The sequence below is a fragment of the Atractosteus spatula genome, chromosome 9 (genome assembly GCF_055471065.1).
Source record: "Atractosteus spatula isolate fAtrSpa1 chromosome 9, fAtrSpa1.hap1, whole genome shotgun sequence".
NCBI classification, from domain to species: Eukaryota; Metazoa; Chordata; class Actinopteri; order Semionotiformes; family Lepisosteidae; genus Atractosteus; species Atractosteus spatula.
The window spans coordinates 36,029,156-36,173,334 of NC_142714.1; the positions used below are offsets into that span (position 1 = coordinate 36,029,156).

The following is a 144,179-nucleotide window of genomic DNA, read 5'->3' on the forward strand; positions in this document are numbered from 1 at the left end:
TCTCTCCTGGACGCGCTGGTAGGTCGGCTTCTGGGTATCCATCTCCCAGTGCTGAGCCAGGAATAGCGAGAGCGCCAGGCTTAAATAATGGGATTCAGGTGCACATAATTAACTAAAATACGAAAGGGTCACCCTTAGGAGGAGGGATCCCGATCGTGACATATATATTATACTCATTTTGTAGTATGAATTTCCAGTTCTTATCAAAATCAGAACTATGACATTAAAAATCACTTGGGTATTGTAACGAAAGCGTTCTTTTGGGACCCTATGCAGACGACATAATCCGGGGATGAGTGAGGAAAACACGGGGGAAAAAGCATGCAGGAGTCGGGAATGAAAACAGGGGGCGTGTCCATGGTGCGCAGGTATTCTGGGGGGTGAGTCCAGGGCAAACAATCCAAATCAGAGTCCAATGGGAAATCCAAGAGGAAGGCAAAAGGTCCAAAGCCGGGCAGTCCATCCGAGACGAGGACAAACAGGATTAAAAACTAGAGTGGGATCCGGTTGAGGTTCGGGGGGAAAAAGGGGGAATGGGACCAGATGCTTAGATACCGGACTAGCTTGGTACGGGAACCAATGCAGAGCCCGGAACAGAGTGGGTGTCTGGCTTTTAAGGTGGGCTGGAAGGAGGCTGGAACAGGGGGGCAGGTGCACAAAATCAAGCACAAAGTGAAAGAGCCGGAGCGCCCTTAAGGGGGAGGGACTACAATCGTGACAGGTGTAAGCTCATGTAGTATTTTTTTATGAAATGTTCTTTTCTAGCTTTGGTTCTCTTGTATCTGTACAATGTCTTTACAAGAAGACAAGATTTTACAGTAATACGTATACTTCAAATCTTCTTTCACTACTGAAATTACTCAATTTTCTCACTTAGTAAATCATGTGTGTAAAATGTAATACATATATACTGCAGAACTTTCAAGGCAGAAACATGACCTTATGTTGAATATTGATAGAATCTGATAGATCAGAGTACAGCCACATTTGATTTTCTGTCTTTCTGCAAACCTAAAAAATGATTTTTTTATGTGTGAAAAGTGGGATTGAGTACATCTGTGTTTCTGGGATACAGCATTATCCCAGAAAAAACTCCAGCCTCTTAGTTCAGCCTTTATGCATTCCCTGATTAGACTTAACTGTGGATGCTGTTTAAAGTGCAGAAAATATTCGACACATTTTGCACGAGTTCCTTCTTTCTGTTCTTTTAGTCTCCTGTGTTTTCAGACCTTCAAAATCCAAACATAACTTTCACTATGATGTTTTGTCTGTGCCGTGGAAATCAGATATCTACCTCTGCACTAAAAATTCGCAGGCCACGAGTGTAGTGCAAGTACAACACCTGCAGGTTCTCTACCCCTGTGTTGCTTCTGTTAGAAAATAGTCAACAAACATGCCAGTTGTAAATAATTAGATGTAGTCACATGAAGCAAAACCACCTTTTAAGAAACAATTTTAGAGACAACAATCAAACAGCCATCTCTGGATTAAAATCCAGAAAATAATATTTGTTAATAAGCAACAACAATATGCTGTTGAAGATTTATTCCTTGATTTGCATGCCATATAGAATATTGAAAGAAGAAAAATCATCATTACAAATATAAATATTCTTGAATCCTTTAATGAATGTTGCAGATTTATGGATTGACATGATTTTAATTTATGTTGAAACAAGCAGTGATACAACTTCTTAAAGTCATAAACTAATGACACATTATGAAATCTATTTATGATTCAGGATTCATTCCATTTGAGCAGTCTTGCAATGCATATCTGTTACTGTCAATTCTTCATAAACAGACTTTAATCCTGGCAGTTAAATGTTGGCGCATTGATATGTACTGTAACACCCAGAATGAGAATATTACATTTTTGAGTGACGAGCAGTGAATTTAGCAAAATATGAAATATAAATGAATGTAAACCATTGTAGCATGCGTAATAAAACAAATATCAATATTATAATACACATACAAAGTTTTCAAGCAATTTAAGAATGAGATTATATACATGACTGCGGTTGTTGGCAGACTTGGAAAGAACTTTACAATAATGCAAAATATCAATATGATATATTTGTATATTCACCATTGAGTAAACGTTCTCTAGCTATGAAATACAAGACTAATATCCTAACACCTTATGTGCTAATGACTTTGGTGTAACTCAGCAATGAGCTGTGTGATGAAAATTTGAAAACAGCTTCAATGTAATAATATTTCAATAATTAAAAAATATTAGAATTAATAATTTAAAAACAGTCATATTATTTTGTCTATTTTAAAAGGTTTTCTGTTATGTCAAATAAGTAACTTTCTTTAAAAAAAGAAACTGTTTTCAAAAGTAGTTTGCACATGAACTTCTTGCTGTTATGGTTTTGTTACATTGTTAAAAGTGAAATCAAGTAAGTAATACTCTGTTATACAAGAAACCCATTACCATTATGTCTGTGGTAAGCACATACAAATATTCACAGTGTTTATTGAAAGTGTGTTGTTCAGTAATAAAAACCCATTTAACACATTTCAGTGCAGCTAATTACTGAAAACTTTATGTGAAATTAGAAGAAAAAGGAAAACCTAATAATGTTTTGTTAAAATTATTTCAATTCTAAATATACTGCAGAGAAGAATATAGGTCCCTCCTCAAGTTCTACAGCCTTTCTCCCTTCACATACAAACACCACTCTTCAGTAACTCTTTGGTACATTTTACATATTTAAGACAGCCTAGTGTACCTCCATTTCCCATTTGAGATCATTCTGTTAATTCTTATTACACATCAAGGGTCTTGCAATGGCCCAATCACAAATCACGAAACTTCATTGCCTAAGTCTTAGTTTCCCCAGTTGTTTTAAGATTCCAGATCAGCTTTTGAGAATATCATTCTGGAATATTTTTTAAACTCTTTATACATATGCTAGTTGAGATACAGCACTAAATAGCTGCTATTAATATGTCCTTCTTTATTTTCTTCTTAATTTATTGTTATATTATTTTGTGAAACTTAAGCATTATAAGAACATGTTGAGATGCAGAAAAGCATAAAAAAGGAAAGAGAAAACATTATGTAAACCTGCACACAATGAAAAAACAAAACAGGAACTCATTTAGTTAATAACTGTTCTAGGACTTTTTGTATTAATTGATTATAATACTTCAAAATTAAGTGACAGAAACTCAAAATGGCAATAAAGTAACAAAAGTGACCGAAATCCTGTATATCTGTATTTTTTCCTCTGCATAATAAAGCACTGCATTTTCCTTTACAGAATAATGTACCACTATATGGTTAAAATACTTCAATACAGTGCCTTCTAAAAGTATTAACACCCTTCCAGCAATGCCCTATATTGTTCAGTAACTAATGATGTGTACACATTTGTAAACTTTACTTTTTTTAATCAATACTTGAATGCTCAATATAAACACTTTTGTTTGTGAATTAAGTTAAAGTCAAATGTCAATTAAACAGCAAAAAAGTCATTTTGGATACTTCTCTCCCAATTTTGCACATTGGGGTGGCTGAGAGTAAGGAATGGGTGATGTGCTGTGCTTTGTAAATACCTTTACTTCAACACGAAAATTTTTCATAGCAAACTATATGCAAATTTGGGAACTTGTTTTTAGAATTGGAATATTGCTGACTTATTTTCTCCCATCTCAGCAACAGAAATCAGAAGCTCTTTTAAAGTCACTGTTGTCATTGCAGTAACAGCTAACAACATAACCACTGTCCTCGTTGCCTGTTTGTTTGTTTGTTTTGGAGGTATGTCCTGATCTAGGCAGTGGCTGGGTGATCTTTATGATGTGCTCACCATGCTCCTTCTCCAGATCTGTGTGGTTCTACAACTTTATCATTGAGTTGTTTAGAAAGTTTCGTAGTCTTGGTTGAATCTTTCTTTGATGTTCACTACCTGACTGATGGAACTTACAAGTGTAGAGACAAGTGTCTTTATTCTGAAATTATGTGGACCACTATAATTGCACATAAACAGAAGCCACACAATTAAGTGTTTCATTTAGCAAAGTATTTTTGTGCACCTGAACTAATTTATATTTACAGTGAGCAAAAAGGTTGAATAAGAAGTCAATACATTTTTATTTTTGATTTTTCTTTGCAGTTTAAGCTGACTTTTAATTTATTTCATATACTAATGTGTATATGCTAAATTGAGCATTTTGTGAATAGACATACAGTATTAACTATATATAAATCATTATTAATTCAACTAAATGGGATAACAGTTGCAAGGGAAATGAATAATTTTGCATGTCGCCATATAATATGTAAATATATGTACTGTAAATTTGTGTCTATGAATCTATGCAGATCCTCAAAATGATATTTTAATAATATCAAAAAATAAAGGTGTAATCATATCTTTACAAAAATGTTATTTGCTTCATTGTCTCACCTAGGCAATTTAGTTTTAGACCAGCTTGATCCTGATCTTTCTTTAGAAATAAGATGTGATACCATTTCTCAAATTTCTAAAGTGAGCAAACTGTCAAGTATGGGAATTGTGAGGTAACCTATACTGCATATGAATATGATATATACTGTATGACTTTATATATGAATTTTGTATTCAGTGAATGAGGCCTGTAGGAGCAATGTGATGAAGCTTCTGAATTACATTTAAAGTACTGGTACTGTAGAAATAGCTTAAAATGCTACTTTCTATTGTGTATGTTTGTGATGCACTCAGAATGTTTTGTTATTCTGTTATGTTTGTAAATATACAGTAGTGTTGCCCTGGCTCTTTGTGGTTTGGGGTCATTGTGGGCTATCAGCTACAAGTCATAGCCCACAATGGAACAGTTCATGAATAAACCATGAAAATACACCTGGAGGAGGTTCTGTACATCTATGCCATTGGTTATCTTTCCAAAGAGAGCAATAATACCACAGAAATGAAGAAAAAGAAACAGGGCATCACAGGTATGCCATTATCTCATAAATAAGAATTAACATAAAGCGCATGTAAGCTATCTTCGGTCAGCCTATACTGTATGTCTTCACATAGAGATACTGTACCAGGAGCCAACTAAAATCCTACAGGACAAGATAACTCCTCAAAACATTACACACCACAACTGACCCTTCAGAGCACTATGAACCCAACTTACTATCTGCAGGTGCTGTGTTTGTTTCCTGAATTAAAAAAAAACTTTTAGAATTAAGTATTATTTAGTTAAATCAGAGACCAGTTCTACTAGCCACATATTTAAAAAATATACTACATCTGAAAATAAGCTTATTTCATATGAATTTCTTGAAGGCTGTGTGTGTTGTATTTTTGTTGCCAGATGAAAAATACTTGTGTCAAGTTGTTTAATATTTGTTTAATACAATGTTTTAAAAAATTCATCCCCAAACAAAATACATTTTGAATGTACAAGCTTGTCATTCCGGCTTTGAGAAAGGTTATGAGGTACAGTATTCATCTAAACTAAGAACCAAATTGATTTAGTCAGGTTTCCAGGGCTCTGAGAAGCTGGGTTTTCTATGGTAGAATGTAATCAAAATAATCCCCTTGACAGTGGCTCAGTTAGGTATCAGACTACTTGAGATGCACAGAATGCTGTAATTTGTACTTGGTCATGGCATCAGTGGTGTTGGTACTTCACATCACGTAAAGAATCTTCTGCTTCAGAAATCTCCAGTTCTCAAGGCAGCTTGACAACAACAATGCATGCACCAGCCCTTCCAATGTTAAGAGGCACCTCCTGGATTAAAAACATGATTTAAAGAAAGTAAAGCTTTACATTAAGGCTCCCTAAAAGTTGTGTAATTACACTGTGATTTCTATATTTGCAATGATTCCAATAATATGAACAGTGTATGCAATGCAGAACTTTCTTCTACAATACTAATGATAACCACATACAGTACATTTCATACAGAAATTATTTTGCAAGTAATATGTTTGCATATTCAAAGTTTTCCACTCCCAGGACAAATGAAAATATACTATAAACTATAATTTTGTGGTAAATACTGTTTCTAATTTACACATAGTATACTGTAAGTGCATAAGAATATTGAAAATAATAAAATTAATGTGAGTTATGCCATGAGTATAGAGAATGAACATTTTCAGAAACAAAAATAAACACTATACTATGAAATATTAATTCTAAATTAATTACAATGTTGATTCAGTGAAACCATAAAATCTATAATCTGGTTAAAATTTTCTTTCACACATGATGTGAATAAAAGGCCTTTCCATTAGCTGAATTCCAAAGAGTAACAGAGTATTTGCAGCATCATCAATTATATTTATAAAACATTCATTTAAAAAAGATATTGATTGTGTTTTGTACCTCACTCCATTCATTATTTTGTGCATCATAGGACTCTACAGTGTTCAAATAGGTTTGTCCATCGTATCCACCAACTGCATACAGACGGTCCCCCAATAGGCATACACCCACAGCATCTCTTGGGACACTTAACGGTGCCACAGTAGTCCACGCATCTGTTTTAGGATCATACCTATAAGAATAATTCAAGATTCTGTTATGACATCACACTTTTTTACAAATACTTTTCAAGACATTCAAGAGCTATTAACTTTAAGTCATTAGAGTACATGTCTCTTTAAAGATGTGTACACCTGTACTTTGTCTATAAGTTTAAAGGACTATTGCAGATGTTCATGATACAAATATGAAGGCTCAGCAGAAAAGCCACAAATCAAAGTTTCCTAAATAGCACTGCTTCATTCCAATTCAACTTGCCTAACAAAGTCATATTTCTAAACAAAAGTAGAACTAGGATAATTAATACCTTCAGCCTTTTAACTTGTTTCATTACATTGTCAAAGTTTGCCCTGTAACTGATTTACAGTGCTTTGCAAAAGTATTCACCCCTTTAAAAGATGCCCCTTCCAGCAGGCAATGGAAGCAAGACAGTATACATCTGGATGGAATGCCAGTCCATCACAAGGCACACAAACACACACACACTCACACCAGGACTAATTTTCCTAGAAGACAATTAATTTATCAGTATGTGTTTGGACCATGAGGAAATTAGAGCACAAAGTGGATACCCAAGAGAACACAGGGATAACATACAAACTCCACACAGATAGCACCCCAGGAAATTAACCCAGGGTCGCAGAGCTGTGAGGCAGCAATGTTAACCACTGTTCCACTGTTTCAGCTTCACAACTCTGCCACTAGATGGCTTCTCACACCACAATTTTTTTTTTTCATGTGGCTTTTATTCCAGCAGAGGGTATGCTTTACACAGGTAGAGTTCAGGATCTATGAAGGATGGTAGTGTCATTCTGTATATCTAGATATATAAATATAAAGCATAGACAGATGTCAAGCAGGATAATCAAATAATATAACAAAAAGTACATGGTTAAAATGTTGCCTTGCATTGCATATGATAAGAATGTATTCTCTGGTCCAACAGAAAATACATCAGAGTCATTATGGCGATATACATCATGTTTCACATTTCATACAGTAAGTCAGTTTTCACATTTTGTTGCTTTAAAGTTTGCAGTCATGACACTTGACAATAATAGTGTGCAATAACAGTGAAACCCATGATTTCATAAGAAAATACTATCTCTGTGTGGATTTTTGAACAGATAGCGAATTTCAAACAAAGACTAAACCATGAAGGTTAAGGACCCTTCAAAGCAATTAAGGGATAAAGTAACTAAAAAACACACATTAAGAGAAGGGTAGAAAATAATATCATGTCTCTGAACATTTCTGTGAGCACAGTCTAGTCAGTCATCAAGAAATGGGCACTGCATCATACCACTTGGACACTCCTTAGATCTTAGATCAGTTCATCCCTCTAAACTGAGTAGATAATTACCACTTTGAAAGGGAAAGATAAATGTCTAAGATGAGAGAAAATGTGAAACTGCTAACAATATCCAGAGCCCTATACAAAACTAGCCAGTACTACAGGGTAGCAAATTCCATACATAATTTGCTACAAAGTACAGTATGTAAGTTATCTGGCAAACATGGCTAAAGGTTTTTTAAGTCCTTTTAGACAACACTGGAACTTATTGGTCTAAATGCAATGTGTTTCTTCCGTTGCAGAAGTGCGTTGTGCAGACAAGCATGGAGGAGGCAGCATTTTTTTATTGGCCAGCTTCTCATCAGCAAGGACTGAAAGGATGTCAGGAGTGAAGCTGAAATGGACAGAGAAAAGTACCAGAAAAATACCAGAAGAAATATATTTCACCTTTCAGCATGACAATGACCCAAAGTCCAAAACTACTGGAGTGGCTTAAGAATAAGAAAGTGAATATCCTTGAATGACCCCAGTACTGTCTTGAATCCTATTAAGAATCAGCAAAAAGACTTGAAAATGTTCATCAGCAATCCCCAAGAAACCCTGAGCAAATCTGCCAAGACAAATGCGAAAAATGTCTAAACCAAGGACTTGCAAATCTAATTGCTGTGAAAGGTGCTTTCACCAAATACTGAAAATTAGGTCTGAATGCTGTATGCCATTTGCATTTTCCTTTTTAGTTTTTGTTGACATTTAATGTAACTTATCTTACCCTTAGTCTTCAGTTTGAGCATTCAGGAATAGAAAAAGTATTAAAATAAGTTTAAAAAATGTGTAAGCATAATTTTGTAAATTCACAAAATAGGACATGGTAGGAAGGGTCTGAGTACTTTTGCAAGGCACTGTTTGTTCATTTAGAAAAATTGTATTAGCAGCAATGCTAATAGGAATACATGAGGGATTTAAGTTAGTAAAAGATCAGATATTTTGTTATTTTCAATTTTAAAAAAAATTTAGTCCTGTGACCTCTTATCTGTGAATACAGCTCTCTAATGGTATGTTAACAAAAATAAAAAAAACAAGTATTGATATATACTATATATCAGTTATATACCAGTTGAAAATAACTGAAATATACATGAATGAATATGAAAAAATACTAATTGCACTTTAACTACAAGGAAATAGACAATAAAAACAGGCATCTTTATACTTCCAGCATTCTTAAGAATTGTGAACGTAGCAAGTAATGTAAAAGATAATGAAAACTCCAGGTTGCAAAGGTTGGCAGCAAAAAGGAAACATTGATTAGTATAATTTTTGAAGCAGTTGGACATTCACTGAAATAAGGCAATTATTATTTTCCCATAGCACTAATAATCTTCTGTTTTGAAATTCTACTACCAGATGGGAATTCTACAATGGTTTCTGCAACACTGAAATGTTGTAGGGATAGATTCAAGACTTTAGATTTAGATCTTTGATGCAAACATAACACATTATATTTTGTTAAAATAGTTTCTCCACAGCAAAAAAAGCAAAAACACAACTGAAATTATCTTTGTTGTTATTACTATGCAATAAAAAAATATAAAAAACATCCTAACGAAAGACTGTGATTACACTGTTGAGCAAATGTAGCAAGTCTGTGTGATATCAGAGAGAACTTATTGCAGTATGTTATTTCCTGGAAACTATAATAATAAAATCTAATTATTTATCAATTTTGCTGGCAGCAGACAACATAAAACTGATATCTAAAGCTGCCATCTGAACATCAGAAAGAATAAGGCTTCCATGTCTGCCAGCATGGAGACTTGATTGAGAAAAGATGCTTGCATTAACATAGAAATATTGTTCTTCTTAAATTGTCTTCTTCTTCTAAGTAAATCAGTTGTGAATTCATGACTTAAATTGCACTGATAAACTTAAGTAATGTATCACGTTTATTTTGAACTAAGTGCTCAAAACACTTTTAATTGAAAACAAATGTAAAATAGTAATTTTAATAGCTATTTTTTCCTAATTAATCAAAAATAAAAGTAAAGAATGTTCAATTATGAATGAATGTGTGTCTCTGTTCATTAGGCTACCAAAACTGTAACACAAACATAATGTGAAATTCAATACTCGGGGTGAGGCGGAATTTAAACATTAGAAAGAATAGTGGGACTATTGTATGTAAAAAATGGTTAATAAAGAGAGAAAGGTGACCAAATAAAATGTACTCTCCATTTTATTATTAATGTTGTAAATGTTTTTACAATATTTAAATCAAGACTTAATCAAGGTGCTGACTACTTGGTCAATAAGGATCACATATCAGTGAAAATAAGTGTTGGGCTTGGTGAATTACAGTACACTCAAAGTTTGCACAATCTGGATTCCCTAAAGTTCCACCTCAATTCAGTTGGTAAGGTAATGCTTCACTTCTCCCCTGGATCTACTGTGACATGGATCTGCTGGTGCATAATGGCTGTGACATTTCACCTACAGATGCAGCCACTCAGAACAACTGCTAACTTTCATTGTTGCGTTAGACGTACTGCATTATGAATGCAGCATACTTCCCTATGTGGTTCACTGGTCAAAGACAAACGATAGATGGCACTTGTGGTGCTTTAGATACAGTATAAGTGAAATTATTGCTTCATTTAATGTTTCTCTACTTTAAATCTTTAAATCCACTTAATATGGCATGGTGATATGGAGTTAAGTAACTAAAGGGAAATTTTGGTAGCTAAAAATAAAAACAACAGAAATGCAGTATAACATCTCTGAATATCATAAAAGTATTAATTTATTAATTTAAATATATTATACTTAATGTACAATACATACAGTAGCTGGTTGTGGTAGCTAAAAATAAAAAAAACGAACTACACAATAGTATTCTACCTTCTTCATTAATTTCTGCATCAAATTCTTTTACTCTGTCACTTACTGTATACTACTTGCCATGTCATTTGCCAAACCGCTTTATTCCATACGATGTCATGGGAAGCCGGAGCCTACCTGGCAAGCAACAAGCGCAAGGCAGGGTAAACCCAGGACGGTGCGCCAGTCCATTGCAGGGCAAGAGCAAGCCAATCATGCCTTTGCATTTGGAGGCCACGATAAAGGCCGAGGGGGGAAATTTGACCCGGACACCGGGATAACCCCCTACTCTTATCGAGAAATGCCCGGAGATCTTTAATGACCACCAAGAGTCAGGATCTTGGTTTAACGTCTCATCCGAAAGACAGCGCCCACTACAATATAGTGTCCCCACCACAATACCAGAGCATTAGGATCCACACAGACTGCAGGGTGGGCAGGGTGGGAACCCCCCACTGGTCCCACTAACACCACTTCTATCAGCAACCATAGTTTCCCAGGAGGTCTCCCATCGAGGTAGTGACCAGGCTCAACCCTGCTTTGCTTCAGTGGGTAGCCAGTTGAGAGCTGCAGGGTGATATGGCTACTTGTATACTACTTAATACAGTTACTGTATGTCAGCAAAGTTTTTAAATACGTTTGGTACCTACAGTATATAAAGTATATATACTTTATAAAAAGGTATTATATTTTAACCTTTTCTAAGAATACCTACTGTTTTGATTGTTGTATGAAAAGCTGTAGTACTTTTTTAAATCCACTTAATAGGGAATATGATCATGTACTGTAACTAAAGGGTGATTTTGATAGGTAAAAATAAAAATAGCCAAAGTATACTATAATAATGTCTCTAAACATCACTGATAATATTAATTTAAGAATAATTATAAGGCATTGGTGGCTCAATGTTAGAATTCTGCAATATCACGGAATAGTGTCTGGGTTTGATCACAGTTACTGTACCTTTTTAACAGATTGTGCCCTGGACATAATAAAGCAAATTCTTGCAAACTATATTCCCATTTCTAATAATTTTATAGATCACAGTATGTCAAATACTGTGGAAAAAAAAGATCAATCCTAAAATAAAAATATGAATGAATCTCCAGATCAGCGATCTCCAGGATACTAAGAAAGAGCAAGGGAATTTAAATCTGTCCAGAACAGATTGAATTGTTTACTGAATGTGCATACGCATTTCGTTTTGAATACAACATTTTAATGCTACTATGTATATTTTAAAATTATTAAATTAATATTCTATATTTTACATTTTACACGTTTGCCGCCCTTTTTTTCTTCTTAGTAGTTGATATAATTATATTACATCAGTTTTACCTGATTTGTGAGTGTACATTACGCGAGAACAACAAAACAAGATTTCATTCTAACTTTTCTAATGTAGCAATGGAGTGAGTGATTTGTGCCTTGGTGGCGAATTATCTCCTCATAGTTGGTGGGGGGGACAGGGTGTGGGCTTTTATTTTCACTCTCTGTCTTCAGTACACATTCCCAATAGTCACTAGTACTGGGGATCCATCCGACGTTAAACTGAGGAAGACAGTAACTTCAGCCCCAATTTCCCAACCACTGGACAGATTGAGAAAGCAATCTGTAGGCATTAACTATGCAGTTATTACAAAGGGTGCAGTGTCGCAGAGATGAGCACATTTGCAAGATAAGGTGAGGCTATGAACTTCATAGCCATGAGTCCAATGCCACAAGTAAGAAATAAAAATAAACAGTATAAAATCATAACTGCAACAAATTATGTCAAGCTTCACTCTAGTGTAACAATCATGACATATATTCGTATAGTCATATATTATATCATACGATATAAGACATCAAAACATAGCACAAAGCAAGAACTCATCACAGCAATTAACAGGTTCTGGGAGGAGGAGCTGACTGATCAAAGTTGTAATAATTTTTTAATAGACTTTTTCGTTCTCCTGAAGATTATAGAACACAGTGGGGCACATTCAGGAATGTAATTTCACAAATGTATTTGTTCTGTCTTAAATTGTCAAATTGTAAAACAATAAAACAATTTAACTGCAACGTTAAACGGGGAGTGCAACGTTATTAAAAAAAACTAATAGATATTAGATTATTAACATTAATATGACACTGTACTGTATAACACTGTACATTACAGCATCTTCTCATCTTTTCACCCCTTGGGGAGAATACACTCTCATGCTAAAATAAATATTGAATAACACATGTACTATATTTACTTTTTTTAAGTGACAGATAAAAAGCAGGGCAGTGTCTTTCTCTCTTTCTTTATAAGCTATGTAGAAACTGTCTTACAATCTCACAACAACAACAACAACAACAATAATAATAATTATAATAATTATATAGTGTGTATTTCCTGTAATGGCCTGAGGAACAGACAGTGCACTTGTCTCTCAATAATGTTGAATGTTTTATCTATTGTATAAAATATACTGTATACAGTAGAACCAGTACTATATATACACTGTAGGTATGTTGGAAATGTCTGAAAATGTTAAATATTAAACATTAAATATAGATTACATAGAAAAATATAGATAAATATAGATTATTTTAATGTGGATGTTAACCTGAAAAAAAACATTGCATTCACAACAAGCTATCATAACAAACTATTCTTTATAGATCTGGATGAGTATTTTTTTTTTCCTATAAAACAGACCTACTTTCTTTTTAATATTCAACATTCAGTAATATACAGTATAAAAAGTATACAAATTAAATTCTATAATTGGAAATATTGTCCCTACAGAGATAAGCATTGACCGGGATTTGAATCCACATGTTTTCAGGTGACAGCTCAAATACTTCCATATGCCACATTAGCATTTACTGTGCCACCTGGCGGTGTTTACAAAGTAATGCAATCCTGCAACAGAATATAAAAACTGCATTGCAATGTGGTACCTGTATGTATAAATCATTTATGCTGCATTATTCATCATGCATTCTAATGGCTGGATCTGTATGTGGATGCTTTAGTGGTGGATGACGTAGTTCCCCTCCTGTATGTGAAGTGATTTAGAACCCTTTGTTATACAAAGTGATATACCAATGCATCATACAACTCAAATTGCATTATACCGAGAGCATTGATATCTAAGTGTTTCAGCTACAATTTTTAGAAAAGCATTTTATCAGATCAAGTGATCAGTTTTCTATACAGAAGCTATGGATTAAAGATGCGAATATGGAGTAATAAGTAATAAGTCAGGATTATTGTAATTTAGAAGTATTAACAAACTACACTTATGTTCAGCAAGATAAACCTTGGCCCATTACCTTTCCACGCAGTCCGAAAGCCGAGAGCAGTGATTTGAAGCAGGAGCATCGTGACCTCCAACTGCATACAAGAAACCATTGTAAGTTGCTACGCCGACCCCTCCTCTTCGCTTAGTCATGGGTGCACACATGCTCCACTTGTTGGTGTGAGGGTCAAAACATTCCATTGACCTCAAACAAGAACTGCCATCACGCCCCCCAACAGCAAACAGCCTGAAAGAATGAGATGAAAACCCTAAATAAATCTTTCTTGCACTACTTGTCTTTGGTTAAACCACAGTATACACTTTGTACAGAAGGGTATGATTTATTCACGTTACCAATGAAACAGAAAGAATATGCACATAGCAGAATGAGTTATGGATTGGGTCATTTTCTTCCTTAATAAATTCTAATAATGTTATACTGCAATCATAATAGCATTGCATAGAGCAGAATAATATTTGATATAAATAATTGAATTGAATTCCAGAAAACAAGAGGGTCGTATTTATTTACACTTCTGAGTACTCCTTTAAATAGAACTAATTCTGTTCTTTGGAAGTGAAATAGATGCATTTAGATGTATATGGAGGCCTCCAAAGGTTTCCTGTTTATCTGGGGTATTAAATGAGGTAAAACAGAAAACTTTGTAATAGCATGTATTATAATAGTTAAGGTTAGAGAAAACTTCACAGGCAAATGGTCATTGACCTTCACAAGTAGAAGGATGGCTATACAATAATCCATAAATAGCTGAATCTACCACTTTCCACTGTAATGCCCATTAGTAATACATTTACTAATACATCCTCTCTGCCAGGAAGAGGATGAAAATGTATCTTGCCTACACAGGCTATGAAACCAGCCATTCAAAAATAGTTGGCTTTTTTTCTTGCATTAATCATTGTTTCTCTTAAGGATTTAGCACCAAACGCTGACTCTTACAATCGGCATTCTTCACATAATAATTTACATTAAGTGAATATTAAAAACAGTATACCGTATATACACAAAAATTACATAGTAACTACACATATCCCAACAAAAAAATATCAATTAGTATGCATGGTACTAATATACTTAATGTCTAATTTATATTACTGCAGTGAGTAATTACCCATTCACATTGAAATAATAAAAATGTAAAAATGTGTATACAGTATAATAATTTACAGTAGTGGCTAACCGATACTGATAATACTACTAATAATAGCAATAATCAAAGGAAAACATAGTAACAATACTGTTTATATTATTTTATATATTTTATGTTTTATATGTTCCTTGAAGATTAAAACTTTTGATGTTTGAACTCATATCCTCCAATATAAGACATGCCCCACATCTTGTAAAACACCTTTCTCAGACCCCCTCTCTATAAGTATGTTTTTACCATTTAAAGTGTTAAAAAGTATGTCATTATAATGTCTATGCATCCATGTATTAATTGCAATACACACTTTTTGGAGCAAGGTGTTGTTGAACTGTGGCAGAGAACAGAAAAGAGGAAACATCTTGTACATGAACCCACTCTGACCTGGAAGTGAAAAGCATTCATAGTTATCAGTCAAAGAATTTAAGTCCCTGTTGTTTCTTTTATAACAATAGCAGGACTCTTTTTTCAGATTTCTAGACAAAACAAAAAAAAAACTAATCTTCAGTTTGTGGGACAACAACGGACACCAGCCTTTTAAAGTCACTTGCAACCAAAAGACATGTGAGACCTGCTGGTCTCCTAGCCTATTTCCTTTTGCCAAAGGGAATCCACAGGAAAAGAAATAGAAGTGGCATTTAATTCAGAAACTACAACTGAAAGGCCGCAAGGGCACAGCTAGAAAGGAGTGATAATGTAACCATACAGTAGCTGATGCTATCAAGTTAAGAGCTTAAGTTAGAAGAAAAAGGGGCCTCTGAAATTGAGGCTTTTTTGTCTTTGCAAGTAATGCCTATAGTACAAGTTATGATACAAAATTAAAAAACTGAGGTCAGCTCAAGCCTTCATAATCAGTTGCCCATCTTCCTGCTCTTACCAGCCCTCTCAACTTCATTGATCTTGTCTGTGCTTATTGTTTCATGGTAACGGATGAAAACACTGCTAAGACTTTGAGAATAACATACTGTAATTAAACAAATATTGCTTTGTCTGAAATGGTGTGTGGCATATACAAATCTAACTTCTAGCTCATATTGTATGCTTTCTTATAGCCAAAGATTCATAGAGAATTGATCAATAAAATCCACAGTATCTTGCAAGACAATGTGAAATTTAAATTATATTATCATTATTATTTGTAATGATTCTACATTGCTTATCAATCATGTAATAGTTAAATGAATATAAATATAAATTTATATATTTATATATATAAATGAATCAGTCATAGTAATGAAGTGTGTCTAAAACTGTACAGCACCTAAATATTAAGAAAAACAAATAAAAAAGAAAATGTTAATTCAGAAGATCAGTTATATGTGTACCTGCAATACCTATCATACATATCATGTTTATTTTGTTTATGAATACAGTTTTTGACCAAGTTGATTTTAGGTGTATATGCAAATGTGTCAGTAACACTAATTTAAACTTGTTTTTGACATGTTTAAACACTTACATTTTAATTCATCCAGCCAGTGTGATTACTTACTTGCCATTTAGCGCACTGACTCCTACAGTACTTCTTGGAGTCGACATGCTTGCAACATAATTCCATTGTCGTGCCTGGGGATCCCACCTTTCAACCGTGTTTAGATAACTCCATCCATCATGTCCTCCAACAGCATACATTGGTCCTTCAAGAACAGCAAGTCCTGAAAGGAGTAAACAGAATGGTTTAGTTTTCCCATATAAAATACTGCAGGTGGTTATGCTTCTGTTAGTAAACCACTTAATGATTTTTTTTTCTCTTAGTTCAATATCTTTCAACAAAGCTAAAAAATAAAGTTTTCACACCAGACTTTGATGCACTAAAATGTAATCATATCATACTTATCAATAAAAGCAAAATGTAGCAATAGTACTGCATGTTTGATAATGACAAGATTTGCAGTCTGTTGTGAAAAGGATGTATTACTCAAAACTGTCTAATATTTGTTGAAGAGGGATATAAAGTTTAAGAATTCTTTTGTTTGTGAAATTATATTTCACCTAATATTACAAATACCTGTCCAGACTGCTCTGAAAACTAAAACTGTCTGGGAGTTAAGGAAGTCCATCGATCCCAAACTCTATCATATTGTATGTTACAATATTCCTCCCAAATGAAAGAGAAAAGTAAAATATATATGTTATATCTCTGTTATATCAGTAATATATATATACATATAGAATGGGTTACTTCTGTCTTTATCAATGGTCAGTAAATCTGATTTCAGTGTCAACAAACATTTCAGTGCTCAAGTTTAAACTAATTAGAATTAAATCCAAAGTTCTAAATTCAACATGTACTATACCCTATATACACTCCAAATTTAATATACTGTACTGTAATTATACAATGATTTTCTTACTAAGTAGAAAATTGGATACTTTGTTTACTGACCTACAATTACAATACTGTATGTTTACAAGGTTTTGCCAATTGTATGTGAAGATTTAATGAATATGTGTATTTTGTTATAAAAAAGACAAGTCACATGATTAACAATAAAAAAGAGAAGGAGGCAGCTGGAATACTTAATGGCAGACTGTGTGGTCCCCTTGATTCTTACAAAACTATGTTTGTAACACACACTTGGCACTATGGATTCTCCCTTCTCTGATCATCAAAGAGGCCATATTTATGAGCTTTGTGCAAGATAGCATGCTTTCAAAAACGCATTGACATCTAATGTACCCCAACGAATATAACAATAAAAAAGCTTACCTGCCTAGCACAAACATACTGTATAGTACCTCATTCCTAATCATGCAATAATCATTCCCAATCATACATCCTAGTCTTCTGACCAGATTCTCCAAGTTAACTCTATTTTCAGCGAGCGGTGCTGAAATTCTCATGCAGATTAATGATGATTAATAAGGAGAGATGATAAATGAAGTGGCACTGTATGGCATATAGTGTTTCTATAGAGAATCATACATAGCTGTGATATCTGAAAACTATATTCCAATTCTCAGTAAATTCCCACTATATTGTCATTTTTGCAATTACAGATGCTTTTCAATTGAGCAAATAAAAATGTCAAAGTAATATTTGTTTAATCTATCCAAATATTGCAATTAAAATGTAGTGTTTTCAAAAGCAATGCACTTTCTAAATCACCTCAATGTTATTTTAATATGTGCATTTTCTTTAAACAGGAAACAAAGGTTATCCCGAGCAGCATAAATTTTAAAAGGAAGGCAATAAAAACAATTTCCAAAACACATTACATTTTCTTCTCCAGTAAGAAATAAATTAGTATTAAAGGAACAATGTACTCTGTAAGGGCTTCAGAGAGTAGAAGGTGTAATTAAAGAGAATCATTTGTTCTACCACTGAATTTTCAGGAAACATCACATGCTAGTTTCTGCCAGTAAGCTTTCTATTGCTATACATCTCTGCTGGGAATCAGATTTAATCTGATCTGTACATTATCACTGATACCATCATTTCATTTTATATAGCTCAAATTTAAATGTGAGGCAAAACCCAAAGTCTTAGAATCCTTTTCAAACAAATTATGGAACTAAGAAAAAATTAATTTTGCAAAAATATATATAATTAATGTACAGTACTTCACATCACGGTGGTTAATAGCAACTTTTGGTGTCTATATTAAGAACTAATAAGGAGTGTCTTCGTCCTACCTAATCCATGTCTGTGAGTTGACATTGGTGGCATTGTGGTCCATACTTTTGTTATTGGGTTGTAACACTCCACCATGTTAGATGTCTTTAATCCATCTCTGCCACCAACAACATAGAGCTTATTATCAATTACTGACACCCCAAACTGCAGCCGCCTTCCATTCATGGTACCAACTTGGATCCAAGTGTTGGTACGTAGGTCATATTTTTCAATTGTTGTAGCACCTACAAAACAAGCCAAGGAGAGCAAGTCAAACTTTACAGTGGGTTATATAGTATATTTTTCCAGTTACATGATTTTCATTTCAGGGAGGTCCTATTTTCCCACAACATGTATAAAGACTATTATTGTATTTTTCAATAATTCAATTAATTTTAAAATGAATGAAAATAGTCATGGCTCCTAAGTGGCTCAAGCAGTAAAGTTGCTGGCTTGAATCACAGATTACACTTGGTGGCTTGAGTGTTCAAGCCTGGGGCATGGCATTAGTCAACAAGGACTCTCTGTTTTCTAGCAAACAGCAGTTCCCGCAGTTTGTTGTCAGTGAGAAAAAGGCCACTCCTCCAGGTAGTGCTACTTCTCCTGTCAGACACAGTGAGCTTACAACATGTCAAATGATGAATGGCTGTGCAATTGAGCATGTGGGTGTAACACGTTTTCTCTCCCAGTTGGTTATAGAAGGCTAGAGCAGAGTGTCAAGATAATTAACAAAATACGGGTAGTGTCGGTAAATAATAATAATGATGATGATGATGATCATCATCATCATAATAATATACTGTACATGCTATGCTAAGCTTTCTATGGAATAATGATTTCCTGAAAAATGACAAAACTATATCACAATTTAGGAATTCACATTCATTTTCAATGTTTAATAAAGAAATTAGATTTTAAGAAAATTATATAGCATAAGCTTAGTTTAAACTAACCAAAACATACCGCAATCATATTCAATGCTGAGAATAAGAAATTTCCCAAAAGATCTAATCTGTTGAGCCTCCTGGTCATGTTTTTTCTCTGCCTGTAGAAGCTCAAGCAGAAGAATTAAGAATCCTTGTCATCTTTTAAATTTCTTTCTTTGTAAACAGACTTCATTATCATTTTGTGGGCCAGGGAATAGCTCTTTTTTAAAACATTGCTGGAGTTGGAATGTCACCAGCAGCACGTTTTCTCGTTTTTAATTGCTTGGCAAGTCTCATGTTATAATTTTAGCCTTCTCCGGAACTTTTTTCCAGGACTATAATGCCTCATGTTTCATTTATATCATGTACTCTTGCTCTACTCACAGAGTGTGATACACACAGAATATCTTAAGTGGATGTGTGACTATGGAAGTGAAAATTATTTTGCCTGAAACTGATTAGCTCATCTGGATGATATTTTGAAATAGGACTAGTAAGAGTATCTCTGTGAGGTTTTCTTCCTATGAAAAATATTTACAAAGGACTTTGAAGAGCATGGGTACATAAAAAAATGAATCCAACAGACACTTATACAGTATATAACAGATATATAAGTAAAGATTGATGTGGGTATGACAATCAATATTTTCTAACTGCTCGGGTACAAATTGGATCACAAGAACCAATTCCACACTTTAACAATCCCATACTCTAATCATATGCTTTCAATAAGGTTTGGGTGCAAATCTTTTTATTGAGTTCTGTTTTTATCTTTTTGTAAAACACCCTTTTTTGATTTCTGATTTTTTATTACACTGACATAACTTTGTAAGCTGTGTATTATCACACTTTGAAGCACTGTATATTTGCCAGGTTGCAAATTAATACTTAATATTATTTAAAAAAAATATTCTATTGGTTCCAATACTCCTTTTCAATGAATCTAGTAATAAAATGGTGTACACTGCGATCTGCAAAGTTTGTTTAAGTTTCTTCAAGCTGCATTTACCTTTAGTGGCATCCATGCCCCCTACTGCATATAGTGCTCCTACTGTGGACTTCCGAGGCTTCGTCCTTGGACTTTGTAGCATTGGTCTGCGTTCAGGTAACAGGTGGTATTTCATAGCCTCCATAAGCAACTTCTGGCATTCCAGATCATCAGCAAACATCTTATTGTTTTCCAAGTCAGCTAGAAGCTAAGTTGAAAAGTAATAATAAGACTATACAGTTCATCTACTAACATTGAACATTAACTTCATCTATATGTACATTTGACACTCCAATTAGATCCAAGATCTAAGTAGATCACACTCCAATTTGTGATTTTCTTCAATCTGTGCAATTTCTACTCCAACACTTCTCAGGCTTCTTTAAGAAACTACCAATAGGAAAGTTATTTTAAAAATAAAATCATTAGGAAAGCATTTTGAAATAAAACTTCATAGTCATTGCTCTTGGATATAGATAGTTATATTTATTTGTGAATGTCCCATACATGGTGCCATTATTTCTTAAAATACAAGTGCTATAATCAGTCTGTGATTCTTCAGTAAACTATGAATTGAGTGCTGAAAACAGAATGCAATGTTTAGAAAGGATAGTTTCATAACCAGTAGACTCAGGGCATTAGACAGAAGGAAGATACAAATATAAAGTTTGTCAAAATCATGAACAGTGAATAACTATATTATACAACTCTTAGATGAAAGTGTCATTCACAGACTTAATGCTCAGAACCTGTTAAAAAAGCTAAGTATCTTTTAATGATATTTAAAAAGTGTGTCATGGACTCATGAACAATTCTATTACACCATGTGTCAAGGCCTTATATTTATTAAGTCTGAGATATTTTTCTGGTTCCTATTTAAGGATGAAGAAGGGGAACATATGAGAACCCTGTGACACCCTGTGACACCAAAGTAGTACTTAAATACAGGACATGGTGAGCATGCTAAGAGTTAATTTAGTTCATATTTGACAAACATCCTCCATAACTTCTGAGGAGCACTGCTTAAGGGTTCAAGCATGGCAAATACGATTTCTAGATGAAGAATATAGCACCAATCTAAGGGTTGGCTGGCAAGCATTCAGTGCTAAAGTTGGCTTGGTTAAGAAATGCTGGAATATGACTTCTGAAAAGATGTAGTAATGGCATCAGAGGTCCTGAATTTCTGAAAAGGGAGGGGAATCTACACACAATACAATGAATTAGCTGGCCTCATTATTTTCCTTGGTAAAGATACTGTAAAAGTCTTTGGACAATGCATGGCAGGTGAAAGTTTGGAGGTATTTGGAAGACAGAGGGTGGTCATTATAGATAGTGATGCCAATCCACTGCTCGGTATGAGCCACAGCATTCAATGACGGTGCAGTTGATGTCCAGGATAGCAGAGATGCAAAGATGAAGCAAGAAGTCAAGAAGATAAGAGACAATGGGCCCCAAAGTATGATGTGCATATTGTACTTTAAGTAGATGTAAATGCAGCCAATGCAGCCTCTTTGTGACAAGGTGGCACAAAAAAGTTAAAAACGAGGATGATCCCTAGAGACCCAAAGGAGGAAAAATGTCTAAGTATTCTCTGTGCTGGAGGAATTCTGAGGAATCTGAAAATTCCATTAAGGTTGAAAAAGTTTAAGTGTGGGGAACATCAAAGTGAGAAAGTCATCCAAGAAAAAAGAAGAAGATTGAGAGGAACTGGTAAATAAAGCAAGATCCAGCTGAGGACTTCTAAAAGCTGAAAGTGTCAAAAAGCTTTGGGCTGGAGTGGCAGTTGAAAGAGAGTTGGATTGTAAAATATCCATCTGGTACCTGGGGTTTACGATCGATAAACAGTTATTGCTAATGCTTTTAAATTTATGCCTGTCATGAGCAACATCCTGCTGCTTCGATAGTATGGTTAATGATTGTGTAGAACAGAGGAAAATAATAACTGCTGTACCGCATTATTATTCCACATGCTGAATTCAGCTTTTCACTGCTCAAAGACAATCAATAAGTGTCACTTGTGGTGCTAGTGAAACAGTAGCTTAATTTAATGTTGTACTACTTCTTTAAATCCATTTAAAATAGAATACTAATATTATTAACTGAAGTAACTAAAGGGAAATGTTGTCAGCTGAAAAAGATAACAGAAGTTTAATAATGTTTCTGAACATCAATAAGGGTATTATAGTATATTTATACAGCTGGTAGTGGTAGCTGAAAATAAAAAAAAAACAGTATTCCAAATTCTTCATAAAAATTTTCTACATCAAATTCTTTAAATCAATCACTTGCTATAGATCTGTTTGGAAAGGTCTGACATGCTGATTTACTTTTTCCATGAACACTTGCTGTTGTTATTTTTGGAAACATTTTACATGCTCGTTTCCTATTAAAACTTGCAAGATTCAAATTAAAAACAATAAACAACATACACTTGAACAAACATAAGTTATGTACAGTAAGTAATTATAAAACACCAAGGATGGGCATGATTTGCAGGACCCAAGAAAGCAGAACCTTGGATTTCTGGGAGAAGTAGTTTTTGTTGGCAGATTCACAATAAGTTTGAAAAATTTGAAAAACCCCGTTATTTTGGAATGATCTAATTTTGAATAATTTCCTTAATATATGATTTTTTTCCTCAAAAGTGTTTTAAACATTTTGGAATTTAATTATATTAATTTGAAATAAATCATTACTGTTGATAACTATCTTACTCTCATATACATTAAAGGTACCATAGTTGATATGAAGATAACAGGGTTAACACATCTAAAATACATAGGATTTTACTTACAGCTATTTTGTTTCTGTTACACAAAAAATAGGAATATTATCTAAATGGCTCAAATTAGAATTCAATTGAAAATTAAATTAAAAAGGGAAACTTTTATTAGTACCAAAGTGTTTTTTTGTGATTGTTTTTTCATATTTAATAGATTTTTTCAGCAATTAAATATGATTAAACATCTAATCATAATTTCTCTTTAGCTGAAAAACAAACCTAAAATAAAAATGAGTCAAAGGAATATTCATGATATTGGAGGAGAGAGTACTTCCCTGCTGACAAAGTCATTCAAATCACTATTCAAAACATATTTAAGTCTTTTTTGTTTTTGTTTATGTGTGTTGATTTGCTTTTAAAAACAATATGTCTTTAAAGTCACAATGTGTGATATATTTTCAAAATTTAAAATCTTAAAATTATCTGTTTTATATTTTTACCGTTTCTAATAATTCTGTATACAAACTGTAATTCAAAAAACAATAATTTTGTTAATGTTCCACCATATTTTGACATTAAGTATACAGAAGCTGCATGTTGTTGGAGCTGTGTGTAATTGTATTTAATGAAATTGTTTTTCTGTATTAGAATATACATACATTATGATTAGCAGAGGAAAGCACTAATGGATGAATAAACATTTTATGTTATATGTTATATTTTACTGTACTGATCTGTCTGAAAAATACTTACAGATACAGTACTTTAATTCACTGTGCCATCTGGAGGTTTTACAGAGTACTGCAGTCCTGCATCAGATTATTAAAAAAATAGTATCATGTAGTGCTGTTCAGGGTAGCGCTGCACCTACTACAGTATACTGACTGACACCTCATGCATTAAAGATGACTGCATCTGTACCAACCACTCCTGTATATTTGTGGCAAAGTCTTTACAATTTGGGGATTATGATTATTTTAATTATTGATTAATTCTGTCCATTTATGTATTTCTCTATTCTCATAACCACCTTAATGTAAAATATTTTATTTTATGGATCCTTGGATAAAGAGGAGCTTGATTAAATACGGTTCATACCTGTGGAGGGAGAAGTGGTAGCCGGATGTAAGACAGCAGAAGTCCAAGGTCCTGCTGTCGGCTTTGTACATCATGTCTTACCCACATCATAAGAGCTTGGAATATTGTTTCTTCATCTGGTACATTAATGTCATCACTGGCCAGGAGCTTCACAATTTCAGCGCTTGGTAGCAGGAGGAACTCCTGGTTTTGTATAACCTCTAGAAAGTGTTCCTAGTATACAAAGCATGGAAAAGGGGAAATAAACGCTTTAATTAAGACTTTTTTTGACACATTTATTCAATTAGCTATAAAAATAATTTAAATACTATTATACTACTGTAGACTTTTTATTGTTATTGAATACTGTAGATAGTTAAACTGTCAAACAGGTCAACTTTACATGGGAATATACACCATTCTTAAAAAATAAATATATTACATATAAATAGACAAACATGAATCATTTGCATTCTCTTCATGTGTGGTGTTTGACTGCAAATCCTTAATGATTTTAGGGCATAGCATTTCAACAGTCCTGATACTAGGATGGTTTATATATAAAGCAGGTATCACCTTCCCTAAGGAAGACAGCCCTTTCCTTTACAGCACTGTTCCTTAATGTAGAGAAACCCAGTAAATAAAGGCTCTTCTCCATTCAGAGTAGGCCTATCCTTATTGAAAAACAGTTAATATACATCTGTACATATTTTGCAAGTGCAATAAATGCAAACATGTACAAATATTTTGTTCACTGTCATTCTTAGGATCCTAGCATTCTTAGATTTTGAAAATGTCAAAACAAGCAAGTAGAATCTGATACCTCAACACACCTATGCAGTATCTTGTATCCTCACAGAAAAGGGACAATTTAGGATATTCACAGAAAGGGACAAAATCAAACATCTGAAAGCAATAACACTGGGCAAAACCCCACAAACACTTGTGAAGAACATGAAAAGTCCTCTAAAACAGATGCTTGAGACCATAATCAAAACAATAACTTCAAAGCTACAGTATAAGGCAGCATTGCTAACCACACTACTATGAAACCCAGTAAAATATATAAACATCTAAAACATTTTAGTTCTTGTTAAATTATATGTCCAGTTTCTATATTAAAATTTAGCTGTCACCTATTTAAGGAATCATAATAATGTTAACATCATAATGTTCAGATACATATACACATCATTTACTTTTAAGAATTGCTTTTCTGTGAACACAATTACAAATGGCATTGACATTAACTTGACAGGGAGACTTTACCTTCTCTTTCTCTTCACACAAGCTTGTTCACTGATTTATTGCAGAGGATAGATCTCTGTGATGCATGTAATGCATTCAAGATTAAATGTTGGAACACACTACCCTACAACTAAGAAATGCACAGAAGTTATTGATCACTTCAGGATGTACCAAATTACTGTGCCTATACGAAATCTATCATGATCTCACCAAGGAACATTTTAATGAATTAGCTTCCATGTATTGATCTATTTGACTTTCACTTAAGCAATATGTAATCCAAAAAACCCCAGTATTGTACAACATCATTATGTATTAATTAAGACAATTTAGCATTTTGTTAAGAATAGTTAATTGAAGTTTGTCCATTTGCCTATTTTTTCACTGGTTATGTTTTCTAAACATATTAAAGGTGGAGTGCAAAATAATTTTCCCAAAGATAATAAAACACATTATAAAACTCAGTTTAACAGTGTATGAATTGAAAAGTATTTTTTCAGTTTAGAATGAACTACCACAGTATCAGCTTTCTGCATCAAATGGATTCATGGATTTATATACTGAAATGAAAAGTCTTTTTCAAAAACAAAAAAGTCCTTACAGCAGTCTCGCTAGTGTCATATCTAAAATTAGTGATAGCAAAGAGAATGCATAGAAATGAGAAAGCTACAATCAAACAAATTACCAAAAAGGAAAATGGAATGGTACAGATGCAAAAATGTATAGAAAGACTTGAATATAAATTGTGGATATTTGACCAAACCAGGTAGCTCCCTTACTGGCCTTAAGAGTAAACATTGTAGCCTGAGCCAAAGACTCATAATTCTAATTTTCAGACTTTCATTTCCATTTGGAAAAACATATAAAATGTTGTTTTTTTTCCTGAGAACAGAGCAAACAAGGACAGAACAAAGAATGTAAGGTTTGGTACTTAAAGGCTTGCTGTGTGCTCTTGTAACAGCATAATTTATATTGCATGTTAAATTAAATTTCTAATAACATTAATTGCATTTAATTATTATTTAAGACCTTTTTAAAACTTTTCATATTCAGTGAGAATCTGTAACTGATATCATTATATTTGTTTTATTTAGCCTCCTATACAATATATAAAGATTCATATTAAAGATTTATATAAAGAATATTATATGTACTAAATCCTAGACAAATAGTGTGAATAAAATTAATTTATGTTACTCCAGATGTAATTTCATCATACTCATCTTGCTTTTTAAGACTAATATTGTTAATTACAAATAGCAAGATTTGCTATTTGTCGGAAAAAACATTCCTGAAGAAAGAGGAACAGAATGCCACAATAGCTTTGTTTCTAAAGAAAAAAATAGAAGGGTTTCAAAATAGCATGTTTAATGTAAATACAGCTGATAATGGGACAGGAAATCTTTAAGCCTCTGTGTGCAAGATTGAAATCATTGAACAGGAGGTTCTCCTGCGTGCGTCCTGTGATTGGATCAACCTTTGCACTCTGGAGGACCACTGTTATCCAATGTAAACAGTCTGTCCAGATGTTCTTTAAGAGATAACAGTGAGCCTTACAGCGTTTTTCCTCATTTCTACTGTGTCATCTTTTGAATTTGCACTTGCTTTTAGTCTGAAACCTTTTCCTCCATTTCCTTTCTGTTCTGTCTATATATGACAAAGATAGACGTGTGACCTCTTCTTTTTTCAAAAAAAGTGTTTTTTGCCTCGGAGTTTAGGACATTCTATTGAGCCAGAGAATGTATCTGGATCAAAAATTTGATCTTAAATTTAAATGTTGAGTCAGTGTGCTCCACATTCACCATATTTATTTGCTTTTATAATATAAAAAATAATCTTTAATCAAATTCAATTTTCAGTTTTACATTATTTGTTTTTTTAAAACTGCACAGAATTGAAAAGAAAAAAAGATGAGCATGTTGTTATTAACTGTAGACAAGTAAAAAAATATTTAGCATTATTTTCTAAGTTGACCTATGAACTGTGATTATGATGAGTAACTTAAACTATGACCTCATAAAAGCAACTGGAAGTTTTTGTTTCCATGCAAACAATCAGGAATTAACTGTGCAAGTATTGATTCAAAACTACATAAACAGTGTTGTATCTCTTTATAGCCAGGCAGTATGACGTCATCTGTAGAGGTGAAAGAACCGCCATTATGCATGGTCATGTCTCATAAAAGTTCTCTTAGAACTTTCCCAGTCTGGTTGTTTTCCTGAAAATGTGGAGGAGAATCCCTCATAAACTGCAATATGAAGTAGAAAATCATTTTTTTTTTGTATTTACTATTTTCAGACACATTTTATGTGAAGTCTTATATAACCACTATAACACTTCATAGAGACGTACTGTAGTACTATAGGCTGATATAACATTCATATCAAGTTTGTAATTCAGTGAAATTCTAATAACAATTAAATGAGCCAACAGATATAAAGGAATAGTATACTTAATACTTTGGCAAAGATAAACACTTTCACAACCCTCCTCATTTAAAAGGACTGAACCAGGGAGAATTCTGCAACAGTGAAGCTGGGATGGAGGGAGGGGTGCTAGAAAAGATTAACACAGAGTTGTGGGCAGCCAGGTAGTATTTATATACTGTATATATTTATACAGTTTTTAGAATTAGACCTCCTCCCAAATTTCTGTTAATACCATGATTTCAGTAGTTCAGTAGTAAAATGAAAATAACTTACAGTATGCATATAAAGAGATAGCATACTTAATACTTTGCTTTTAACCTGGCTGACGAAATGACAGCATTTTCCAAAGGTCAAACCTGTCACAACCCCCCAGAAGGATGCCCAAAAGATAGACACAGATTTTGAAGATGGAGTGAGTGCAGACTGCGTACCAGCTACCAGGGGAGAGGCACCTTCAAGGACAGTAAAAAGGAGCACTGGGAAAATGGAAGAGACGAAACAAACATAGGCTGGACAGTAGGCATGGTGGGATGGACTTTTGACCAGAATCGGGCAGAAAAAAGAGGGTGGATGGCGAGAGTGGAGTGAGTGGAATTAAGAGAAGAGAGAACAGGGGAAAGGGAGATGGAGCAGCCATGGTTCTCTCTTTGCATAGCTCATGCAGGAGGGGAAATACTTTGTTTTCCATTGTATATTTTTAGGTGTGTATTACCAATTCCAGAAACAGGAACAATTATAATAAAACATTAGTACTGGTGCTACTAAACCCTTACTGATAATGTTATTACTACTGTTACTGCTCCTCTTACCATTGTGTAACTGTGAGCAACATTTAGGAGGTCCATGCACCCCTGTGCATCAGCAAATGACCGGATTCCTAAACAGTTGGAGGGGTGTAGTTGTTTCATAAGAAAGTTGCAGCACACTTCAATCACTTGAGAAAGTTGTAGAAGGCAGGCAGCAGCCAGGAGACTTTCAATTGTCTCTTCTTTTAGCTCCAAAACACCTACATATTCAAACCAAAGAAAAAAAGATCATTTTCTGTGCTTGTCATCTGTAGAAATTCTGTTCAATTAAATGATAAATGTGCAAGTTCACCACAAGACATACCTGTTTTAGGCAAATAAGCCATCTAAAGCTATACTATATTAGAAAATACAGTAATAAAGTGTAATGTATAGTAAATGCATACAGTATTAGTATATCTATAATATACATATTAATTTACCATTATAGTGATTCTATTACTCAGGATTCAAAGCTATTAAAAAAGTAAAATAAATGATAGAAAATAATGGCAATAATGATATGGTAGAAAATATATAATTATTATTGTAGGAAGGTCAAAGCCAAGATATGGATATGTAAAATGGAACCCACTCTAAATCAATACAGTATGTCATTCAAATGGATTTTTACTATACTTGAGCAAATAAAACAAGTAAAACATTTTGAATTAATCAAATTGTTTATGATAAAAATGTGTGGATACTATTCACGCTGATGTACTGAAACTTTAATGAGAAAACAAGCCTATCTCAGCTTCACATGTTCCTGCATTGAGTTACAGCATCTAAATTCATTAAGAAAGATTGTAAGATCCCAGCATCCTTTGGTAATCTAAGTGATCTGTTTCTGGCGCGGATAGTTCTTTGTACAGTACAAAGCATTTTAGTACCTGCATTAAAAGAACAAAATAGCACAATTTGTGAAAATTTAAGATGATCTGCCATTTCTTGTTTTTCAAGCAGTTCATACATATGCATACATTACCTTGGATTCCCATTGCAGATTAATCTTTTATGAAGGAACTAATCCCTTTCTTGTACAGTAGTTCATCTCTACCATTTCCAATGGTTCACCAGTAACAGAAACTTAGTTTTCTCTCCCTTTGTATGGATTGCATTCACATTTGTAGTTCTCCTGAAGTTGTAGCTCCCATCTTTGTGAGACTTCATGTATCCTTGCTATTACATACAGTAAGCTAAGTATGAATAGCATCCATAAGATTTTCTTAGGTACAACTGGGAAAATGCCCAGGGAAATCAGGTCCTGACAATTAATTTGTATTAATCTGTCATAGCCTTTGTATAACTGCCATCATTAATCTTATTTGATCTAATCTTATCTTATTTCATTGTATTTTGTCACAAGAAATTGTATTTCTTTTTAGACTTGCTTTATAGTGCCGTATCCTTATAGTACCCTTTTATAGTGGGCTAAACATACTCACAATCAGATGCAACAAATTTAATAGGGCACACAAAAATTATTTTAAATTTTATTCTTCAAGTAAACATACATTTTAAAATAAATGCAGCTGTAATAAAGAAAATTCATAATATTAAAATTAATATTAATATTTGTCCAGTAATAAATAATATTTGCTACAAGCCAGCAGCCATGTCACCCTGCAACTTACAATTGGCAACCCACTGAAGCTAAGCAGGTGTGAGCCTGGTCAGTACCTGGATGGGAGACCTCCTGGGAAAAACTAAGGTTGCTGCTGGAAGAGGTGTTAGTGAGGCCAGCAGGGGGCACTCACCCTGCGGTCCATGTGGGTCCTAATGCCCCAGTATAGTGACGGGGACACTATACTGTAAATAAGCACTGTCCTTCAGATGAGATGTAAAACCAAGGTCCTGACTCTCTGTGGTCATTAAAAATCCCAGGGTGTTTCTCGAAAAGAGTAGGGGTGTAACCCTGGCGTCCTGGCCAAATTTCCCATGCCTCCTAATAATCCCCCTCTATGAATTGGCTACATTACTTTGTTCTCCTCCCCAAGATGGCAGGTGGAGCGATGCGCTGGTTGGAGTATTCTCTGCATTTAATGGCAACGTCAGCTCAAAGATTTGGTTCAAACTACCTAATGGAGACGAGCGTGCCGACAGGCAGACCCTGCTGATGCGGGATTAACGCTAGGATGAGAGAGAAATAATATTTGCTACAAGAACTAATAAACTATTCGTGAGGCATAAGAGGCTGTTTTTTCATTAAGCCTCAGTCTCTTACTTGCATTTGTTAAATAGCAATATGGATAAATCAGCCCTTCGTCTCCACTAATAAAACAGATGTGAAATATATGACTGTTTATGGATATAACACTTCTAATCTTTGGACCAGAATTTCCAAATAAGTGTTAATAAGTGTCTTGTTTCAGTCCTGCTTTGGATTGCACAAGCTGGTCTCTCCCTTCTCGAGTGAATCCACTGTGCAGTGGGGCTGCGGTCACATGGTGGCTGCTGTGTGCCACCCAATTGCATTTTAGTAATGGGTCAGATAGGCTTCCTCCAATATCTAAAGTCCTTTGGGATCAATTGGGTGAGAAGTGCTATAGAAAGCAAGCATTTATTAATGGTAAAATGTTGATTTATGATATTGCTCAGATTAACTGTATAAAGGGAATGAGCATTTTATGAGCACTCACCAGTGTATGCGTAATGAACCAAAGATTTCAGAGCATCAGGATCCACACCTTCCATCTTAATCTCCTCCTGTTTAGCTTCTCGAACATCATTGGTGAACATGGCAGCAAAGTAATCGGACACTGCACTCAGAACAAGTCTGTAAATTTACAAGGGAACAAAAACTATAGTCTAAAAAATAACTGTAGATAGTGTAACTATTTTACTGTGCTTTTCAACTGTACAGTCAATTAAAAGTGGTTGCTGGGCAGTTTTTTCTATGTTGTGCTTTTTTTTTTGCTTTTCTCCATATTTTGAAGACTGTGTCTATGCTTGTCTTGTTTTTTTGTGTCTAGTAACACTGAGTTGATGTGGGGGCGGAGTGTAGGGTGTGTGGTTTCGTCTTTTTAAGATGGGTTCTAGTACAATATCTGTGATCTCTACACTTTGCACAAATGTACAGTACTGCAATAAAAGCAAAAGCATACCTTTTTTACATGCTCAAAAAATCCTTGAGTCAAATCATTCCTAACATATAAAGTGTTATATTTTCCTGAACTAAAATTGGTTATAGAAGCACAGCTGAAGCTATGCAGGTGTGAGGCTGGCCAGTACCTGGATGGGATACCTCCTGGGAAAGCTAAGGTTGCTGCTGAAGAGGGGGCACACACCCTGCAGTCTGTGTGGGTCCTAATGCCCCAGTCTAGTGATGGGGACACTATACTGTAAAAATATAGTGAAAAAGTATAGTGAATGAGACATAAAATCAGTGTCATGACTTTCTCTGGTCATTGAAAATCCCAGGGAACGTCTTGAAATGTGTAGGAATGTTAACTCTGGTGTTCTGACCAAATTTCCCATCTGGTCTTTACCAATTATGGGCTCCTAATAATCCCTATGAATTACTCAAAAAATCTCTATGAATTGGCTTCATAACTCTGTTCTCCTCCCTATTGATAACTGATGTGTGATAAGGGTACACATACAGTAGGCTACAGTTGCAGGTGGGTTCTTTACATTAGTGGTATAGGGGAGTCCTCGTTTCTTGTGGAGTGCTTTGATTGGAGTATCCAGAAAGGTGCTGTATAAATATAAGGATTATCATTATTATGAATCCCTCTTTTTTGAAACCTGATGTTTATGAATAACAAATCAACTGATTTGGTAATAAATCTATTATTATTATTATATCAGTAGCAGTGGTAGTAGTTGATACATTTTGCTTTCAATATTTCTTCTTAACAAGTGCCTTTAAATTTGGTGTAGATATTAAAATTGCATTGTACGTAAAAATGTGTAAGAATTATGACACCATTCCTTAATTAACATTTGCACCTGCCAATGATTTCTATGGTGTTGTGATCTGCCTCAATGTCCATTTTCTCTGTTTTGAGGGGATTATGGTGTGGGTGTCAGGTATCATGTTTTTACACCACAGTAAAATATTTTTGTATAAGATTCAAAAGAACATCGATATTCAGATCTACATGGTGTTAATTCATTTATTTCTAATGCATTAGGAAGTCACTGACATTAGTATCAACTACAGTATGTATCATTTGCATGTACTGCCTATGTCAATTTTAGGATCAAAAGGGAACAAAGATAAACATTCACAGATAAAAGGTTAGAAATTTGTTTTGATTAAGCATGCCTATTCTCAAGAGACATGTAAGCTGGAAATTTCAAGAATTAGGGAAATTAATTCTATAGCTCTTTATACATTACTCCAGGGAATGAAAGAAACTGAATGCTGGTCTCAGAACCTTTACTTTGATGTGCACATTTTTGTTTCTACTCTACTTTTTCAGGACTCTACTGTAAAAGAAATCTAAATGCTTAATTTGAATAACTTTTAAACACATAACAAACCAAGGCAAATTTTCCACTTCCACATTATTCTTGTTCTTATCCTGTTATCGCATTAGTTGGATTAGAGACTTGAACTGATCAAATATAAGGGTTTTTTTCCCATTCCCATTTAGAAAACACCACATGTGGGTGTATGAAGATGAGAGTATAATCATATTTTAAGGTGTGTGATACAGTATGTGTGTTTACTATATATGCTTTATACAGTATTTGCTTTTTAAAATATATACCCCTCTTGACACTGTAGGATTGCCTGCTGTATATTGTAGGATGGAGTTTCTTATACTCTCCATACCTATGGGCTGGAATCTTGTGGTTCCCTGCAATCAAGAGAACATCGCACAGCTGCTTATGTTGAAGGTAGTTCTCCATCTTGCGGAATGTCTGCTCTGCATGATTCATAGCCTGGAAAAATTCATCAGAGCAGTTGGAGTTCATCCTGGAGTAGTTGCTTAGGGATAATCTGCAAAGCAGAAAAGACAATGGCTAAGTGAAGCTAATTATTATCAGTAACTTTATAGAAAAAAAAACTGAAATCCTGTGAATTATTTTTTTATTTCTAATTCCACTTTCTGTTTTCAATTAATTTCAAAATACTGTAATTCATCACCAGGGAAATTTAAGCAGCAAGCGGTGCAACATAGAAAACATAAGAAATAAAAAAACTTTACTATGAAAAAAATCTTATACATACAAAAACAACAAATAGAGTATACAAATGATTGAAAGTAACAGTATGTAATAAGTAAGAAGATATTAAAGTACATGCACATATGTAGACTAAATTTCCAAAATTGACACTCAATTTCCTTTTATTTGTCTTGTACTATGAACAGTGAAAACATATTCCTGAAGATGATGTAATGATTACTTAGGTCTTCCTCGGGATCTGCTGGACATAAAGCTGTGCCAGGGGTCTTAAAGGCTCCCCAGTGATTTTACAACTGAGGTTTACAACATTTTGAAGGTGGTTTTGACTTTAGAGTTTGAGTTTGAGTTAAGAGAACCAACAGATAAAAGAAAAAGTTAAAATACTTTATATAAAAGAGGTTTACAATATTGATAGAATTAATTTTTGGATTCTTTTTCCAAAGGGACTCTCTCAGCTGTATATAAGTGCTGCTGGGATTTCTTCTCAATGACATCAGTGTTCGTAGTGAACTTTAGTTTATTGTGAAACACAGTACCCAGATATTTGTAAATTCAAACTATACTATCACACCTGTTGACCAATTCGACCAGAATGGATCCATGTGTTTGTCCAGGCACTAAGAGAAGAGAGACTAAAATACACTGTCATCAGCAAATTTGAAGATATAATGATTTTCATAGTTCGTCCGATAGTCATCAGTTTACAGAGTAAGAGGAAAATGTCACGAAGCGTCTTTCATGACCCTATTTAGACAGCAAAATCCGGAGGGGAATGAGGAAACATGGGGAAAAAGACTAGGATAGGGGCTGGAAGAAGAACAGGGGGCATGTCCAAGGTGCGCTTGTGTTCGGGGGGGGGGGGTGTTCCAAGGCCAACAAGTCCAAAGGAGTCCGTGAGAATATCCTGAGAAAACCAATGTCCAAAGCTGGGTGATCCATCCTGAAGGACCAGACAAGAGTTAAAAGCTGGAGCGGGATCCGGCAAAGGGTCAGGGGAATAAAAGGGGATAACGGGGCCAGCCATTCCCAGCCCCGGACCTAGATGGTCAGGATGCCGTTGTGAAGCCTATGCCATCGAGCCCCTCCTGGACTCGCTGGTAGGTGTGCTTCCAGGAATCCATCTTCCAAAGCTGAGCCTGGAATAATGGGAGCGTCTGGCTTTTAAAGGGGAGACTGGAACAGGAGGCAGGTGCAGGAGATCAGGTAAATGAGGAAGGGCTGGAGCGTCCTTAAGAGGAGGGGTTTACGATCATGACAGAAATGGAGGGGAGAACCAACATGGTCTTGTCGTGAACCAATAGAAGCCCAAAGTCAGATGCCAACCCGTTAATAAATATAGTTTGTTCTATTGGTCAGAAAACTAATGATCTACAGTTATAGGATAAGTTCATGATCTAATCTGAAATGTTTGATTAGTTTTTCAACCAAAATGTGTGGATGCATTGTATTAAAGACTGATGAAAAATCAGTTAAAAGAAGTTTGAGCTGAAGATTTTTTTCTGCTCTAAATGTTTATAAAGAACAGTAGGCAAATTGGAGGGGGTCAAGAGCTGATTCTATTGCAGCCACAATATGTGATTTCATATTCATCATTAATGGAGTCATAGCTATTGGCATCAAGTCATTGAGAGCTTTAGGTCAATTCTTCTTAGTATCAGGTACAACTGTAGAGTGCTTCTAAACAGCAAGAACAATGCCATTGTCTAAAGAAAGATGGAATAGGTGTTGAAACACTTCAGTCAGCTCTGCAACACAATACTTTAGTGTTCTGCCCCAAATTCCATCTGGACCTGGTGTTCTGTCAACCTGAATCTTTTTAAAATAGTTTGTGAAGTTTGCGATATTTATAAGTTGATATTTGCTGTGTTTTTCCAGGAGTATGTAGCTTTTGGAAAACATTGAGTTGAGTGGAGAAGTCGTACTTTTTGAAATTACTAAAAAAAATGTATTTAACTTGTCAGGTAGGGTCTGTCTGCTAATTCCATCTACTAGGATGAATTTGCGTTCCCCATTGATATTCAGGCCATAGTCCTGCCAGTCAATGTAGAGTTTGCCTTGATTATTTTGCTCCATTACTTTATTTTTTTAATCATTTTTGCTTGCCATATTGCACGTTTAACTTCTTTATTTACTTGTTTTCTTTCTTTGATCCACAGTAGAATAACCTCTTATTTTTATAAAGAAAATTATTGAGCTCTTTGGTAACCCAAAGCTTATTATTTGGATACTGTAAATGGTGATTCTCTTAGAGGGAATTTATTTATCAACACAAAATGAAGAATGAAAAATTATGAATTATGAAAAAATCACATCAAGGCAGCCTTTCAAGGTGTTAATACTCGACTTTGATAATAATTTAACTGTTTTCACAGCTGTCTCTGCATAGTTTACTAATGGCTGGTAAGCAGGAGCAAGGAGATTGGTATTATGATTAGCGGCACCAAGGCCAGGTATAGAGAATGACCTGGGAGAGAGCCATAACAACTGTCAAGGATTTGTTAATGGTGTGTATCTCAGTTGACATACTGGTGATATGGTAAAACACATATTGTATAGCGTATAAAATAAACCTAGAACAGACATGATCGAAACACTATAGGGAAAACTTTATGCACAGTCCTCCTGTCTCATTAAAATATAATTATCTATGAATGTTAACACAATCTTTAAAAGTCTGGAAAAAGGAATTGAAATTGAAATGGATATACTCATATATGTGATTACTTTAATTTTATGTACAGTACAACAATATATAATTTCTGTATCTACTGTGGTATTCAAAACATGTCTTACTGTTTTTTTTAACATTAATAAATTAAAAACATTCACAAACACAAATGCTAGATCAACACAAAATTAATAAAAATACCAATATTAAGTTATTTAATTTACTTAGAATGTACTTCACCACTTACAAATAAATACATTACACATAAATTCAGAATAATAAGTTACATAAATGACTATATTAATGCTTAATAAATTAATAATAAAAATGCTTAACTGTGAAGTTTCTAGTACAGTATGTTTTCCGCTGACTCCTAATAGTGGTTTGTGTTTTTAGGACTGTCGGGGAAAAGGGGAATATACATTCTGATTTACTGTCTGTTTTGACCCTGGAGGGTCTTAGAATTGTAGAATCATGAAAAGTCAGTCATGCCTTCTAATACACATTTTCCCAAAAAAACATTTCAGTATTTCGGATAAGTGTTTACGGAAATAAAAATGTAGTAGTTATGTATCACATTTGAAATGTATTATTGTTATTGTTGTTTCAAAATAATGTCATTAAATAATAATATACAGTAGAAATGCTGCTTGGCTTCTCAAACTCAAATTAGGAAGGAATGACTTTAAAAGCAACTATTGTCATTTTGCTTAAACAAAAACAGACAGAAGAATAAATTAGGCCCAATAAATCTACTCACAGAGGAATGTAGTCTGTAACTGTAAGATTTCTTGAATATGATTCTGTTGTTTCTGAGCACAGATATAGTTGTCACACTAGGCTTATTGTAGTTTCCTTTTAACTCAGCACACTTTACTTTTGAGTCCACAGTTTCAATTGCTTACTGTACATAATATAGAAACTTTAAACAGGAAAACCATCTTGAATCAATAGTACCTTGCAGAACATGAATTGTAATGGAGCTAGAAGCTGTGCTTTTCTTTTCTTTCTCCAAGTGTTATGTCCCAGTGTGTGGTCTATGTCTGTTTTTGTTGTTACAGTATGTTCCACACTTCTGACTTTGATTGTTCTCCGTCCCCCATTGGTCCATCATTACACCACTGTTTCCATATGACATCATCTTCAATTAGCTTCTTGACCAATTACAACTCATCTTATTCAGTATAAAACATGGAGGCTTTCAGAAGGAAGGGGCCTTTTGTTTGACTTCTTGCCCACTTGGCTTCTGGTTTTTGTTTCACTCTTGGTTTTGCTTCGGCTTTGTTGGTTTGTTGTTTTGCTTTGTGTATGTGCATTTTCGTATATCTTTTGCTTTGCTATTTTGTTGGTTTCTGTTCATCTCTTTGTACTTTCGTTTGTTTGTGTTATCCTTGTTTCGCCATTACCTTGCCCAAACGTGTTATTGTATCAACCTCTGTGCTCTTTTGTACCTTGTTACTTGTCTGCTCTCGTTTGTATTCGTAGTTCACTTGTGTATTTGTGTGAACTTTTGTGTATTGAGTTAGTTTAGGTTGTTGGGTACATTTTTCACACACGTAGTTGATTCTTGTATGAGTCACACCAGTTTAGTATGGGTGGTGCGTTTGTTTTGTATGGTTTTGGGTAGTCAGTAGAGGTCAGCTAGGATGTTGAAGACACCGAAGACTGTGTGTTTCGGGTTTTCTTTTGTAGTCAGATTAGCTTTCCCACACTTTCCTAGCCAGCTCCATTTTGTTTGTTATTTTATTTTCTTTGGCACCACTCTAGTTCCCTTACCCTGTGTGTTATTGTGTCCAATTACAAACCAGTCACTTATTCAACTTAATATCATCACTTTTGCACCGACCCTTGTTATCACGCTTCCTAGTCCCTCACCAGAACCCACCTGCTTCCAAAAAATATCCTAAATGTTACACTCCTTTACCCCTAGACACTTGGGTCGTAACACTAAGGAAAATAAACTATATGCAGTGCAGTTCCAATAAAAAATAAAAATAACAGACATTCCTTTGAGCCTGGATACAATCTCTGCAATTGCAGTCCTCTAATTAAAATACACGTTTTTGATGGACAGCTACTTTCCTTTGGGACCTGGCTGTTCAACGCCTCCAATATTGCAAAAGTGCCAGTGCTAAGCCTCTCTCCCTACAGATTAGTAGATTACATGGTGTTTTGCAGAATCTAAATAATCCTTTATAATGTTGGCAAATATGACAGAATGTTTCTTTCCATGCCCTTCATCAAGAAAATCTGCTTGAAGCTTTTCAATCACCTGTCAAAACATGTTAAAAACTGTTTTTAACACTGTTAATGAATTTTGGAAGCAACTTGTTTCTTGATAATATTTAGTTATTGTATGATATAAAAATAATGTCTCTAGATGAAAGAAGAATAGAATTATTTCTATAAATATAGACAACTTCGACAAGACTTCAGTTATATTACTGAGCTGTTAAGATTATTACTTGTTAACAATTGGACATCACTCATAGGTAGAGTTCTCTTACTCATTCTTCAGGATCAAAAGTCAATGCATTTTCTATATCCCTTTACATCTTCAAAAGTTTCAGATCTTTGGTGAAGTGAATAGCATCAGTTAACTGTTTTACTCAGATCTTCATGTGTTCATGATTTAGGAATACCTTGAACAGTATATCTGCATGACTGTGGCCCTTGAACAGTGGATTTGGGGATCCTCTTTGCTAGTTTTCAAACCATCAACTAATGTTTCTTTTAAGATACAATTTTGTATGTACAACTCCAAGACATGAAAGGAGGCTCATTCTCCTGCTCATGTATAAAACATTGAAACACTGAATAGTCTAGTTCCAGATCATTTTAAGGATTTACTGCATACTGTAAGTATGTTTCGTCCAGCTCTTAAGTGAGATGCACTGATTCTAGAATTCTTAATCTGCCAAAACCAGGCCTCCTTCAATGGAAGACAGAGCTTTCTTAATTGCAGCACAATGTCTGTGGAACTGTTCAGTTCCATTACAGAGTCTGCAACAGTCAACAATTTCAAAACTCACTTGAAGACCTATCTTTTAACTAAAGCTTTTAATGTGTACATTAGTCATACTCTTCATTTACTAAAGTCAGTTTCCCCCCCATTCTTTCATTTTCTTTGTGTGCACATGATGTTAACTGATAAATGCTTATGAATAATGTAGTAGTAGTATTTCAGAAAGAACCCTTCTCATAGTTCTCAGTTCCATTGAGTACCCCTTCCCATAGTGTACTTTTAACAGCCTTCCCTGGGAATTTAGTTTCATCTGTGAAGAGAAAAAAAAATACTTGTGTACAAATCCTACTTCTTGCCAAGTCTGCATTTTTGAACTGGTTATAATCTGTGGTATTCAAAACATGTAAGTATAATGCATTTTAAATGTTGAATATATAACAGTAATGAACAAACAAAATTATAATGACTGCCGAAGCATACAGCCATGTTTGAATTATTCCTTTGTGTAACGAACAGTTCTTTCCGGACCCTATGCGGACGACACAATCCAGAATAGTGAGGAAGGAATACACTAGGGAAAAGTCATGCAGGAACAGGGATGAACAGGGGGGCGTGTCCATACGGTGCTGGTGATCTGGGGAGGTGTGGCCAAGGCGAACAGTTCAGAATAAATCCAAAAGGGGAAATCCAAAAACGAAAGCAAAAGTTCCAAACCTGAGAAATCCATCCAAACAGAAGATTAAAATCAAGTGCTGGGTCGGGACTGGCGGGGGGAACAAGGACAGGAGCAGGAAGTTAAAAACATGACGGAGCCAGGCGCAACCAGGTCCCGGACTCGCATGATATGGAAATCAGATGCAGAGCCACGAGTAAGGTGCGCGCCTGGCTTATAAAGGGGCACTGAACCGGAGAGAAACAAGGAACAGGTGGCGGGAGTGATGCAAATGAGGAAGGGCTGGAGCGCCCTTAAGAGGAGGGGTTTGCGATCATGACACTTTGCTACTGACAGCACACAATCAACGCAGCATTTGACTTGAGTAGAGTGTCTCATTACTGTAGATAAATGAGTAGTAAAGATGTTATAAAGAAAAATTAAACCTGATATATTCCCAGCTTAGCTAGATAAGTGTTAGAATAAGATAAGTACTGTATTAGCCATATACAATTTCTTGCATTAGGGACTCATCTTTTCACATATCCCAGCTTGCTCTCCATGAGACATGCAAACAGGGAGAGAAGCTTTGGGTCAGAACATAGGGTCCACCATTGTACAGCACCCCTGGAGCAGCTGAGCCTTGCTCAGGAGCCCAACGGAGTAGGATTCCTCTGCCAGCCACAGGATTTGAACTGGCAACCTTCCAGCCACAGGCACAGATCCTTAGCCATAGAGCCACCGCTCAAACCAAAGAGTAAATAGTTGGAGACCTCAAGCCTTGATGTTGTTGTTGTTGTTGTTGTTGTTGTTGTTGTTGTTGTTGTTGTTGTTGTTGTTGTTAATTATAATAATAATTGCTTACACTTGCCAGCAGCCATATCACCCTTACAACTGGCAACCCACTGAAGCTAAGCAGGTGTGAGCCTGGTCAGTACCTGGATGGGAGACCTCCTGGGAAAAACTAAGGTTGCTGCTGGAAGAGGTGTTAGTGGAGCCAGCAGGGGGCGCTCACCCTGCAGTCCAGGTGGGTCCTAATGCCCCAGTATAGTGACGGGGACACTATACTGTAAATAAGTGCTGTCCTTCGGATGAGATGTAAAACCGAGGTGCTGAATCTCTGTGGTCATTAAAAATCCCAGGGTGTTTCTTGAAAAGAGTAGGGGTGTAACCCCGGCATCCTGGCCAAATTTCCCATGCTTCCTAATAATCCCCCTCTATGAATTGGCTACATTACTTTGTTCTCCTCCCCCTCCCACTCTGACGGCAGGCGGAGCGATGCGCCGGTTGGAGTATTTCTCAGTCGCAGTCAATGGCAACGTCAGCTCAAAGATTTGGTTCAAACCACCAAACGGAGACTGGTGTGCCGACAAGCGGACCCTGCTGATGTGGGATTAACGCTAGGAAAGAGAGAGAGAGAATAATTGCTTACACTTATATAGCGCTTTTCTGGACACTCCACTCAAAGCGCTTTACAGGTAATGGGGACTCCCCTCCACCACCACCTTGGATGATGCGACGGCAGCCGTAGTGCGCCAGATCGCTCACCACACATCAGCTATCAGTGGGGAGGAGAGCAGAGTAATGAAGCCAATTCATAGATGGGGATTATTTAGGAGGCCATGATTGGTAAGGGCCAATGGGAAGTTTGGCCAGGACGCCGGGGTTACACCCCTACTCTTTTCGAGAAATGCCCTGGGATTTTTAATGACCACAGAGAGTCAGGACCTCGGTTTTACATCTCATCCGAAGGACAGCACTTATTTACAGTATAGTGTCCCCGTCACAACCTTAGTTTTTCCCAGGAGGTCTCCCATTCAGGTACTGACCAGGCTCACACCTGCTTAGCTTCAGTGGGTTGCTACTTGTGAGTTGCAGGGTGATATGGCTGCTGGCGCATGAATCTGACATGCAGCGTGGCACATTGATAAAAATTGCCTAATGCTGGCAATATTTCTAACATGAAAGGAAGACGTCTTAATCACATTTTTCACATGAGACTCAAAAGACAGAAGAGGATCAAGTGTGTCTCCCAGATTCCTGACTATAGCAGATGCATTAATAGGGAATCTATCAACCATTATTGTGAAAAACTGAGTTTTTCCAACTGTGATTTGCTACCCAACAGTAAAATTTCTGTTAAATCGCTATTTAGTTTCAAGAAATTTGATGTCAACCAGAGTTTGACATCACACAAACAAGTGATAAGTGACAGAGGGGGATGACCAGAGGGGGAAGAAGTTTTAACATAAATTTGAGTATCATCTGTGTGGCAGTGAAACTGAAGACCATGTTTGCATATAATTTGGCTGAGCGGTAGCATATAAATAATAAAAAGCAAAGGGCTCAAGACTGAATCCATGACGGACTTGGGCCATGGGGACTAAGGGAGACTAAATGCCACCTGCCAGTCAGATAAGAATTAAAGAACAGTTAAAGACTGTACCATTGATAGAGAAAAATGTTTGCATGCAATTTAGCATCACATAATGATTTAATGTATCAAAAGCAGCACCATTATCAAGGAGCATAAGGATAACTTATAGCCTCCAAGTCAAAGGCAATAAGTATATCGTTCACAACCCTGTCAAGAGCAGTACTATGATTTGAGTGGAAGCCAGACTGAAAAGGCTCAAACAAGCCATTAACTATTATATGAACCTGTAATTGATGTGCAACCACTTATTCTAAAAACTTAGATATAAATGGTAAATTAGAGATTGGTCTGTAGTTCATCATTATATCAGAATTCAATCCAGGTTTCTTCAGTATAGGAATGATTGATGCAGTCTTTAAGGACAACACCCAGGGAAAAGGAACTGTTGATGATGTTGACAGTTAACATGCAGGTACTGTTACGGATTCGGCCAGTGAAACCGAAACCAAGTAGTGAACCCACTTGCGGGAGCCGATAGAGACAAGTCGTGATCCAAATACCGTAGCCGAAGGAGAGAGCCGAGAGTCCAGGGGAAGCCAGTGATCCAAACAGGGAGAGAGTAGCCAAAGCCAGACCGTAATCCAAAACCGTAGACGAAGGAGAGAGCCGAGAGTCCAGGGGAAGCCAGAGAACCAAACTAGGAGAAAGCAACCGAAGCCGAGCCGTAATCCAAAAGACGTAGTAAAAGGGGATAAACCAAAGTCGGAACCAGAACAGTACGAGGAGGTAGAAGGCGTAGCGCAACTAAGTAGCTCGAAAGGGAAACCAATACTGAGCGAGGGGGTAGGGAAAGACTAATGCTTAAATACCAGATGAGACGGAGGTGTGGTGGTGAATGCGTACACTGATAGGTGGACTGATGAACTAAGGCTACGCCTTCTTCTGCCTCTTTCGTTGCCGAGAGGCAGGGATCGTAACAGGTACTGTATCTGGGAGGTGAGCTTTCAAAAGAAAGGTAGGAATGGGGTCTAGATAACAAGAAGTTCTTTTAGAGGTGTTAAAAATAATAATGTTTGTGGCAGCATTAAAAATAGTTTAATCTAGTGCAAAAATGTTGTGACATTGCAAATTTCTATATTCATTTGTACAGTATATACAAAATGTTGTTGGTGCATTTTTACAGTGTTGCAGCAGCTATAGTGTAATGTGCAGCGGTCATTTGATTTCTGACATCTAAATCATTATCAATAATGTATACTGTAAAGTATGTAGTATTTCAAAGTAACATAATCTAAAAGCATGCAAGCATGCAAAAATGCTTACATTGTGTTACATGTCTACAAATTTATGTTTGAATGTCTGACAACCAATCTGAGCCCTTCCAGTAATGTTGTGAAAACCTTGCTAAAACATTTTCCCAGTCATAATCAAAATACAATCTTCTAGGAATATTATTACAGCATTTGTGTTAACTGGGTTCATATCTAGAATTAATTATTGATTACTCCATCTCAAAGTGTAATATTTGCAGAAAAATGTCCCTTATTACAACATATATATTATCTGTATACGATATATAATACTCCATGAATACATTCTAACTATCAGCTATAAATGAAATAACATTAATAAAACAATTAAAAGTGATGCATTCTTACAACAGATAATTGTTTGAAATTATTTAGTTTTCTTGCATCATGGAACCAAAATGTATTATTATTTATTTATTTAAATTTATTCATTTAGGAATTCTTACCATTGATCAAAATTAAATATTCTGTGGTGTCAAATAAAAAATAACTTTAAAGCTTTTCATTAATTACAAATAAAAAACAGACAATAATTGATTACATAAGTATTCACACCCCTTGTTTTAATAGTTTGTAGATGCTGCAATTACACCTGTGAGTCAATCCCATTATTCCATTATGTAAGAAACTAAAATGTGAAAAATGCCAAAGGGGGTGAATACATTTTTTAGCCACTGTATGTACTGTACAATCAGTTGAAATCTAAAAATGTAGGGTCATTAGTGTAACTAATATAACTAATAACACATTATAAACTGGACTGGAGGTTTAAGCAGACATTTACATTCAGCATTTCAGGAAAAAAAGCATTTTTCCACTCCTGCAGTCTACACATTAATTTTCATCAGAGAGAGATTACTCTCAAAGATGGGTGTTGTGAATGAATGTGGTATCAGCCAAAGAATGATCCTGAGACTTTTGAAGAGCCTTTCAAAGATAGAGAAGACATTCTTAGTTATTGTGCAAAGGTCATCTTGAACAACAACTGTAAATCACAATCATATCCTGATGCAGAAACAATATTTTGCTTTTTATGATGCTTAAATTATGACACTGTATTTTTTTGCAAAAATGTTCCATTACAGCCAAAGCTTGAGATGTAACAGTGTAAGATGAGGGCTGTTTCCATGATCTATAATGTCTATAATAAAATTATATAGTCTATACAGTATAATTATAAAGTCTATAATCAAATAGGACCCTCATTGTACTTCACCACAAAGGTAAAGGACATGAATACCATATTATCAAAAGAAGTAAGGTAACTACTCGAGCACACATGAGTAACATTACCTTTTGTAATTTTATTTTTGTTATACCCTTACTGAGCCAGGTCATTCAACAATTTTTACAATACCTGATTTTGTAGACATGTGGATCATCTCATTTTTCATGTAAAATAAATACAGAATTTTATTCACTGAACATGTTCCTTGTGCAACATAATTTTACATTCAATCTGTTTGATTGGCAAATGCCAGTATGTTTCCCATGTACAAATTTTGTGATTTTGTCTACTCATAAATAGACAAAAATCGCTGTCAAAAGATAATTGAAAGAAGGTCATTTGTTTTCAAGTGTTTTCCAGTGTGCCAAAAAGCTCATTGTGACGTTTTCCACACAGTCCATTAAGTTGTAATAATTAGCTAACTTGATCAAAGATGTAGTCACTCTCTCCTCAAATACAAGGAAGGTTGAAATTAAAATTTCAATTTTAATTTAAAATTAAAATTAAATTCAAAAGTCAAAAATTATAATGTGACATGAGCATCAGTCTTCAGATATTGTTTTCGCAGAATTAAAATTGTCTTGGTTTTCACCATAAAGGGAAGGGACAAAAGAACAGATAATAAAGTAAAAAGAGATTCAGACTATTTCTTACATAATAAAATAAATTCATGGGCACACAAGCTCTGTTACTGTGCATAGATGTTTCTGCACAGCAGCAATGCACTGTTGAGTCTGCTTGAATTTGCTGTGTACTGCTCATAACTGATCCCATCCACTGCATGCTAACAGTACAGAAAACCATTATCCCATAGATAATAAAAAAATGCAGTGAAGCGTTAAATAACAACGACCAGTCAGTATAACAGATGAAGGAAATGTAATGAATTTTAATATTTGGCTTGTCAGATGAAATGACAACATTATTAAAAGTCTTTTGCTAAATATCTTTTATTTTTATTTAAAAAGGAATAAAATAAAAATGTGGGTAACAAAATGTATGGTTTGTTAACAATAGCAATGCATGTCTCCCATGCATGTGCTTTAGGAACCTGTAGATATTATCCAAATTTTACTGTTTTTTGGTTTCACCTAATAAAGGATTATATAAATTTCATAAAGTGCTCTATTATTTAAAATAATGATTTTGTTTCTTACTATAATAAATTAATTCAGTGAAGATTGCTTTATTCTGCATGAATGTTCAGGTATGTTGCGCAAACACAAAATCTAAGAACTTACTTTGTTGTGTTCATACTTTACCACTCAATTAGATGCTAACTGCTGTTCTTTTATTCGGGCCATTACATATTTAATGGCTACTCAAATTGAGTTGAGGGATTTTATGAGAATGCGTTAAAAATTATTATTAAGGACCTGAAATACTTGTCATGGACTAATGAACAATAATAATTACACAAATCAAAATAAGTCCCTAAATGTTTTTTTGGCTTCATATATCTTTTAAAATGTATGTTTTGCTAAAACCTTTTTGCTTAAAGTAATTCAGATATTTACTGCACGCCAGTGTCTTATAAGAGCTTCTCTCCCTGAGGTTTACTTAATTTCAAGGTTTTGATTGATTTATGTACTTTAGGCAGGCTTCGTGTCTTCCTGAAAAGTTAATCGTCTCCTTGACACAGATTTAAAAGCTGTGTGAATGCAGTTTGATCTGTAATAGCATTAGCAAAGGTTATCAGCACTTTTGTGCGTTAGTACAGATCAGTGTGTGAAACCAAAATTCAATTAGCAGAAGTTAACTCACATTTTCAGTATCTTCTGAAAAATAACACAAAGGTGTTCAGAGTTGTAAAACACATATTTAAAAGTGTTAAGTCATTTACATATATATATATCTAAAAAAGCATTTTGATTAAGTAAATGGAAAATTGATTTTTTCAGCTTAAGTTTAGGAAGAAACTCCCTAATTATAGAAATTCATAAAGGATCCATTTTTTCCTAATTAGAAAGCCCTTTATTCCTGGCAGAGGTTACAGCAACCAGGAGTCTATTCTGGCAGCGGGAAGCACAAGATATTATTGCACCATAGATAAGATGCTACAGCAGTCCATCAAAGGGTACCCACACAACACAGAGACAATGTAAAAACAAAATTAACCTATTCAGGATGTGGGAGGAATTGGAAACCAAAGCACCTGGAAATAATGAGACAGGGAAAACATACGCAGACTATACAGGTAATAAAGTATTTAAAGTAATATTATGCTTTGGGAAAATTAATATTTATTTGGGTTATACATACTCCAATTGTAGATATTTATTAAATTGTTTCAATTAAATTGTTCCCCACATGCCTACACACTCTGTATAATTGCACGAGCTTGATGTAAATTGGTCTTACTAAGTGTGGCATTGGCTTATAGTGTTTGACATTTTAAAATGAAGCACCAATATAAACAAAAAAGCTTCATTGCTAAATCCCAGCTGTTTATTTTATACATTTACTTTGGTAAAGTGCTTCCTATACAGTACCAGTGTAATATGAAATATGCCCAGTGTTCGTGTTTTATGTGATATTTAGTATTGATTTTTATTGCACTTGGTCGGAATACAAGTTAAGGCAGTCAACAATTTCTGAAAGAGAATGCTGAATGCAGAAAAGGCATGATTAACACTGTTTGCATAGAGTAAGTGGATTGTAAACTGTAATGGCAAAAAATAAATCAGAGAGTATTACCAGTTCTGTTATTATGTAACCATATCACTTTCTACTTTGACATTTGAAAGATAAATCATTTAACTAAACAGTGTTACTCACCAGCTATAATGCTTAGTACTTGGATTCATGTTTGAATGCATGTTAGTAAAGATAAAACAAATTTCAGTGACTGCAGTTAGATAATCTGGCAAATTATGGTTCTCTGGGGTTAAGTAAAGACACAAGCCTTTTGTTAGGTCAGTCACCTTCCTATTTATAAATCCCTAAATAATAAATACTCCTCTTAGTACAATGTTCCCTTAGAGTTATAAAGAAAAAGACACCCAGCAACAGAAGAATGAGTAACATTCTCATACATCCACAGATATTTGACAATGAAAAAGCTTGTAATTATTCATGTAAAGCAAGGGCCAGGTTGTTTTCTAATCTCTGCTGGAAAGTCCCCATGGAAAAAAGTAAAGGAATTAGGTTATTGCTTGTGATTGGATTTAGTTTATGAGCATTACCCAGAAATCAAGGGTAACCACAGACTACTGCAGCAAGTGTATTTCTTGCATGAGGAAGATAAACTGACTATGTAGCTTTATCTAAATAACTGCTCATGCAGCTGTCTTTTCACTTCACAAAGCAGGGACAGTTTGGGACATGTGTCTGTAAAGCATTTATGTATTGTTTTTGGTTGAATAATGAAAGCTGTGTTACGATCTCTTTTTAAATTTTTTTTTAATTTTTGTTTTTTTATCTTTTTCTACAGAGACTAGAAAATTCCAAAAGATCCAAAAAGAAGTGTACCATAAAACTAACCCTCTGCCTGTATTATAGTTGTATGAAATTCCAGTAGCTTCATTGCTTATTGAAATCAAGCCCATCTGTATTAATTGGGTCAGCCCATATTATATTGGAATCAATAGAATTACAGTAATATATCAACAAGTTTACTTTAGTCAATTCTTTTTTTACATTACAAATCATTTTATAAAATATTTAATGGTGCTTTAATACTGTAATTTACTTTTCTCAGTCACAGACATATGTTTTTCAAATAGTAGTAGTATAAGGCTATGTAAAAATTTGGAATAAGACAAGTGGAATTTATAACAGAAATTCTCTAGGAAGGATAGATCCTAATCTTACACACTTCCATGTGTTTTGTCTCGCACCCTGGACTTCACATAGTGCTTCTCTTTCGTACCCCTTCCAACAACTCATCTAGATCCCTTCAGCAACTCACTGGCTCAATCCTCACAATACTGAGCAGGGGAGAGGGGTCTCTGCATATCTCATCATTCTCTCACATGTATTAGGATCTAACCAAACTACTGAAATATCCTTTAGATTTATCGAAGCCTAAGGAGATGTTAATGTTAATATGAATGTTTTCAATTACATAATTCCCCAAAAATCTTGACAGCAACTTGTTAGTGAGTGTTCAAAAACCTATGACTTCCATGTCTAGTTTAACAATGTGTTTTACAGTTTAAAATTTAATTGCCAATACTGTTGGAGAAAGATAATGCCAATACTAATTCTTATGGATTTAGGCATTAGTAAATACTATCTACAGTAATATTAGCTAACCAAGCATTTGAGTTATAATTTAAGCAAACTCCATCGTGTATCTGAATTGCAACGATGAAATCCATATACCTTTTTACTCCTTAAATCCACAGTGTGTACACACAAGAGTTTCACAAAGAAACATTACCAATATAAACAAGAATAAGTGTATGTTATAAGATGGGTGATTTCAGTTTGAATTATGATTAAAAATTAGAATCTGGTGAATTTCACCAAATGTTGGTGATTTTGGTTGTGTGCTAAAAATGAAGCAGTTCTGAAATTGGTATTATATCTAACGAAATGCTAGAAGACAACATGAGTGTGTGTTAAGAATTTCTCAAGCATTATCGTATTTGAAGATAACTGTAAACTATTGCAGTGTAAAAATAAAATCCCTAATATGATTTTTAGTATTACTCATGCTTGTTTGTGACAAATGAGAATAACACTGTATTCTATCTTGTAACTGAGTCCAGGCTTTAAGACCTTTGCTAAATACCCAAGGGTGTGATTATTTTGTCATTTCAGCTTGCTCTCCTAATTACTATTCAAATCTGTTTGATTTGGACATACCGTACATTGAACAGTATTAAAGTGAAATAAAGTCACATACATTATATGGGAAAGAAATCTGTTGTGTGCTCCCTGCCTTACTATGACTACAAATTGATCTACAGAATTCTATTGTCACCAGCGCTTAAAATGTAATTTTAATTAAATTTGATTTTAAATAGATATTTTATTATTTATTATAGATTTTTTGGGGCTTTACACATCCACCCATTTTCTAACCACCTTATTCAATACAGGGAAGTGGGGTATATCGGCAAACAATTGATGCAATTCCCTTTGCAGGAGGCCAGTCCAGACAGAGACAGACACTCACACCAAGATAATTTTTCACAGAAGCCAATTAACATACTGTACCAGTATGTCTCACGACTATAGAGGAAACCAGAGGATCTGGAGAAAACCCAATACGAACAAAGGGAGAACATACAAACTTCACGCAGATAGCACCCCATGGCTGCACATGTAGAGGCAGCAATGCTAAGTACTGCACCACCATGCTGCCTTTTTATATTTATACATTACAATTTATATGTTTATACAATGGTTAGACAAATAATGGAACCACCTAATGAAAAGGGGACTCTTATTTTGAACTAATAATAAATAGTAATACATTGCTATTAATAAGAATTCTACTTGTGCTTTGTGTTAATTTTAATACTAATTGTCAATATGTATCTGCTATAAAAGACATCTTAAGACCAACACTTTAATATGTGAGTTTCTAAAGCAACATGAGAGATCTAACAGAGGTCAAATGTTAAAAGTATTTAATGTATCTAGGGGACCATAATTAAAAATCATGATGGCATTTGCCAAACAAGGAAAAACAGTATTAGAATAGAGGAACAGTAGTCACAACTCAAAGATCACCAATACTTACAGTACCACGATAGTTGTTAAAAGCCACAAAAATTACCACAGAACTTAATCTACACTTCTTTGATCCAGCTTTGCCAAAGCTGACATTTATGGTAGGGCAGCCATAATTTAACAGCTTGTAAATCAAGGCCACTGCACTGCAATGCATAACCTGGTGTGATGGGCATCTGAGCAATAGATAGGTTGATGTTTGGAGAAAACCAAAGCCAAAAAAACTCTGCCTGTTCCCAACTGTTAAACATTGTAGTATGTTACATGTAGTATGTTGACCTGTTGTAGTATGGGTAGCCATCTTGTGGGAGTCATTGGGTTTAAAGATGTTCCCATATTACAAGATGATAATGTAATATAGAAACATTGGAAACAGATTCAAGAGTGGTTTTGTGAACACCAGGATGATGACAAATACCTCTTCAATCATGAGACCCAAACATCATTTAAGCTTTATGGTAAGTTCTGCAATGAAGAGTGCAGAGTAGTTTTCGAGCTCCTTCATCTCTCAAAGAACTAGAGGCTTTCCTTCTTGAAGAATGATCCAAAATCAGCCCAACATCTTATTAGTTAATAAATATTTATATATTGCCTGGTGTTTCCTTTATATGTTCAACCCCTGTACTATATATACTGTATATGTGATTGTTTCCAACTATATAAGATGGATTAGTCACTTTATAATTGTATTCTTGAACTCAAGAAAAGATTAATATGTGCACATAGAATTGCATGTTAAATTACTCTATTGCTAGGTTTAGAAATAAAAAGGAATTTTAAATATATGAGATTTAAAAATACAGTACTGGATATTTCAGTCTGTGTTTAGCTCATGCATATCGTTTTAATTATGTTCTCTCATTCTCTTCAGGAATGAAGGGAAGAAGAATATAAATGTTTAAAATCCATGCGGTTTATGAGAAGGATTATTTTGTTACTTTACAATTCGGGTTGACAGACTGACCTTGATCACATCTATCAGTAAAAACAGGTCGATGTGGACCCCTGGTCCCTTTGAATATAGCCATCCTCACTTAAAACCTGCAGTGGTGAAAACAGATGAGAGCTTCATAGTTCAGAGGGTCCATGGCTTCCTTTGGGAGAGGCAGTAAATGTCACTGTTTTATGTACTATGAATCATAAAATATATTCCTGCAGGCTTATATCTGTCAGTTGCAGCTGGCTAAATTGCAGAGGGTCTTATTCTTGTGACTAAAAGCCAGTCCCCAAAGGACTGAATGTAAAATTTAAATTTCTGGTCCAGCTTATCAGAAAGCCTTATGAAATTTTAAGAACTGCATAACTAAATAACACACTGTACTTCTTTAATTAAAAACGTAGGACATTTTCAAAGATGACATACCAGAAAATCCACATTTTACAGTTTAAAAATTCTTTAGAATAATGAGAATTTAGAAATTAAAATGGCTAGCTGCATTTAAACTACAGTATGTACTGTACATTTACCATATGTTAACAATACTGTTAATATACTGAATGCACCTTGATATCAGACATAGTTTATTGTTTATAAACTGTTAAAAAATCCATATTTTGTTTAAATAAGTTTGCATAAATCCATGAAAATCTATAATACAATTTATGAATTATGGGAATGAATATTAATTCGCATTTGCAGCTTCACAATGGTGAGTGGGGTAGAACCAGTTTAAAATTATAAGACCAATAAATTCCTATTAATTCCGATACTGTAGTTTGCAGCAACTGATTATTCCTGAATGTGTGAGTGGTTTAAAAAGCAATATACTGTATTGCCCATTCGATGTTTTGAATGTATTTTGAATCTAAATCTGAAGGAAAATATAATAATAAAATAATAATAATAATAATAATAATAATAATAAGCATCATTAAAAGTGGCTTTTCGAGAGTTTTACAGGTTGATAAATATGGGCAAAGGTGTTCCTTGTACAGCATAATTACATGGTTAACACTAAATCATTACCTTTCATGAAACACCTAAAAAACTAATAAAAAAAGATATCAACCTAACTAAAATGAATTTGGGGTTTATGTAGTTTCAAAACCAGAATGATTGGCAAACTTATGACTCTTTGTCTTACTGTATATTTGTATAAATAGTATTGAAGGACGAGTGTTCTATAATTTCCTCTGTGCTTTCCCCCCCATACTTTATTTGAGTTTTGTTTGCATACCTCAGCAGCATTATTGATCCTCATTTGCCTCAATTCTCTATAATTGGCATATTTTCTAGTCAGAAATTGAACAGTAAAGTTTTGTATCTGTAAAGTTTTGAAACTACCAAGTACACAGTAATGTGTACAACTTCATATTTAAATTACAAAAGAGAGGAAAGTTTCAATGTACTGTATGTGTAGCGCCATATTGCCGTCATTGTCTGCAATTCAGAACAAGGCAACAAAAGTTATGGTAATGCGAAAGCAGCTCCATTACATTGTAAAAATACTTAAGACCAAGCACTTTTTTTAATGAAACCAACACATACAAGAATGCATATTTTTAGAGACTTTACCTACAGTACATTGTAGCGACGAGGCTTATTAATAAGGCAGAATTAAGTGTTTCTGAGCTTTCCCAAATTAGGCCTCATCTCTCTGTTCATCTCTGTGGTGCAGCCACAGAGAAACTATTCATGCAGGCTGATTTAAGGTTTCCTTTGATAAGGTTTCCTAGGACAGCTCCCAAAGGGGGATGCACTTAGCTAAGCCTGGCTATCATGATCAATGGTCATCCATTGGCGCCTATCTGTCTAGGGAGTGCCAGATGGACATCTGGACTGCATTCCTAAGTGTCAGGAGTAAGTGACTCATATCTCACCTTGATCAACCAATCAGGGACTGGTAGGGCCGAGTAACCCACGTGGGACTCTGATGCCCATGGAACTTTCAGCCAATCAACGAGCTGAAGTTCCTCCAGGTAAAAACAGGCAACACAGAGAGCCTGAGAGATTCAGGAGATTCAGTGGAGAATTCTGTGGACTATTCTAAAGGGAATTCAAAGGAGAATTCCAGGGCAGGACGGCCCAGGAGCAAAAGGCTCCCAAGGGCAGGACATTCTCGCAGCGCGCCTCCTGACCATCCTGAGACTCAGCCCGGACAACCACGGAACGGCCAGTGTGTCCGAGTGCCAGAACTTTCCTTTGTTCTAAGAGTCTAGAGCGGAGGTTGCCAGAGAGTAACCAGAGGATCCACCCAAGGTTAGCACCAGCAGCAGGCCTCGTGAACAGGTCAGAACTGTGGACAGCTGAATCACTATTCAGAACTAGCTCTTCATCAGGAACGAACCGGTCCTCTTCCTGACTTGCTGGGACCCACAGTCATCTTTTCTCCTGTGCACAAACTTTGCTAGTTAAAGCCAACACTAACTAGCCGGTCAGTGAGCATCAGCAGCGCACTGTCGCAAGCCGCACAGCACAGCCTGGCACGGAGCCAGACAGCGCGGATTGGACAGTAACAAGCCTGCAACTGTTTCTTTGTGCCCGCAGGAGATCTGAATCCCCAGAAATTGGATGAGTATTCAACTTCAATGCATTACAGCTCGAGAATTCAATTGTTATCCCAACCAGTTGATATCAATTTAATTCCTAAGAGTTATGTACTTGTTTTGAGTATCTAATGTAGAAGTTATAACTAAGTTCATTTACGAAACAGTCTTAATGAATGATATACTGAACGTATGTCCTCTTGATATGTGTAACACTTCGTAACTGATTGAATATATATCTTTTGTATTCTGATAACCCTCTCGATAAGATCTGTTAGGTTTATATGCATATTTTATGTATTAATAAATGTATCCTCGTGTATTAGTACCTGTGTGTGTGCGTTGTTTGAGTTATATCGCATGGTTGGATTCTAAAGCCATCAAAAGAATCAACTTTGTGATTTACTGCTACAATTAATAATTGTCCCAGTAAATGCCCAAACCCTACAGAACTGGTGCCTTCAGAGAGCACACTACATTACATTTTGGCTATGGCAACGTTACAACATGGAACCATGATATATTCAACAGAATTTTTGCCACTCATCAACACATTAATTACATCAATTAATTAATTTAGTAAAATGTCTGGATTTTGTTTTTCACTTTTGCATTATAGAGTACTTTGTGTTGATGAGTTCTCAGTTAAATACATCATGGCTCCATGCTGTAACACAATAAAATGTGAAAAAGTCCAAGGGGGGGGTGAATACTTTTGCAAGACACTGTAAGTATTGCAAAAAAAGCAACTTGCCAACCAACTAAATTACACTCATTAATTTTTAAGTTTTGCAAAGGTGCTCTGTCATTTATATTGGTGATTTTATGGTAACTCACACCTAAAATTGGAGGATTTGCTGCACCATAACTTGTGACATTGCCTGAACAGCTGATTTGAATGAATGTAACTGGATTGAATTAACTATATGAACTTTGAGTCCGCTTTGCCGACAACTACTACTTACTTCTTAATTCAGAAAGCTGATCATGTTTAAACATTTCTGGGGTAAAATGTCTGCTGCACAACCTATACTTATTTTAAACACTGAATCTCGAGAAACTTATCATTGGGACCAACATCAGTGCCAATGGGTATTGTTTATTACCAATCTCCTTTCAAAAAGTAAACCGTTTACAGGAAACACTTTCTGTTGATCCGATCTTCTGTTTTGTGTGTGACTACTACTTTCTGAACAGCCACATACTTGACAGTGAGGCATCATTTAAAATATATACTGTGACATACCCCTGGGCATGTCATAACAGGATCTTAGCAAATAGATGGGTCTGGACCAACAAACACACTAAAAACACAGCTGTAAGGTTTTAAAACACCCAAATGCAGTTTATCTGCAGTGCAAGGAACACAAAACACCAAAGCCAATGTGCAAAACAAAAACCTAGCTCTTCTTTGAGCTCCTGCCTAAACTCCTTGCAGATCTCTACCTAGTGGCTAGGCAGCTACACTGTTTACCAGCCACCAAATCTTTTTCCCCAAAACAGTCTCTCAAACTCTTCTCTATTTTCAACACTAGAGTCTCTAGCTCCAAGACCCTTAACACAAATTAAGAGTTCCTTGGTCAGTTCTTCTCCTCTGGCAAGTGGTGAACACAGGGATTTTGCCTTCTGAGCCCCTCCAGCAGCAGACTTCCACTCCCCCTAGACTGACTCTGGAAGCTTCTACTTCCTGACTTTTAAAGAGTCATCTGACCAATTGGCTTCCGACAACTGGTCAAGTGACTGAGCAGCAACTCATTCCCCAGAGGAATCTGTGGAATGTGATCCTTACCGGGGCTGTGCACGTCACAATACATGGATTCAAAAAGACAAAAAAAGGATTAATGTTGTTAGGAGACCATGTTTCTTATTTGATTATAGCAATTAGTGAGATTTGCCTGTGACAAATATGCAGTTCTTTCGCAAAGTTGATAATTTTACACTTAATTCACAATTTGTAAAATTTTGTGATACTGTCAATTAATTTATTTTGCTACCAATATTTAATTACCAGTCTGAGAAATCGGGATTGCAGTTCCCCTTTAAGGTGATGAATATCAATCCTAGTAAAAAACAAGAAAAACACAGAAAGGAACCAGTATGTCCCACTTGTCAAGAGAACAAAACCTTTGAATCATCTATATGTTGTATGCCAGATTAAGTCAATACACTGTGGCCCACCTTCTGGGGTATTCACAACAAGCAGTTTCTATCTTGGCAAGACATTACAGCCAAACACAGTCACTCACAAGTCATTAAACACCACAAATGATCAATGGAGGTGTCAAGTGTGATGGCCATTACAGGAGTATTTGGTCAGTACAGAACTCCTCTTGTAAGGTTTGATGGCAATCTGACTGCACAGCACTACATTGATCAAATACAGGGATCTCACTTTCTACCCTTTGTGCAGACTCACTCTGACTTGACAACATTCCAACAGGACAACACACTTCCTTATACATCTCTGTAAGACCAGAAGTTGACAGTTGTGGTATGGATGCCATACTCATCAGACTTAAGCACAGTTCAACACTGTGAGATGAACTGGGGTTTTATATGGCATTTAAGGCTTAGAGACCAGTGACCTGGCACATGTTTGTACTGGAGCAATGAGAGGAAATGGACAGGTGGGCAGTGAAAAAATATCAAAACTCCACTACTGAAAATGTCCCAGGCCAGTATCAAACACATGGGATTTATAATTTGGAAAGCAGTTAAGTTTATATACACACAAATTTTAAGATATTACGTGTAAACTATGGAAGGATGGTGGTGCAGTGTTTAGCATTGCTGCCTCAAATTGCTGTGGCTGTGGGTTCAATTCCAGACCTGGGGTGCTACTGTATATACTGTATATGGAATTTGTATGTTCTTCCTTTGTGTGCTCTGGTTTTCTCCTATAGTCATATTGGTAGGTTAATTGGCATCTTAGAATATTGGCCCTCATGTGAATGTGTCCATGTTAGTGTCTATGTATGCCTTGCATATGAAGAAAGATATAAGATGTGAAAAGGGGGTTAACTGATTTCTTTCTGCACAAAGACTTCTTGTAACTCAAGACATTCCATGCTTAGGCACCTTTGAGTTATGGCAGGGATGGGAGTTAATTGATATGAAATTCCAAGTGCAAGATAAAGACCCCCTAACTAAGGAAAGATAAAACCGACCATTAAAAGTGTTCAAGGTCTTGGGAATGTCCAAACACAGGTGGCCCCCCAATTACCATGGTAACAGTTTGCGTCAGAAGTGGCTGAAATTTGCTACTGTATATAAACTGGAATTTTTGTACCTATATTTCGAACAATACTTTGGTCTTATTGTTCCTTGCATGCAATAAACTCAGTTGTTCAAACTTCATCTGGGGTTCCAGAACTTATTTGTCTGTTATGACACATAGGACTGGCATCCCATTAAAGGAGTGTCCTGCCTTGTTCTTGTTTTGCTGGGAAGGGCTTTGGCTCCCCTGTAATCCTGAAGTACTGTAGATAAAGCTGATAGAAAATGGAAGGATGTGTGAAGGAGTCATGAAAACATATTTGCAATCTGGGGGGCACTCATGGCCTTTCTTGTAGGGCTGTAGTTCTCATACAGATGCTCACACAGTGTGTAACATTTTTAAAAGCAATGTTGCTTGGTTGCTATGGCTGTCTGAAACTGACAGCCATGTTTTACTGACAGGCTAGTAATCCAAAAGCAAAAGATCAGACCTCCGGAGCCTGGCAGAGATTGCCAAAGAGGTGGATGGTGAAAAAGGATGGAGATGGTGAAGGGAAGGACTGAGTGGAAGGCGAAAGCTGTCGTCAGGGCAGGAATGGACTGTGAGACTGCAATGCTGTGAGGCAAAAAGGGCCACAGAAAAGAAACCACTGGTTTGGTGCTGAAAAATAGGCTGAAGTACTCAGGTGGATCATGTTTGGGACTTCGCTTTAGACAGCGAATAAATTTTGGAGATGCAGGTCAGTACTGAGAGTGTACTGCTATTTGTCTGACAGCAGCTCAATAACAGAGCACCAGTGGCATAACTAGGTTTAAATACTGATGAATGATCATTGAAACACCATTAATTGGATGAAGTGGGCTAAGATAATCAGGCCAAGGGAATTCTAATTCCATTGAATGGTACAAGGTCCCTTGTGGGAATGCACCTGGTTTCCAAGGAAACTGATGGCTGAGAGCTCCTGCTTGCCAGGCATGGTACAATGGTTACATTTTCAAAAAAACAGCACACTCATGTCTTACTTGCTGGTCTTCATTACGTCACTAAATACAATTTGAAACAAACTAGATCTATTAATAATTGCATTTCTACAACACACAAACGTAGAGTCAACAAAATATAGCAGGGATATCTAGTCATTCAAGTGACATTCAAGTCTAGTCAGTGTTATTCAGAAGCAGAGTTAGATTTATCAGCATTTATTTAGAGATCAGGATGCCTTGAAGACTGATGCTATGTGAATTTCATATTAGGCAGATTGTTATATCTGTCTAGTAAGTAATTTATCATATGAAATCAATTAAATGTAAACATTCTGCAATTTGTATGCAAGTTCATAATCTTTCAAATGTGATGTTCTCAACATTATGAATTATAGTAAAATAATAGTTAAAATAAAATATAGTTTTTGTAATTAAATACAACATTTAAATTCTATTGACATTGTTTTTTGGTTTTTCTGCAACATCTAAAACGTTTAAATAGTTTAATAAATTTCACATCACCCATTTGCTTCACTCGGTAAAGAAAAGAATATACAGCACAATTGTTAAGCATCCCATTAATTCAAATAATAAATCAACTTAAAACAACCCATTAAAATGCATTAAATACACATCATTTAATCATTCCTTAGGGGAGTTATTGCAAAAACACTCAAAAATAACAAAAGCATTAGTGAGTGAATGGCTGCTGTTCGTCATTTGTATTTAATGTTAGCTTCTAATTTATCTGACCTAAGGAACAAAAAATGAGAAGTGCTGTAGTTTTCAATCATACCATCATTACAAATATCCACACCTTGCTTGAATATCATGCAGCATAAACTACTAAGAATCAATATGCTGCATTATTCTGAAACAGAGTGAAAAGCTCAGTAAAGGCAATCAGACATCTTGCATTTGCGATCTTAGTTACAGATGCAGCCATTCAAAATGCACGGTACAAACCCGCGGTATGGGAAACTACCCACAAGCCACCACGGTAAGTGATTGGCTGGCCAAAATGACCGACAGGGGCACTCGTGGTGCATTGGTCGGTAGAGAAAAGATTTAATCATTTAATCTCTTTAATGTGCACATTTTAATCCGCTTAGTTTTGAATATTTATTTGAAATTTTACCACTAAAGGGAAATTTTAGTAGCTGAGCATAAAAAGAAGAGGAGCATAACGCATCTGAAGGTCATAAACGATATTAATTTAGGAACATAAACATTACTGTATGTAAACTGTACTGTGTATGGCTGGTCTTGGTAGTTTAAAGAAAAAATACACACCAGTCTTCCATTTCTCCCTAAATATTTTAAGCATGAAAGTTTTATGAAACGGTACCCAAATATGCGATTGCTGTATAGAATGAATTTTAATTTAAAAAAATTATTTAACACGAAAATTAAGCTGTTTACATCTTCCGCCTGAGAACATAGCCACCCGTTGCTACCCAACGCAGAAACACAGCCACTAACTAGCCTAAGAGAGGACATTAGTTAGCCAATATGATAAAGAAATAAATGATTATTTTGTTTATTTCTTTTGGACATTTATTTGAACATTTCCATCAATTGTACAAGCACTTGGAAACTGTGCAATCCCTAGTTCATCAGGCATTTTCTTTTACACTGCGGGCATTCTCCCGGTCTGGCGCTGGTCTGTGTCTTCTAGGATATAATGCCAGCGATTTTTTGTTAAATTTGGGTTTCCAATAATGCCGCAGCAAACTCTTGTTTTTATGTCCACTATAACAGACAATCTCCTTTGCTTTTAACCGAGCGTTTAATAATTTCCTAAAATGAAAATGATTTACTTTATTTCCCTCACGGGATCAATAAAAGTATCTATCATCTATCTAAACTATGGGACAGAATTCTGGGGTCTCCCTATACCAGAATTAGGGTAGGGCTTCAGAATGGTGATTGGTTGACACCATCTGACACCCCTCTGATTGGGGAAAAAAGACGTGCTAATCTGCTCTACATACTGTACCAGGAAGAGGATTTTTTTCTATTCGAAACGTGTATTTTAAAAGTTTAATTAAGAAGTAAAAACCTTACAGCGTACACAGATTTCTAAACTGATCAGGAGGAAGAAAAATCACCCGTGCATAAAAAGTGGTTATTAACTATTGAAACCTGTTTTATTTATTTTATTTTTATTTAGATTAAGAGTTCCCGTCACCCCCATTCCCATTTAAATCACAAACCCGTGTTTAATTAATGTCTTTTAACGTAAATCATTATCTTTGTCTTCTGCATAATAATGTTCACCACTCTGTCCACCAAATTAATAATAAACTTTATTTTATATAGCGTTTTAAATGAATAAGTAATTAGATTGCTCATAAACCTAATCACTTATTCTACATAAACACAGCGTAATTGCTCTCTGAAAATGCCTTTTCTTTTTATTTAGGCTCAGATTTCAACTTTAGATACGTACACTAATTACTAGCAGTAAATACTGATGTTTTGCTCCCTCTTACCACAAAAATATTAAAAATAATGTATTGTAGCTGGGATGAACTTTTTTTCAAACGTGTCTCTACCTTCTGCAACTCGGACACGGAATGGTTAAAGATGGCGACAACTCAGGCACCCAGAGATGGGAGGGCCTTCACGCCTCCATAACTAAAATGCCAAATAGGAGTAGTTTTTAATTCAGTTTGAATTATAACTGTACGTACTGTCTTCGTATTTGGCCAGGGCTTTAAAGAGAGGGCGCGCCAAAATTTTTCGGTGCCGTCGTCTGCGCTTTAAAGGTACCCCTGTCGAGGAAGAATTTGACCTCAGAACGTTCACCCAGCGTAATTATTGTTTCATTGCACTTTGACAGATTGTTTTTAAATCAATTGTTGTCAGAATTTCCCCACCTCCAAACAAGAACAAAATTGCAACGATTTTATTAACTGGCTGTTTCAGTAACCTAAAGTATATATCTAAAGTAATAATTTAACAATATATGTAAATGTTTTAAGATATGTTTATGTTGTGAATGTCTGTAGATTGTATCTTATTTTTAGTTTTTGTTTTGTTTCACGTTAATTTTATAAGGGAATCTTGATTAAAATACTTTTATTTTTTCACAATCTGGTAATGCCAGACAGAATTCACATTCGCTGCAGCCAAATGGCCTTGCAGATCAGATACTGTATCAAGGAACAAAACAATTATCGCGCCTGGCTCCTCAATGGAATCATTTTAACATGCTAATGTGTTGGTGTAACACTACAGTACATTGTGAACAAACCGGTTTCACAGGTATTTTCAACCCCCAACCAATGTTGTTTCATCGGTTGTTATCCTGTAAAGCGCCTTGAGGAGCCACCTTTAAAGGCGTTATATAAAATAAAGTTTATTATTATTATTATTATTATTATTAATATTGATCATATTTTTCCTCCCAGAACTTGTAAATTGTTGTTGTTATTGTTGTTGTTATCCTGTAAAGCGCTTTGAGAAGCATACTGTCCAGCTTGTCAGGTGCATTCTTTTGTAAAATAATAAGTAGAGCTTTGGGCTTATTAGTGCTCCACTTACAGCAACCCAATGTAAATACATTTTGTCTCCAAATCCACCACCACTTGTATGAATCATAGCCCTGCCAAATGATGCAAATTCTGCTGCAATGGTTGTGTGCAGGAATTATTCAGTATGGCATCTCCATGTTCAAGTAAACACTGCTCTGTGTGCAAATGCAAATGCATTTAAAAAAAGTTTTTTTAAAAAAAAAAAGCCACCTTTAAAGGCGCTATATAAAATAAAGTTTATTATTATTATAAATATTGATGATATTCTTCCTCCCAGGTCTTGAAAATTGTTGTTGTTATTGTTGTTATCCTGTAAAGCACTTTGAGAAGCATACTGTACAGCATATTGTATTTCATTGCACTTTGACAGATCGTCTTATAATCACTTGTTGTTAGAATATCCCCCAAGAGGATATTCCCCCCAAGAGGATATAGAGGATATCCCCCAAGAGGTATCCAGGTAACAGTGAAACGGGCGTACAGTCTGGTGAGATCGCCCGTTTTCCATGTAAATAGTTCCCTGGTTCCGCACCCCTTGGTGTCTCTCTCTCTGTCTGTCTCTTTCTCTCTCTCTCTCTTGGGCCCGCGCTCTTGGCGGGCTTGTCTTGTGTTTCTCTCTCGTCTGGGCGCGGGAGTGCTGCTGGCGGGTGGTGACGTAGAAGAAATAAAGCGCAGTTTTTGACTCCACAGGTTTGAGTCTCTGTGTTCGTCCTCAACGAACCCAAATTCATTACATTGGTGTCAGAGCGGGAGGATGGACAGTGAATGGCCGATGATGTCGGACTCAGAGAAGCGCCGGTTCCCCCAGCAGCCGAGTGACCCCCTAAAGCGCCTTTTGGGGGCAAGCAGCAGCCGCCAGGGGCTGGGACGACCCCTCAGCACCACCAGTGGCCACAGCCCTTATCAGGGCTACCCCACAGTGACCTACTCAGCGGAAGGGGGGCCCTTTCCCGGGTCGCCTCAGGCCATGTGGCAGGAAAGAGACGCCAGACCAGCGGGGTCCAGCCTGCCACTCCTGCTCCAGCCTGCGCCGGTGAGATCGAGCCGTTATAATGGGGAGATCCCACGGCAAATGTTTGAGGCCCAGTTCCAGATGGCGGCCTGGGCAAACAGCTGGTCTCAGGTGGAGATGGTGGGCCACCTCGCCGCCGTCCTGGAGGGGAAGCCCTGCCAGGCGTTGCTGGATGTACCCGGGGACCAGCGGTACAACTACGCGGCGTTGGCGTCGGCCTTCCAGAGGCGTTTTGGCAGGAGAGGGGAGGCGCCGGGACTGCTCCGGGCAAGGTTGGCCCAAAGCTGCTGCCTAGCGGGAGAGCCACTGGGTCCAGTCGCCGCAGACGTGGCCTACTTAGCCCGCCAGGGTTACCCTACTCTGCCGGAGGAGACCCACCAGGAGATAGCACTCATGGCGTTCCTCTGGGCCCTGGTGCCGACTAAAGTGCAGCGCCACGTGATGCTGGCCGCGCCGATCCTCTTGGAGCAGGCCCTGGCTCTGGCTGAGCAGGCTGATGCCGTATTCGAGGAGACCGGTGGGCACCAACGGAGGGGCGCACGGGGAATCAGATGGGGAGGAGGAGATGGCCAGCGCAGTGATGCTGGGGGAGCGACAACGGCTGGTCATCTTCCACCGCTGTGGGGAGAGGGGGCACATCGCCCGGGAGTGCCAGGCGCTGGATCCCCGGGGACTCCGGAGGCGGTTGGGAAACGGAAGCGGGGTGGCCTAAAGGGGGGAAGGCCACCCTTGAGCGAAGCTACCCAGGCTCCGGAAAGCCAGAAGGAGCCTTCACCCCGCCTGCTGTGGGAAGGGTTGGCCACAGCCGGGGCTTATTTCTTCCCTGCCTCATCGAGGGCAGACCCTGCCAGGCCCTTGTCGACACCAGTTCGACCATCACCCTGTTGCAGCCTGGTGTCCTGCCGGGCACCGAGGCAGCCGGACCCCCAGGGCGCTCACTATGCACTTTGGGGCTGCGAGGGTGAAACACCCCTTCTACCTTGCCCCAGTCCGCGAGGACTGTATCCTGGGGTTGGACTGGTTGTAGCAAGTGACCTCACCGCTGGAGGGCACCCGCCACCCCTGGCGCAGCACCCTGTCCCTCAAGCCCAGGTCAAGGCAACCACCCACTTCCTGCAACCAGTCTAACCCCAGGATACAATCCTCGCGGACTAGGGCAAGGTAGAAGGGGTGTTTCACCCTCGCAGCCCCAAAGTGCACGGTAAGCGCCCTGGGGGTCCGGCAGCCTCGGTGCATGGCAGGACACCAGGCCGCAGCAGGGTGATGGTCGAACCGGTGTCGACGAGGGCCTGGCAAGATCTGCCCTCAATGAGGCAGGGAAAAAATAAGCCCCGGCTGTGGCCAACCCTTCCCACAGCAGGCGGGGTGAAGCACTCTTTCTGGCTTTCCGGAGCGGGGGTAGCATCGTTCAAGGGCGGCCTTCCCCCCTTTAGGCCACCCCACTTCCGTTTCCCAACTGCCTCCGGAGTCCCCGGGGATCCAGCGCCTGGCACTCCCGGGTGATGTGCCCCCTCTCCCCACAGCGGTGGAAGATGACCAGCCGTCGTCACTCCCCCAGCATCGCCGCGCTGGCCGTCTCCTCCTCCCCATCTGATTCCCTGTGCACCCCTCCATTGGTGCCCACCAGTCTCCTCGAATACGGCATCAGCCTGCTCAGCCAGAGCCAGGGCCTGCTCCAAGAGGACTGGCGCGGCCAGCATCACGTGGCGCTGCACCTCAGTCGGCACCAGGGCCCAGAGAAACGCCTGGAGCGCTATCTCCCGGTGGGCATCCGCCACGTCTGCGGCGACTGGACCCAGTGGCTCTCCCGCTAGACAGCAGCGTTGGGCCAACCTTGCGCCTCCCCTCTCCTGCCAAAAAGCCTCCGGAGGGCCGACGGCAACGCCGCGTAGTTGTACCGCTGGTCCCCGGGTACATCCAGCAACGCCTGGCAGGGCTTCCCCTCCAGAACGGCGGGGAGGTGGCCCACCATCTCCACCTGAGACCAGCTGTTTGCCCATGCCGCCATCTGGAACTGGGCCTCAAACATCTGCCATGGGATCTCCCCATTATAACGGCTCGGTCTCACCAGCGCAGGCTGGAGCAGGGGTGGCGGGCAGGACCCCGCTGGTCTGGCGTCTCCTTCCTGCCACATGGCCTGAGGCGACCCGGGAAAGGGCCCCCCTTCCGCTGAGTAGGTCACCGTGGGGTAGCCCTGATAAGGGCTGTGGCCACTGGTGGTGCTGAGGGGTTGTCCCAGCCCCTGGCGGCTGCTGCTCGCCCCCAAAAGGCGCTTTAGGGGGTCACTAAAGCTGCTGGGGGAACTGGCGCTTCTCTGAGTCCGACATCATCGGCCATTCACTGTCCATCCTCCCGCTTCTGACACCAATATAATGAATTTGGGTTCATTGAGGACGAACACAGAGACTCAAACCTGTGGAGTCAAAAACTGCGCTTTATTTCTTCTACGTCACCACCCGCCAGCAGCACTCCCGCGCCCAGACGAGAGAGAAACACAAGACAAGCCCGCCAAGAGCGCGGGCCCAAGAGAGAGAGAGAAAGAGACAGACAGAGAGAGAGACAGAGAGAGAGAGACACCAAGGGGTGCGGAACCAGGGAACTATTTACATGGATAACGGGCGATCTCCCCAGACTGTATGCCCGTTTCACTGTTACCTGGATACCTCTTGGGGGATATCCTCTATATCCTCTTGGGGGGAATATCCTCTTGGGGGATATTCTAACAACAAGTGATTATAAGACGATCTGTCAAAGTGCAATGAAATACAATATGCTGGACAGTATGCTTCTCAAAGTGCTTTACAGGATAACAACAATAACAACAACAATTTTACAAGTCCTGGGAGGAAGAATATCATCAATATTAATAATAATAATAAACTTTATTTTATATTGCGCCTTTAAAGGTGGCTTTTTTTTAAAAAAAACTTTTTTTAAATGCATTTGCATTTGCACACAGAGCAGTGTTTACTTGAACATGGAGATGCCATACTGAATAATTCCTGCACACAACCATTGCAGCAGAATTTGCATCATTTGGCAGGGCTATGATTCATACAAGTGGTGGTGGATTTGGAGACAAAATGTATTTACATTGGGTTGCTGTAAGTGGAGCACTAATAAGCCCAAAGCTCTACTTATCATTTTACAAAAGAATGCACCTGACAAGCTGGACAGTATGCTTCTCAAAGCGCTTTACAGGATAACAACAACAATAACAACAACAATTTACAAGTTCTGGGAGGAAAAATATGATCAATATTAATAATAATAATAATAATTATAATAAACTTTATTTTATATAACGCCTTTAAAGGTGGCTCCTCAAAGCGCTTTACAGGATAACAACCAATGAAACAACATTGGTTGGGGGTTGAAAATACCTGTGAAACCGGTTTGTTCACAATGTACTATAGACACAGAGTGTTACACCAACACATTAGCATGTTAAAACGATTCCATTGAGGAGCCGGGCGCGATAATTGTTTTGTTCCTTGATACAGTATCTGATCTGCAAGGCCATTTGGCTGCAGCGAATGTGAATTCTGTCTGGCATTACCAGATTGTGAAAAAATAAAAGTATTTTAATCAAGATTCCCTCATAAAATTAACGTGAAACAAAACAAAAACTAAAAATAAGATTCAATCTACAGACATTCACAACATAAACATATCTTAAAACATTTACATATATTGTTAAATTATTACTTTAGATATATACTTTAGGTTACTGAAACAGCCAGTTAATAAAATCGTTGCAATTTTGTTCTTGTTTGGAGGTGGGGAAATTCTGACAACAATTGATTTAAAAACAATCTGTCAAAGTGCAATGAAACAATAATTACGCTGGGTGAACGTTCCAAGGTCAAATTCTTCCTCGACAGGGGTACCTTTAAAGCGCAGACGACGGCACTGAAAAATTTTGGCGCGCCCTCTCTTTAAAGCCCTGGCCAAATACGAAGACAGTACGTACAGTTATAATTCAAACTGAATTAAAAACTACTCCAGCAGAGAGTGATGAAAACCGCGCAGTGTCAGGCGAATGCAAATTAATATGTTGGGCTTTTGGTTTCGGGTGGATTTGCGCCCTACAGTTCAACCTGCGGTACCGCTGTGCACTGTACATACAGTACGAACATGTGTTATTTTGAAATATAAAAAATGTCAATATACTTTAGGAGAAATTGAGTATTGGTGTGTATTTTTTCTTTAAAATACCAATAACAGCAACATGCAGTTTACATAATATGTTTATGTTCCTAAATTAATATCGTTTATGACCTTTATGACCTTCGTTATGCTCCTCTGCGTTTTATGCTTAGCTACTAAAATTTCCCTTTAGTGGTAAAATTCCATATAAATATTCAATACTAAGCGGATTAAAATGTGCACAGTAAAGAGATTAAATGATTAAATCTTTTCACTAACGACCAATACACCACATTATCTTCTGTGTCGCATTAACATTGGAATGTTTTTTTTTACAAGTGTCAAAAGAAGCGATACACAACCTGTCTCCTCTATAACTCTTCAGTTTACAAAGAAATTCCGCCAGAGCCTCACAACATTGTCCAATAATACTTTTCTCGTGTCTAATTTTTAGTTAAGCAGGATTTGAGCTACAGACCATAACAGACCAAAAAACAGAATCCACCTGCGATTCGGGTGTTAACAAAACGTGTTTACAAAGAAAGTGAAATACAGTAATACTACCAGCTATATAGATACATAGATTTAGACATTTAGATCCTTAAATTAATATCATGATTAATTTATTTAGATACGTGCTTACATATTCTCGATTATAAAACAGATAAGTCCTGGAATCTGACTGGCTGACACCCTTCTGAAGCGGTACCATAATCTCTGGTATACGGACGCCCCTGAAATTTGACTTGTCACTGTGTGATAAATTTTAAAGACGTAGATAAAAAAGTTTGGATTCTCATGTATCTGGTACAAGTATCTTTTTCTCTTTGTTGTGCTCTTGAGGATCCTTGTGATATTTTGAGCTCTCGTTGAATGATAAGTGTTGCAGTTTAAATAATTTTCGTTGTTAGAAATTATGAAACGCTCTGTTAAAAGCAAGGGAGTTTTTATGTCTGTTATACTAAAAGAAAATGCCAGACGAACTAGGGATTGGACAGTTTTTCAGTGCTTGTACAATCGACGGAAATGTTCAAATAAATGTGCTAAAGAAATAAACAAAAAAAGTAATTTATTCCTTTATCATATTGGCTAGCTAATGTCCCGTCCTTGTTAGTTAGATCAACGAAATGTTGTGTTGTTACTTTTTGTCGATGAAAAAATAAAGTCTTTTCATTTAAAATGACGGTTACAAATAATGTGGACCAGCGTAATACTTTGAGTTTACAGCTTGTCCAAGGTCATTCATTATTAATAATATGAGTAATATCTTCGGTAAAGGTTTTGATGCAGAAAATATTTCTGCATAATTAAAATATTTATGATAAAGGTAGGTTGTGTACTTTTGCCCAACTGAGCAATCTTGCTGTCATAAAATATACCAACTTTTTAATGACTGATGATTAACATGCTGTAATACACAGTTTAAATTTAAAAGCTCAATTGCTGTACATGAGAGGTTAAGCTTTATTGGCTCCTCCTGGCGGTTTTACAAGGTGATTCCGGATACTTCCCGGTATGACGTCAAATGACGCGATACACCGCGTGATACTGCGTGATACTGCGTGATACTGTGTTTTGATGCGACACACCCACCGGGGTATACCGCGAAATACCCCACCCTTTTTGAATGGCTGCATCTGTAATTTAACAGTTTCAGTCTCAAAGCCCCAATTCTGCTACAAGAAGTGCATTATTAATCAGAAATAGAAAAAAAATAAATTATAAATTATATAATTTAACTGTATCAATTTGTATAAGTATAGTATAAATTTGACTTGAGCAGATAAACAGTGATGGTCTCATCTTAAGCTGGTCAACGAAAAACAGCTATCAAATGTTCATGAAATTTTATTGCACCTTTTATTGCTTAGCACTATTTTAAAGTGGTTTTCAGTCATGATGCAGAGTAAGTACATGAAAACCAAGGCATAACTGACAAGGTCATACTGCTCATAATGCATACTTTATGCCATACTATACTGTACTCAGTTACACCATTCTATTGTTCTACCTTTTAAGCAGGTCAGGTTTAGAAGCTCTATATTTCTGAGATCATACCATTATTGAAAAAGTAAAACCAATCAAAAGGTACCATTTTCTTTACTTTTACATATAAAATTATACTAGTGAAGGAAAGTAAAAACCATGTCAATAACAGCAATTTTATTTGGCAAAGAAAACAAGTGGATTTTCCATAAATGTTTAATAAGTGCAGATGAATAAAAAATTAAAGAAACCAGGAAGTCAGAAAACATTTTCTAAAAGCCAGGGGCAGGTGGAATGAATATCAGAATAAGGGATTCTACCAGTAGTTGGAATATGACAGAACACATTAGGTAAATTGATGAGAGACAGAATACTCTTTTGAAAAATAAAATAAACTATGTGGAAAATACCTGATTTTGGTAGCATATCTCGGGGGACCTTCACACATAAAATACATTTTATTTTGAATGCCAGGAGGCTTCCCAGCATTTTCCTTTTAATTAGAAAAAAAGTTTTAACATAAAAGACATCACAAATACAGCACACCTTTTTTTTGTAAAAAAGGCAACCATGAACAGGTTTAAACAGAATAGCATTTACCTTCCCTTGCCTGCTGAAAGAAACCAAAAGCTCAGTGAGATATATTTATATACACCCACTAATTCAACCCATATAAAAATGCACACTCTCCCATATCAGACCTATGTAAGAATGCATACAGGGCAGTGAGATTATACCCCAGTGAATTAATTGTATGCCTTTGATGGGCTATTAGGCAGCTTCTCCTGACAGGGCTTGAAAATGACAGTCTTTCCATGGTATAACCTCCCACACTAGACTGAATTCTTGGAAAATAATGGAAGTTCTAAACAAGTAACCTTGACTCAATCAGAAAGATATTAATTTACAGTATGTTGTCGAATTAATAAGACTACAAGAAAACAGCTCTAAGTATATAACCTTGTTAGTGAGTAACGAGGGGAACTGATAATCATCCATATCAGGTACCGAGGGCCCAAGTGGATGAATCAGACCATGTGGAGATGTGACTGATTGCCTTTGCCATATAGGGGTGCAACCTGTTATTCGCACAGGAATTCTGTTTTTCTCTTAAGAATGATCTCAAACTTTGTGGTCTGCCTTAATAATTGAAATTTGAAACAAGTTCTACCATTCAGCATTAATACTTTCTCTTTTCTACTGAGGTTTGCATTAATTTCCATATCCTTCAATGAATCCTCCTTCATCAGCAAATTGAGGCCTGGCCTGTGGTAGAGTACCAACTAATACCAGGTAATATTAGTTAATTAGAATTGAGTGATTCAATATGTCCTACAGGAATTCTAGGATTCAACACTAGAGGAATATTCTATACTCAGCTAAAGGATAATATATAGTGCACAATATTTAATTTAATATTGTAAAAATATAGCTTGTTTACTAGTTCACTGAAACACTTTCAAAAGGGCATAATATTGTACTAGTGCATTATGACACTTCCCTACATGTTGTTCCTAAATACTGTATGGATCTTTTGTCTTTGTTTTAAATGCAAATAATAATTGGCTCACCCCCCTGTAGTTACGCATTACAGTTGCTACATTTGTCTTATTAAGCTCATTAACAAATACAAAATAAATCCCTTTGGTATTTTACAGTATATTTGTTAAGGTAAGTTTACCATGGAGCTAGGATTTACATAGGCTCCCCAGCTTGAATACTGCTCTCTACTTTGAAATACATATCTATCATTCATAAGAAAATTTGCCAACTTTATAAAATCCACTTTAAATTTAGGACATTAACAATTAAATGATGGATTGACTAAACTGTAATTACTTTACCCATGAATAGTTTTAATTAGTCTTGACATTTTTAATATTCGGGGAACACACACACTGTGGATCCTACTGCCTAGTTACAGAGCTCTTTAAATAATTTACACCTACACATCCTGCAGCCCTCCTGCTCAATAAATGGCATTCCAGATTCTTCTGCAGACATAATGCCTTCATTCACATGACTTAAAAACTGAAATGAAAGCACCTGGTAACAGTCATTAACTACAGATATACATACTGAACATAGAGTACAAAAGTCTGTGTCTCTTGAAAAAGAATACATCTGCAGTGCCATGATATTTTTATTAATGTTCATAGAAAAAATCTATATATTTAAAGTCCAAAGAAGGCACTCTCATGAACATACTGTACTGTAGGTGTGTTGACATGAAGGCTGGTTTTAAAAACAAAATGCCATCAGTGCAGTGAGACAATGTGAATTTTAGAATCAAACAAATCCAAAATATGTTTTTGTCCTTTTGAGACACAATGTGCAAGAGTGTGTTATTCATATTACTTAATACAGAATAAAAAGGTTTTATCAATTAACAATCGATTAACAATTCCTGTTAAACAGCTGATTATGGAAACATATTCATAATGAATGTTATCATTAAGGAAACAGTGAAATAGGAAAAAAGCACTCTAAATCCAAAACTGAGTCATGTGCTGTTCCTAAAACCTTATATAGATTATTCATTGTAGGAAGCATTGGCTCTGCTTTATCATTTTACTGCTGTTGCCTTAGAAACTTGTTTCTTTTTAGTTTAGGTTAACTCATCATGATTCCCCTCCAGCCTGCAGCACTGCTGAGAGATTTAAAGCAGTGCATGCATGGAACATGGATTTCCAAAACTGCTGGTAGAATCAGTATTTCATAAAGTAGGATATATTCTGTATTTCCTAATACTCAAAATAGGTTGAAATGTTGCACGTATTTTCAACTTACTTAGTAGTTCTGACATGACAGGAAAATAATAGTGATTTAAGAAGGAGAAAAGTTGAAGGTAACACAGGCTCAAGATGGATTAGCACTCTCCAATCCCCCAAGCCACATTGTTGGTCAACATTCATCTTAGAAAGCAGGCCAACTGGCAAGGAAAGATTAACGAGTCCAAAAATTCCGCAAGATACAACCTCGACTGCCCTTTAAAACCCAGTGTATTGACTGCAGAAGGATTCAATCATTTCTTTTCTTAGTCTCATCTGTATTCTTACTGACATTAGAATCTGTACTGTGAGCACTTTTAAAGAACTTCATTGACTCCTGTGATCAAAGGAACAGTTTGTTATGGGGATAATTACTGTTGCTATTCAGGATATACTGTACAGAAAATGTGTCCCTGAAGGCATTATTTATTACTCTGTGTTATTAAAATATATGCACGTGTTGTCTGTCACTGTTCCTTTATAAATTAATGAATAATGGATTATGTTAAAAGCTTTCTCACAAAGGTACAACCCCCTCCATTTATTTGTTTTATTAGCACTCAAATATTATGGTGTCCTACTCCAATACTTCAAGGACTCTATTGGCATTCATTAAAGGCAATGTTCTTGGAATTCAGATTTCAGACTTACGGCACAAGAAGAATTCTACTCAGTTTTAAGATGCTAAATAAACTAAAAAGACTTGTATCTAGTTTGCATTTTCTGTCCTTTATTTGGGATATCCAACTGCTATTCCAGTTGGTTTGCTATTTCAATTTTACTAACTAAAGAACTAAAGATAACACACACACATTCCAAGAGACCAGCATTGTCAAGTCATTATCTTTTTTTGCTGCTGTGATCCCAGCAAATATCAAACAGCCAAATATCAGAGCTTTATTTCCACCTGAAGGATGTGTACACTTCGCATGGTGCCTTGCCAGTATTAGTGGTAACTGGTGTTCAGTAATTCACAAACTCTTCCTTGGCTTTGCTCCACCACTCATGTTTACCGCTTACCTTTGTGTTGAAAGCAACTAACATAATCCAGATTCAAATTATGGAGCTATAGAATAAATGTGATGAGTTCATCACAAAGCAGTTTTAGGACTGAAAAATGTTAACTCTTCTTTTATTGACCAGAGTCACCACAGATATGACCACTGTGAGAATGTTTTTCTTTTGTTTCACACCTGTAGACACAAATTATACCTTTCAACTTCTTGTTAACAGGCCTCATGTGTACAAGAGATAATGAAAGGTAATGTAAATGATTTGTGCTCCTTATGACCAGCTCATACTTCTTAATATTCATGACCTTCAGTGGTCATTAACTCAAGTGACATTATCATAATTTCAAACTGAATGTAGGGAATTGCATTTGTCTAAAAGTGAGGGTAATTTTATAATCCCAAAATCCAGAGTAGATATGACTGGTTCTACTGTGAAATTCTGCAGAGAAGGATCTGCCTAGTGATGAAAAAAGAACAATCCAGTATGTGTTACTAGCCTACATTGGGCAGGAGTTTCCACATGATGAACAGGTGGCATTGATTCAATTTAGTTAACCCTATTCACTGGAGAAGCAACACAAAAGCTGTTAACAAAAGTTATTTATTTATACCATGGCAAAAACATGCTATATTTTGTTGAAGTAATGAAGAATGATAGTTAAAACATAAAGCACAGAACATGTGGAAAAAACAAAGAGAAACCATAGAAGACAAAGAAAATGTTGAAGAGAATTTAATTGTAGAAGCACGGAAAAATCATATGAAAAGTGAAGAAATGCTGTAAAAATAATTGGAAACCCATCATATCAGTTGGCTTTTCCAATCAATCACATGCATTAATATTTTTTTGCTAAGGGAAACTTTCAAAAATATACAGTATAACTTTCAACAGAAACCTTCCAGTGTAAATGTGCCATAATAAAAATTGTTATAATACTTACTGTATAAGAATATACAATACAAGACTTATAATGACAACTCACAGTACAATATTGTTACAGCTTAAGGTGACTAAGAAGTGTCTATTGGATTTTAGGTAACGTTTGTCACACAGAGAAACTTCTTCTAGCTTCAAAGCAGATAGGATGTTTGCTAAGGTCTGAGGGGGGTCCCTTGAGTAGAAACAATTGTAAAGTTGACCTTAGTATACCTAGGTAAATTGTGGGTTAATGATTGTCAAGGAGCAGTATAGAAACACATAATTTAAAATCATATTAAGAGGAAGAAAAAGAGGTAGGGAAAAAGAGAGTAGAGACAACCATTTCCTCATCCAACCATTTCTTGAATGAAGCCACGGTTTCAGCAAAACGATGCTTCAGTACTGTAGGTTATTCCTGAAAACCACAGCACTTTATGCATTTCTTTCCATTTTAAATGCAATTCCCCATTAGTTTATATTTGTGTTGTCTGGATTTCTGTCTCACTGCTGATTCTGAAGCCTCAAATGATTAACAATATGTAAGAGTGCAAACAAATGACCTATGCAGTTTTAATATTTGTAAATTAAAGTTAGCTGGAAATGAAGCACTGTCATTTGGTTAGGTAGCCTTTTTCTTGTATAGTAATTATGGAAAATAGCTGAACCTATGGAACTGCACATAAAGCAGATTTGGATTTGAAATCCTTGTTGTCCAGAAGCTTTTTCTGTGGTTACAGGACTGCAGAATACATATAATAGGTGAAATTTCTCAAAGGCTGAATTTTAGACATGACTGCTGAGTGTGCAACTTGTAATAAGGTGCTGCAAGCATTATGTCAGATACAGTTAATAGATCTCTGAGCTTGAAGTAAACACTCACTTACATCTCTTTGTTTCTTATAATAGCATAGGACTTAAAGTCAGTGAGACTGTGCCCTAAGGTCAATAACACAAACAATAGTTACTAGGGATGCTTATGGAATATTGATAGGTTCAATAGTGGAACTACTGCTCTACTTTAAAAAAGTAAAATTATAGTGTAACAATGTTATTGGTAGTTTTTGCTCATGATATATGATGTCTGGTCTTGTTTTTATTGAGACTATTTGATTTTAGATTTCTTACTTGTTTAATGCAGAGCTCTCCAGATTTATTCATACCCATGATGAAATGAACAAAAACAGAATGCAGGGATCATAACAGCATTACACAGAGGAAAGTCATATATTATAATCAGGAAGGTTACATTAATAATAACTTACACTTATATAGCACTTTTCTGGACACTCTACTTAAAGTGCTTTACAGGTAATGGGGACTCCCCTCCACCACCACCAATGTGCAGCATCCACCTGGATGATGCAACAGCAGCTATAGTGCACCAGAACGCTCACCACACATCAGCTATCAGTGGGGAGGAGAGCAGAGTAATGAAGTGAATTCATAGATGGGGATTATTAGGAAGCCATGATTGGTAAGGGCCAATGGGAAATTTGGCCAGGATGCTGGGGTTACACCCCTACTCTTTTCAAGAAACTCCCTGGGATTTTTAATGACCACAGAGAGTCAGGACCTCGCTTTTACATCTCATCCAAAGGACAGTGCCTGTTTACAGTATAGTGTCCCCATCACTATATTGAGGCATTAGGACCCACATGGACCGTAGGGTGAGCACCCCCTGCTGGCCCCACTAACACCTCTTCCAGCAGCAGCTTTTCCTAGGAGGTCTCCCATCCAGGTACTGACCAGGCTCACACCTGCTTAGCTTCAGTGGGTTGCCAGTTGTGAGTTGCAGGGTGACATGGCTGCTGGCCATTAATTCACACATCCAAGTATTCCTTTAATTAGAAATCCAGAAACAAAAGTGGAAATGCAATAAGATTCCAAAAGACATAAAGGTCTCAGAAGGATATAAGAGGAGGTAACACAAAAAAAGACACATACTAATAGCATGCTTCATCATGATTAAGGTCAGAAAGCTATTCAAAGACTGCAGGCAAAAGGTCATTGACCTTCTTAACTTGAGGGATGGCTATAAAAGAATCCACAAAAGATTAATCTACCTTTTTCCACTGTAGTGTTTATTATTAAGGCATATAAGGCTACTACTATAGTGGAAACCTTTACAGGAAAAGGATGCAAGCATATCTTGCCACCATGAGCTTTGAGACAAATGACTTAGGAGGTAACCATAAATCCAAGGCAACAGCTGGATTTAATCAGAAATTCTCATTTGTATCAGGACATTTTGGACATATACATGGTTCCCACAAGAAACACAAGCTTTGCCTAAAAAGAAAGCTTCAGAATTACAATGACCCAGTGATAATATCAGAATTGGCAAGGAAACGGTTAAGTGCACATAAGTGTTCTTGACTGTCCGTCTCAATCTTCAGACCTCAATCCAATCTAGTTCAAACTCAAAAAACAGCAACCAATTGTTCTGGTCAAACTGCCCCCCTCCCCCTTTCAGAAGTAGCAAATCTCATAGCAGACTAAAAGAGGGTACGTATAATCACTGTGCTACCCTAGAGAACCATTATTATTATTGATAAAACATTTGAATTAAATTATATAGTTAAAGTTCATATTAGGTATAATGTTTAAAAGAGCACATTGTATATATGAATTATAGAACAATAATATTACTTTCTAATGAACAAAAATAGCAGGCCGTCTGACCACAGTTCTCTGACAAAAGAGCAATAAAAGTATAATAACATAACATCACTTTATTAGCCCTATTCAATTTCTTGCATTAGGAATTCATCTTTTCGCATACCCCAGCTTACTCCCCATGAGACACACAGATAGGGAGAGAACCTGGGGTCAGAGCACAGGGTCAGCTATTGTAGAGCACCCCTGGAGCAGTTGGGGTTAAGGGCCTTGCTGAGGGGCCCAACGGAGTAGAATTCTTCTGCTGGCTGCTGGATTTGAAGTGGCAACCTTCCAGCCACAGGCGCAGATCCTTAGCCACAGAGCCAGGATAATGGATTCTTTTACAAAGTATCACAAGGGTGACGCATTAGAGGTACATTTACTGTACTGTATATGACTTAAAATAAAGGTAAATGTGATGTAAAATGTTCAATCAAATTTTTCTCACTTTGTCATTAATGTTTTGTTTTGTGGATCTGGCAAAGACGAACTGGGGTAAAGTACCTTGCTCAAGGTATAACAGCAGTGCCTGCAGCAGGAGTTTGAACCCATAAATGATCAGTTATGAGCCCAGGGGCTTACCAATTAATTATAGCATTTCATTAACAAAAAAAGAAGAGATAAAAATAATCATCTTCCGTTTCATTGTAAACATTTAAAAACACTTCTGTTGTTCCACAGTAACTTTCTCTTAACATGGAGCAAGGATTGTTTTTAACCATTTAGTTTTAAGACTTTTATTATTAAAAGTTTTAAACTATTTAAAATCTAACAGATTTTAGGAGATGTGTTCTAGTGTTAAGTGTTACTCAGGAGACAGGACATCTGTCACTTGTTTCTTTAGTTCAGTATTAATTGTTACACTATTTTATGACCTATGCTATGTGTGTTCACCTATGTCAAGGAGGACTTTATTGTTTTTTTTATGATTACTAACTTAAGTTTAAGCTAAAAACAAGGTAAGATGTTTGAAATTGTAGAGGGTATCATAGTGTATAAAGTTGTTGTTAATTGAATAATATCTGAATACTATTCATTGATCACTGCATTTGGATTGAGGGTTGGGGTAAGGGTTACCCCATTAATTTCTATTAATGCACAAATTACTTGCCACAGTGGCAGAGATCACTTCATGGTCAACATCTCTTGTTCATAGATTGTACTCTTTACAATAAGTGATCACCAACTCTTTTATGGTACAAATGTGAAAATCTGTTCTATTTAAATATCGAAAATGTTTTGTGGCATTTAACTTGAACTTGGCATATTGACTTATGGACTCACTTCATATTTAATTGTGAGTGAATGAAAGTTCTTCTGGACTTGTCCTTGTTTTATTATGAGAAATATTTTGTCCACAATGTACTGTACTTTTTTTGCTTCAATTCTGGTTGTGGTGTGCTTCTATTTCCAAGCCACTCAATTTAACAAACTTGTGGACCTTGAGGTTTTATATTGAATAGTTTAGTTCTCTCTGTTAAAACTATTGCAGATGGTGAAGCTCCCTCAGTATCTGACATGGGCACTAGGGGGAACATATAGATAACAATTTCACCCTTTTTCAAAATAATTAAATGTGGATTTTCCTGTTAAATCAACAAAATATGACTCCACCTACTCTGACCTTCAGCATATTAAAGACAGAAATTGTATATATTAAATTGTATATTGATAGGCAACATTATTGAAAAAGAATGCTTAGCTTTTAAAAGACATTAAATATTTTTGTGTAGAGAATATTTTGCAAACATATTCATGCTTCTTTTTCATCCTAGCAAGCAGACATTTGATAAATTGAAATCTGCTCATAATATGAACATGGAAACCAACTGAATAAAATAATCAGCAGCTTTTAAAAGGGATTACTTTTTCTCCTTTGAATAACAAAAATGTTAATAAAAACATATTTATGTCAAGTGTAGCGGCAATGCTTGTTAATAAGACAGAATTAAGTGTTGCTGTGCTTTCCTAAATGAGGCCCCATCTCTCTTCATCTCTGTGGTGCAGCCACAGAGAAGCTATTCATGCAGGCTGATTTAAAGATGTTTTCTTTTGATAAGGGACAGCTCCCAAATGGGGATGCACTTAGCTAAGTCTGGCTATCATGATCAATGGTCATCCATTGGCGCCTATCTGTCTGGGGAGTGCCAGATGGACATCTGGACTGCATTCCTAAGTGTCAGGAGTAAGTGACTCATATCTCACCTTGATCAACCAATTAGGGACTGGTAGGGCCGAGTAACCCACGTGGTTTTCTGATGCCCATGAAACTTTCAGCCAATGAATGAGCTGAAGTTCCTCCAGGTAAAAACAGCGACACAGAGATCCTGAAAGGACTATTCTGAAAAGTAGGAGAAATTCCAAGGGCAATTCTAAAGGAGAATTCCAGGGCAGGACGGCCCAGGAGCAGAAAGGCTCCCAAGCGCAGGACATTCTCGCAGCGCGCCTCCTGACCATCCTGAGACTCGGCCCGGACAACCACGGATTGGCCAGTGTATCCGAGTGCCAGAACTTTCCTCTGTTCTAAGAGTCTAGAGCGGAGGTTGCCAGAGAGTAACCAGAGGATCCACCCGAGGTTAGCACCAGCAGCAAGCCTCATGAACAGGTCGGAACTGTGGACAGCTGAATCACTATTCAGAACTAGCGCTTCATCAGGAACGAACCGGTCCTCTTCCTGACTTTCTGGGACCCACAGTCATCTTTTCTCCTGTGCACAAACTTTGCTAGTTAAAGCCAACACTAACTAGCCGGTCAGTGAGCATCAGCAGCGCACCGTCGCAAGCCGCACAGCACAGCCTGGCACGGAGCCAAAGAGCCCGCAGGAGATCTGAATCCCCAGAGATTGGATGAGTATTCAACTTCAATGCATTACAGCTCGAGAATTCAATTGTTATTACCAACCAGTTGATATCAATTTAATTCCTAAGAGTTATGTACTTGTTTTGAGCATCCAATGTAGAAGTTATAACCAAGTTCATTTACGAAACGGTCTAAATGAATGATATACTGAACGTATGTCCTCTTGATATATGTAACTCTTCATAACTGATTGAATATATACCTTTTGTATTCTGATAACCCTCTCGATAAGATCTGTTAGGTTTACATGCATATTCTATGTATTAATAAATGTATCCTCGTGTATTAGTACCTGTGTGTGTGCGTTGTTTGAGTTATATCGCATGGTTGGATTCTAAGGCCATTAAAAGAATCAATTTCATGATTTACTGTTACAATTAATAATTGTCCCAGTAAATGCCCAAACCCCTACAGAACTGGTGCCTCGTGAGAGCACACTACACAAGGAAAAAAAAGTCTACATCTGCCATTGATAGCAACCCATTCAGGAAAGGAAGATCCCCCAAATTCACTTAAATGTACCTATAGAGAGCTTTTTATTACTGAGCAGTTCTTCAATATTACATTGACAGAAATATATATTAATGGAAAGTGTAGTGCACCTTACTATTTTTATTCATTATGCTGTAGATCTGCCCTCACATCAAACAGCACAGGTCCATCCATAGAGAATCACCCAATGATTAGCTGCTATACTAATTGCAGCTGTCAGCAATCAGTTCAGCACCCATCAAACATGAATTTCATTTGTAGGTTATTCTTGTATGTTTTGGACATACACAAATAATTAAAGCTTTACGAAATAAAGGAGGATCTACAGGATTTTAAACCCTTTTCTTTTGACTTGTCCTAGTCTTTTCAGATCAGTGTAAAAGAAGGCACTGAAAGACTTCTTTTTCTTTTTTTAAATACCAGCGCACTGCAGGTAGTTCATATTATATCTGATTTATGGCTTTCAAATGAAAAAGAAAATCTACTCAGACAGTACATACACAAAAAGACTTTGCAAAATTGCCTTTAGGTATCAGTGGCAGGAAGAAGCCCAGGAGATCAGAGCTGAGTAACACATAGTGTTCTGTTCATGCATACTAAAGTTGATACTTGCTGAGGATTCGTAAGCAAACACTATACTTACAATAACTTCAAAAGACAATCCACCATTACTGACAGTTTTATTTCTTTGACTAAATTCTGCCTGTTTTAAATTAGACTGCACTAATAATCATTTAATCGTTTTTTTATCTGTATTCTCTTCATAGATACCAAATCCTTAATCATATGCAATAACAAAGAGATCACACCATATTGAAATGTCAAAAAAAGCAGGCCTTCTGGATTTGTGATAGTACAGTATATAAATGCCATAACTGTTATTTTTCATTTTGAGATTACTGATTCATTGTGTTCAAGGTACAGGCCTCTGTCCTTCATAGGTTTTTTTATATCAATTTATGACCATACTTGCCAGTTTTTGCTCAGGAACTTGAACTTGAACTTTCAACTGTCTGCCATTTGTTAGGCTGCAGTCACCTGCAGCACAGTGCTGCAGGAAGTCTGACAGTCAGGGATCCGAGAGCTGGCCTTCAGGTCTTTTGGGGGGAAGTCGAGAGGATTCGAAGGAAAAGGCAATTAGCAGGACTGAGGAAGAGGGACTGCTTGGGAGTTGTTGCCAAATGACCGGCTGGAGTGATGCAGCTTGGAGTCGGAGCCATAGGAATGGCTGGAACAAGGCTGCTCTGAGTTGGTGCACAATAAATGGCTGGAGAAAGGCAGCTTGGCGTTTGTGTCACAGAGCTGGCTAGAATGAGACTGCTCTGAGTAAGTGCCAAATAACCGGCTTTAGAAAGGCAGTTCTGAAGTTGTGCCAAATAAATGGCTGGACTAAAGCTTCTCGGAGTGTGTGCTTTAGGACTAGCTTGAACAAGGCTGTTCAGAATTTGTGCCGAAAACTGTCTGGAGTGAAAAGTAATGCCAATGTTGGAGCCCCCATCCTGTGGCGATCCAAGTCTTAATAGGATGATTTAATCGGAAGATTGGCTGTCTGATTGATCAGACACCCAATCTTGTCCTCACGGGCTGTGCTGAAGGGTGAGCACTTCTGGAAATGTTGTTGTCCATGGCAACCACAGACTGCAAGCCACTCCCAGCTAGGGTGTGACACCATTATCCTTAACTGCAGACTTTCAAGGGTGAAGAAGGACAAAAAGAATATTTATCCTTTCAGCATTTTTAGCTTTAAATATCCTAAGAAAAAGAAATGAAATGAGTTGTGGTGTTTTTTTAGATTTCCTCAAGAACTGATGAAACATACATTTTGAAGTGTAGTCTTACTATCAAACTTCTTTTAAAGGCAATAATCCCAGAGTCAAAGTATTGGAAGTAACTGCAGGAAATAACTTTATATTTAGAGCAATTTATCTTTAGGACAAGTGCCAAAAAAACAGTGCAGGACCAAAAGTGATGATTTGAATTTGATTTGTCTCTCATGTTTGGAGAAAGGATGCAACTTCAATGCAAAACTAATTGCTGCAATTGCTTTTTCAACAATATTAAAGATGAATATTGTACTAGTATACTAGTTTGAGGCAATAACTGTCTTTAAATGCCCACTGTATAGGTGTGGGTATTTCATTCCTTTATAAAAATCACAGTGCCTTGCAAAACAAATTCTCTTTCACAGTAATGTTTATTTAAAGCTTCCAGTTATGACACTTTGAAAAAGAAATTAATAGTATTAATATATACAATCTACTTTATACATTCATAGCAAAATGATAAATGAAAGAGGATATTTAATATGAAAGAAAAATGGAAAAGTCATGGTTGTATTCATTATTCAGATCCTTTGCTGTGGGAAATCTTAAATTAATTCAGGTGCACAAATTTACCAGGAAGTGAATTTCCAGAAAAACTCAACCATGAAGACTATGGAGATATCACAATGTTTCACAAATAGTCATTGAAGGCACAGGACAAAAAATAGGAAGAAAAATAACTAATCACCATGAGCACAATCTACTCAATTAGCGCGAAATGGAAGGTACATTGCACTACCCACACTGTCAAGGAGACAACATGAAAGATACTACTGTGAAGCCAATGACAACTTTGAAACAGCTAGAGTCAGAGTTCAATGACTGAGAGGGAAGAAAATAATCATTAGTCAATAATATCCAGAGCTCTACACAACAGTAATGTGTATGTTAGGGTGGCAAATTCATTTCAAACTCATGTAGTGTGCAGCAAAGCTTTTATGCAATACTGCAAACATTTAGCAAAAGGATTTGCAGTTTGAGAAGGCAGAATTGGAACCTTTCAGTCTAATGTAAAGCATTTAATCTGGTGTATACCCAACACAGGGCATCACTGCCACCATCCTTGCATTGTTGGTGGCAGCTTATGTTATGAAACTTTCTCATCTGGACTGGAAACCTTATTAGGGTTGAAGGAAAACACAAAGTACTGGCAAGTACCAGAGTGTGAGAGGCCTACTTCTATATAGGTGGTTAATAAGGCCTGAGTACATGAAAATTCACAATGGACTTTATGCAGCAAATGTGACGCATTGATTAACATTGCTGCCTCTAAGAGGTGGGGTCCTGGGTTTAATTCCTGGGTTTAATTCCCTGGGTGTTATCTGCATAGAGCTTATATGTTCTTCCTACTGTACATGGGTTTGTATAGGTTTACTCCAGGGGCTCTACGCTAGCTTCTTCCCAAAGTCCAATGACCTACTGAAGGGCAAATTGGCTTTTGAGTCAATTGGCCCTGGTTTGAGTGTGTGAGTATCCTGTGATGTACTCTACTGGTGTTCCATTCAGGATGTATTCTGCCTTGCGCCTGTTGTTTACAAGATAGGCTTCTCCTCACCAACAGCCTTGTATTGTACAAAGCGCTTCGAAAAAAGAAGTAGCAAATATCTTTCCTATACACCAAACAAAACCTACTCAAAACCACCTAACTATCATTGCGACTCACTTTACATACAGTACTATAAATCAAACTCTATGTGAGAATGTGGCTTTCAGCCCCAACACCAAGTAGATAATCAATTAATTAGTGCACCATAGCTGAACCTATTTAGAAACAATAGAGGCCTAAAGACTTCTTTAGCAGGTAAGCTGTTCATAAGGGCAAACAGTATACAGTACATGCTGTACATACAGATGCAGCCATTCAAAGTGCGCGGCACAGGCACGTACCGGGGGTAATTGGCTATGTCAATATACCGCGGTACGTGATTGGTTGACCGACAGGGGCACTCGTGGTGCGTTGGTCGGTCGTAGAAAGATTTAAATGTCTTTACTGTGCCCGTTTAAGTATTGAATATTTATATGGAATTTTACCACTGAAGGGAAATCTTAGACCTTGCCAGTGGCGCTGTGGGTTAGGTTCCCAACTTATATATCACACGTTGGGTGTTTGAATCCAGCTGGAGCCATGACTTTTTTTTTAACAAACATTTCTTTGAAAAAATAAAACTTTTCCCTGGGTCAGAGAGTAAATAAAACTTCACTCGCACCAAACAAATAACCACACACTGAACACTGCATTTTTACAAGATGCAGGGGAAAGTGCAACAACTTATTACAGTGCTAAATTCAATATTATTGATTACTAATAGTTTATGCTAACACCTAACTTTCTTAATTAGATGTATTTAAAACAGTGAACTACTGTAAGTGTAACATAACATTCAGAAATACAATCAAAAATAGTTTTGTGGTGTTTGTATAGATTAAACGTTTCTAAAATGTATAACGTAACAAAATTAAAGACGATAAAAATCTGCGGAATTCACAGACGCCAGTAGAACGAACAATTTTCCCAGATATCCAACTGTTGCCCATCACTCAAGAGAAGGAGGGGGGGTTGTACTTGAAGTGCATTGGTATAGATGGGAAAGCCAGAGCCAACCGCTACGCCGCCCTCGTGTTTGGGGTGCTTATCATTCTCAGTGCATAACAAGGAAGATTAATAAACATAAACATAATCTCATGGTTAAATAGTCAAGTCTAGCCATGTGTAAGTCTAGTCTCACAGAGCTTCAACAACAGATGACAACTTGTGAGTTCGATTAAGAATGAATAAAAGAATTTCATTAATAACGCGTTTGCATTTGTCTGGGTGCTGACAAAGTAAAAAACAATTACTTTTTGACAATGAAGAACTGTGTGTGTGTGTCTCTCTCTGCTGGCGTTTGTAATCGTTTTTATTTTTAAATACATTTTAGCAAAGTAATGTACCATAAAAGTATTGTGAGACATATTTGGGTTAACATGTTCAGTGTTCAGTGTGTGGTAATTTGTTTGGTGCGAGTGAAGTTTTATTTACTCTCTGACCCAGGGAAAAGTTTTATTTTTTCAAAGAAATGTTTGTTAAAAAAAAAGTCATAGCTCTAGCTGGATTCAACCACCCAACGTATGATGTGTAAATCAGGAACCTAACCCACAGCGCCACTGGCAAGGTCACATGAGGAGTGTTGAAAAGGCCCTACAGAAACATTATCAACAGACATAGTACAGCGTGTACTATTCTTGTGTTGCAGTACATGAATATAATTATATCGTTATTAATTTCTTTAGATACGTGATTCCATATTATATTCCCTTTTAATCAAATTCTAAAAGTATGCTTGTTGACTCCGGTATCATGTTAGTTAAAGACTTTGATGCTTAAAATGTTTAGGGAGAAATGGAATACTGGTGTGTATTTTTTCTTTAAAGTACCGAGACCAGCCATATACTGTATGTTTATGTTCCAAAATTGATATCGTTTATGGCCTTCACATGCGTTACAGTATGCTCCTATTCTTTTTATGCTCAGCTACTAAGATTTCCCTGCAGTGGTAAAATTCCATATAAATATTCAATACTTAAACGGGCACAGTAAAGACATTAAATATACATATACATACTGTATACAGTACAGTTTGCATACAGTAATATGTTTATGTTCCTAAATCAATCTCTTTTATGAGCATGTGAAAGGTATGGTGAATCGGAGATTCTCAAAAATTACTGTACTTTGCATGATTGGAAACAAATGCGTGATTGCGAAATGCTGTAGTGTTACTTTTACAAAGACGGTCAATGAAAAAAAGAATTTGGACCAGGGCAATACTTTGAGTTTACAGCTTGTCCAAGGTCATTCATTATTAATACTATTAGTAATATCTTCGTTAAAGACTTTGATGGCGACAGCTCAAACATGAGAGGTTGAGCTTTATTAGCTCCACCTTGCGGAAATTCCGGATACTATTATTTTACTTGCAGTACCACGTGGTATTATGAGGTACTATAGGAGAATTTACGGTAACTCGCGGTAGGCTGCGTCAAGCGCACCTCAAAATAATGCGGTATCGCCTGCTTGTTTTGAATGGCTGCATCTGTAAGTGATTCCAAAGCAACTTAAAACAGCTTATGGAAATCTGTCAAGAATAATATGCAAAAAATGCATCAAGCTGGTGTGCAACTTTGGTAGCAAATTAAATCTTAAACCTTTATTCTGATTATTGCTGACCAGTCATGTTGAGGAAAACCCATTTCAGTGTGATAAAGACTTTAAACTAGGGTGAAAATTCTCTTTCAGTATAAAAAAGATCCAAATCTACACTTGAGTGGTTTAAGATTAAGAAAGTGAATGTGTTTGAATGGCCCACTCAAAGTCCTGACTTGAATCATATTGAGAATCTGTGGAAAGATTTGAAAACTCCTGTAAGTGATCTCCAAGCAACTTAAGTCTCAACAAATCTGTCAAGTAGAAAGGGCAAAATTGCACTAAGCTGGTGTGCAAAGTTGTTGAAGAGTTAACCAAAAGATTTGTAGTTGCTGACAAAGGTAATTGCACCAAACAGTTCACAGGTCTTAATAGTTATTCACTTACAACAAATATCTTTTTTCTCTTTAGTTTTTGCTGACATGTACCTTGTTCTTAGAAGTTTTTATTTTGATGATTCTGGTTCAAGTTAAAAAATATGTATTCAGAATTTTGTAATTTTGCTAAATGTGACATCATAGGAAGGGTTTGAATACTTTTACACTGTATTTTCCTTTTTATATAAATCCTTTTTGTATAAATGTAGAAAAAAATTAACCAAAGAAATATAAAGTACACCAGGTCTATAATTTGTAAAAAGGCTTTTAGAAGGGTAAAATTCTGTGTTTTTTCCCTAGGCCAACTGGCCTATCTTGTCTTCACTGAGGCACAGAAAAATTAACATGTACTATATTCTAATCTTTGGTGTGTTATCAAGCTGCCAGAAGCTATGTGAAATCTTATATTACATGGTGATTTGGTGAATTCATTTGTTTTCATAATAGGTGTGACATGCAGTATTTCTAACCAGTTCATTTTCTCCTGAATGCTGGTCTTGATGTTGTTATACTTTATTTTTTCACTACATGAGTCATGTTTTTAGAGCGGATTCTAAGCAAGCAGGGGTATTCATACTGTATATACCAAGGACAAGAATAGCTCTTCATTAACCTGCAATATCATTGGATAAATAAAATACATTACTCAACTTTTATGCACAAATTACACCTTTTTGAAGCATACAGTAGATAGTTGTGAGAAAATGTAAATGGTATTTAATATACAAAAAAAATCATGCTACACTAGTATTTACTATATTCAGATTTTAATGTTATTAATTGCAACTGAAGTGATTTTATAGAGCTGTCAACTGAGAATTTGTAACATATTTAAAATATAAATGTTGAAGCAATCAAATAAGACCAGATTGTAAAGCTGCTCATATTTCTTTGGCAGACATACTGTAGTCCCTGAAGATGTAATTTCTGCTGCCAAGCTGTAATCATTTATATTTTCAGTTTATTAAAGACCAAACTATGGCCTAGTTTGCTTTCAATATTGTCGCAAAGCTCAATAATAAATATTGCAGTGTAGTCACTTAATGTGAGAATGCCATTCTCTTGTGAACACAAATCTAACAAGCTCACCAGGTCTATTTCTTTACACTGTTGCTGAGACAGAGGACAATGACAATCCAATAATCAACAGTGTGAAGTCAGCTTGATAGTGTTTTGACAAAACAAAAACTTTTAAAAGGATGCTTAAATTAGTTAGCAGGCCATTTAGGTAGAGGCAGAGTGGCAGTGCAGTTGTTAGCATGGTTGTGCTTGCAGCTCTAGGGTCCAGGTTTCAATTCCTGGGGTGCTCACTATGTGGAATTTGTATCCTTTCCTCAGTTTGCATGGGTTTCCTCTAGGTGCAACACAGTTCCATTTTCAAAAAATTGCATTTTCATTGATCATTGGTACAAACACATCATCTTGAAGTCTCTTCAGCACTGAACATAACACCATAAGGTTTTTCCAAAAAACAGAATCCAGTTGAACCACAACCACGACTTACTACAAAAAGTCATTTTCAGATTGTCTTGATTAAATATATGAGAATTCAGTAAAAAGGGGGCTACCAATTGGCACAACCAGTAAAGGCAACTGTTGTGCCTTTAAGCATATTAAGTCCTATTGATATTATTACATTGCAACAAATTGCATAATGACATTCCAACCTCTTTAGCAGATAGTGAGGGATGAATGGGTTTTGGTTGGCCAGGACATCCCCAGCTTGCCAGGCACAAGCATCATTTTTTCATTTTCCAGGCACCTGTGATCCTGCAATATTGTGAGAACTGAATCATTGCTTTAATCAATGTAATCCTATATTAACTCTTCTTTGAGGCAATATGCAGCTCACACGTGTGTTAAAAGCCAAATTGCTCAAAATTGTATGTATTGGAGAAAGGCATGTTACAACCATTATTCCCTTCACTTATTGTGCTGAAAACCTGAGCTAGTTGCTAATTGCTGATTCCAGATTATGAGGTTATAAACAGAAAAAAATGATAATACCACCTTTAAAAGAAAAAGAATACAGCTACTCTTACCAGAAGAAAAAAAAGTTAAAAAAATGAGCTGAGCATGTCTAAAGCAGAAATTTGACAAGAGGTAATTTTAATAATGTAAAAAGTAAATGACAGACTGAGCTAATGAGAAGAAAATTCATAGAAAGCAAAGAAGAACATTGTATCACTGAAGTATGTGTCACTGGAATTTAGGCTTTCATACATAAGTGTGGTTAAACACACCCTTCTGTTATAAAATTGCAGTATTTTGTACATTTACAAACTGAAAACAACATAACACACAATAGCAATGCATATATGAGAAAAAGAAAAACAATAGCTTATGGTGCACCATTTAAAATAATGTTAGGTACTCTTGCTAATAGCTCTTAAACTGTTTGGTCTTGCATTAGTATCTGAAATGATAAAATACAAATAAAAATCCTACTACTTATACAAGCAGATATTGCCATTGTTTATTCATAGTGCAGTTTTCAAATTAAACACTACTTTTCAACATTAAAACTCAGCAACATTGTTAGTCTCTCTAAAAATGCTATCAGCCTCACAACTGTGTGACCATCAGTTTTCATCATTTACCAACAATACCCCATTCATTGTTCCACTATAAAAGTGTGCCAAACCAGGAACTATCCCTTTCTGTGTGGTCTCAGATGGACTAGTTATGGGCTGGCTAAAACAATGGGAAAATAGTACTATATTTTGTACTATATCAAAAAATCGCGTTGTATATTTGTATTTTAATCTACAGACAGTAGATGTGTTAGGAAAAAACACGGAAAATATATTTCTAAATGTAAAAAATAATAGGTGTGCTGCTCACATTCAAAGTACAGTGCAGTATGTCTCTTTTAGTTTAGTTTAGTTGATTCAAAATTACAAACAAGGTTTGTTTTTATGTTTTCTTGTCCAAATTTGAATTAGTGTTGACTCAATCACTTGTCAAATTACTATCAATTTGATATTGGAATATCATACTTCAGTTAAACCTCTTTGAATCCTTGTTCCACACTAAAGATTTTTTTTGGGTGAGGACAAAGTATTTACTTTGGTACTCAGACTCACAAGCACCAAGCTATGAACTTCACTGCTGTCTCTAGCTACCTTAACCCTATCACAGAACGTGACACACCTGGCTTGTGCTACAGTGTAGATCCTGGCAGTTTCTTATCTCCATTCAGGGACTTTTGTCAGATAAGCCAGTCTAGAAAACCTGCTTTACTGTACAATTTTTCGAATTAGACACTTCAAGTGTAGAATGAGATAGAGATGTTATCTCTATCTCTATGTGTTTTGCTTGATTTCCTTTTTGTTTTTTTGTCCAAAAATGACAACATTTTTATTCACTAACACAGTTTTAAATAGATCATCTGACCTGTTAGAAATCCCTTTAGCAATTTACTTCAAACAATTGTTGTTATTAATTAATAAACTACAAACAAGAAGCTCTCTACTGTATGTTCGCATGTGTTGTTTTGTGGCTGAAAAGGAGAAGAAGGTTTTAAAAAGCTTTGTTGAGTGCCAGACCTCAGGAAAGGGTGTAAGCAGATTATCTGAAGGTGACTACAGAAGAGTGTTAATTTACATCTCTCAAGCAAAAATGCACCTTTAAATGAAGTGCTAGTAGACAACTCATGAAATAGCCCTGTATGCATTTTATGCTGAAATCAGCAATGTGCGGGTGATTCAAAATCACACAATTAGAGAATACAGAATCTAATGGGCCCTGTAATGAAATTCTAACTATGTCCCCAAGCTCCATTTTAAATAAAACAAATCCATAATCGTTTTAACTTCATTTTAAGTAAAAATTAATGCCAAATCCTAAATAAAAGGCAAACTTTTTAATTTATGGGAAATATAATCCCTTGGACTTCTCTTCCATATTCAACACATAAAATACTCAAATACTATACGACTGTAGATATAATAAATACCACAGTGAATATTAATTAATAGATATTATATAGGAAAATTCATAATCTCCCACTTATATAGATTACATTTTTTAGAGTAAAGTAAAACAAAATAAGTGCTGTAAATGTTCTCTTTTCAGCCTTATCAGAATTAAAATATTTCTTCAGTTTCCTGTTGATTTTATCATAATTTCATCCACAGTCATTGTTTTTTACTTTACAATGCTTATCTTAAGCTGTTAAGCTTCTTGGCTGAGACAAAGACAACATGCCATGGCTTTCTGCTTTTTTACATCTAATTAGCCTGCAAGATGAAACTGTTTTTAATTATGGTTAATGGAGGCTTATTTTCTTTTTAGGGTGATTTATTGTCGATTATCTGACCTCTTGATTATAATACAGTCCATTGTTTGTATAAATAGTATTCAATGTTTTTTGTTTTGTCATGTACAATTGCTGCTGAGCTCTATCAGTCTTGTAAAAAAACACAATGACACAATCTAGAAAGATAACAATATAGAGTAAGAGAAGAAAGGACCAGAACCGAGAGAGACTACTGAAATTTTAATAGTTATTGATTTTTATTATTGTTGTTGGTAACAGAACAATTAATTTGAAAACAGTAACTGTTTAGAAAGTTCTTTCCTAAATAAGGCACAAAGTGTAATGTTATTACCTCTTCAAAGGATTAATTAAAATGAAAGTAAAATGTATACTGTAGGTACCTTGAGAAACTCGAAAGCTGCCCTTAAAAATGGCAGCTAAGTAGACAATGTTTTCTTATGACTAAGAAAATCACTGTGAGTTGAAAAGAGTTGCAGCGCGCGCCCGTTACCATCAGTTGTGTAGACTCAGTCATAGCGCTCTTAACAGCCCTTACGACTCTCTGCGACTTGCGACTCGCAAGTCGTAAGGGTGGGCTCTTGTGTCTGTGACACTCAACAGCCAATGAGCGCTCAAGGAAAGAAGGAAAGCGAGTGTTTTGGACTGTGCACTGCAAACTTTGGAGGCAGCACATGTCTGTTCGATGTTTCGTGTTTGTCGTTTCCCTCTTTGTTGTTTTGTTTACTTTCGTGTGGTGCTCCTACTGTTATTCCGGTGTGCTCCATGTTGATTGGCTGCCAAAATGAGGCAACCTCCCGGTACTTTTGCAGCTTAAAACAAGATTTGGAACCATGATGAAAAGTTGTGAGGGAATTGTGTAATTAGTCACCCCCTGTTGAGTCATGTAGTGTGATGCCGGCTTAAGAAAGCCTAAAAGTTGCATTTTGTGGCAATATCTAGTTTCTATATTGTATTTTAGCCTATGCCTACATCTCTTATTTATTATTTGAAATTTAATAGGAACACCCGTTCTTGCAAAAAATGGTATGAATCTTTTTTGTCAGAAGTACATCTGCTAAGTAGCACAATGAATGGTTTTAACTGTCACATTTTACTTTTTTGATGCAATCTGTTTTTAGTTGTGTGTACTGTTGCAATGAGGAGGGCAAAGACAAGACTTATCCTCAGACCATCATTGCTTGAGAAAATAAAAAAAATAATAAGTTGTTATAAGAGAGAGAGTGAGCTCCAGAAGAGTGTTCTTGCTAGTGATGGACCGGGCTGGTTTACAGACTTTTGGGACTCAATGAGATATGAAGTAGATTGAGGAAGTCAGCTTCAGCAGTACTGAGTGGCATTACAAGTTCTCCCGTGGAGGCCGCATTCACCAGGCCCAATGAGGCTGTTGGGTGATACTGAGAAACAGGGTTGGCATGCTGACCTGGGCTGATAGAAGACATTCGCACTTGAAGGAGTGCTGTGTCACTTGGCTCTTCCCCCCACTGTTGAGAGAGTCTAGATGACACAGGTTTAGTCTTTAACTTGACCTCTGGATGGATGGACACTGACAGGTTGAGAATACAAGAGCCAGAGAGTGGGGAAGAAAGAATTGAGGGTAAGGAAACAGCAAACAGTACAGGAGCTACTGTCTTTAGTGTTTTTTACAGATCTCATACATAAGGGCAATGCAACCAAGTAGTTTATCCAAAGAAAAAACATTTTAAATCTTAGTCTGGAAAAATTTGAATTCTATGAAGCATGCATTTACATGCTGAAGAGAGAAAATGTAGTCAGAACACCCCAAGAATAGGCAAAATCTCAAACTGGCCACATCAAAGGCTTCACAAATAATTACACTATGGATGTGGTTAGCTCAGTGGGTTATAGACTTCATGAAGTTATTGCCTTAAAGAGAGATACAACAAAAAATGACTTCTAAACTCTGAAATTTGCTTAAGATGAATATGTCTTAGTGGCACAGTGGTTAGCATTTCAGCCTTGTAGAGCTAGGGCAACTGGGGTACTATCTGCATGGACTTTGTACGATCACCCTGTGTTTGCATGGATGTCCTCTGTGTACTACATTTTCCTTCCACATTCCAAAACCAACTGGTAAATTAATTGGCTTATTTGGTTGTATATCTAACCCTAACCCTGCCTTATGCCCTTTGCTTGCCCAGTTCCCCTGCAGCCCTTAATTAGAAGAAGCGGTTAGAAAATGGATGGATGGAATATGTCCCAGTACTTTTGGTCACTTGAAATGGCTTTGTTGAACACATTGTATTAAACACATTGTTCAATTACAACATAATGTGCCATCAATGATGTCTGAAATTCAACAGATATCTGTATGGTTGCAGCGCAGATAGAAATTGAATGTGGTATCATGCAATGTCAAATAAACAACATTAATAATCCTTAAATTACTGAATAAACCATGAATTCTACATCCAGAATACACAGGTCAGAAATCTCAGTTAGAAAAAACAGGAATGTAAGTGCTATGAGTTTCAAATATACAATGCAATGCTTTTTTTCATACACAGAGTTCCAATATTTCTGTTTCAAACCATAGCCATCTATCAATCCATTATCACAACATCACTACATGCAAATAAGAGAAAACACAGGGCTCAAGGTGGACCCAGCCTTAACAACTACCTCCTATTTTATTTATTTTTTATTTATATATAGAATATATGTAACACTTTCCTGCCTTGCTACTGTGCTTTTCTAAACTTGCTCTCAAAGGTGTGATATTGCAATACAGTGCCACCTGCTAGTATAAGATCAACACCCTAGAACTGATGTACTGATCTCCATCTCAAGGCAGAAACAAAATTATTTTTTCTAATACTGAAGGGAAAAGCACACCACTGTCCACTGGAGAGGAAAAGAGAATTATTAATTCCTGTGAAAAAAAAATCGTTCAGACTGGGAATATTTTGCTTTGATGTCCACTGTTAGTTTGTTTTTCTCTACCCAGGCACTGACATTCACATAGATTAACACTATTTCTGGTTAGGTGATAAATAACAAAAGAAAACCAATTATCTGATACTTTTTTCATCAAACAATGCAGCACTACACATGAGGACAACATTTCATATTTGACGGTGATATCACTTGAAGTAGTGTGAAATGATCTAAACTTAGAGCTTGCCATGTTTTAACAGTTACCATGGAGATCAAGTTATTCAACTAGACCTAGATTAATTTAGTTCCCAAAATATTTTATTCATTTCTTAGCACAATCAGTTTTGGCTGCATTACAGTTTTTTAATGAATCACAACTAGTGGGAAATTGAATCAAATACCTAGATGAGAACAGCTGATCATAGCATAAACATAAAATCTGCTTGCACTGCTGACACAATTTTAACAGACTAATGTAATCAAAACTGCAATCCAAAATGTTTAACCCTAGTGGACAAATTAGGTTGCTCAGAACCAGAGCAGAAAGACAAAAAAAACCTGAGTTAATTTCAGGTTTACTGCAAATGACAGAAAAAAGAGTCCCAGTCCAGATGGCAACATACAATTATTTCTGGCCAAGTTTTAAACTCCCTTCAAGATGTAAAAAGTATAAGTGAAACAGAAAAAATGTATCTTACAACTCTCTAATAGAAATGACTTCCTCAAATCACATGCAATGCATTTCGGTGCAACATGGTCTTCACTAGGCAAAAATTTCCCTCTTTTGACTCTGTGCTTATGAAAGAATTTAAACTTTGTGTCATGAGTGGTAGTGTATATCACACTGAATAGTCCTTAGGATTCTAAACAACAGAGTAAGTTTAACCTGTTGTTACAGTGAAATCAAGGGAATTTTCTTTACTGTTTTAAATGATACTCTTTTTTTCTGTTCTTCTAAACTGAAGGCAAAATATTCTTACATTGTAAATGAAAGAAACAGTACAGTTTTGTACAGTTGGATGTAAACGTTTTAAGCTTTTTGCGAAACCAATCACAATATTTTATTGTTATTTTCAGCTAAAAAGTTGGAGTGCAGCGTCCTGAGAGAATATACAAAACTTCCTGTTTGCTTCTTCACTTCAAAAGCTTCAATCCTAAACATGTCACAGTTTTTAATATGATATTTTATTCATATTCAAGGCTTTATACTAGAAAAAGAAACATGTCTGTGTATTGTGCTGTGAGAATATTTTGGCACGGTTTATGTTTACACAAGGATGTACAGGCATTTTGAGAGGAGTGAACTTCTATTTCAGAGCTAAAAGACCTTTTTATAAAATTATAGTGACCATTTACATTCAAACCAACCTAATTCTATTTTAGTCCAATGTAATAGATATTTTTTGGAAGATTTCAAGAGATGAAATAGAGGGGTATTCAGGAAACAATAAAGTATTTACTAATCTACTTTTCCTCAGTAATTTCCTTCTCAAAGAAAAACGCCATGTATAACAAAGATTTGGACAGACATGAAACCTTTGAGATAGAATAATATAGTTGTGACTTAGTAAGTCTCCGCTGAACCCTGTTACCATCCAGGGTGAGAACATAGTGCGGGTGCAGTCCTACAAGTACTTAGGGGTACACCTGGATGATAAGCTGGAGTGGTCTGGTAACACTGACGCCCTGTACAAGAAAGGTCAGAGCCAACTCTATTTTCTTAGGAGGCTCAGGTCCTTTGGTGTGTGTGGAACACTGCTACACATTTTTTAGGAATCACTGGTGGCAGCGGCCATCTTCTACGCTGTTGTGTGCTGGGGCAGCAGCAGCAATAAACTTATCAAGAAGGCTGGCTCTGTGTTGGGGCTGAGCCTTGACCCTCTGGAGGTGGTGGCTGAGAGGAAAATGCTGACCAAGCTCACAGCCATCATGAACAACGCCTCTCATCTGCTTCATGGGACTGTTATTGGGCAGCGGAGCACTTTTAGCAACAGACTGCTCCAGCTACAGTGTTCAAGGGAACGTTTCCTCAGGTCTTTCCTCCCGGCAGCTGTCAGGGTGTATAACACTGCCCTAGGCTAGGACTGTTAGCCCTTCATTTGCTCGTCTATGGACAGCATGTTGCTCCATTGTACTTTTTGGACACTCAATCTGTATATACCTATTCACATATTTTATTGTTTTTACAGTGACTATGATCATATTTTGCACACACCTATGTATTTATTTTTATTTTATTTCATATTTATTTTGAATTACAGTACGTATTCTAATTTTTTTGTCTATCCTGATGTCTGTTTTTTTTTTTGCTTCTCTTGGGCTGCTATAACACATCAATTTCCCTTCGGGATCAATAAAGTCTTATCTATCTAATGTGAATTGTTGGTTTACTAGATCACATTTTATTCAGCTCACTTTTAACAATCAGTTCCAAAACTTTTCTTTTATACCCATTTAAAAAACAGTGACTACTATAATGATTAGTGCCATCCTCATGGCTATTATAGTCAATGAGGTATTCATAGTAATGGCTTAATAGTTATCCATTATAACTGGGAAAAATCTATATTTTTTAAAACATTTTCATGTTGTCTTGCTCTTAAATTTGAATGATACCACCAGAAACCATTCTACAGTGCCATTGCATTCAACACCATGACAGAATTACATCCAAAAGACAATGATAGTCAATAAAACAACAGTAACACGAAATAAAAAGCCTGTAGGTTTTCTTAAATCACTGCTCCAAGCAAGCAAATAATTACAGTAGTTCAATGAGATCATCAAGACCTGTCCTGGAATGAAAACCCGCAAGACAGCGGTCCTCTAGGACTGTGGTTCCCAACCCTATTCCCAAAAGAACACTGCGTCTGTGAGATAATCTGCTAGCATGTTAACTTATTTTTCAGTACTTTGGTCCTCAGTGTCACAAACACCCTAATTCAAAGGTACTATTACCAGCAATTAGAATACAGATCTTTATGCAGCTTCTTTTTGTTTGTCATTTGGACTAAACTGCTTTTACTAGATCACTTTATGAAAAACATACATAGGAGGGAATGACACTATACCACACACTCCTGAGTGGTTTTGATGACTGTGTTTATTTTCCTTCTGCAGTGGTGCAATTGGCTACGTGTCAGGCAACACACCTGAATGAGAGCAGTTTTGAAACACAAAAATTATTACAGGATTGATACTAATTACAAATCCCATTTGACCTTTCAAGAGCTGAAAGTAAATTAACAAACATACCTCAAACAGAACACTGAAATCAATTACCCTGTGATTAAGACTTAAGCTACAGAAAAAACAAAACAGTAAACACAGTGTTCCTCCAGGACCAGGATTAAAAAATCATTGCTCTAGGACAAGGTTTAGGAACCTCCTTTTAATATATTTTCACATGTAAAACTTTGTAAACACTGTAAAATGCCCTGGATAAGAACTAAGCAAATAATTAACTAGAGCATTGCTTAAATTTAAACTGATATTACATGCTTAAGGAAGCATTGAACCTGAAGAAACCAAGGTGCTAAAAACCATTACAGAAAAGCAAGGTGAGATTTAAAGATAAAGAAGTGCAGCAATGGTAGAATAATATGAGGAGTTAGAGTTCAGTTGATTATATGGAGTGACCTTTTTAAGCTGATTGTTATTATGTGCTAAGTTCGGTGAAAGTTATTGATTAAGAAGAAACATAGAAGCTTTTAAACCTCCGGCTCCTGAAGGACACATTCACTCTCTGAAGCATGTGACTTAGCTAGAACAGCACCGGAACACTTAAATTGTCCCTGTGAAGGCAGAGAGCCCCATGACACATTAAAGGAAATTCAGGTCAAGATCCCAATGAATTATTGATACTTAGATCACTACAGACTGTGACAGGTGACCTTAGTACGATTTTTACTAGTTAGTGGATTAGTAAATGGCTCCTAGAACAGAAAGGAGCTGAGAAAGGTCAGAGAGCAATCTCTGTTTTCTAAGTGTGCAGAGCAACTATAATGAACATTCATGAGGACCTACTAAACCACTGTGCATTGAACCTACAGTACTTGGAGAACTTGTCATTAAGTAAGCTCCCTCTGGTTCAGTTTTAATAATTGTCTACTGTTCACAAGATCTAAAGGTCATGGTTCACTTAGTCCTAACACTATGGCAAACTAAAATTAAAGGTTGGACTCTTTTAAATAAATAAGTACTGATCAACAAGGCTTCACCAAACAATTTCTAGAAAACCCACCACAACCTAGAAAGAACACATTGACAGACTGCAGGACTAACAGGATTTGCTTTCAAATGCTGACGTTTAAAATATTATCTGTATACTGTACATCCAAATCCATTGTTTAGAGTAAGATTATATTTCCAGAATTGAATGAGCACCTCCCTAAGCAGTTCATGTGACAGGTTTAGGTGCTGTGCTTACTTTTTGCAGAGGCAAGTAAGCTGGTGGGATGCTCAGTTCTCTTCCTCACAAGATCGGATAGGAATGAACCTTGGAGATATCAATTCCATCCTCAAACAACATGACCTAGATAGCCACACTCAAACACCATGTATTTCAAGAAAACAATAATCCAGTTTTGAGCTCCCCTTTTGATGCTACCAATACAAAAAATATTCAAGTGTCTTTGATATTCAGAAATTGTATTAGGGGCTTCTCATAGTCAGTAACTTTTTATTCAAAAGGTTCCTTCACTTTAGACATCCATGTAAGAAGATTTAGATTGCAGATGTTGAAAAGGTACCAATGTTCCTTATTTTGTAGCTTTTAGATAATAAAGCTGCAGTGGAAAATTTTAAAGCATACTCACTCACCAAAATGGAACACATAAGGTAATTAGCTTTATTATTATTTAGCTTATATATAATTCATTTAAAATTTCCACAACCAGTTTTGAGCCATAAAGCCATAAAGTTCTTTTTTAAATAAATGGTTTTACATTTTCAGATTATTCCTACTAAACTGACAGTGAAAGGTGTGTAACATTTGATAAGGTTGGATCCCACTTCTATGCACAAAAATCATTTTAGAAAGCTTGGGAATATCAACTTTTGGGACCAATACTAAGGTTACAAGGTCAACCCTCACACACAATGTGGAATCAAAGGCAAACAAGGAACATGAATGACAGTCTGTGTGACAGAGGGATAAAGTATTATATTTCTAGCTTGACTGACCATGCATAAATCCAGATGGACTTCACTGGTCATCCACATCTATTTGAAAAGAGGTACCCTTTACTGATACCTATTCCTTTTCAGAATCTTCATCTGAAACACAAAAGCTAGTGAAATAAATCCTGACCACCTGTCAGAATCATCTTCTATTGATTCAATAAACATCATAGACAGGTTGTGAGTTTTACAGAATCATAAAAAAAGCCTGTGAAACAATGGAAATAGCAAATATAAAAGGACTTTCTACTAAAATCACATGTTGATTGTGGAATCAAGGCATAGGGAAACATAGGGATAGGAGTTAAATAACCATGTGCACCACAACAGCTATTTCATTACAAAACTCCAGCAGATCACTTTAACCACTAAAAAACTCAGGGTGTAAAGCTTTCTAGATTTGTATTAATGGAACTGTGTTGTTGTTCCGAGAGACATTGTAAAATAATTTAAAAAATATTCTTCCATGCACAAAAAGCATTTTAAAATAGCTCGGTAATATCACCTTTTGAGACCAACACTAAAGTTATAAGGTCAACCCTCACAGACAATGTAGATTCAAAGTCAAACAGATCATCAATGACAGTCTATGTGACAGAGGGATAAAAAGTATCATAAAAAAGATGGATTAAGTTACAGACCTGTCCTCTGCTGCTCTTGAATTGATCTATCATACTACTTACATTTCTGCATCATGCTAAAGTTTTATTGATCAAGTATTGATCTAAACACAAAGCTATCTACCAGCAATATTATAAAGCAGAAAGTTATTTATTGATTTTATAATGGAGTCTTTTTTTTCCTCTGGTGGTTTTATGTTGCTCTCTGTGTAAATCATATATCCATAAAACTCAATGTATTATAACATTTCTTAGTGATTAATAAAGTTTTAATTATGGTACACAACGTATGATTATTTTTTATTGCAATAAAATAGATAAACTGATATTTGAATAACATGATTAGAAGATTTAACAAGATTTTGTCATTGAAAATATACTATTTGTTTTTTCTGTTCTTAATAGAAACAAAAAAAACTGTAGCTGAATTTGCAATTTTAGAATGTTTATTGCCATTTAGCAGTTTTGGGGAAAATGCCATTTTTACTTTTGTGCATTTTGCAATAGGAAGTAGATACTAATGTTTTTCAAAAAGAAATATTTATTTGGAATAAATATTCCAAAACTCAGCACAAGGATTACAATTACATAGAGATTTAAAAAACATATATTCATAAAGGACAGAATTCTAGACATCTAGCTACCTGCTGTAAGTACACATTTTAAAGCATACAAATGTTCTAAAAATATCATCCAAAGCACAATGCAAATGAAAAATGTTAATGAACTGGACGCTATAATTTGAAAATAACGGTAAGCACAACAGACTACATGTAATGAAGAGTTTATTTAATGGTTTCTTCTATAATTAAAGCATGTCTTTAAACAACTACAGTATTTCAAAAAGCTGTTATTATCACTTTATGCAGGTTTTGTCCTTCCTTCAGACACAGTTTACTTCCTGCAGTAGCACAGGATGACGCTATAGAAAACAATAGTACACATTACACAAACTGAGCATTTTCCTGCTTACAGTTTGCTATTCAGATCCCTTAAGAGACCCTAAAGATAAGGAAACAAATTGCAAGCACAATAAACCAACCACTACTTTATAATTAGCCTCCTCTAATGAGAAGGGGGATGAGCCTGATTAATTGGAGCTGTTGCAGATGAACAAATTAACATTCCCTCCTTCATTTGAACTACGTTTCTAAATGTCAGCTGTATAATAAATAATTAATTTATGTGCCTTTTTTGTAGTTCTAGTAGCAAAGAGTTTTCTGCTATACCAGTGTACTTAGTGTCATATTTATAACAGAGAATATGCACCAAAATCCCTTCTTCACAATGCAGATGTGGAATAAATATCTTAGATACCTGAAAATGTGATATGATTAAAGAAACTTAAATTTAAGAAAAAAATATTTTGTGTGTGATAATTGAATACAGGATTAGTTTTTACAGAAAGATAATGCTGACAGCTTTTATGTTTTTCAGTTGTTGGAGTAAGCTACCAAAAGTCAGTAGTTCTACTAAATTATTTTTAGAAGACTGTAATCTGTAATATAGTATTCATGTGATTCTATCTTTTTGTCATGTATACAAAGTATACCTGATACGAAAATATGACAAAGACATCAGATCAGATTATTAGGTTAAGTGAATTAGTGCCTTTCTTCTTGATTTAGAAGCTTGGTTACGATGCAATGTAACTGTGTCATTCAATATAACTGCAAAGAAAATAAAGCCATTAATTGTACTATATGACATTAGCATATGCTCTCTAATTTTATTATTTATAATTTAATAAGCTAAAACAACCTTCCCAATAGGAGAAAATATAATTTTGACAGTACACTGCTGCATATCAACAAAGATGCTTTATTTCATATTCTTGGACAATATTTAATATAAAGCACACTTGAAACTATGCAACACATATGTAATGGTGCAAAATAGCATTCAAAAATGTAGATTGCACACGCTTTATAAAACATCCCTTGTAATTAAACCCAATCAACATCACTTCAGTTTGAGAATACCAGAGAGATAGCAATGCTGCATGGAACCCCATATGGCTTCTTAGGATCTCTAAATTCGCACAAGCCCCTGAAACCATACCTTTCTCTCGCCTCCTCTTCTGAAGGATCCTCAGAGGTTGCCTTTACATCCTCTTTCCCAAGTTTTCCATCTTCTTTCCTGTAATTTTCTGGCGAACCGATTTTGGGCAGTTCATCGTTCACCTGCAAGTGCTCGATGATGTTCTGCTGGTGCCATGACTGATTAGCAGGTCTGGCGTAGACTGGTGTGGGTCCTGGAGTTGGCGCCAGAATGCTGTGCACTGGGCTTCCAGTCTTACGAAGCCCGCTTCTGTCCCGAGAATGACTCTTTAACCTGTTCTGAACTGCTGTGCCCCGGTGCTCAAACCCCTCCTGCTGGATGTAGCTCCCACTGTTTGCCGAACTCTGTGAGGAATGACTAAACCACCTCCAGCGCAGTCTGAGGATCTGTTTCACATCAAACTCTTTCTTCCCCGACACTGACATGTTTTTTTTTCTGAAGGCAATAAAAAAGGAGTCCAAAAAATAAAAAGAAGGCAAAGAGCCTCTCTCTCTTTCCCTGTTTCTCCTCTCTCTCTGTGCTGTTGGGAAAAGAACAGTCTCTGCTCTTCTTTTGCCTATGCTGCTCTCGAACACAATTCTTCTGCCTCTCGCTCTCAGCTTCTCTCAGAGCTCAGCTAACACACATGCACACCACACAGAGAAGCCTAAAGGAACAAGCAGTGCTCCCAGAGCTGTGCGCCCGTTTCCACTCTGCGATGATGCTGTGCTGCTTCTAACTGTGGAGGTGGGGGACCGTACTGACAGGATGATGAGGTCAGACCTTAAACAAGTAAATCAGCTTAGCAGAGGAAGGCGGCAACCAACAACCCTCTCCCCTTAGCAGCTGGGTCTTCCATACACTCTCTCCCCCACCTCTCTCTCAGTTCCTCTCTTGCGCACACACATACAGTACACACATATGCGCGGATGCATACACGTATGTGTCTGCTTTCACAGATGTCCTAACAGTCCCAGGATTGACAGGGTCCCATGGGATGTCGAGGCTGTATCTCACAATGCAAGAAAGCGTGCAGAAAAATCATACACCCAGTCCCTCCAATACCCTGGGGACCGTGTGACAACCAATGAATTAATGAACTTCAGAGAAGAGAAGTATACACTGTCTGACATGTTTCCTTTTCTTTTAATTATCTCATTTAACATCAAGCCCCTTTTCTCCCGTTACAACACATAATCAGCCTCCTAAGTGCTTAAGTAAAAGTGTATATACAAAAGATACAAAAGATAGAAAAGCTATCTTTTGTTTCATCACAGCAGTTCAACCCTTCACAGTTAATTCAGCCCTTCACAATAACTGAGCATTGTTTCTGTTCAATATGACAATAAATATATGCCTCAATATCAAACACCTTGTTTTACTTCTAGAATCTGCTTTTGTCATGTTAAATGTTTAATTTTCTTTGTGTAACGTGAGATAAGCATGTTGGGTTAAATACCTCATCTCATCTATAAGCCTTGTTATGTTTTATTTACAAATTTTTTAAAAAATAATAATTTGGCTATATGAAAAGCACTAGTGTCTATTTCATGCAAATAGGAAGTATATACAGTAGAGTAGGTATCACTGAGTGTTTTTGATTTATGCAGGTTAATCTGTAGAGAATAAGAAATTGACAGTTGCATACTTAAGATTATATTAGAAAAGGAAGGAGTGTGTGAGGGCTAATTTGGTACACAGCCTTTGATATGATCATTGTATTACAATATTCGATTTTTCTCTCATACCTCACAACCAGAATAAGAAGCCAAAAACTTCCAAATATTTACTTTCATTATGTCACGTAGATGAACAAAGGAAGATAGCAATTTGTTTTATCAAAAACGTGTAGAATTATGTTAAAATTGTGTTCAGAGTTTCTGAAGTTTATAAGAAATATCTGTAGCGTTGAAATATATTTCACTATGATCAGCAAATTTCTCCAAAAGGCTTTTTGGCTGTTTTCATGGAAGGGTATAACCTTTCATGTTACATGAATCTGTGACAAATGTGAGTAAAGGCAAGGGGCAAAAATGAAGTGAAAGTCATCAAGGACATAGTTCAATAAAGGCAACATGTGACATGGCTGAAGGAAACACAAGACCATTAAAAATTACTGACAAGCTGCTGATCATATCAAGTCGTATGGATGATCTATGCTGAAAGTTGCTCGTAGCCCTTTCCACCTAAGCCACCAGCTGCATAAATAAGGCTAGTTTTTCACACTTTGTGACTGGTTTGTATTAATGCCTTGCCTAAAGACAGGTTTATGCAAGGTCTGTAGATATGGCATGCTAATTTGGGGAAAATGTATGATGTGATCCAAATCAGCAGGCTCATTGATATTCTTCAGTGGCTAAAGGTACAGTACAGAGGCAGAAGCTGCACAGTGGGATAGTGTCAGATGCAGTGATTATTCAGATAAGACTGTGCTCTTTTGCAAAGAGCAATACCTGCGAAGAGATAAGAAACCAGGCAGGGAATTGTGCTCTGTCGGAATCAGAATTACTAGTGAGAAAAAGAATCCAATACACCTGGGGGGTGTGTGTCTTGTGGCTGTCAGCTATATGGAGCGTAAAGCTTCTCAAATATATTTATCAAGCAACAGTCTACAATGGAAATTGAGAAAAAGGAGTACATGAAAAGATAAAGAACACAAGACCAGCGGTTCAGTCTGCTGAGTTAAAAGCTGCATAAGAAGGTAATGTTCCTTCCCTTTCTAGGGGCATTCTGTTTTTTTGCACATTATATACCCATAGGAAGGCAGTTCTGTCTGAAATAACTTGATTTCATGCATAGCTACAATATGAAGGGACACCCATTTTTATCTGACTAAATTATTATGTTAAATCGTGTACTATATTGTGCTTAATCAACATTTAACTCAACATTTCTTTTCACTGACTGTGAAATATTACCGGAATTTTACAATGAATCACAGGCAGTTACAGTTTATGTGCAGTAGATTTATGTTTATGTGCATGGCATAAAACCTAAGGGTTTTATGCCATGCAATATATCAGCTTGTAGCATTTCCTACTTCGTCAATTTGAATCTGAAGAATTACATACAGACCTAAATATTTAGTTATTGCAGCACAAGGACCAGCTAGAGAACCCTAATATTGATTTTTTTTATTTGTTTAGTCTGAAGACAGTGTTGTTAGTTAAATGTCAATGACATGATAATCAAAACCATTTAAAACATCATTGTAAAAGAGGAATGTATTCAAAAGCTACCAGATTCTCAGTGGAGATACAGTACATACTTACATGCAATCATAATCAAAGTTGCCTTAAACTGCAGCATATGGCAAGAATGAGCAAAGTAAAATATAAAATTATTTTGTAGAAATATACTGTGACATCCTAACCCCTTAGAACAGTTCCAAGGATATTCATAGCACCTACAGTAATTAATTCTATGCTGGGCACCTCTCTTGGTCTTTTTTGGAAATATCTGCAGTAGCTACACAGGTTATTCAAATCTGGCTTGAATGAGCCTACTGTATATTCCCCTCCAGCAATACAATGGGGTTAGATGTAGGATGGAGGGCCTTCAAATCAGAGTGTCCTCTATTAGTATTCAACCCATGCACAAAGTAACCAATTACTGTCTTTCCCAGTGGTAGACCTTTTGCGATGCAAAGTTCAGTCCTTATACTACCTTCATCTTCAGTGTTAAAATACAATATGAAAAAATAATGAGTTCTGGATACTTGATCCTCCAAACTCAGTAAGCTCAGCTCTATGTGATAATTTGTATAGATTCTACCAAACAATTGATACAAGTTGGACATAAATGCCAAGGGCTCATAACCAAATTTGCAGCATACAGTACTTCAAGAAAACAGATGTGGTATCACAAAGGCATATTGTATTATTTTGATTTATTTAATCATTAATAATACTGTGGTTATTAGTTAACTTATGAGATCTCATAGATGGTGTACAGTATGTTGAGATGCTTTCTGTTAGAAATTGAATTGTAGTCTGTTGTTGGAGATCAGCACTGCAGTCTTTCAGACCTTTTACTGTATATGTTAACAGTGAACCAAAAATGTTCCTTAAAGTGTAAGAATAAGTGTTTTTTTTCTTATTAAGAATTTCATGATGCATTTTCAGTTTTTCTTACTTCAAAGAATTTCTATTTTAGCAGGCCCTTTAGAGAGCTTATGAAACATATCTAAATGATAATATTTCTGAGCTGTTAACAAGGATGGAATGCTTTGTAAAACTATTTGTTAAGCTCAGCAAAAGTTTTATAACAAAGGAGATCTACAACTTAATTAAATCTTTTTGTTTTGTCATTGTTGCTATTTTATCTTTTTATGCCACAAACTTCTTATCAATCATGATACTGTATATTATGTATGCAGAAAATACAAGCTGTTTTAAAAAATGTTAAATGTTTATAACAATAATATATGGACTGGTTTTGACACTAGTCTATATTATCATTTTGCCTCAATATTTATTGTTCTCCCCCAAAACTCTCAATATGGCGCAGTCTCCAGTATAAAACATGTCATTACTGCTATTAAGGTCAGTATCGTTTCTGTTTTGTCAAGACAAAAAAAAAATTATAATTCAAAGCCAGAAGTACAGTAATTGACTTTAAATATATATACAATATACAGTATATCCATCCACTGTATCTAGTATGTGAGCCAGAGCCAATCAAATATGAGTATTTTTATCAATAAATGAATTATCTAGTAACATATGTTGGCGCTTTTCCGTCACTGAGCAAACAATTAATTCATGTGTTCTTCCATCAGTTACATAGTCATCTCTCAAAACTGTATTTCTGAGAGTATTTATAGTTTCGAAAAAGTTTTCATCATTGTTGGAGACTGTAGGTTTCTATCAAGTGTCAGTCAGCAAGGTGGCAGGTGGGGTACTGGAGCATACATAATTGTAAAACCCAAATCAACCTTTTAAAGACTCAGAAGATGGAAGAAAAATGCAATGAAAATAAAAAAATTAAAAAATAGATGTATTTTTCCTTTCATTAATGAGGCCTTTTCCGAAATATGTTTCAGGTATCGAAATATAACCTAAAATAATAAAATATGCAGTACTAAAGCCTTATTATATTTTTCTCAAATATAATTGTGTATCTGATTAATACTCTATTGCTTAAAAATGCATAAAGAAGGAAATTAGAATTCTACAGTGTGAATTCCAGGGAACTTTCCTGATACTGTAGATACACTTTCTGTTCCTCACTGAAGACTGATCAGAATTTCCATGGAAAGTAGCCCTTCAAGACTGTATTTTGGCCGGACATCATGAATAAAAGCAGAACATGGAAAACAACTTGTGATCCCTAAAGAAACAATGCAATTAGGAAATAATCATTTTTAAACACAAGTGAACTCAATTATCTTCTATGAAAACTGCCAAAATCAACAGTGACCAATGGTTAACATAAATATCTAGAGTTGTGTTGTATTTCAAGCTGGTGCAATATTGGTTCAAACTTAATACAGTTGAGAAATATTGTAAGATAGCCACATCTTACATTATTAACATAAGACGTAATGACATTAACATTATCAACACAACAGAACACATATTACTTTTTCTAAAAAAAAAGCTATGTTAAATGCTTTCTCAATCCTAATAGTAATTCTAATGGTATGTCCATCGTCCAAATATGTATGTTTTCTGTATGTAGTGTTTTAAAAAATCTAACATTGATTTTGAATGAATAGTTTGCAACCTCATTTTAGTTTTTCATTCGCACATTACATTGTTCGAGATGCATGGTTTCATTCAGAAAAAAAAAAAATAGAATGAAACAATTTCCCTTGCAGTACATGCTTGTACTAAGGTTCACTGAGGAGTACTGTACACTGCTGGATTTACTGAAATAAACAGATAAGTAAGAAGGGCTCAAATCTTTTTTGCTATGGACGTAATGCACTAGGGAATACGGGACTAAAACCTTAAGCAGTGTTTGACTTGCACAGAAACGAGCTGTCTTGTTATTTGTCATGCATACTGAGAGGCATTAAAAATGCAAGAAGTTAGTATTGAAACCAATAGGATTTGTCACGTTTTAATGCCTCTCAGTGTATCAACTGTAATGTTTAAACAGCTTGTTAGAAAATGATAACCATTAAGCAGATTGGATTGCCAACAGTGAAGAGAAAGCTTTGTATGCTGTTATTGTCTGCTTACATGTGTAGGTCATCTACAGTACCTTACTGCTGTATGTTTTTTTTTAAAATACAGTCTTGTAAAGATATTTTGACTTCCTGACCACAGATGCTTATTAATCTGTCCCTGAAGCAAACCGTCCATATCCTGCCTCTCCTGCTGTGAGGAGGTGGATGACTTGAGCTCTATACACCACACAAGTGTCAATTTGCAGTTTAATCTTGGAAGGAAAAGCTGAAGGAAGAAAGACTGCCAACTGCACTGCTTTTGGAGAAAATAAAAAAGAAACCATATGTTTTGTTGCTATTACCAAATGGAATTAGCAAGAATCTGACAGAGATACAGGCAAAAACACTCATCATAATTAAGCAGTGTGAGCTCTTCCACAAATACCTAAATGATTAAAAATTATCAGTATCCTTTTGTTGTATCTTTTTGGGGTTTTTTACTAATACTTATTCAAATTTACTAACCCAATCAATAATAAATAGATTTTAAATATAATTAATGTAATGTAATGTAAAATGGGTTGATTATACAATATATCAGTTTAATAAAAGACACTGAAAAAGGTGTGATGAGTAGTGCTGCAGCTTCATACTGTAGCTTTGCAGTCTTCAAGTTTTGGGTTCTATTGTGGACTGCAACTCCTTTACTGTGGAATTGCACATTCTCTCTAGGTTCATATTTGGTTTTCATTGGACATTCTACATTGTCTATGTCTCCATGACTCTGTGATGATCTCAGTTCTGCATTTACACTTAAGCTTCTAGCATAAGCATTGGATTGTGATAATCTTCTCTTGAAAAAGTAGCTTTCTAGCACTGGATGGATGGACATGAATAAGCAAAACAATAATTGAATATGAACAAACAAATTTGAACTTACTTTCATATCATATAAAGGTCCTTCACATCTGTACTACAGTATGTACTACATGCAGTAGTTAAGTCCTGACACAATTTCTGTCAAGATTTCTGAGTTATATTTGTTGTCATATGGGATCTGGGATGGCTCAATCTGTTAAGGTGCCTGCTTGCCTGCTCACAGGAGCTTTATGATCCTGGTAACATACCTGTAGGTTCCGGTCATGCATTGTGTGATTGAACTTCCCAAGCAGTGATATATAGAGTAACTGGTTGAATGTTGCCAGGGGTGGAGAGGTGCTAATTAGACAAGGATGGCATGACTCACTGGAGGCTTTCCTAGTGCTTGCAGGCTTACAGTGATGTCAGAGAGGAAGGTGCCCCTCTTTCAGTTGGCCAAAAACCTTCAGTTCAGAAATACTTGTAATGTGTTAAAAGATGATTAATGTTTTGTGGGTTAAAGTGTCTGCCTATACTTGTCTCTAATAATAATAATATCATTCTACCTTGTGTCTGATTGTATGGTTCAAAGTAATGTACTGAGACATGAAAAACACACAATTAGTACTAAAAATTAGTGAATAACAAAAATGATTGGTGATTATAGGTTAGCTGCCTCACAGTGCTGGATCCCTGGGATCTGTTTTGGACCTGGGGTTCTGCCTACATAGACTGTGAAATTGGCCCTGGTTTGAGTATGTGCATGTTTGTGTCTATGTATGTCTTGTGATGAATAGGCATCCCATCCATGGTGTATCCTGCCTGGCGCCGGCTCCACAGTGACCCAATATTGGATAAAGCAGTTAGAAAATGGATGGATGGATTTTAAATTTAAAACGTAATTGTTGTTTTACATCACCTTGCAGTAAAGAATGGATGTTTGACAATGGCCGTAATTTACAGTAAGACTGCAAAACTGGAAACAGAGCTTTATGATTGTAAAATCTGCAAGACTTAAAAATCTGAGGCTGTGATGTCCCTCAAGTAATTCCAGCCCTCTTACTTGTGAAAATGCATATTGACCAGGGATGCTTCCAAATACTCTATGTTAAATAGACTTTGCATCATCAAGATACTAGGAAAACTATGGTATCGTCCAGAGTGAACAATGTACAAATAGCAACTGTTAAATGAAGCATGAAATGATAACAGATGACAATGACATTTGAGACTGAGATCTGTAGAGGACCAAATAATGTTTTTAACTGAGTTTTTAATGATACATTTGCCAAGGACTGTGATTTAAATGATCTTAAAGGAAATTCAATTGAATTTAACAGTTTCACAAGAAGAAAGAGGGAGTTGGTTGCCTCTTAAAAGTAATATTGCACAATCATTTGGATTTCAACCACTAACGTTTAAATCAAATTTGTTAAATGCCTGAGCAGCACAAGCCGAACAAACATTAAACCTACTCAACGACTTATCTTTTATGAGGGGATTTTAACATTTTACGGAATCTAGGAAAATTATGTTACCCTAAACTCATAAAGTAAGAGCCTCAGCACTTTGGGCATTCTTGTCATGACACCACTGGTCTCTTTTGCAAACCCATTATCTAATTAAAGAGTAAAAAATAGAGGATGTGTAAGAGGAATCAAATTGTATTGCTTGATCCAAAAAGGTGCATTGGCACTTCTTTCTAAAATAGAAACGCAATCAAATCTGACGCATCTCTCTCTAATAATAGGCTTTCCTACAGCCAGGGCAGGGAGCCTGTAAAAGCAAATGTATTTACTCTTACATGGCAGTTTAGTTGTTGGGAGTTTCCTTTAATTAATGAAACCATAAAACACCACAGTAAAGGGAATAAAAATAGACCCAGTGGAACAGTATTTCATAGCAATCTCATTAAACTGTTTGTCTTTGAAACAAAATATCACTACAGTCATTAAGCTAGTTATACAGTATGTACTGTAGTATGCACCTTACCTATAATGTTAAATATGAAAAACTCTGATAAACACCAAGAAAAAATGCTTTGTTTTTCAGATCCTTGTGAAACTGAAAACAATAAGAGATTCAGGTATGGAATATTTCATGGAGTCATCGTTATGAAGACTAATTACCAGCAAAGACTGCCCATTGATCCATCTCTTACAAAAAAATGTACTGCTTATTGTTTCCTCCAATGCACTTTTCACTCAGACGTTTCTGTAAAAACTTACAAATGTATGAAATTTTGTAAAATTAGGGCAGTAAAAGTGACAGAGTTTGAGCATTTATAGAAAGAGAAATAATACAAATTCATGAACAACAAATAAAATATAATCTCTTGTAATTCTTGTATTCTATCCATTAGCGATATGGAATTTGTATGAGTGAACAATGTGTTTGTGGTAAGTTATCTTTTAAATCTCACTAACATATTGGAAGTAATTTACACAAACATAATTATATATGCAAAGAATTGGGAAATATACCAATCCTATATAGTAACTATAACGCAAAACAGAGGGAATTCTGTATTGCAATGATTGCTACAATGGCATTGTTTTCTGTTCTCCTGAATACATAATTGCAGATGATGCTCTCAGTCTCCTCCTCTTCAGCAGAATATTCTACTAATATACACTTTACTGCTGCTGAATTGCACTCAAGTGAGCTGAACATGTTGAGTCTACATTGAGCCATCACACAAAAATTCCAAGAGAAGTGGACTGTTCAGCTGCTGAGGCCTACAAGCATTCGAAAGCAGAAAGTTTGAAAATTACATAATATGGAAATACTTCTCAAAAATCTTCATATTTAGTGCTGAATTTCAGTAAATCCCCCCTTTTCCCCTTTCCAGCACAATTCTTTTGATTTTCTTTCAGAGGAGTACCCAATAATATATTATTATATTTAATTTTAGCAATCTGGAAGAGCATTCCTTTTCCCTATTGTTGACAGACATTGTTACCTGGTTATCCAGTAACCCTTTTAAAGTTATAAAAATATTTCTAGACACTTTCTAAAATAGAACAGCTTTTTATAGAAAATGGCATACTACCTTAATGTAAGTATTTCTTGAAATCCATGATGATAATTTAATGTCTTTAATCTGTTTGGCAACCTGTGATACATCAATAAAGACTTCAAAGATAGCATAAAATGCATTGCATTTCTGAATAAGTAACACAACATTTTAAGACTGAATTTAGCAAATAATTTGGTTAATCTGTCATTTCTAACAATTTTTATGTTTGAAGTCACAGTTTAACTGAATTAATAGTTTCTATTTTTTTAACTTCAGCATTACTTCTTGCTATAAAGAAGACCATAAACAGCTTAAACACAGCATGAGTGTATTTTTTTTGCAGTAGCAGTTTCTGCTTTGATTACACATTGTTGTTCATCTGCTTTATAGTGCATTATATTTAAAAAAATCTTTCACTCCGGATTCTCCATCCAGCTCTCTGTTCCTCAAGCAGCAAATCTATAGATGCTCAGATAACTAGGCCTGGACTCGTAAAAGCAGACTTCATTTTTGTGAAGGAACAGATCTTCAGTTCCTCTCTTTTGTGCAGAATGAAATAATCTGTTAGAGTTAACAGCATGATATCATCCATGATTTAACACACAGTGTTTATAAATTGTGCTTTGAACACCTTTTGCATCCTTTAGACCAAGGGTCTCCAACTGCATGTATTTTTATCCAGCCCGAGAACAGAGGATAGCGCCACCACTGCATCCTTACGCACAAGTGTTAAAGAAGTCAAATAACCTTTACCTCAGGTTCATTAGTTTGTTGTTCTTGAGTTTTCTTGCATTGTTTGTTTATTTTGTTTACATTGAAATGTCAGGAGCGAAGAGGAGAAAAGTTGACGAAGAATGCAATGGTTTTAATGAGAAGCAGACTGAAAACTATTTCGTGATTGAAAGCAATAACAAAGCATTGTGCTTAATATGCAGATAAACCATTGCTGTTCTCAACGAGGATAATTTCCGAAGGCATTATGATACACAACACAGAAGTACTCAGACCTGACTGTCAAAATGCGTTCAGATAAAACAGAAATGCTGAAGAAAAGAATTCACAAAGCAATCACAACAATCAGAATCCATTGTAAGGACGAGTTTCAAAATAGCCCATGTCATAGCTAAGGCAGGGAAACCAGTTACTGATGGGCAGTATATAAAAACTTGTATTATGAAATCTGCTGAAGAACTATGTCCAGGAAAAGTTGCTTTGTTTGAGGAAAAAAGTCTGTCAGCTTATACAATTGCTCATCACACAGAAGACCTGGGAAATAACATCTCTTTGCAGTTAAAGAAAATGTGGATATAGTTGTGAATGCAGTAAATTTTATACAATCATCCTCCCTTAATCATCCCCAGTTTAAAAACTTCCTTTCTAAAATTGAGATTGAATATCCGGATGTTCCGTACCACTGTGAGGTTTGCTGGATCAGCAAAGCTAAAGTACTAAAGAGATTTTTTGAATTACACACAGAAATCGATATTTTCATGACTCAGAAGAAATGACCTATTAATGCCTTCTCTGACAGTGTTTGGTTTTGGAAGCTTGCCTTTCTTGTGGATTAGACTGCACATATAAGTGAACTGAATGTGAAACTTCAGGCTAAAAATTCTATCATTTCAGATTTGTTTTAACATGTAAAATCCTTCAGACAAAATGTATTCTTTTTGAAAAACAGGTGGCAGCTAACAATTCTGTTCATTTTGCAGCTTGTGAAAAGTACATAAATCAATGTACCAAACCTTTTCCTATTCCGTTCCCTTTAAACATGATTTCACATTTGAAGCAGCAATTTCAGGATCGTTTAAGATTTTGACAGTATCTCAGAGAACACAAGATTGTTCCAGAAACGTTTTGCAAATGAAATGAAGTTCTTCAGCCTGAGTTGCAGATCAAAGTAATTGACCTTGCTGTGAATGACTTGTATAGGGATCAGTTTAAGGAAAAGGATTTGTTAAACTTCTATAAATCACTGCCTGAAGAGAGTTTTAAGAACATTAAAAACATTTGTTTGTGGAATGTTTTCTGTCTTTGCCTCCACATAGTTGTGTGAACAAACATTTTCAAAGATGAAATATGTAAAATCTAAATATCAAACATCACTCTCTGATGAGCACTTCAAGCAGATTTTGATTCTGGGGCAACAAAGTTTGAACCAGAATTTGAGGACATTCTGTCACAGAAGCAATTCCAAATATCGCATTAAATTTGTACACATGTATGTGAATATTTATTTTAGTTCTATTTGTTCATTTAAATATTACAGTATATTCATTAAATGTATTATACATTAAGTGTAAATTGTGTTACGTATTCCTCCATCATAAAATCTCCCTGTCTACCTACCCTCCCACTGTCTGGCCCTCCAGCCTTTCTACTGAAGCAAATGTGGTCCTCAAGGAAACAAGGTTGGAGACCCCTGCTTAAGACATAGTTAACTGTCTAGACTATGGTAGTTTCTTCAGAATTGCATCTCCATCCTTTGAGCGTATAATTGAGGCTGTCCAAGCAAATGTATACTTTATTTTTAAAATATTTAGATTGGTTGCTTGTTTTTAAGTTTTTACTGTAAATCTCAAAATAGAAATTATAAATGTATGTAGGACACGTTTGTATGAAACAAATACATTTTTGAAGCAGCTCAAGGGGTTTGGCTATCATTTTGCTATAACATGATTAAGGTTTATGTCCAGATGGTAATGTACTGTAAAATGAATGTAAATTGCAGACAGAAAAGGTTTGGTATTTTGTATTTTTTAATTATTATCGCTATTCCATTTAATGGTTATTATTTACCAACACAATTTATACTTGCTTTTATTTTCTATATATATTATATATTGCTTTTATTTATACTTGTTGTTTCCTTGACTTATAGCAGCAAAGCTTGTGCTGCACTGGGAAAACAGAGAAGGGCAGATAGACTCCTCCTCAGCTATCAATCCATTCACCTTTGACACACAAGCTTTGCAGGGACCTACAGGGGGATTGGCACCAATTGAAGGCGAGACACAGTCTTCACTCAGGTCACCACCAGCCTCGAGGCACCCAGGAAGGTGTAGGAGTCTCTGCTTCACTTGGAGCCATAAGAGCCTGGTCAAATCAATCCCTGCCCTACAGCTGGCAGGGAGAACTCTTCTACTGTGCTTTTAATACTGTATGCCCTGCAGTAATATGACTCATTGTAAACTGCTTGTAGATAGTGATCAGCATGAAAAGGTGCAAAACAAATAATCGTTTTTTTTCTATCTAGACTGTATGTGCTACTAATTTCAAATTGTTTATAAACTTGGTTTAGTGCTTCAGCTCATGCACTCTTACCACAGAATGAACATGTTAAAGCCCAACACACCTGCTGTCAAGCCATTCACCATTTGACGTTTCGTATTGTGCGCAATAGTACCTTACACGTGGCTTAACACAGAGTGAAAAAGTGATAATCCGCTCAAATAAACTAAAAAAACTCCTGCCAATCTAGGCTGGGAGGTAATTGGTTAATTGTGTGCTTCTAAAGAAATCCTGGTCACGATCAGCTAATGCTATACCCAGACTGGAACTAGAGATGCCAGGTCAGGGCCCACTGGTGCTGGTGGAGCCACTAGCTTGACAGAAAAACCTAATTTAACACAGAAACCTGGAGCATGATAGGGCTTCCAGTAAAGACTTCTGTTTTTAAAACCCTGAAGAGTGCTTACATTTTTAGGACATTCAGAGCAATACAGTATTTGTAAAAATCCTATGAAAAGTAAAAGAGAACAGAAATTATAGGAATAATAAAGGCTGCTACACAGAGGTGGCTTTTTAGTTTTAGTTCATTTTTTTTCTTAAAAAAATGACATTTTTTGTGCCTAAGGATTCATATGCCTTCACTGTGCTCCAGTGTGTTTATCCCAGGAGCTTCCTTGGAAGTCTCTGAGTAGTTTCCTCCCTAGAGTGCAGATTATTTTCAGCCACTAAGTGACTTCCTCACTGGAGCCAGGAGAGCACACAGCCCTGGGCTGATTAGTCCTGTCACTAGTGACTATCTGACGCTCTTTTTTAAAAACGATCTCTCAGAGAAAAAACAACAAGAGACTCATTCTGAATATTTTAGGTTCTACAAGTTCAAAATAAAAATAAAAATCTGCTCCACATGCAGACATGCATTCTTTGCACATTATAATATAAACCTTACCATTAACCTGTTCATCTCACTTTACTCAACACAAATCCATGGCCACAAACATCTTTTGAAGGTTCCTGTTTACAGCTGTTAATTTTGTTGTTTAAAATCAGGGACAACATACAGTACAGTACCGAGGTTTAAAAGTGGAACAATTAAGGTTATCATTCATTCATATTTCCACTTTATTCTTCTTTCTTGTTGATGGATCAATCCTTCAAGTACAGTACCTTTCAAAACAAGTTCACTCAAAAACCACCCTTAACATATAACACCAAACAGACCATCATAGCAAGTTTAGTGAACAATACAATTCTACTCAAATAAGCTAACCATAGCTGTAAAATAATTAATGATGTATTTACATTTTTCATTCTTTGTAATAGATCGCTATCCAAGGGAAAGGCTAAAACGATGTGCATACTGTTGTATACTATTACGCAAAAGAATTTTTTCTCTTCCTTAATACCCCATAATGAACAGCAACTACAAAACAAACAGAAAAAAACACTTTGAAAATGAGAGCACAAGCTTTCTCTGTGATCATAAACAAAGCACTGCTGCCTCACGGCATCCTTGACCACAATGCCAGTCACATGCGCGGAAACAAACAGCTGTTCGGTGGCACTGAATTCAAATGTTCACATAAGGTTCTCAGACAAAATCAGTCACTTTCAAACTTCAAAGTTTGGATTAGGGAAACTTTGTTCTTATAATGAATTACAAGTTACAAATTCTTCATGTTCAGATAAGCGAAAATTTGTATACCTAAAGTTCTTATACCGTGGTATGAGTATATTAAATTACATTATGAATTAATAAGACGGTTTGTGTACAAGTTTGGTTTCCCCATTTTCAAAAAGGTCATTTCTATTCTGGAATCTCTCCAAAGAAGGACAAAAAGGCTAGTTCCTGATTTTAAGAGATTGTCTTGTGAAGACAAAAAGAATTGAATCCCTTTAGTCTTAAACAAAGAAGACTATGAAAGCAGTTTATTCCAACTTTCAAAGTATTCACATAGTCAATTTAACAGACTCTTTCAAGGTCAACAGTTAAATAGGAACCATAGGACATGAATGAAACAGAGCATAAGTTTAAGACTGAAATTGATTTATACAAGGGGAATTTGGAGAAAGCAACCCAGGCACATTACTGATGACGACCCCCAAGAAATAACTGGACGACATTCTATCACTTTCTAGTAATAAAACAAGCTGGAATTAACAAATGGTCGTCTCTCAATGTTGGCTTTTATGTTCTGAATTATAAATTGAAATATATTATTTATGAAATTTCTACAGTATACTGTGCTCTGTTGTTCGGTATACTGTATAATACTATAAAAAATGCAATGTAATTGTTTCATTATGCTTTCATTATAATAAATGATTAAACTGCTCATATAGCTTATTATGTTCTGAGTGGGAAATGACAGGAAATAACAGACGTTAGATGAACAACATGACCTGGTCACCCATGTGTGAAGTTCCAACCAAAGGGTTGTGAGTTGCAGTACAACCACCAAAAGAATCTCTTCTATACAACAGGAGCTATGACTGAAATCACAACTGTGTGATGAAGATGTACAGTATTAACCTAATTACAACTAACATATGACTCAGTGATGCCAATACCTGAAAGACGTAATAGCAGAAAGTGATGCAGTTTATGTCCCCTGAATATTTGCAAAGGATACAGTTTTCACATGAATCTCTAATCTGCCTAACATGGTGATGGTTGAACACGTGTAGAAGGAGAAACCACCAAACCAGACTTCGGTGCAAAGGAAAGATATTACTCTGGTAGGGTAAAATGGTGGTGTGGTGAGGGGCATTAATATGAGCTTGGTAGACTTGGTTAAGTTAGCTTGTTATTGCTAATGTCAAATCACTGCAAGCATTATATTTACCACACTCTACTTGTTAAACTAAATTCAACATAATTGAACAACATAATAAAATGTTATGCTTGTGACGTTGCAATGCTCATCTCCATATGAGATAAGGGAAGCTAAATATTTTGTTTGCCGATATGGGATTACTGTTATACACTGGCCATGTGTCAACAGAGTTCAGTAATGAATACTTTGAGAAAAAAATAATACATAATCCACAATAATTTAATACAGTTAAAAATAATTTTAATCCTTTTTTGTTTTTATTGTGCTATTCATTTATGGTACGTCTCTCCTTTTTGCTTCAACAATTTTCTCAGATTTGCTCAGATCTTTCAGATTACATTGAAAATTAAATTTAAATTGACACAGAAATCCAGCTGTTCCAAATCAGAAATACATAAACTTGAAATCTGTAGGAAACTAGTTCTATAAGAATGTTTACAGATTGTAGATACCCCAAACATGGGAAACTGAAAATTGAAATTAGGGCTTCTAATATTCCTACTTGCTATATGAGGCTGGTGCTGCGTGGGTTTCAAATATAATTACTTGTGTCTTAGTGACAAAAGGAATCAAAAGCTGCATTGTTGTCCACAAGCCGTCACAGTTAATTCTGTTTTCCATATGTTTGTCGAGGTGTGTCAGAATTGTTTAGCTACCAGGAGCAGGCATTTCCCATTTTGGTATACATATCACTCTCACTGAAGGATGCAGAATGCCTTTGAAGCAAACCAGATTGCAGACTGTCTGCTCCATTGAAGGTTGTTGTCAAGGACGAGTGATGGCACCGCCCAAAAGTTCACAAGCTGTTAAAGTCCAGATGCATTTGCATTCTATTTTATTGCAAATGAAACACATTGTTGGTGAATTCACTGACTTTGATTCTGAATGGGGCTTCTGGTCTGAGCACTACCCAGTTTACTGTGCACAGATGTCACATATTAATCATGCTAGAATTGACATGGAAATCTCCACCAGATGACTAGAGCATTATCATGGATCCAAGTAATTAGTTATTTTTGTTTTCAATGCTGTGTATATGGGAGGCTTATAAAGACTGTGCCTCAAAGCTAATGCAGTTAAAATGACACTTAGGGGTCTGTGAAATTTCTGATTAGCTTCAGTGTAATGAGCAAAGAGTCTCACCATACACAAAGGAAGATTGACAGATGTGCAGGACATGCAAGGTGCTCCACATGGTGTGTGGACTAAATGAAAAGGTTAATCAGTATGACAGGCAAGTCATGGTTAGTAAAAATAGGTTTGCGTGGAATGATCAGAATAATTTCCCTTCTATCAAAGAAAAAAAAATATGGCAACCATGCTACTTTTTGGCAAGATGCACATTCACAATTTTTACTTCTTTAAAAATACTTACATTGCATAACAACTGATTAAACGGAATTTAGCTAAGGTATGAAAATACTTTATGTCTTATATCTTAGATATTTACCATGAACCCCCATATGAAAGTTAAGCAATAATGATTTTATTAAAGTATTTTTGCACTTTTATCATGGCTTTACCTTACCTTAGATATTGTTTCCTAAAGTTTCAATTACTGTAATGGCTTTACTGTAATTAGTATATTGAACCATGAGCAAACCATTCCTTAGAAACACCTATGAAACACCATAGGAAACATCATTTTCACTGTTTGAACTGACACTACAGAAACAAGCCTATTAATATTACCCTACAGAAATACATAAATGGTGTGATATACAGTGTATGACATATATTGTATAGGTACTGTATATACCATATATCTGGTATATTATATTACCATGGTACCATGTAGTAAGATACATAAAGGTGTGTTAAAAACAAATAAGCAGAAGTCATCCAAATCTATGATTAATAGCTGAGCGTACTATGATTGACCTGCAGAAAGGATCCTATTAAAAAACATGAGGTGCTTTTGTGACATCAAAAGTTTTTCTACCAATCTGCATGAGCTAATACAAAGGATCTTGTCTGACACACACAAAAAATGTACATTTTCAATGAAACTTCACAATGTTATAAAAGCCTTTGCAACATAATATGATGCCTAACACGCTGCACAGGACTTTCTGCAAAACTGACTGAGAGTTACACTGTAGTCAGGAATATAATGCATAACATTGTCATTAACAGGTAGTCTGTCATTTTTATTTATTTTTATTTTTATGTGTGCTCTCATATAGTAAGATAGTACTTTCTTAAACTCTTATACTTAAGATTCATTAATTTAAATAAAGACTGAGAAAAAGATAGAAAATAATAACCATAAAAGTGCACTCAATAATAAAGTTATGTTTGCAATATTAAATATTAATGATGTTCTCAACTTTTTATTTGTATTAATAAATTATAATATCTTTACTGATTATTTTTTACAAGGAAATTACAAGGTAACAATCCAAATTCCAAATCCAAATAATTTAAAGCACCACAAAATATTTGATGAACCCTCCAATGAAATATTTTCTTGTACAATACATTACACCACTCCTGTTTTTTTTATAGAATTGGATCATTATCCCATTAAAAGAGAAGCAAATCCCCATACCTCCAGCAAACCTTTTAAATTAATTTTCTGCTATAACAAAAAAAAACATGATCTTTGTTTATGTGCTGCTCGCTCATTTACAAGCAGTCTGCTGTGGTCCAACAGATGGTTTCCGAAAGCCTTTGAAAATAAGGAAAAACAAATAAAAGACCATAACAAAATTATGGCAGTAATATCATTATTGCTTTTAACCATCCATACAATTTGACCTTTCTCTTTTGCTGTCTGTCTTGTTTCTGTCTGCAGGGGATCCACTGAACTCAATCTTGGTGTCAATTTCTGTCTGTTCAAAACATTAGCATTGTTCTTTAAGGATTAAGGGCTGCTTGGCAGTGACCAATTAAGAAGACCACAAAAAAGGTGCAAAGAACTGCTTTTCTACCATGTGTTATTTTCTTTAGAAAAAATACGGCATTGTCTTCAGTCATTTTGTTTTGGTGTGCAAGTTATAGCTTGAATTAATGTCCCATTTTTATTTAAAAAAATATTCTACCTTTCACAGCAGTCAACATATACAATGTATACACAGACACATATTTGTTGCTAAACTAACTTTGTATCCCTGGACTTTGTAAAATCAGGCTCTTTCTGAGCAAGCTAATTTAAACGGCCTATAATTGCAGTTAAACCGGAAAGGAGTATAAATTAAATTTTAATTACTTCTGCAAACACATTGTGCAAAAATCAAAGAACACCAATTAACCTTATTAAAAAAATCCAAGGAAGAAGGTCAACTTCCACCTTTAAATGCATTAACTGAAACTTTACAGATATTTTCAAGTAAGGATACCAAAGTAATTGTTGCGGATGACCTTGAGTGGCACCATTCAGCATGTTTTAGAAATATCATACAGTACCAGCCATTTGTGTTACTCTGTTTTATCTAAGTGTGCCTGAATACAAAACGATGACAATGTTTTAGATTTAATAGCTAAAGAAAAAAATCATCTCAAAATATAATCACCCATTATCCTAAAGCTAATTATTCTTGGGAACATCATAATAACCGAGATGCATAGGGTACAAGGCAGGACTGTACTCTGGCAAGGATGCCCATCCGCCTCAGGGAACACATACACATTTTACAGACAAATTAACCAAGCCAGCATGTGTTTGGAAGGTAGAAGAAAACAGGATTGTGAACATTTAAACACCATAGAGAAGGCATTGGGTCTAAACTGATACCAAGGACCCACTGTGCCACTAAACTCGAAAACCACATCACATTACTTTCAATAACCAGTACTGGTTATTGAAACACATCAGGGCCGATTTACAGAAGCCAATTAAACTATGGGGATATCTTTGGACTATGGGAGGAAACTAAAAGAAACCCATATAAACATGGAAAGAACATACAAACTTCATGCAGATAGCACCCCATGTCTGGAATCAAGCCCAGGGCTCTAGCACTGCTCTGATACTCAACACAGCAATGCTCTTGCGCCAGCCCCAAATGAAAATCCTTCCATCCATTTTCTAACCACTTTATCCAAAACAGGGTTGTGGGGGAGCCAGAGCCTCTTCAATATGAAAATCTTCCTAATTCAATTATTCCATAATGTTGTACTGTATGTTTCAATCAGTTCAAATGTAACAGAATGTTTTAATAAAGAATAACCCAGTGGGCAAAAGACGTATAATATACGTCTATTAAACGCATACCTTAGACGTCTAAATGTGGTCTAAAATTCGTCTAGAATGAAATTCTAATATATGTCTAAAGTTATACGTCAATTATACGTCTATGTTTAGACGTTCATTATACATAAATGGTTGGAGTTCTATTATACGGATAAATTTAGAGGACTATTATACATATATGGTTGGAGTTCCGGATAACTTTAGAGGACTATTATACGGATAACTTTAGAGGTCTATTATACATATATGGTTAGAGGTCTATTATACGTATATGGTTAGAGGTCTATTATACGGATAACTTTAGAGGTCTATTATACGTATATGGTTAGAGGTCTATTATACGGATAACTTTAGAGGTCTATTATACGTATATGGTTAGAGGTCTATTATACGGATAACTTTAGACGTCTATTATACGTATATGGGTTGAGGTCTATTATACATCAAAGATAGGTTTTATAGGTGTAGAAACAAGTAAACCAAGCCAATGATTTGGTTTAGAAATTTATTCTGAAAATACACATTCACACCTGAAAAATTAAATTATACATTGTATGCAATCAATCAACAATCAACATATGTGCAATAATCATAAAAAAAAACACAACTAGTCTTAAACTTCAACTACAAATTCTGGTAACATCAATATACAGTATAGTAATGACAAACACAAACTAATTACATTAACACACTAACTCAAAACCACATTTTGATTCAAATATAAATTTTAAAATGTACAACTTATATATTTCCAAAAAAAACAAATATTACAATGGAAGTTAAGACGATTTTTGTCCACCATTTGCAAACCCTGTCTAATTGTCCTAACAGGACCAGAAACCTATTATTTTCAGTGTCCAGATCTCCTGGCCCCCTGCCTTGCATATGTATTCTTCAAGAAACGCATTGCGTGCTCCTTTATATCTTTTTCTTTCGATGTAGGGTGGGACTTCAGCACTGCAGCTAGGAGAAAATTATATAATATTACTACTCAAATAAATGATGGTTAATATCTTCTTGAGTATAATCTAAAAAATGAACCATTAAGGTTTACTAAGCTCAAAGCTGAAATAAACGGATAAAATTAGAGAAACGGCAAAACGATTTTGTGTAATCTTCCCCTTCACACTATTTTTATGTGCCATTTTTTGCTTATTAACATACTATTTTAATCAAAATAATATTAAGTAAGATCTGTATGTATTCAGATAGTATTATTATTATTATTATTTATACTTACTCGTCAAAAGAGGATTGCTGAGATATTTGCGGATATACTTCTACGTTTGAAAAACGTGTCCAAAATGGCGACCAACGAATACTAGCAATGCATTGTGGTATATAACTGGAAAATATGCTGGGTTAGATATTTTCTCAACGTATGCGTTTATTAATGTTGTCGATATTATGGTTGAAATTTAACATTGATAATACATCGCGGCTATGTGCCCCCTGCTATGTGCTGATGTGCAATTTTAACGCATACAGTTAGTAAGGATCGGTCACTGTTATTATATACAGTATAATGACATTATGGAAAAGGATTGGGAACAGGCCTGGCGTCACGGGGGGAGGAGTGTCGTCCCTTCAGTTTTGGGCAAAAGGATTAATTTAACTTAACTTGTGCCCTAAAAAAATAGTTGTACTTTGTCAATGGTCAGACAACACTAAATGACACTAACAGTCACTCGGACTGTTTGATGGGCAGGAGGGCTATCCGTCCAGGAACTGCACATATCAGTGTCGTTATTGAGTGTCAACATTACGATCCTGTTTGCTCAGTTGGACCGATTCCTTGCAGTAGTTTATCATTATACTTAAAATCGTTATATAACTAGGACTAGTTATAGCAGTCTGTGCTTTCTGTTGGTTTTACAACATTTTTTTCTTAACGATTCAGAACGTCCATGTAGCTGCAAAAATGAACGCTTATGGTACTTTTCGCTCCAGGCAATACAAACCGTGAGAGTGACGAAAAATGTGAAACTGAACTTCATCGCAAATACCAGATTGCTAGTCGTCTTCTATCATGAAGCACTAACCAATGGCATAGCTGCGAGATTTCATTTGGGTAGCTGCACCGTACAGCTCCGTTTCAACCGAAATATCACCCCCCCTCAGAATTTCAGACGCCCCCCTACAGATTTTTCCCCGGGCACCGCGCACTGATCGGGGGACGGGGTGTCCAGGAAATGGTATCAACTTTTCCCAAGAAAATAAAAATAGAAACTCTATAGGCACTCAAACATTTTACTGTTTTTTTTTCAGGCAGGTGGCAAGACCCCCTCCGCAAAACCCATGTATGCCAAGCTGTGGGCATTGATTTGTCGAATATACGTATATATACGTCGCCTCGACGTATAATCAACGTCGAATTGCAACCGTAAAATCGACGACATGAATAAACGCATATATAACGTCGAAAACACATCTAACACAGTGCCTGAGGCTTTTTACTGTACAGTATGTATCGTGTGTGCCGCAACTAGGAGTATACGGCACTGTGCACAGTGTACGAAGTAAATTATTTTCGCAGTAATTAATTTACACGTGTATAATAAATATAGTAAATATAATAAATTAATTACTGCGAAAATAATTTACTTCGTACACTGTGCAGAGTGCCGTATACTCCTAGTTGCGGCACACACGATACATACAGTAAAAAGCCTCAGGCACTGTGTTAGATGTGTTTTCGACGTTATATATGCGTTTATTCATGTCGTCGATTTTACGGTTGCAATTCGACGTTGATTATACGTCGAGGCGACGTATATATACGTATAGCCGTAATTTCGCCGTAAATATACGTATATTCGACGAATCAATGCCCACTGGGAACCTGTTACAAATTTCAAGAAATTGTCCACACTAATTCCAGACCAATGGCATTGTTATCCTGTACATAGCTAATTAAAAGAAATGAATTTCTTTAGTTTGGATAAAATAATTTTAACAGAATGCATTAATCATATAAGGTATTTTTATATTACCTTTATATTACCTTATATGATTGATGCATTCAGAATTCATTAACATATTGACAAACAGCCAAAAACCCTAACTCAGACTGAGAATACAGTTATTATCTCTTTGTTTGGACATTTAGACAAAAGTTGTTTTCATGCAAAGTAGCTTTCTACCTCTGATAAGGGATCTTGTTACTTAGTGAATGAAAAAATATACTCTTTTCATTGTACTGACTGACAATCACCTGTCACGGAAATAGTTTTTCCTTTCTTTTGTGAAGCCACATAACAATTTACTTGCATTTTAAAAAATTTGATTCACAAGTAAATAACATATGCATTACTTATGAAAAATGTAAACAAAAGTTCTACATAAGATTAATTAATTCATATTTCATTAATATTATATGTGGCACAGCATATGAAAGATGAGATAATTATTTTTTATGATTAACAAATATTGTCTGTGGTTGATGCTTTTATTTAAAGCAGCTTACAAAAATTCCCATGACCTATTTCTGTACTTACAATTTGTGATACCCATTTATAGAGCTGGGCTTACTAAAGAACCATGTTGAAGTGTACAGCAGTAGTGTCCCCTCCTGGGATTTGATCACACAGCCCTCTAGTTAAAAATCCTGAGCCTTAACCACTAGTCCACACTCCTGCCACTCAACTAACCAATTTAGTTTAAAATCAATTCCTCAACCAAAGAATAAAAAAAAAACAATCGTTCTGGATAAAAGCAATATGCCACTGAATTCTCTTGTTGAACGTAGTCTTTACTCTTTTTTGTTCAAACTAATGGGATAGTTACTTTTCAAGGACATTATATTCAAAATTACAGTAAGATGCATGTTTTTCATGGGGGGTTTTTCCTGTGATCTTAGAACTATAATGTTCTGCGTAATCACAGAAGGCAGTGTCTTTAGTTTTACTATTGATGTAAAAGCATTAACATACATTGATATTGTAAAGCTAGAAATATGATTTAAAATAAACTTGAAATGTTTCAGTTTTCATTAATGTGCTGCATTCTGTAGGTGCAGGGCTATAAGCTGCCCTCAGGCTTCATGCTGTGTATGAATAGAATCAGCAATAATTCTATCAGCCAGTTTCCATGGTGTCTTCTTATTGTCTCAGGAGTATGCATTTTAAAAAGATTATTTTAACCTCCATGCAGGATAGGTGAGACTTCTGTTGAAGTTATGTTACATTCACCCTTTTATTTTATTATTACCTTATATAAAAGTGGAATAGTACACATAATTTTCTCAGTTTTCACTGCTCCTCTATAGTGTGTAGTGTCTTTCATTCCTTTATTCTATTATGACGTAAAGTGATTTTACGGTGCTTTACTACATTATTTTATTTTAGTATTAAACAGTAGTATAGTTTTATAAGGGACATTTTTAAGAGTAAAACTGACATTTCATTGAATCATGACTATACTATAGAGCACAGCTACTGCAGAGTCCTGCTGTAGAATGAAATTTTTTGTCACCAACCAAACACGTCTAGGACTCTGAGATAGCATACTGCAAATTAAAGATATTTGTGAAAAGGCTTATAAATCATTTTAAAAGATATTAACACTGTTTCAAAATTGCTTAATAGCATATTAATAATATGGGACTTTCATTGGGAAATCTATAAAAACATATTTATCATATTCAGAATTCATTATTCATATTAATGAAGTAAATTTGACAATATCTATGTCTAGCATCTGATCTTAGATTTTAAAATGCAATAAACTTACTCTCATTACAAATCCTAGATATCCATATTTTTCCTCATTTACTAATGGTCTGAGCTACAGATATTCATTTCCTGCATACTGTGATTTATTGTCACATACTGTATAGTCTGCATTGTAAATAATGGCTTGGGAGTACAGTGGCCACGGTTTTAGAGCTATATTGGATGTGGCAAGTTTTGTGGGAAGACCATTCCATTACAGAATAAACTGCCAAAATAAAAAGGATGGAGTAACAAACAATTCAGATCTTTCCTTGCCATTGAATAAATCAATTAATTACAGTATTGTAAAAAAAGGCCTTCTGTTCTTATTAAAATATATGATGTTATTCTTTATGCTCCTACACATACTGTAGTTACAGTAAGTGTTAAGTAACAGATTTCCACTCTTTGATGCCCCTTTTTAAAAATGAGGGCCACCACCCCAGTCTGCCAAACTAGAGACATTGTTCCCACCATCCATGTAACATTGAAGAGATACCTTAACAATGTCCAGCACCTTCTACATTTCTAACTGGATCTCATTCACTCCTGCAGCCGTACCACTACATATCTGTTGAAACACCACAGTGGCCTCAGCCACAGCAATGAATTCAATCCCACCAGTGACTTCTGGTACTGCCTCCTGAGAGGAGGGCATGTCCACTGGATTCACTCAGGTCCACATCAGGGAAAGCCATTCCTAGCATTCAACCACTGCACCCACTGTCTCTAAGAATACTCTGAACAGCTGTTAGGCACATAAGCACACACGACAGAACGTTTTCCTCACTGTACATTGTAGTTACATTAAGGCAACCTTATAATCCCCCGGAACACACTCCTCCTATGCTTTGAATAGTTGGAGCATGTATTTTACCAATCAAAATATAAAAGGATACACAAATACTGTACCTTTTACCTCTAAACACCATACAAATCTAGTAATACTTATGGCTATGGTTATGTTTTCAAAATCTCATGCCATGATGTCGTAAAATGTTGCTACCAACTACTAGAAAATGTAAGCAAAACACACTAGACTTTGATTTCACACATACTGTACAGTATATTACGTTTTGTGAGGAATTATTCAGTGGTTCAGTCAAATTCATTGCATTTACCATATTATACTGTTTTGAAAAGAATCTGCAATACAACATTACTTCATTTATATTTGCATGAATTGGTTTTTGGCTAAATTTGTGATTGACACCTATGAAACCAAATGTGTTTGATAGGTGATAAGACTGAGAGAACAAAGGAGAAAAAAGCTACTTTCTCTTTGTAAATAATAAAGATACAGTACTGGAAATCAATGTAAGATAACATCACGCATAAGCCTAATAGTGTTGTACTTAAGTGCTTATTTTCCTGTAACTGATTTAAAAGTAATACTTTATGTATCCTCAAAATAATTGGAAAATAGTTTAATAGTATTGGAGTTTTTAGTGTGTGTCAAGAAAATATACAGTGGATGTAGAAAGTATTGACCCCCTTTGAACCTCCACCACATTTTACTGTGCGACAACCTCATATTGAAAAACATGTACAGTATACAAAAAAAACTTTTTTCGAAAAATCCAGCTTGGAAAAGTGTTAACATTCCCAAGACTTTAAACATTTCATATTTATTTGCTCCCCCTTTTGTGGCAATTACAGCCTCAAGTCTTTTGTGGTATGTTGTAACCTGCATTTCACATATTGTTTGTTTACTTTTTGCCCACTCTTTCTTGACAAATTGTTCCAACTGTTGCAGGTTACTGGGAGAGCAGTAATGTAGAGCAATCTTCAGTTCCTGCCACAGCTTTTCTATGAGATTTAAGTCTGGACTTTGTGCCACTCAAGGACTTCCATTTTCTTGTTAAGCTTGTTGTTGAGCTCTTCTTGATTCACACAGTTTCTCCCAACTCAGTTTTGAGTCATTGGAGGTCTTTGAGGGTTGGTGTGGCCTCTTGACAACTTCTCTGACCAATATTAGGATACTGTATACTGGATACTTTACTTCTGCTTGCCTTGCTGCTACAGATGCAGCCATTCAAAATGCATGGGCGATACCGCATTATTTTGTGGTGCGCTTTACGCAGTCTACCGCGAGTTACCGTAAATTCTCCTATAATACCGCAATTAAAATAATAGTATCCGGAATTTCCGCAAGGTGGAGCTAATTCAGCTCAACCTCTCATGTTTGAGCTGTCGCCATCAAAGTCTTTAACGAAGATATTACTAATACTATTAATAATGAATGACCTTGGACAAGCTGTAAACTCAAAGTATTGCCCTGGTCCACATTCTTTTTTTCATTGACCGTCTTTGTAAAAGTAACACCACAGCATTTTGCAATCACGCATTTGTTTCCAATCATGCAAAGTACAGTAATTTTTGAGAATCGATTCACCATGCCTTTCACATGCTCATAAAAGAGATTGATTTAGGAACATAAACATATTACCCTATGCAAACTGTACTGTATACAGTATGTATATGTATATTTAATGTTTTAACTGTGCCCGTTTAAGTATTGAATATTTATATGGAATTTTACCACTGAAGGCAAATCTTAGTACCTGAGCATAAAAAGAATAGGAGCATACTGTAATGCGTGTGAAGGCCATAAACGATATTAATTTTGGAACTTAAACATACAGTATATGGCTGGTCTCGGTACTTCAAAGAAAACATACACACCAGTATTCCATTTCTCCCTAAACATTTTAAGCATCGAAGTCTTTAACTAATGTGATACCGGAGTCAACAAGCATACTTTTAGAATTTGATTAAAAGGGAAAATAATATGGAATCGCGTATCTAAAGAAATTAATAACGATATAATTATATTCATGTACCGCAACACAAGAATAGTACACGCTGTACATTGTCTGTTGATAATGTTTCTGTAGTGCTTTTTCAGTACTCTGTATGTGACCTTGCCGGTGGCGCTGTGGGTTAGGTTCCTGACTCCCATGTCACACGGTCTGTGATTGAATCCTGCTGGAGCTATGAATTTTTTTTAACAAACATTTCTTTGAAAAAATGAAACGTTTCCCTGAGTCAGAGATTAATGAAAACCTCACTCGCACCAAACAAATTTATATTTCTAAATATCACAACATGATCGAATTTAAGTTATTTTAATAACAATGAATAGTCACCTAGGCGTTACAATATAAACATTTATATTGATTTAAATCAGAAACGCGGGTTTAAATATATGTGTTTTTTTGATTCACAATCAGACAAATGCAACATAAATTGATATCTTTGTCTTCTAAGTATCTTAATAAACTTTCAGCATAGCTTTCTCCCCGTTTAGATTTATTTTTCTTGGGATCTTGGGATCAAATGTGGAAAGATTAGATTGTAATCATTTTTATTTTTTAAATACATTTTAGAAAAGTGTAATCTATACTAAAAAGCTGTACACCACCTGCTATAAAAATACATGTTGTAATACTTTCAGGTTCGGATATGACAGACACAAGAACTCAGACTTGCGGAGTTAAAGCAAGTTAAAGCCTTGATTTTATATATCACCTTTAAAAGTGGCATCTCAAAGCTAAGTAAATACCCAACACTGATTGTACCCATCTGTCATGCTAATAAAGCACCTTGAATTGAATTGAGAGAGAGGGGGGGAGGGCAAGCGAGAGAGCCAGGACAGACAGGCAAATAAGATACACTCCACAGACATTCACAACAGCGACATATCATAAAACGTTTGCACATATAGTTAAGTTATTACTTGGTTTTCAAAGTGCAATGAAATACAATATTGTTGTTGTTGCTGTTATTGTTGTTTTTATCCTGTAAAGCGTTTTGAGAAGCCACCTTTAAAGGCGATATATAAAAGCGCTGATTCTTATGGAATTCCGCCGGGGATTCAAAATTTTTTTTATTTTTTTTTAATCGCGTATCTAAGGAAATAGCAGTATAACCTTGTCCATGCACAAACAGTGGCATGTTACATTATTAATTTGGGTGTCTCCTCTTGCCAGAAAGCTCTAAATTGCATTTTGAGTGCGGTTTTTGACTTTTTTTTAAATTGCAACCCATAAATAAAGCTGATACTGTTTAGAGTTTTAATTATTTTAAACTGTATTACAGCAGCATAATGCACAATGCAATGTAAATTGCAAAAATGCACTTGGAATCTGTCCAAGCCCTACTCTGTCAGGCATTTTCTTTTCCTGTAACGGACACAAAAACTCCCTTGCCTTTAACAGAGCATTTCATAATTTTCAACTACGAAAATTATTTGAACTGCGACACTTATCATTCAACCACAGCTCGAAATATCACAAGGATCCTCAAAAGCACAGCAAAGACTGTATTAAAAGTATACTAGTGACAAACTAGTATACTTTAGATCTTTTTTTCTGAACCGGGGAAAATCTGATCATGTTTCTCTATAACAATAATAAAAAACATTATTTTACATATCACCTTTATGTGATATCACCTTAAGGATAGCACATACAAGGGTTAATTGCACAACGGACCGCGCAAAGAAATTTAAAATAGTCTTCTTTAGGTGTGAGGGAAGGAGTGGATCGCAGAAGGCATAATCAGCAAATTAGGAAAACAAAGAACAGGACAGGTGAGACGTTTATCCAGAGAGCGAGTGATCAGAAAAAGGAACAGCTGTTACGCCCAGGTTTTACGCTCTCTCTCTGCTGAATGAATAAAAGCATTTTATTAAAAACGCTTTTGCGTTTGTCTGGGTATTTACTTTGTAATCTGTGGTTTACATCTACTGTATTGCTTTTAGATGCCACTTTTAAAGGTGATATGTAAAATAAAGTTTTTTATTATTGTTATAGAGAAACATGATCAGATTTTCCCTGGTTCAGGAAAAAGACGATTAAAATCTGTAATCTTTCCAGTTGTGTCATCGGAAAATACAAGAAGTTTCTGCTTTGTGTAAGGATGGTATCAAAAAGTAATCTAAGTGGTGAGAAAGCTGTGCTCCTCAAAGTGCTTTAACGGATAAAAACAATAACAACAATAGTGTTAGGCTGGGCAAACGATTTTTTTATAGAAATACAAAATGAGATATAATGATGTGTTCCGGCTAAGACATTAACGAGTACAACCCCCCTCTCTGCGGGAGTGCTGGCTATGATGAATTAAACCGGTTTCACAGGTATTTTCAAAGTAGAAGGGGGCAAGATTTCCAGCGAAAGACAACTCCCCCCTCCAAAACCAAGGAAGTACAGTACTTACTAGTTAAGAAAGCTAGGCTCCTCAATGAAATCACTTTAACATGCTAATGCATTGGTGTAACAGTCCGGGCGTGGCAAGCTTCTAATGTCAACTCGACTCGATTGGAAGACAATGAACATATTCTAGCCCTAAATGAATTAATAGCAAACATGGTTTACATAAAAGACATTTTTCCAAGAAAGTTTATAATAATAGGATCTATAGTTGAAATCTGAGCCTAAATAAAAAGAAAAGGCATTTTCAGAGAGCAATTACGCTGTGTTTATGTAGAATAAGTGATTAGGTTTATGAGCAATCTAATTTCTTATTCGTTTAAAACGCTATATAAAATAAAGTTTATTATTAATTTGCTACACAGAGTGGTGAACATTATTATGCATAAGACAAAGATAACGATCCTGATCAGTTTAGAAATCTGTGTACGCTGTAAGGTTTTTACTTCTTAAACTTTTAAAATACACATTTCGAATAGAAAGAAATCCTCTTCCTGGTACAGTATGTATAGCAAACCAGCACGTCTTTTTTCTCCAATCAGAGGGGTGTCAGATGGTGTCAGCCAATCACCATTCTGAAGCCCTACCATATTCTCTGGTATGGGGAGACCCCAGAATTCTGTCCGATAGTTTATGTAGATGATAGATACTTTTATTGATCCTGTGAGGGAAATAAAGTAAATCATTTTCATTTTAGGAAATTATTAAACGCTCGGTTAAAAGCAAAGGAGATTGTCTGTTATAGTGGACATAAAAACAAGAGTTCGCTGGCATTATATCCTAGAAGACACAGACCGGCGCCAGACCGGGAGAATGCCCGCAGCGTAAAAGAAAATGCCTGATGAACTAGGGATTGGACAGTTTCCAAGTGCTTGTACAATCGATGGAAATGTTCAAATAAATGTGCAAAAGAAATAAACAAAATAATCATTTATTTCTTTATCATATTGGCTAGCTAATGTCCTCTCTTTGCTAGTTAGTGGCTGTGTTTCTGCATTGGGTAGCAACGGGTGACTGTTCTCAGGCGGAAGATGTAAACAGCTTAATTTTCATGTTAAATAATTTTTTTAAATTAAAATTCATTCTATACAGCAATCGCATATTTGGGTACCGTTTCATAAAACTTTCATGCTTAAAATGTTTAGGGAGAAATGGAAGACTGGTGTGTATTTTTTCTTTAAACTACCAAGACCAGCCATACACAGTACAGTTTACGTACATACAGTAATGTTTATGTTCCTAAATTAATATCGTTTATGACCTTCAGATGCGTTATGCTCCTCTTCTTTTTATGCTCAGCTACTAAAATTTCCCTTTAGTGGTAAAATTCCATATAAATATTCAAAACTAAGCGGATTAAAATGTGCACAGTAAAGACATTAAATGATTAAATCTTTTCACTACCAACCAATGCACCATGAGTGCCCCTGTCGGTCATTTTGGCCAGCCAATCACTTACCGCGGTGCCCTCCGGTGCCCCGCGGTGGCTTGTGGGTAGTTTACCATACCGCGGGTTTGTACCGCGCATTTTGAATGGGTGCATCTGTAAGTTTTGGAGGACGACCTGGTCATTGAAGATTATGTCCTGTACTTACAGATAATTGATTTAATTGTGATCAGTGGGATACTTAGTGCCTTTGAAATCTTTTTAGATCCCTTGCCTGACTTGTGTCAGACCACAATTCTGTTCCTTAGTTGTTGCAGAAGCTCCTTTGTCTTCTTGTTGCCTTGTATGCAATGTCCTACAGTTGGAACTCACACAGACAGGTTTATTTATCCTTACCACCACACAGGTGGATTCCAATCAATATATTGTGCATATTATTTCAACAAACATGAAATAAAATGTTTAGAATTGCTCATTTTTTAGTGGTGTACTGTGAACTGTAAATGGGATACTACATACTGGCCTGGAAACATCATAAACACAAAGATCTTAAAATGGAAAGATCTTGTTTTTATTACATTTTCTACTTTCCTTAGTTCCTCAGTTAAATTAGTCTTATTCCCTTTTTTAAAAAATCAATGCATAAACATTGCAACGTCTAGCTGAAACAAATGTGGCAAAATAATTAGTTTATATTAACTCTGTGTGCTGGTGCATCTATGCATGACAACAATCATAGCTGCTTCACTTTACTTAATGGACTTGTAATGTGCACTGTTGTGTTTTTTATTCGCTATCTAAATATACTCAGAAGTTGTTTTCTTGAGAAATGGGGAAAAAAAGAATCATCTATTGTAGTTGATCTCATTCGTAATACCTCATAACCACCACATAGAAGAATCATAAATCACACATCATTATAGTTCATTATTAACTCCATGACAAGTTCTGTGTTTTTTTCCTCTAGATGATACAGTATGTTTTTCTATTTTTATAAATATCTGAAAAATGCATACTTCTGCTAGGATTTACTGGTACATTACTAATAAACTTAAATATGGACATTAACATGCTAAAAAATACTATTCATAGTTAATATATAGCATAATTATAAAATATTTTTTTTAATAATATTTACGCATGTTACATGGACAGCTCAGTGGCACAGTGGTTAGCATTGCTGCCTCACAGTGCTAGAGCCCTGGGTTCAATTCCAGAGCTAGGAAGCTATCTGTCTGGAGTCTATACTGTATGTTCTCCTGATGTTTGTGTAGGTTGCCTTTGAATGCTTCAGTTTCCTTCCACAGTCTAAAGACATCCCAGTAGGAAAAATGTCTTCTAAGAAAATTGATCCTGCTGTGACTGTTTGCATCTATCTGCCCTGTCATAGACTGATGCCCTGTCATCTCCAGGATGTATTCTGCCATAACCCTGTTACTTACCAGGACAGGGTTCTTCTCCCTGCAACCCTTTATTAAAAAGCAATTCAAAAATGAATGGATGTATATTTATAAATTTGACATGTTCAGATTTATTCAAACCCTGTAAATGGTGAAGCTGAAGAACTGCTGTGGTGATGGCACTTTCTGGGTCTCTTGATAGCAAGTTATCTGGGCTGAGCAGGTCATATACAGTATCTGAGGTTCTTCTGACAGCATTTCACATCCACGTTGCTACTGCATAGGCTACATTGGAGACAAGACTGGATCAATAAGATTAATATCTATCAGCTGCTGAAATGCCAGACAAGTTTGGAGAGGTAGAGGATAACAAATCCTATTGTGTAAAAATCAATCTATATTCAAACTGCTCACACTAAACGTCAGGGCTTGCCTTGGCTTGGGGCTGTGCCTGTGGCAGTGGTTTGAGGCAGAGTCTGACTATAGAACACTATACTACCACTCCTGCACCTAATAGTTTGTCATTGAACATCATGCAAAAGGCTAATGTGTATTTTGACATACTGTAGTATGGAGCAAGATTATAGTGTTCATTATGGGCTAAGAGTATGACAAAGAATCTGCCTTCTGTAAACTTATCACTTAAATCATATATAATTTTGAGTCCATCAGGGATGGCATGCATTACATTTCTCTATTTGTCATGGGAGAAAATGGAGGCCTTTTTCATTAATCATCAAAAAACATGTTAAGCATATATATAACAAAGCTCTATTTTTGAGATTGGAGTTCTGATTACATTTTCTGACTTTGTTAAGAACATAAGAAAGGCTACAATTGAGAGTAGGCTAATCATATCATCTAGCCTGTCTAAGTAAAAACCTGTCTAGCCTGCTAGCTTTTGGTTGAGAGTTCTTTTGATGTAGAATAGCCTTTCAAAACTTGAAAAGATTTTTGATAAAAGGTGACTATTGTTTTTTTCCTAAAATAATGCTTTGTGGTACAATGTACAGTCACTCTACCTTTCAAACAGGAGTGTCTTTATTAAAGATTACACCAACTTCAGTGGAGAAGAGAGTTATTTTATTTATTCTGTACACTTTAAATTGTGTGTTCCTTCCAGTTCCAGAAAATAACTTTCATAGCACTGAAACATATTTTTTCAAGTATGCTGCCTAACTTCCTTCAATGGAGAGAAAAGATAAAAGAGCTTGTCTAAGGTGACCAGCAATCCTGATCTACTAAAGTACAGAAAAGCATAGAAGTGCCATGCTTGGATTGTACATAGATAGATACTTTATTGATCCCGTGAGGGAATTTGCAATGCAACAGCAGCTTAACACAGACAACACAGCAACAGTGTAACGAATTATACAATATAATAATACAAAACATACAATACAAACACTACAGTGAGAAGTGCACTAAGAAGAGTTACTCACAGTCCAGAACACACAGAGAACAAACAAGAACAGAACAGTACACAAAAAGTTGTATTGCATAATATAAATATAAATATAAATGTATTGCACAAGTCCCTGGCTTATATTGCACGAAAAAGATTGTAAACGGGAAAAAGAAAAAGAACAGATGTAGCAGTTTACTGTTCAGTCCAGAAACAGGTCACTGTCAATGTTGCCTCTGCCCAGACGCAAGGTGGATGCGTTGTACAGTCTTATGGCAGAAGGCAAGAATGACCTCCTGTAGCACTCCCTGTCACACCGTGGATGGATCAGTCTATTGCGGAACGTGCTCTTCATTTCTACAAGCATGTCATAGAGGGGAGGTGAGACGTTGTTCATGATGGCCTCTAGTTTGGACACCATTCTCCTCTCAGCCACTATCTCCAGGGGATTCCAGGCCAGACCCAATGACAGAGCTTGCTCTTCTGATGAGCTTGTTCAGCCTGTTAGAATCCACTGCTCTAATCCCAGAGCCCCAGCATACCACTGCGTAGAAAATGGCACTCGCCACAACCGACTGATAGAACATATGTAGCATCTTGTGGACATGGAGTCCACCATCTCCACACCACTCCCATGGATGTAGACAGGAGAAGGTTTGACCCTTTTCTTCCTGAAATCTACCACCAGTTCCTTCGTCTTTGTTACATTCAATTGCAGGTGTAAACATTCAATTACATGACCACTATTACAATGTAAACATTCAATTACATGACCGCTAATGTGGGATACACAGAGATGAAAATGTGAAGAAAGAAAGAAACCTTTTTCTTAAAAGGATAAATTAAAAGATATACTCAATATACAGTATGTAGCAGACGATGTATGATCACACAAGACAAAAATATTCATCTAATTATTTTAGACTTTATGGTCAAAATGCAAAGCTTTACAGTATGTCTGAGGCAAGCCAAACACAGCTTATAACGCAGTCAGCCCATCATAACTGTCAAACATTGTGGTAGAAGGGGGGAGCTAATCATCGCCAGGCAGGCTTTCCTGCTTTTCAGGAATATGGGAAAAATGGATGGTGCAAAGTACAGACAAATCCTAAAGGAAAATCTGCTCAAGTCTACAGAATCAAAAAACATGATTTCTGTAGAGCAATGACCTGAAGCCAAATTGTTGCCAAATTGTTGCCAAAAGTGTTTTGGCAAGAAGAGAGTGAATGTCCTCAGGTGACACATAATCCTGATCTGAGTCCAAGTCATTATCATTACTGACTTGATACTATATAATTTATATAACTTATTTAAATTTAACTTTTTATTAAATGTATATATACAGTACAGACCAGGTCTAGTGCAAGTGTTTACATTACTCCTGTCCTGGAGTCCTTGCACTGGCTACCTATCAGGTTTCGTGACGAATTCAAAATCCTCATTCTCACCTATAAAGCTCTAGATGGCTTGGCACCTTGCAACCTTTGTCATCAAATTCTGGTCTCCTGCCTGTTCCCCAATCCTATCTGCACTCTATGGGTGACAGGGCCTTCTCCTGATATGCCCTAAAAGCTTTCCTTTGCTTTTCTTCTTTATTCATACCCTCATTGTTACTATGTAATTCTGCTTTCTCCTCTCAGTGTGTATTTATTTCTCTCTGCAAAACTCTTTGAAAATCCACTTTTAAAGCCGCTATGTAAAGTTTATAATTATGATTATTATTGTTATTAATACGTTTTAAATAAAAATAATACACAGTTATGAACGTTTAATGAAGTTTTCTTCCTTCATATTTCTAATTCTGCTATCTTGTAGTGTTCTATATTGTAATTTAGCATTGTCAATACACCCATATACAGTAAGATTATAGCTTTAGGTTTTGCTTATAGTTGATTTGTTTTATAGCTATTAGTGTATGTTTACTACATTGCAGAGTATTAATAGAGATTATTATTCAACAAATTCCTCCATATTATTCAGTCTTCTTATTTCTTCTGTATTCATTTGTATTTTACTAGTTTTACTAGTACAATTAATCTCTGCTAATGCATGTCTGAAAATATCTCATTATTATATTCTTTGTGTTGTATGGGAGAAACTGAAGTCAACTTGTCTTTTTCCAAATTAAAAAGTACTAATTCCAAATAAATGTAATTTTTCTGTTTTCTCTCATCAAAAAAAGAAATTATACATTTATATATATATGTTATATATCAAAAGAAAATTACATTTATTTCTCACTTAATATCCATAAACTAGTTTGCCTGTATTTAAAGGTACCTAACTGCAAGGGAATATCCTTACTGAAATTCACTAGTTTGAAAAAATTCAATGTTCAATGTAGTGTTAAAACATTATGTGAAATTTTATTGAGACTGCCAAAACATGTTTTGGGTTTTTACTTTTCTGTCCTTTCAGTGAAAGGATTTTGGACATTTTATGGTTTCCATACCCTTCAATGTTACAGCACCATGGAACTGAAAAGCTTCCCTTTTTATTTTTATCAGGTACTATTAAACTAAGTCACCCACCTAGCCACTTATCCTCTTGCATATCGATAAATGTAACAAAGGTTTATTTTATTAAAGAAAAAATATATACTATATGAAACATTACTGTCTGTGTTAGGGCTATTGCCTAATGTTACAAACTAGTGCTTATGGCAAAATAGAGACTGAAAGAAGAGAACATTTGTGTGACCTTTTTCTTGCATCTCTGATAACCAGACATCTCACTGTCAAATAAACCATATCATTATAGTAACAGACACTTGCAAAGCCAAGCAATATTGACTGCAAATGTACTTACCACATTTTTCTATCCAAACAAAGGAAGCAGAGAAGAATTAATCAGCAAATTAAAAAAACGAGTCTGCCTGAGCCCACATAAATGAGAAGAACTGTGCAGTGTGACCTTTTTCTTTATTTCAGGCTGAGAGAGGCAAAAAAATACCACATTGATAACACATCAAGCTGGGTTGATGATTTAACCATGGGAAGAACTGTGAATAAGAGAATAGCTCAAATCAGATGAATGGCAAATGAGAGTAAGGGTTGTTACTCGTGTACACAACTAGATCTTTGAATGGAAAATTTTTAGATATACTAGTCTATAGCTTTCTAAACCCTTCACTTTAATTTTTGTTTTGACAAGGTGCAAATTGCCTTTTGATTTGCATCAGAATAAGAAGTTGTGGGAGACTTATTATACTGCCAAGTTGGCAACTGTGCTGAAGGCAGTACCGCCTGCCCACAGAGTAATAGATTGCCTCTTCTAACCTCTCATTAGCTACGTATTTTTAGACCCAGAAAGTACAGTAAAGAAACCCATGAAACAATGGTGTCATCAATTATAATGCTGGAAGGCTCAGGGCTTGATAGTACTATTACATAAGTCTTGAAAGAATCGGCCCAGTATCAAAAGCTTCTACCAGCAGAATACATTAAGATACTGAGATGCAACCCTAGAGGAATGTGAATAGAATTAACATTCTGATGTGTTTATTTTTTGCTCTAATCCAAAGGATTTTGATATATTAGTACTTAAAGAATATTCAGATTGACCTGTTTTGTTGCTATTCTCCAAACAGCCCTTCTGTATAGGTAACATAAAAGTGTCTGAATACTCATTACCATGAACAAGCGTCACTTGGAAATGATAAAAAAAACACAAAGTAAATTTAACGTGAATTAATCATTTTCCTCCTGTTGGAATAAAAATAAAACCATTTTGAATAAACTACTTGTCTCAGTCCTGAAATTCATTATAATATATTGCAAATCTATTAAAACATAAAAATAAAAGTGTAAATATTTTAGTAACAACAGTCTTTGAAATGACTTGTTTTCTGTTTATGTTAAATCTATATAAGATGAAAGTCTAACACTTAGGAGTTTTGGTATTCAAGCTAGTGTGTCAAACAAAACATATTTACAGTAAATGCATAGATATTGTATTGTCTACATAAGTTTTTTTCATTGTTTGATGGGGTAAGAAGTTACTGATTTAGAACTAACATTTTAAGACATGCCACAATTGTTTTCTTTGTCAATTTGTTAAACACCCTTCTAAACAAAACATAATTTATATGAAATGAAAAAATTCCAAATAAAGAGTGTGAAAAGGAACTCTGAAGCAAAATTATGTTTCTCCAAAGACAACATTTCAATAACTGAGTAGAGCTATTGTATAAATTGCCTTATTAGATGTTGTCGAAAAGGACTAGAGTTGCTGATGTTTCTTTAAACCTCTTACTACATCATAGCACAAGCACAAGAAATGTGTAGGAAATTAAAAATCAATTACAGTTTTGCTATAAATTTTAATATAAATAGTACTGTAATCTACCGTCACATTTCACAAATAATGCTGAATCCTCAAATATTTATGTTCACAAATATTAACAATAAAGTATAACCTTGTATGATAACATTCACAGACCAAAGATTACTGTTTTGATCATGTGAAGGTTAAACCTTATTCAGTACAAAGTGAAAAATACTGAATTTAAATCCAGCCCGAAATGTCTTGATATTTATGATGTCAATCTTTATAAGATCCTTAAATCTTTAATTTATTTTAAGGCCAAAATCTAATAAAAAGACATAAATAGTTCTGGGATATTGGTACACTATTTTCATAAACAAGTTAGGCATACAGTAAGCTTCAAATGATTTAGTTCTACTTATTACTTTCGTGATCCGAATGCTCATCTACAGGAATCTTCATGCTCTCATTGAGTACTCCCTGAGCCATAAATCATGTAGGATGTTTATTTTTCTTAATAAGTCTCTATTTATTTTCCATAAGAAGCAGCAATATTCTATGACAATTGTGAGGATGTGGCATAAGGTATGACTTCTTTTTTTAACTGCAGAGCCTTAAATAATTCACCATCATTAGCATTGCATGAAACTTAAAGAAGGCATTGGAATATGTGGATGATGTTTTCTTTTTCTTAACCATTTGTGTAGACTCAGATGGATTTTAGTACAATCTTACAAACTTTAAAGAAGCCTATAATTAAGACGATTTAGAAAATGTGGATTTTCAAATGGAATGATATTCATCATATTTTTTAAATGTGCACGCCAAATTTCTATTTTTTCACAAATTTCTTCACAGCCAAAATATTAGGAAATCTCATAGAATAAGATGTAATGAACATGATATTGTTCTTTGTAGAACATTACTGGCCATTTTTCTGGCCCGAGAAGGTGATCAATGCCTGTCATATGCTCCTCAAATAAACCATGCATTACCAGAAATAGGTTTGCTTAAAGGTAAAGTATTTTCTTAAGAGATGAAGTGTAAATGTAATAATATTTTACACACGACTCTAAAACATGCAATTCATGCTTTGATCAAGGGTCTTCTCATTACATTAAATGTTCCTTTATTAAAATCTTTAGCTTTAAAGTATACATTTAACTTTCCTTGTCTGCATGAATAACTGACAAGATTTTACTATTATCTTCCTGAAGCAATTAAATGTTATTTCTCTTTCTATATATAATGGAGTACTACAGTGAAATAAGATAATACAATAATTCATCATAATATAATAACATAAGCAATGTGCAAAAATTACAATATCTCACGAATCATAGATTTTCAAATATCCAGACAAAAGATACCTAGTTAACAAAATTAATGATGCAGCAGTTATGAAAAAACCTAAAGCAATCGATTGCGTGTTTGTGTTTTATTCACTTTGAATTTTATGAAGATTGGTAGCAATTGTGTTTTTGGGTAAAAATATAAGTGGATGACCTACAATTATATATTTCAAAGAAGAAGATTTAAAGTCTTTAATCTACAAGCACAAGAAATAACTACATTACAGTCCTTCCTACAATTTCCAGATCATTGTATGGGATAATTTAGTGGCCTAAATCCTACTCCCACATAGATCACCCAAGCTGTACCAAGATCTAGCTCAGACCATGAACAAAACCAAGCATAAATGAGCTATCCAGAATTCACCTCTGCTAATACATCTACATAAACTATTTTCTTTGGACCACTCAGATAGGCTTTTTGCCAAAAAAAGGTTTCCAACACAATACAATAGAACCATAGATATTGACCACACAATGCATAAGCAAACAACTGCCTTGTATAAAACAAAAAGCAGGCATCACAAAGTAGAGTCCACAGTCATATTTTTCCAGTGTTAGATGTGTTTCCAGAATAAACAGTTGTGAATCTATTGACCAATTTTTATTCTCTGCATATGCCAAAGTCAGTCCTTATTTAGCCTTATGTGCTTCTCTGAGATCAATGCCTTGATAAAAAACACCATTGAAAGTTCCACAGCTTCAGCTTCATTATGAATAAAAATCACTTTATCTTAAAAATGGTACTGGATAGCAGGTAGAGTAGCTGAAGAACTGACAGGAGAGCTGAAGTGGAGAATAATGTAATTTACTATTATGAATTGTAACAAGTTATTGCATTCAATAACCTCTCCTATTCCTGGAGTCAAGGGCACCATCTGCCTTAACTCCCCATGAAACATAATATGTCAAGCCACACATTTGCTAACTGCATTATCATGCAACATCTGTCTCATCGGGAAAGTGCACGATTTCTGCACCACCTGTTTCTTTACCTCACAGTGAGAAGAAATAGTACTTAGTAAATGACAGCAGGCTCAGAAAGATTATACTTCTTATATTATCCATAATCACAATTCTATTATAAGCAAATTAGATTGTCGAGTTACATCTGAGTTATAAAGTAAGACTAGAGTAAGAACTTTTCCATTGTGGTGCACTATCCATATTCACCCTCTGTTTCAAATATTGCGTGGATATGGAATATGATATCACTTTTCCAGATTTGTTTCATTTTGCCACACTTTGTTCTTTTCTTTTATTTTAATATCATATACATACAGTATACATATAGCTCATTAATGATTTTTGCTTTACCTGAGATATTATCAACTTTAAACTAGGCACTGTATATGGAGCTGTTTTAAGTATATGAGCAAGGGTCAGACTATAAACTTGCCAATTGTTACCCGAAAACTACTTTTGCTTCTATTTCTCATTCAAGGATTTAAAATCTTCCTTTTGCTGTTTGTTCTCAGCACATACAGTTTTAAAATATTTACAGCACTGGATTTGTGTACATCACTGAGGCCACTGTGATTTATTTTCTCAGCTTTCCTAATACAGTTTATATTGAGAGATTCTCATTCAATTCATGAATTTATTGTTATTCCCTCTGAAGTTAAGATTAACAATTGTTAAAAACACTTGAGAGTATCTAGGCAATAACACATTCTACTTTAATCTTGGCATTCAATGTGTTTATCATTTGTATATTGTAGTGTATAACTGAAATGGTGTTACTGTAGCTTGCTACCTGCTTGAAAATGATCTGCATGCCTGGTAACTGTTCAGGGGCAAATTAGGAGATGAAATTGTTATATTCTATACACCAATGAATATCTGAGGTGGTGGCTCTTGTCTTGTTGTAAAATAACAGGTGACGTCATGGTGTATATTTTACTTACTGTTGTAGGGTGGTGGAAATATGATTATGTTGGGAGGCACCCCTATTGTCCAGCAATACACTGTTTAAGTCTGTGAGCCTTGGTCCACCGAAACAATACAAGACTGCACAAAGCTGGGATTTCAATGGCACAATTTCAGGTTAACAATACTGATGTCTTTCTGAGACCAGCCTTTTCCTGCAGACTTTCCTGCAGAGCGCAATAGCACATTAGCAGTACCAACTAACCAACAGCATCAGCAGAAGTCAATCATAATTAGCCATACTTCATCATCTGGCTGTAGATGCACAGGCAGAGTGGTGAAGCATCCCATAGCCATCTGTCCTGGCAATGGGATGATTCACATTGACAGAGGCTGACCTGGTCAGTGCATTAGTCCTGCTAGGACTGTGTTAATGCCCAGGAAAATCATACCTAATAGCAAATTTGGAAACACTTCATTCCGGCTTCTTTCTTACTGAAAACACCTCATGATCCATATTTTGTTTAAAAAATGTATCATTGTATTTGTTGTTTTTGTTTAGGTTATTTAGTTGAAATCATTATATTTAATTAGAAATAACTTATGCATTTCTCTTATATATCACTATAATATAGTCTTCTTGCCACGCTTAGTTACCACATTGAAGTGTATTGAAGTGTACTTAAGCAATGATAAGCTATGGCTGAAAAAGTACTTCAAATACCTTTGAAGTCTCAAATCACAGAACACTCATATTGTAAGTGGGGGTCAGATTTTTGAATGAATCTCTTGAAGACTATGTCTAATTAGAAATGAGAATATTATACATTATTGATATATTCTTGTATAGTAAAACCCTCACTCGATGAGATCAAAGGTCTCTTCAAGTAAAGTGTACAATATAATACATTCTG

At 35.9% G+C, this 144,179-nt stretch overlaps 1 protein-coding gene across 1 annotated transcript; it reads right to left on the reverse strand.

Moving 5' to 3' along the window:
* Window positions 1-5,326: 5,326 nt before the first annotated feature.
* klhl4 (kelch-like family member 4) lies at window positions 5,327-101,855 on the reverse strand. The gene is made up of 11 exons (XM_088924969.1): window positions 101,431-101,855; window positions 33,684-33,851; window positions 31,540-31,676; window positions 28,922-29,118; window positions 24,457-24,669; window positions 20,658-20,844; window positions 18,743-18,967; window positions 16,599-16,761; window positions 13,972-14,184; window positions 6,336-6,507; window positions 5,327-5,735 (listed from the first exon to the last, which is right to left on the reverse strand). Exons 1-11 carry the CDS (start codon window positions 101,853-101,855, stop codon window positions 5,676-5,678), a joined length of 2,160 nt encoding a protein of 719 aa, XP_088781095.1. The 3' UTR covers window positions 5,327-5,675.
* Between the last annotated feature and the right edge of the window lie 42,324 nt (window positions 101,856-144,179).

Coding starts and splice junctions, on each gene's coding strand:
- klhl4 (XM_088924969.1), bottom strand. CDS start 101,855: ATGTCAGTGTCGGGGAAGAAAGAGTTTGATGTGAAACAGATCCTCAGA. Junction 20,845..24,456: donor TACCACTTCTCCCTCCACAG/GTATGAACCGTA, acceptor TTTTCAACTTAG/CTTCTAGCTGACTTGGAAAA. Junction 16,762..18,742: donor AACTCACAGACATGGATTAG/GTAGGACGAAGA, acceptor TACTCCTTTCAG/GACTTGCTGTTCTTGAAGGA.